Source organism: Chanos chanos, chromosome 3, assembly GCF_902362185.1.
Source record: "Chanos chanos chromosome 3, fChaCha1.1, whole genome shotgun sequence".
In the NCBI taxonomy this organism is placed as follows: domain Eukaryota; kingdom Metazoa; phylum Chordata; class Actinopteri; order Gonorynchiformes; family Chanidae; genus Chanos; species Chanos chanos.
The window spans coordinates 17,487,849-17,632,027 of record NC_044497.1 but is presented as its reverse complement, the minus strand read 5'-3'; the positions used below and the strand labels follow the sequence as shown (position 1 = coordinate 17,632,027).

Here is a 144,179-nt window from a genome sequence, read left to right as displayed (position 1 = left end):
TGGTGTGACATCTGTCCATTTCTAGTAAATTCTCAAAGTTAATGAAGGTCTTATTCATTGTAGCAATGAGCAACAGTAATGCATATAATACTATGGATACGCATTTTATTAAACACCAGTGTGAATGATGAGGTTTATGTTTGCACACTGCAAATTCTAATAAGTTGTTTTTACTTAGAAAAAGTCAGGAAACTGATTGCCTCAAAATCCCTAAGTAAAGTAACTGATTACTTTTAAGTGGATAAAGCTTGAAACTGTTACTACAGACTACTTGCATAATTCCAGTATTTTTTATTAACATTAACTCAAAATTTCAAATTGACTTAACTACTAAAATCAGTCCAAGTAACTAAAAGTTTTGACAACGACACTGATTGTCAATAAGATAGTGATGTATACTCCAAAAAATCTGTATTTCTTACAGCACTAAACCTTGACATTACTTTAAAAAATATCAGGAAACTGACTGCCTCAAAAATTTCAAGTAAGCTTAATTTAAGAGGACAAGTTCAGGGTAAACCCAAATAAGTTAGCAGAACTTAAAAAATAAATAAATAAATAAATAAAATTTAAAAAATTAGGAATTACCATAAAACTTTTTTTGTAAATTAACTCAAAAGTGAAAAGCTTTCACAGCTAGTTTTTTTTTTTTTTTAATTACTTGTACTATTTAACTAAAGTTAAATCAAATTACTATTTCAACTCATATTTTTGTAATTAAGTTACCAGAATGAAACCTTTCTGCTTGAAACAGTATGTATTTCATGTTTTTCTTACAAGACCCTGACCCAGAGCCAGGTCACTCTTGCGGGGAACGGGCAGTGTTTTTTTTTTGACCGCTCACTTTCCAGATATGGACCGCCCGCTGCACCGGCATCCTCGGAGAGCAAGTGGCATTAATTCAGTGTCAGGTTTTATATTGTGTAAGCGAGATTCTGACTTAGAGGCGTTAAGTCAGATGGTAGCTTTGCACCATTGGCTTGTTAGCCAAGCACTGCACCAAATGCAAAGTAGTTGTAATGATGACAGTAGTGACCATTCTGTTTTTTAAAAACTCTTTTCAATCGCTGTAGAAAGTTCGCTAGGTGAAATGTACGCAGAGACGCCCGATAATGCATCACGGTGCTAACGTTGAACGTTGGAACTTCAAAATTTTAAATTATATTGATTTAATAATCTGGAGTTTATATTACTTAATCCAAAAGTGATTTGAAATTAAACAGAAGTCTTTGGTTTACAGTACTCAAAATTGGATTACGTGTTATAACAACTCAAATTTTTTAAGTCAATAGAGTTTACAAGGACATTTTCAGTTTACATACCTAAACAGGATAAAGTTATTTGAATGTTCGGGTTTACAGTGCACAAATTGTTCACAAGAACAAGGGTCCATTGTGTATATTTACATAAATTAGAGAAAGGAATTAGTGCATTGATATATGGCTAATCCCAGAAGCACTGTTACAAACAAAACAAAGACATATTACAGGTCAGAAACACTGAACCAAAAACTTATCCTGTCTAAACAAAATTAGTCCAGAATACCATGAGGGTCTTTCAAACCTCCACTTCCTGTTCACTAATTTGTCCTAAACCACAGGGGCAGCCTGTAACGTGTACAGTCACAATAGACAATATGTCTTAATATGTCTTGGTTGAATAAAATCAACAGTAAAGTTGTCAACAGTATCAACACATGAAGCAGTATGGTGTTATTGAATTTCAGCGTACTTGTGTGATTTATATAATGAATTTTTGCTGTTATTGGTGACATGCCAAGGGAAACAGCTGGGACAAGTTCATGACAGACACAAAGCCAGGCCTTGAGTATTAATGATTAGTGGCAGAATCCCATCAATTCATTACTGATTATTGATCATCTGAGGAAAAATGGAATTTCAGAGAATATGCCCTCACAAAACTCATTAGCTAATTTTCCTTTTCTGTTTCAATTGTCTGGGAAAAGCACTTAGATTCAGACTGTTCCACAGTCTCTTACCCCAGTCTTCTCTGAGTCTGTAAGATGGATTGTTCAGTATTCACCCACTGGACCCAGAGACACCTGAGAGGCACCATTGGCCCAGCAAAGACACCCTCTGTCCATGGTTCACAGAGATGCGGAGATGAGGCAAAGAGGAAAGCAGTTTTGTGGTTTGTCAGTCTGCATGGCAGGTGCAAGAAATCTGTTTTCTTAATAAGAGAGAAATTCAAGTAGAGCAAATAAGCAAGACTCACAAAGTAGGTATGCGCTGATGTAGTGCTCATCGAAGCCTAAGAAATGACCTGTGAATACACAGGGAATCTTACAGGATTAGTGATCAAAACATTTGTCCACAAATGTGCACAACCATATAAGGAAATGCAAGAGTCATTTTCAACCAATAGGATGTAATGGAGTAATGCAAAAAAAAAAAAAAAACAACAAAAAAAACTTACTTTGACAATTAGCCTACGTGATAAAAATACGCTCTTTGTCTGTCTGTCTGTCTCTGTCTCTGTCTGTCTCCCTCTCTCTCTCTCTATGTCTTGTAGTTGCAGGTTTAAATTGACTGTTGGAAGTAAGTGTGTTGAAAATCACTAGATGTGTCAGGCAGCATTTAGGGAACGGATCTCCATACCACTCTTACCTGTCCCTTGTTCAGTCTCAAGCCCCGTGCCCTGGCATAATAATAACACATGCTAGTAAAGTCATGGGAAAAGCAGGTCCAGTTGTCATTGCTGAGTTTGAGTTTTACCATATATAGAGATTCATTCTTCCCATCTTTAAAACAAATGGCTTCATCACTTCATCAATGAGAAATGAACATTACCGCTTCACTATGTCAATACAACATTGGCCAGCTTTGCTTACAGTGCTACTTATTGAGAAAGAAAAATTCCCTTTGTTTCCCCCTAAACAAAGGCCACATCCAGTCAATATGAAGTGGACAACAGAAAAATCTTCTCTCAGTTGCAACATTTCTATTTTAGATATAGATTGTGTTTCTTTTCTTAATTGACTGAAGTTCTTCTGCAGGTTTGTTGCAGGAAAAATAAATGCTTCATACATCCTCATCAGTGAGTCTGATAATGATCTCCAAACATTTCAACCAGGTTAAATAAACACCCCCTTTATTAAAACGTTTGTAGCAGCAACATTTTTCATCATTACATCAAAATATACAATTTCCTTTATCCCACTCTTATCAAGGAGTATCAAAAAAGACATTTTGGGGGAAAAAAAGACTTTTTGGCACAAAGTTGGTGATTGTCACTGTCACTGATACATTTTAAAGTGCAAATGTCCACACAATAAGGATCATTTAACAGATGTACTGTTACAACTGACTAACAATATATAGCATATTTATGCACCTTTACTCCAAAATACATGATATTTACTTGATATTTTCTAAATGGAATTGGCCAAATCTCGGTGACATTGCTGTATGCTTTTTTAATCTATTTCTGTGAAACTGACAGTTTTGGGGGAAATTAGACCCAGTAACCACAGCTAGGATTTTGTGGTAGATGACTGCAGTTTGGATTACACTGACAACAAATGCATCCTTTGTGTAGGATAAATACTGCTAAATGGAAGGCATGGACTGCCTGACTGCTACAAAAGTATTGCACATAATTTCAATACACCCCAAACAGGCCCACCCTCCTCTAAATGCAATTGAATTAATGCAGGAAGTTTAAAAATAAAACATCCACTTGTCAGATGTCCATCCTCTGTCTGTGACTCCGTCCTTCACCCCGCCCCCTCCTCAGTAGAAGGCGGGGATCGTGTGCTCGATGATACAGCGCCTGCAGTGACGACGGACCGATCGCAGGGCCTCCGGCGGCACCTCGCACTCCTGTACGTTGAGCAGCTGCAGCTCACTGCAATATTGGGCCAGCGCTCGAAGCCCACGCCCCGTCACGCTCTCACACGCCCGCAGGCTAAGCCGCCGTAGTCCAACGCAGCTGCGCGCCAACATCTCCAGTCCTGCGTCTGACACCAGCGGGCACTTGCCAACGTCCAGCGAGCGCAGTTTGGGGCAGCTGCGCGCCAAGTGGCCCAGGCCGTGGTCCGTCAGTCCTTCGCAGCCGCGCGCGTTCAGGTAGCGCAGACGCGGGCAGTACCGTGCCACGTATCGTACACCGACGTCGGTAATGCGGACGCAGTGCGCCACGCTAAGGTAACGCAGCTGTCCCTCCAGACGTGCCACCTCACGCAAACCAAAGTCACCGATCAGACGGCAGTCGCTAAGACTTAGCTCTCGCACCGCTGGGCAGTGCAGCGCCAGCTGTCGCATGGCATCGTCAGTGAGGTAAGCGCAGCGTCGCAGGTAGAGGTGCGTGAGTCGCGGGCAGTGCGCCGCTATGGTACGCAAGCCCTCGTCCTCCAGGGAGAAGCAGTCTGTCATGTCCAGGTAACGGATAGAAATTTGCTGGCCGTGCAGAGGAGACAGCTGTAATGTGGCTTCCTGGGTCAGACTGATACAGGTCACTTTAGGACAGCCTGGAGCAGAAAAGGAGAGAGCGCAGAAGCACAGACAGAGACAGAGTTTGAAATACATTAGCATGAAGGTGTCATATTTATGAACAGCAATACCTGAACAAATATCATGACCAGAGGAAACTTAAATTCTGACAAACTACAGGTGTGCTTTTTGAGATATACGTGAATCAAAGTAGAAAGCAGCTCAAAGAATCTTGACATTGCAGAACTGCTTGTTATGAGATACTGAGTATTTGTGGCCGCAAAATTCAAACCACAACCAAAAATATTATGGATTAATTAGCGCTTAGCTTATTTGTTTTAAGAAGCATTGGAGCAAATTACTGCCAGCTTTAACCCAGAAATGATGAAAAAAATTCCCAATGACTTTGTACAATGCCTAACAGCCAACAAATTATTATTACCTTTCTGTAATTACTGGAGCTCCTGACTTTAAGAGGATAAATTAATAGAGTAATATGATATGTAAGATACCCCAGAGCATGAAACAAATTCTCATAAAATCCATCAAAACAGGTGTTCTGCATGATTGTGATATTACATGCTTAGAGAATTTAAATAGCGTAGGCATATTCCCATTATTCAAATATACCTCGGGAGAAGTGCTGTGTGAAATTTAAAGTGACTGTAGGTTTGGTAGTTCAGTGCCTTTTAAGTTTGAGCTCCGATGTACAGCTACAGAGACTTTTTTTTCCTTTTATCTATCTATTTATTTATTTATTTTATAGACTCTTGCCTGGGAATCACTGACTCTAGCATGGTGGAGGCATTCTGTGTGCTTCCTACTCCTGTTTTCCATCCAGAAACGCCAGAACAACGGCAGACTGCCAACAAAAAGCATGTCAAACAAAAAGATTCTGTATCCGCTCGGACTCAGAACCTCTCCTTAAACTCATATGTCTTTCCGCTGCCTCTGAACTTGAGGTGAACAGTTAATAAAAGCCAAAAGAAGTAAAAATGAAAAAAAAAAAAATAACGAGCTAAGAAAACAAGGAGGCTCGGTATTAACGGAAATGCGTAAGCGCACTTTTTTTTCCTTTTATTTGAAGTAATATGACTTCCTCTTTCTTCCTCTCTCAGCCTTTAAGTTTTGACCGCAAGAAATCGAGACTAGTTTTACAACAAAGGGCTTATTTCCTCCTCTCTTGTGAATGGCCACACATAAGCTTCCCCACCACAGTAGTTTCAATGATGAGGATTTGTGTGTGTGTGTGTGTGTGTGTGTGTGTATGTGTGTCACTCTCTTAATGAAAGCTGCAGACCACTTCTTACACTCTTCTTGAGGTTGGGAGTTTGGCTTTCAGAGCTTAAATGGGGCTCCCTTGGTCCAACAGGGACATCAGGAGTGCCAGTAATTCTTTGATTTTTTAATGCCTTTCCCAGCTTTCTGAGAAGAACAGAACTACAGTAAATTACTCCTCTAGCTAAAAATGCACACATGGACGTGGCAGTGTGATGTATGACAGCAGCTATTACTCTCCGAGAAATACAAATTACACTCTAGTGCAATCAAGGGATCATATGTTTTGTTTGTTGGCTCAGCCGCTTAGTGCGAACTAATGAAATGTGCTCATTCCTGCCCTCTTGTGGGTCAATGTGGTACACAATCCCATAGCAGCACAAGCAGTTTAAAGCACCTGTGTTTTCCTCATTTTCCTTTTCATGTTATATCAAAATATTTGTCATGATTTGTGACGATTTTTGAGTTTTGTTATGTGTTTATGGGTCTGACATATCATGTATTTCTCCTTTTATTTACATGTAGCTTTATTTATATATTTCACAATACCACAAAAACTAAAAATATTGACTAGAGAAACACATTTCATTTGTAAAAGTTACCTGAGACATCCAGATGTTCCAAGTTGGGGCAGCGGGACACCACTTCAAACACAGCCTCGTTGGACACATTGTAGCAACTGGCTACCTCCAGTCTCCGGAGCTCTGGGCAGGACTGGGCCACAGCGTGTAGCCCACGGTCGGTGAGTCTCCTGCAGCCACTGGCCACCACTGTCTCCAGGGTCAAGCACACGTTTGGTGTGTCCTGGCAAAGTCGATGGGTGAGCACCCTTAAGGCCCGGTCAGCGTGAAGCTGTTCTCCAGTCAGTCGGATGGATCTCCAAAGCCGAGGGTCCCATGCTAGGTTGTACCAACGTCGGCACACACGGGCACAACGACACAGCTGTGGCGTGGGGAGGTGGGCAAGGATCTGTAGGAGGACCTGGTCTGGCAGAAGGTCAATGAATGCAGGATGAGGGCACTTCGAGGGACGTGTGCCTGGAGGTGCGTGAACCTGCACCATGGTAACAGTTTCCCCAGGAACGCCGCAGCCGGAAGGGGAGGACTCCAAGCCATTGGTGACTGTTTGGGAGGACAGGGGCGGGGAGTTTGGATTCAAGATGAGGGCAGGACTGGGCGTGCTAAGAGTCCGCATGCTTAGGTCTGAGTCTGGAGAAAGAGAGAAAAGACAGAGAGGGAGAGGGGAGAAGCACATATCAGACTAAGAACTTTGTATTTGTCTTTCAGCTGAGTGAGAGTAAATCAGACCACTTATCTCCTCATCCCTGTCTGGTTCTCAGACAAACTGTGTTTGTGTAGTGTGTCAAAACGGGGGGAAAATGGTGTATTGATTTACCCTCTTCCCTGAGGGGAAACTGTTAGGTACAGGCGATAAAACATACTGCATGGGAATATGCCTATGCTAAAGAGGTACAATCTAACTTATTAACTTGAATGGTATGTGGCTTCTTTGCCATTGTTCAGCCATCACTACAAAAGGAAAATATGGAAGCTATCAACCACCCTTTGTAACGCCTTAAGCGCAGATGGTGCTGCTGCAATCTTGTTTCATCAAATGCTATTCCTTCACTCTCAAGAAAATGTTTCCCTATTCTTGGTTATCTGGTTATGAGAAATTTGTGTTGGTGAAGTGTCAAGTTTATCTTGAGTGCACTTGTGCGTTGGTTAACATACTTCCTCATCAGACGAATCCTGCCGCCTTCAAAGAGCGTGTTTGCACAGTGTGGTCGTTATGACTGACGCAACATGATTGGTCGGTTGTAAACAATGAAGCGATCTCCACAGATGTTCTCCAATTGCCGCGTCTACGCTGCGCAGAAGAAGTGGACAGGCGGGGTGTGAGAGAGTTCGCGGCTGGATCTCATCACCCCTATGGCGTGCGACGAGGATCCCCGCCCCACGGTCACCAGAGCGTTTTATCTGATTCTAAAGGGAGCCCTTGAACTGACCCTAAACCCAAAATGCTCTTCTCAGATGCTATCTGCTCCCATAAAAGCCCCGATCCATTTCCCCAGCCACAAAGCTCCACGCAGGGCAATTATAAACCGTCACAGCCGAAACCGAGCCAGTCACAAAGAAAATGGAATTAGGCGACTGATGTCACCCCTGGACTCTGAGACAGAGACAGTGACGTGAAGAAAGAGAACAGAGCCTGTCAGTAGGACTCCAGCTATTGTGCCAATTGTAGAGAGAGCTGAGAGATAAGAAGAAAATGGATGAGGAAAGTTATACATCCAGCTTTTTTCTTCTGTTTTCCTTTCCCTACACATCCATTCTCTCTCTCTCTCTCTCTCTGGACAAAGGCAAATATAAAAGGAAGACAGTCCTGAGAGAATCTCTCTCTCAGAGGCACGATCCTTTATTCCAAGAACTCCCGATTAAACAGTTCTAAGTGCCTGTTTCTGGAAGGCGCCCAACCTGGGGTAGTGAGGGATCATGGGTGATGGCTGTTTGTGTAAAGGAAAAGTCTTTAATGGAACACCTGGACTACTTTAGACCTACTGACTGAAGAAAAACATTATCTAATAAGATTAAAAAGAGAGCAAAAGAAAGTTGTTTTTTTTTTTTCTGGATGGGTTAACGAGTCTTTAAGTCAGTAAAAAAAAGTCAACAAAAATAAGTGAAGTTGGACACCTTGTTAAATTTAACAGCCACTGAGCCAAATTTACCAGATAGTTCACATGGTGCTTTGCAGGATTTAAATTTGTTTCACATCTATGCATTATGAATTTGATTCATATGTGAATCATAATTGTACAAGAAGAAAAATACTTAAGAGTTTTTCATTTTTTATGCTTGTTTGTGTGTGTGTGTGTGTGTGTGTGTGTGTGTACGTGTATGAAATTTGTATTCCCTCCATTGCTGTAAAAGTTTTGTCCATCTCTGCACCAGACAGATAGTAAGATGGTAAACATCTGAGTGTCTGTCCAGTAGATTTATGTCTTAGCTCAGTCAGGCAGACACACAGACACTTCCCTAATACTGCATGTCTGAAACTGTACACGACACACTAACACAAATCCCCCTGTCTCTGCCAGGTACATTTGTGTGTGTGTGTGTGTGTGTGAGTGTGTGTGTGTGGTGTGTGTGTGTGTGTGTGTGTGTTTGTATGTGTTTGAGAGAGAGAGAGGTTCTCTGTGTTTGTCACGTAGATTTGTATTCCAGACTTGACCTGAGATCAGCTTGACTCGTGGCCGGGTTGTGATGACATACACAGACCACAGTTCTCCAGGGAAAACATCTTTACCATACTGGCAGACAGCAGGGTCCTTGTATCAAGCTCTCTCAAACCCAGAAAAAACACACGATCAGTATCAGAGAACAGGTAGGGACAATTAAAAAGGCATTTCTGGTTCCTCTGATTTCTGAATTTCATGTTACACTGTATGGCAGGAGTGTATTAGATCAGAGAAAATGTTTTTCCACCACATCATCCACCAAATTGTTTTTATCAGTTGTAAACACGTGTAAGGTAGAGACACACAGCTCTCCGTCTCCCCCTGTAGAGCCATGGGTTACATAGCATTTTGCTCCATCTCTCATCCAGAACACTTAACTCTGTTATTCAAATACTGAGTAGGGAGATTACCTGTCTCTGGCAATTTGAATAACAAAGAAACACCAGAATTTAACTATCATAATGTAGATCAATATTTCATGATGAGCAATTCAAAATTTTCACATTTTTCATGTCTCACAGAGGTAAAATCAAGTTCTGATTGGAGAATACTAACAAAAATCACAGTAAAATCCAATGGGAATGTAAACTAAATAAATGAACTCTGAGAGAGCTTATATGATCCTCAACTCACCAGGCTGGGACCGTATAGACTCTCAGACTTGATTTAACTCTTTCTGAGTAAATTTGAAAACCGGTGAATTTACTGTGATTTACTCTGTAACACTAGGAGAAGCAAAAACAAAGAGATGATTTGGGCCACAGGCACCACTCTGCTGATGTTTTCATATTGTATATTCCAATATTATTCCATTACATACACCGACCACTGGTCTGGGACACTTCAGACGTATTATTGGTGGCTTTGTTCCCATTTCAGCTCAACAGATATATATATATATATATATATATATATATATATATATATATATATATACAGTAAGCGCCAAAATGTTTTAACAAGACCTAAATATTCATTACATTTATAAATTGGAAAAAAAAAATCACGTTTTGATTACAGAATTGCTCGCCTGGCATTTGGCACTACATGTTAGCTGTGTGGGGAAGTCAAACAGCCAAGGCAGAATCTATTCAACACAGAAGACTTTGGATTACCTCATTCAACACCGTAAGTGGTGTGCGTTTTAATGATCAAGCAAAATGAACTATATTAAAAAGAAAAGTCCCACCACACACTCAAACGTTTGTGCATATCCAATAACAGAGCAAGCCAATCAGAAATTAATTTGGTACGCACCAATTAAAGCTTCTGTTTTATGGTTATGACTGAGCTATGAGCTTCAATTTTTGCTACATAAACTTCAGCAAATATAAGATTTTTGTTCATCCAGATTTCAATCATGTGCAGACTCTGAGTTAGCTCCAGAACAGCCCCAGGTCTGAGAGGGGCTTTAGCGTGATCTCTGTTTTGCACTCCGGCCTCTTCTAGCATCTAGCATCTGTGTGCGGATTCAGGTCAAAGTCTGGCTCTATCAGTCCTGGGTGGTCTGTTCCCTCGGCTGATTCCCCAAGGATCTGCACCATGCAATGCATCTGACACCTCCCCTTTACGGTGTACACAGCTGGAACCTGTCCCTAAAGGAAGCCTCCATTTTACCATCACCAGGCACCAACATTTTTTAAAAAACAACTCTGTATGTATCACTGCCACCAACGGGACCTGAACCGAGCTCTGCTGTGTGTGTGTGTGTGTCTGTGTGTGTGTGGACAAACAACCGTATCTACTGCAGATTTCATACCTGACATTCCAGCGTAAAAGACTTCAAGATGGTTGCAGTTTCTCCCCCCGAAGTTAGTGTGTTTATTTTAGCACTTCATAAATAACAGAGCATACCTTGGCTAATGTCCAGTGTTTATGGATTTGTCCTGTGTTTAGGCAGTGCATTGACCCTAGCTTATTCTACTTGACTGGAGGCCGTCAATACTAAATAAATCACTCACACATCAGTGGAAGACAAGCTGTGTTACATTCCAGTAGATTTATAGACTGGAGGAGGACATTCAAAAACCTCACAGATCAGTAAAGTACACTGGGGTGGGGCGGTACTGGATGATGCATGCATTTCATATTGCTGTATGTTTTGAGCGTTCACATGAAAGGGTCCGTGATGCAGTGCAAGTCTTATCTGGAAAGCCTTCCAAGAGTGATCAACGATCAACACTCCTGGCAGAGGTTTTAACATTAGTTGGAGCCTTAATAATGGCCCAGCTCTAAGCCTTGATTTAATCTGCCAAAAAAAAAGCAAAATCTCCCTCCATGTTCCATGCTCCATGGAGTCTTTGAGTCCCTTGTACACGCATTACCCCCTAAAAGGTCACCTGTACCCTGGTTGAATTCAGCAGAGATAACTACTCAGTGTTTGTCCAATCTTCTTCAGTTCCTTATCAATATGGTATGGATTCTGGATCCCTTGTTGGTTGCCACTGGCCAAGAAGCAACTTCCAAAAGCATGACAACACATGTCACTGATCAGTAGAATGTTCCCTATTACAGGAAATCACACTGCAGCTAATTAGCTTCAATCCACACATAAACCCTCCTCACCCCAACACACAGCTGGAAAGAGCAAAAAATGGAGACAGGCATCTGGTTTTTTTTTTCTTTTCTTTCAATGCTATTTTTAGAAAGAAGGAGAGGGGGAGAGAGAGAGAGAGAGGGAGAGAGAGAGAGAGAGAGAGCAAGCAACAGGGCTTCTTTTGTGAACGATCATCAAGGGCAGTGCATGCCAAGGTTCTTTCAACAAACCCAGGCAAAAGAAAGTGAAGTAAAGTGCCATGTCTTCAAGCATGAATTGTGCAATTTTTCTGTAGACAAACATTAATACTTTAAGCTGGTAATCTACGACGACGAATAAATAAATCAAATCTAAACACAAGACCATGTTTAGTCTGTGGTCCAGGCTCACATAATTTTTGTGATATTTTTTCTTCTCAGCATGTCCCATTTAGTGGTGGACTGAAGCTGAGGAGGAAACTTGGGCATCAGATCAGGACAAAATTTATGCCAACTGAAATTCAAAGAGGACATTACAACCTCAGCACTTTTGCTCATTTCATACAGTTGATTAAAACCAGTGGTTTAAGTTCCAGCATCAAACAGGACATTGGGGCTAGAATATAACTTGTGTAATGTTGGTATAACTTTACCTTGTGGGTTTGTAGTCGACAGGTAATTGGACCTGGAATAAGAATCAATTACTGATAGACTGTGTAATTCCACCAGTGAGACAAATGCTAGACTAAACTGCTTATGCGGAAAAACGCACATTAGAAAGTCAAAACATCAAAGGCAAGCCAAAACAACTTGGATGAAACAGACTGTGAACTTGGAGAGGGCATGACAGACTACGTGGAATGGTTTAGGATGATGACAATAAGTCACTGTGAACCAGAAGAACCGGAAGGCTCTCAAAATAGGAGCCAGATTTACTAGGACCACATGCATATTCTAACAGTGTTTGCATATTCCTTATGGCATGACAAATGACTGATTATTTACAAATACCATGACCAGTCAAGAGCAATGTCACTGGTTTCTCACAATCTACAGATAGTCCACAGAGTGAAGTGTTCACTCATGCCAATCAGTGAACTCTCTCCCCTCCATACCCCTCTATACATCTGTCCATTTCTACTGCATGATTCTCTCTCTGTCTCGTCAGTTTCTTCAACTGGGGAACATATAATTAGTGTCATTTCTCCTCCAGCTGCATAACCTTGACACGAACCATCAGTGGCTACAGATGGAGAGAAGGAAGAATCCTTTGGTTTGAGATGTCAAGAAGAAACAGGTCAAACATCTGGTCTATAACTTGAACATAGCACAGCAAAGGAGGGAAAAATATATCTGGGAGAAAAAAAAAACACTTGTGTATTTCAACTGTGTAACCACAGCAAGGCAAGTTTTGGCTTCTACCACTTGTGAATGGACAAAACAGGAGTGTGCAAAAGCAGTTCTCTAGAGTAAAGTTGCCCTTGGGGATGTCATTAGCTAAGGGTAGCCATAGTTCAGTGACTTGAGATGGAACACAGCTAAATATTAAGGATTTTGTGATGGCAGAACCACTATGGATGGCACCAATGAGAAATATGAGAAATTACAGTTGAAACCTCTCAGCACTGTTAGGAATGTGGACCTGACACTTTAACTTTATGGCTTGTCTTTGATGTCTCATGACACTCACTCCCACCAGTATCCCTCCCCGTCTTCTCAACTCATTTTCATATTAAATAGATACTTTTGAAAAACCATTCTCCAAAAGTTCTGAAAAAGCTTTTTTTTTTGTCTCACTTTCTCAGTTTGAAAAAGACAGTTCACCGTTGTCACCCACCCAGTGTTTGATAACCCCATTGATTCAATGAGGATGAAAATTAGCATATAGCATTTGTGTGAAAGAAATTGGATTTCAAGTCATATATCATTGCCAAACAACATCATACATTTGGACAGAGGTGATAGCTAAATTTCCCTCAGAACTCTCTATAGATGACAGAGTGAGAACATGGCTATGACAAAGAAAGATTCCTACTGTTTGACCTATGAAGAAGGAATGCAACCTGGTGGTGGTCACAGACGCCTTGCCACTGATAGCCAAAATGACACAGCTGCAATCTGCACCTGTGAACTCCAGTTGCAGGATGCAGCATCGCTCTAAGGCAGAGTTTTATCAAGCTGTGTTGAGTTTTCAAAATTCCATAACGATAGATTTGAAATCAAATTTGTATGGAGACTTGGTGGTTGGATTTCAGGAAAATTTTGATTCAAGTTAAATTCCAGACATGAAAGGGTGCCTGGTTTACAGCATTGCTTCAAAATTCCTTTGGACTATTCAAATAGACAGCAGCATCTTTGAGGAATTACATCAGTCTACACCCTCAGAAAACATGCAGAGCACAAAATTAAAGACGCAGGGAATAAAATAATAGAGGGAAAGTGAAAATGAAACAAACGTCCTGTCTTATTACACAGATGAGGAAGATAGGAAGGGCAAGAAAAGCAAAGAGGATCATTTGGCCAAGAAATTCTCTCAGTGTAATCTCTGCCAGGTTCGTCTGGAGGGATTGGACAACTAGTGATGCACTAAATCCCCCTTCACAAGACCTTCCACTTCTGCTGAGGAGTGGGCATGGCTCCTAGCGTCAATAGTTTACTAATGTTGCAGTGCTTGGCTAGACAGTCAAAACCATTCGTTCTGCTCTAGGGCTCATGTGACGCATCCTATCCCAACAGGCTTTTTCACGTACGCCGTCCTGCCAAGCTCCGTCTGAGATCTGGAGGTGTGTGAGAAAGTTTCTGACACTCATTTCTAAGTCCTGACTGGCAAGAAAGAGAGAGAGAGAGAGGGAGAGAGAGAGGGGGGGGAGCACTTGATGTCAATTTTCCAAATCAAGCAAAGGATGTAAACCATCAGAGGGAAAAAAACAGGGCAAAACAGTCTCTACGGAGTAAGAGAACTGTAAAACCTGACAGTAATTATGAAGTGTTACAGCAGACATGTAAAATAAAACTCCTTGCACAACGTGAGCAGCAGAAACACAATATAGCAAGGGCTGTATGTAAGGGCAAAAAAGAAGCTCTTATGGACATACATGACTGCACAGTTTACAAAATCTCTTAATGAGTGTAACACAGTGAAAAGGGTGGATGGGGTCCCACCTTCAAAGCAACCACAAAGCAATTGCTCAAATAAGCTATGAGCTCTGAAAGCTACACTGTAGAGTCATCTGCAATTTGTGCAGGGAGTCCCCTTGTGAAATGAAGGCATGGTGAAGATCACTGCAGCACCGTGAAACAGACTGCTTGGCTAACCTCTTCTCCACCAGGGCAGGAGAATGTGAGGGAGCACCGAGCGCACACTGAGCATGTGCAGTGAGCATTTGTCTGCTGGCCCCCTTCCGGAAAGTTCAGCAAGAAAAACAAAAACAGCCTCGGGGCCTCCCCAGGGCCCTCATGTCTGCTGCAAGGACACACGATCCCTCCTCTTCTCCTCTCCGCACTTCGTAAATCTCACACCACTGCTGCAGAAGTTCAGATGTCTGACGACAAAACTTGACCATTAACCACTCATATTCGGAATGAGTTTGACTGTTGTATACATTTCTCAAAAAGAAGGGGCTCACTGGTCCAGATCATTCAGTGAAGCTAAACCAGCAAAATGTCTCTGCAGAAAAGCAAGAGACTTACCACTTGATATGTGGAAATTTGCCCTATGGGAGCTCAAGGAGTTTTGTAGAGCAGATTATTGAGCAGATCAAGTATTTCTGTAGAGTAAATATGAGTCATTGCTTTGGATATGGAATTATTCTTCACATATGAACTTCACGGCTGCTAAATCTAAGTCTCTTTTGCACATGTGTGGAGCAGACTCACATGCACACTCTCTCTCTTTCTCTCTCTCTCTCTCACTGTAGATTGAACTATGGTCCCTGGGGTCTCTCTGTACTTGGTTATGACGTGTGACATGCTGTGGTAAATGCTGTCATGTGGTCTCTGCCTCATAGACCCCCTTTCAAGAACCCAGGGTCGGGACGGCACACATGTTAAAACCCTTGTCTAAGATGGAAGAGGTGAAAAGACACAATTTGATGACATCCGGACGGATTTGGTTGCGTCAACCCCAGCTGTAACCAAAAAGTTGTGTTTTCAATGGACCATTGGCACAAAAGTAAGCTCTGTTGTTTAGAAGTCAAACCATTGGCAATTTCCCTAGACGGGCTCCATGTGAAGAATGCAGATGGAGCTAGCTCAGCGGGAAACAGTGGATCCCGGGGTGGCGCATCCAAAATTGATGAATTCCGGTTCAAATAGAAGTTCAATGAGAAAGTGAGATTTTAATGTGTGATGTGCCAGTTTTGGAATATCTGTCAACACTGACACTTTTGCACAAATGGTCAATACTAAGGGGGTGTCCACTCTCTAGCAGGCCCAAATGAAAAACCACAAAGCTTTGAAAGGAACCAGGCAGCTTTAAACAGACTTAAACCTTACTGATGTCATTAAAACTGAGAGAACCTAACTGATCCAGGTGTACGAGAGCCAAAACCTCACTAACTCTGCTGTTGCAATATTTTTCTCTTTCAAACGAAGCCTGTCCTGATCCCATTCCAGTAAGCGTCAGTTTATAATACTAAGATGCTAAATTGGATGGCTGAATTCCAAACCGTCTGGAACGAAGGACCTTTTTTTTCTTTTTGATGGGGGAAATAAGATGAGGTGTTACTTTTCTGAAATTATGGAGGTGTTTGAAAAGACACAGCGCCCAAATGAATCACACATCCCAACGTAGACCACATCGACTGTTCCGTTTCAAACTTACATGTGAGGAACATGTACGCCAACTGCTTACTAGGTGAATAACATTTACTCCAAAGTTTCTCCTTTAATTATTACTTGGGAAGCATTTATTTATCCATGGTACCTGACAGTGTATGATTTATTACATGGCATTACATTACACTGGGCTGAATCTGAATGCTTCAAGTACATGAAACATTAATTTGATGCGGGAATGACATCATCGTGTCCTTAGACTACATCAATGTGGTCATTCGATCACACTTGCATCAACATGTATATTATAAAGACAACCAGACAAGACCGTTTAAGCCACAACAGATGGTATTACATATTGCGGACACCCCTGTTCATGGCAAGCTTTCGAGAGTTGTCTTTGTGGTGGTTCTCTGAAGGAAGTGGTTCTTGTTTGTTTCCTTTCCCCCTCTTTTATCACTGCTGTTCTTTCATATGCCACAGCATTATAACTCCACAGAGCCAATGCTGAGAGGAAAGAAAGGGTAGTGATGGAGGGGGGGGGGGGGGGGTATTAGGATATGATCATAAAGCAGATGGTACGTTGTCATCAGTGGATAGTATTGACAACAATTCTTGTCATTTAAAGCAATGGTTCCCCATCCTGGATTCCTACAAGACAACAGTAGCCCAGTTCTATCACTCCGGAATCAGCTTCACTGCTGTTTGCTGAACCCTTGACTTCTTGAACTAGGCATAGCAGTGTAAAGCACTAACTCAAATGTGTTGTCAGCTTTGAGTGATGATGATTTGTAGGATTGTTCAATAGAATAACAGAGTACAGTTTTATGGTACACACAAAGCAATTTCTTTGTGATACTAAGTTTCTTAAATTAATTGCGTAATGAAAGCCTTAGAGGCTTGGACATTTTTGGTTCCACTGTTATAAAGCATTACTGAATATAAAATGGTGTCAAGATAGGTTAAAACAATGTTTCTTTTTTTTTCTTCTTCTTTTTTTTTTTTTTTTGCTGCCATTGTGTTTTTTATCTCAAGAAACAGCTCTGTCATTGGGGATTTGACGCATTCCACTGGCTGTGGTAAGCTGAGTTTCGATGTTAACGCTAGTACACTTGTAAATGGAAACAATGGGATTACATAAGACCGAGATTTGAACCAGACAAACCATGGCCGCATGTGTTGCCACTGTTTCCAGCTAAGGATGCCTTCTCCTGAACTAAATGAGTAATGTGCGTGCAGGCAATACACTGAGTTGAGAAACAGTACAATAAGGCCTGTTATCATATATTTATATTACCACACATTACAAAACGTAGTGCTATGCACAGGACCAAATGTAACATCACAGAGGATCCTTGACTTCCCAGCATGGTTCGCTTCAAAGTTCAAACAGTGGGTCAGTAGTTCTAATACAAGTACCTGTAAAACATTTCCTCACTATAACAGCAGGTTTTCCGTTTCTGCCAAGCATGGCACCTTAGCCTTCAAGCGCCTTTCAACGAAGCGCCTTTCAACGAACTGTCAATCAGTGGGACAAATGGCCGTTAGATTAGGTTCGCTGTCAACACTAGAGCTGTTCGCCAGCTCTCTGCTAACACTGCGCCGCCCATAGAAATGACAGGAAAAAGAGCTATTGTAGGTTCTCTATACCTCCATTTCACATCAATGTATTTGATTGAATGGGATTGTGTTATTGTTTGGTCTGGAAATGGTTCTTGTCATCACTGATGAATGATGCATTTTATATCGCTCTTGTAAGCAGTCTATCCTTCTGTGTTGAAACCAACTAAAATTTATTGATCATACACATACACGCACGCACACACGCACGCGCGCACACACACACAAACACACAAATGCACTGGCACACTTGCTAAAAGTAATAAAACCATAAGCTACTTGTGAATTATGATGTTTAAATTGGACAAAATCAATTACATTCCCTGTCCTGGTTTTACATAGTGATTACCAGTGCCGAAAGACCATGGCATGAGTCCTATAATCAAAATATTTTACATTATCTGAATAGCTTTGGCTTTGTGCTTCGTTATATGACTTTATTTTTCACTCACACATGTCATCTGTACAACCCATGGGCTTAAACATCCATAACTTTCAAAGGGAAATTCTTCAGCTCCCTTCCCTCCCCTGCTTTCATTTGCTGGCACTAAACAGATCAACAATGACACGCCGCACACTGTATATGTTTGTGTGAGGAAATAAATGGATGGAAATCGCAGATATGCGGCCTGTTTACAAACAGCAGCGAGTCATGGGATAACGTGTTGGAGACAGACAGAGTGCTCCACTGCACACTGTTTACACTCGCTAACCGAGTTCACCTTCGCTGACCTGAGAACTGAGGAGGGGAAAAGAGGAACAGGTTTTTCACATGTCGCTCAGTGGAGACATGCAGTCGCACAAAACTGAAGCCCTGAGTATTCTCCAGGCCTGTGCAGAAAGGTTCCTGTTTTATTAGATTGGATGTGAGTCTGAAGATTAATTTCTCTCCACGGGCAAATTGGGCATTTGAATGTCATGAGTCATGGATTTTGGGTTTTAAAAGGGGTAAACTGGCTTGACATTGCCACACAGATTCTCACTACATGACTTGAGATGACATTTTAGTTGAAACATCTGTCCATAGAGATTTTATATTGTAAAGGGATTCACAGCAATACAATAAAGCTGGACTCTTAAAATTAATTGCCACAGTACAAATTCTTAAAAGAACTTCTCAATCCCTTTAATGTTGGACAAAGTATCTACATTACAGCATACTCAGTTGAGGATTCACAAAGCTTGTGTAAATTAAATGACGCAAACATATACTTGAATAGCTAAACACTACTGAATATAAAAAACAGTAGCAGTGGTAGACAAGAGACAAATAATTGATCTGAGATCTTTATTTGCATATCATTTGGTTTTTAATGATATGGTGCATAAATAAAGATATTTCTCTATCACCCAAGTCATTATTATTATTTTTAACCAGACATCATTAGGCAGAGTACGTGGGGGTGTTATATGAATCAATGGGGGACAACTTTCTGGGAACCACAACTGTAATCTGGGTAGGGACAATCTGGTATTAAGCTCTCAGCTAGGATATTAAGTCTGATTTTCCCTTGTCTGGCTCTTCCTGAAGGTCTAAGAGGGGATATTTGCACATATTTGACGTAATGTTCTTAATCAATCTCAGTGCTCCATCTGACAGGTGCCAAGCACTGAGAAAGAGAGAGAGTGGGGGAGAGAGAGAGAGGGAGAGAGAAAGAGAAAGAGAGAGAGAGGGTCTAATGCAGCCAGGCCACAACCACAACCACAGCATAACTTCACTGATGCTCACTGGCCGCCATCTCTCTAAACCTGGTCGTGCTCCAGATCCATCATGGACCGTTTACTGAGACTGAAAAAATAAAAAATAAAATTTTTTATTGATGCCTCAAGGTCAGATGAAGACAGAATTTGGTGAAACAACAAGAAAAAACTCATTTTGTTGGCTGCTTCACCAGGGGTAATAGAGACTCCTTGACCATGAAGTTAAAAACCAACAAAAAAAAAACTGCACAACTTAATTATTTCCCCACTTACTCTTACACATGATCTTGGTGTGATGTATTGAAAGTACTGGCCTCGCTGCTAATCAAAGGGTCAAGGTTATGATGCCAGAAAGAAAAAGAACATTACTCTTTGGCAAGTGAACAATTTTGTAAAATATAGGAGCGATAACCTGTGCACATTGCACTTTAGGGGAAAGAGAAGTACAGGAAGACGTAAATATGTCATCTTAGTGTCATAAATATGCCACCCCGTCCGGACTATTCCCTCACGTTTCCTCTCTCTGTCAAAGCAGAGGCTTCGAGCATTCCTTCAGATTTCACAAAGACAGGAGATTATGTTGCAACAAACACAGATAATACAAGGACTTATGAGTCTAAAGCAGTGATCTCCTAATTAGAAGTTCCTCTCGTGGACACTCTCCGTGTACGGAAAACTCGAACCATGCCCCAGGACGACTGCCGTGCCAAAGAAAACCATCTAGAGACTGCTGTTCTAGGGCCAGGCTTGAACTTATATTGTGTATCTTGAACCACATCCCAAATGAGGAATGTGCAGCACAGAGATTCAGATCAGGTCAGCAGCTGAGGCAAAGCCCCTCCTGATATCACCTCCACCAATCAAAAACACAGCGTAGGGCCAAACTCTGTTACTCTTTTTTTTCCTTCTCCTGAATCCTGAAAATGGAGGTCTGGATCTAAATACAATATTTACAGGGAAAGGTAGAGATTAAATAGTGTTTCCTCGCACCTGCTTAATTATTTCCAAATGACTGTATTGTCAGACTGATCTCACTTGCAGAGAACACAAGTAATTTTTACTCTTTGATCACCTTTTGCATACTTTTAATGTCTGTTTAAGAGAGAATGAACCTGACACGTGCCTACTAATGTACGTCTTTGTTTGCAGTACACGACCATTCATGCCGCCCAAAGATGAATAGACCACCAAAGTTCCATTATATTCATTCTAGTCGACTTAAAAGTATTATCCAAAACACAATCAATTGCCCCAGGACTCCTTGCAGAGATCCACTTTTGGCCTTATAGAACACCTACAGAAACCATTTGGCACTATTACTCAATTTCATCTTCTCCCAATGAATTCATCAATGTCGTTTTGATCCAAAGGGGCCAGGAAACGTAACGGCTCATGAGTGAGGAATGGGGAGAGCTTCCAGTTCATGATGGTGTGCAGACAACATGCTGATTATTTCTGGAGGAAGGACGGTCAAATTGTAATTTTATTAATTGCAGACCATTGCCATGGTGTCTGAAAACCACAAACTGCAGGCTCTGGAATGTTGAAAAAGTAAATCAACAGTCAATTAACCTGGCTGACCTCAACTTGGACAGTACTGCACACACATAGGAGGTAAACATGTTTTTGACCAAAATTTAGATATAAGCCCCATAAATTCAATCTTAAATTGTCCTCAAATTAAGGGCCTGGTTTTATGTTTCTTTTACAATCCAATTACATGATGCTATTTCATTAGTTCAAGAGTTTAAAGAGTAAAATGATCAAGCAGTGATCTTTTGCTATTTATAGCCCACAGAAAAACAGCCCCTTTTCAAATTAAAGAAGAAATAACATTAGTAGACCTTGTGACTGCATTTTTGGTGAGATTTCCCAAAACAAAGTACCTGAACTTGTCATATTCACAGACAGATCCAGAGTGGTATGTGTATTCGTGACACAGAGATGAATAAGAGCCCAAACAAATTCTCCTGGTGATTATTACAAAATATACCACTGACTGACAGCAAAGACGCACTGCTGATGGGGCATGTGTTTGTTATTTTGTGGATTGCACAGTCTCAAACAAGGACATGTCATCCTTTTATTTAGAGACTCAAAAATAGAGAAAATCACAGTATCCCGGGGCATTGAATGCATGTTGTCTAAGAGGAAACACCCTGTGACCTTTGCCTGAAACAGGACTTGGAAAATTAAAGCTTGGTAAGACAAATTAGCCAGGCTAGTCATTGAGGATTCATGAGAAACACAACCAACTCTGGTACATAAAATTGAATCTCATGATGTCTATTATTTAGTAAGCTGTCTGAGAACAAACCATTTCTCACCTGACCTTTGGTGCGGTAAACAGGTGTTCAGGAGCAGAAGTAGGAATGGACTCTGCTCCTATAAGAAATTCGCCTTACGGCAAATTTGAACACGTCATTGGCTCTTTGCGGCATCGTGTGATCCTGATTTTTTTTTCATATTAAATATAGTGTGCTACACTTTCTTTGTTAGGAGATAGTGTAGTGTGTGTTGGTAAAACATCCACACCTAGAGCCTGAAACAGCGTTGTCAGCTCCTAGATAAAAAGAGAATTGTTTTTTAGAAAGGAGCATTGACGAGAGTTCAGATCTCTCTTTTTACATACCGTGCCTACTGAGCATTTAGTCATTAAAAAGATTGCGAAGAGGATACAGATCGCCAAACCAGTCATTCCAGCTGTCTCAGAGACTAATCCTAACTTTTTTATGCTAACGCTGGCAACACTATCAGGATCCCTCTGTTTCTCAAATACAGCTATAACCACAGAAGCAAAAGCAGTCAATTGCTTTTTAAGGCACAGACTGTCCTTATCCCCAAAACCTGCTGCATAAAAAAGATAGATACTCTCTTTTTCAACCTGTCTGGGCGAAGAACCAATGGTTCTTTGGTTCTACCAAAATCATTACACATTATACAGTGAAGAACAAAAGAATGGAGTGAGGTATGTTGAGCTTATGCAGAGCATTTTGCGCTCCCTTTCTCCCTCCTTCTCTCCCTCTCTCGCTCATATACACAAACACACACTGATACACATAATTCAAGAGGCAAAATGAGGGGTTGGATTCTTTCCTAGGCCAAGTGAGTGCCACAGCGTAATGAGAACAATGCCTTCCTGGAAGGTTGTTTTGAGAAACTCTGCCCAACCACACAATCTCCTTATAACCAAGCCATTACAGGCAGCTCAAAAACACATCTCCCAAAAAAATAAATAAATAAATAAATCCCACCACCAACGTGGCTTTGATAAAAGAACAGATAGTGGACAAGAGCAGCAGGTGAAAAAATAAGACTCCACGTGCTAAGGCTGTTTCTTCCATGCACAATGTCTAAGTCATACCAGGATGTGGTCCTTCTCTTTAAGAGTTATTGGAGTGGTTTGCCAGAGAGAGCAGCGGATGCAGACACCCAGGGGACTTCCACAGACAGACTAGACAAGGTGATGGTGTCTTTCTGGTCTTACTCTCCACACAAGCAGAGGACACGAAGGAATGCATAGCAACGCTTTACGGTTTGTTTTGGTGCTTCAAAGATTCCCTCTCTTCAAAACAAATTACAGAGCCTAACTATAGGGAATCTGCGCGAATTTTATGTTTTAGTGATTTTCAGCTCTTCTAACCACACACCCAGCCCCAAAAGGCTAAGATACTGAAAATTTTGAGCCAAATCTTAGGAATATTTTCAGTCCAATATAGCCTCACAGACTGGATTGTCCACTGACATTTTGAATTTTTTTAACTTAATTTCTTGAAGCAATCAGTTGCTTCAAAGGATTGGAGTTATTCTAACTTTTTGATTTTATGGCGCAATGACAGACTGAGGATTGGACAGATCAGTGTATGAATTATGTGTACTCCCCTCATCAGATAAATTGTACTCTATAATTCACCGATCAGTTTAAAACTTTATGACTGCTTAAAGGGAAAGATTTGTAAATGGCTTTAAATGTGGCAAAAATAACCAAAGAAGTAAAATGACCTAGCTTGTGCTCAAGTTCGTTCCTTCATTATTTAGGTAATTGCTGTAGTCTTTGATGGTGAATTTCCCTTGGAATTTGTTTTGGTTGTTTGTTTGTTTTTTTCCCTTTAAATGATAATGGTTACCACACTGAAAAAAAACCCCAAAAAAACATCTGAAGCAAAACCCAGGCTGTGCCCAGGCTGGTTCTCCAAATGGACTGAATTGATTTAAAGTGAATGAGGACAGTGCGTGATGAAGTGTTGTGACACCTTTGAAAGCATAGTTTTGGGACAATGACATTGAGGCCAAGCCTGAGTAGACTACACACCAGCTAGGTCAGAAGTTGGTGCTACTGTTTGGGAGTCAAAATATTCCTGGATCAAAACACTAAATGTCAGTGGTAACACAGACAGTCTTTAACGGTAAGATTTCTTTCGTGCTTGCCGTTTGTGAGCAACAACTGTGAGCGGTGCATGAGTTCCGGCTAATCAGCATGACAAATGCTAAAAATAAAAGACAAACTTTGCTCCCAGTTATGCTTGGCGTTTACCCAGATAATGCTTGTGTGGTCTAATGCCGTATGTGAGAGATTCAGCTTCAGATGAAACGCAAAAACATACTTCGAGCTAAAACAACATAGGCGGGATTTAAACGACTTTTTGCCTGTTCACAGACACACCACACAGACGCACACAAAGTGCGTGAGAGCAGCGTATGTATGCTTTATGTGAAAACAGTCTTAAGGTTTGTTCCCACTTTGAGCAAAAGTTTTCTACCACACACAACTTTAAGGAAGTCTCACAGACAACCTGGTATAGACTCACATACACAAAGCCACTGTCATTCCTGGTCACACACTATTTGATCTCTGATATTATGTCTCCCAGGGCAACACATTCTTTCAGTTCTAGGAGGCAAGATACTTAAATCCAGCACAAGATGAATGACCTGCAGGGTCTTAGTTTCGATGGGAACACCGAGTTGTTTTCAATATCACGTTATCCCAGAAACACACAAGGCTCCTCCAAAAATAGTCAACATTGCTTAAAAAAAGACTAAAAACGAGAGAAAAGCGGGAGGAAAGGGCAGTTTGGTTGATAATGAGGTCCAGATGCCTTACCTTCACTGGTAGCCACATTTTTTGGAGTTTTGGTTGGTGTGTGTTCTGTGCCTGAGCTCACGTCGGAGGAGATGCTGGAGCTTCCTTTACCTTGTGGACCAAAGAACAGAGGGCAGAGAGAGTTGGTCAGAGAACATTCTAGATTCTTTATACTGTGGCACCATATGAACATTATTATACTGCCCTTTAAGGTAACACTCCTCTCAGTTCAGATCCTGTGGTCCCAATGGCAAAGAACAAGGCAAATTCACCAATATTTAATTAACATTGAGATTATTCAATTAACAATGACTGCATATGTGGGTCCACATAGTCTAAACTCCCAATGTTAATTCAGCACAAGTGAATTTGCTAAGTATATTCATGCTCTACTACCTGATTCTAGACTTCAACGAATCATGAGTCTTGATTAGTTAGCCCCAAATCCCACTCAAACCATGTCTTCAAGTCTGATGTTGCGTAACACTGTTTTAGAGGGTTATGTCATTGTTCCATGGCATAAAATACACATAACACTTCACAACGACTGCATAAGCAGAGCAGTGAGAGCTCTGAGTTGCCTAGTACCAGAGTACAGAGAGAGAGTGAGAGGGTTTGGATACTGTAAGCCAATAGCATAACAGATGCGAAAGAAGTTCAGTCTGTCAACATGACTTTGTGAGTCTGTTACTCTGTGAGTAACAGTCAATAGTCAAGAGATATATGTCTGTGGGATTTTACACAATGATGAATTGAAGAAAACACAATATATATCACACATCAGAATGCAGTGAAACTGAACATTTTATTATTTTTTTTCCTGTCAATGGAAAAGTGAAAAGGGTAAGAAAGAGTTCATTATTTTTACTGTGTAGCATTTTAGATGATGAAAAAATACAGGTATACTGAAGGTTAATGTAGGTTAATTAATTCATTTTTACTTAATTTTTTAATACGCTCTACTCTTTTTTTTTTTCAGCTCATCTAACGTGATCCGCTAGCAGCAGGATTTTGTAGAGATGCTGCAAACCTTGTCTTCATTACTTCTTTTGGCAGAAGATTTTCACTCCTGGCTTCAACACAATGTTTATTCTTGCAATCAGTTTGTTATATTGCCCAAAAATTAGAATAGGCATCAATTCCCAGTTCTCCCCCTCTTGCTTAATGTGAAATGATGTTCCCAGGAAATACATAAAACCCTTGAAGGAGATGTATTTTTACAGTTAGACTAAGAAAAAAAAGAGGGAAACCCCTCCATTTCAACTATGAACTCTGAACTTCAGATTTTTTTTTTTTTCTGAGCCTCTGGCTTGAGTCACTGTATCCACTGGACAACAGATTACAAAAAAGGGTAACATTTGAATCTGTCTCTATGGAACTTAAACACTTCATTGGCAAATGGAGCTTTTTGCTCTGGCTGGTTCTTTCTCCTTAATGCAAGCTGTAAAACTAAGATGGAAATGTCTGAAAAAGCCCGAACTGCTGAAGAAAAGAGCGCTCTGTATGTGTGTGTGTATAAGAGAGCGGGAGAGGAAGGCAAGTTAGTTTATGGTACTTGATCCTCTGTCAGGCCATAAACCTAAACCACAAGTGGCTTAAGTTTGTGCCTTCGTCCCTCGTACGGCACACTGACTGTAAACAAGGCACTTTTCACACGCTCGTACTCCTACACACACTCACTCACATACACAAACACACGAAAAATACGCTCCAAAAACATATAGATTCATAGTAGAGTAGATAACAAGAGAGTGTCAAGATTCTAAAATGTTACAAACACCCCATGCCCCTTGACTACAACAGAATGAGGCATGGACCAATTTGCACTTCTTTCATAATGACAGTGCTAAAGCTCAAGATGACCAGACTAACCATTTTCATATTTTATTTTGACCTTCCTGAAACAATAGTCCATGAAACGATAGTGCTTTGAGAAGACAAGTGACAAGGGTTCATACAGGGAATGTCCACTTCATCATTACCATCCCGACGACAAGTTTTTGGTGACGTCACCAAACCAACACATCTGCTTTCGCTCCCACTCCCCTTCACAAGAAGTGAGTCACCAGTCAAGTGGACCCAAAGAGCTTTGTGTGCGATGAATTTAGGCTAAATGTGATTTTTGTTATTTTGTTGCTAAGCAAAGCTTGAAGTTCTGAGCATCATCATTTTGGATGTTGAAATAGTGTTACTTTTGTTGCTAAAGTACACACAAGAAGAGCACCAAATTAGATTCAAGAATGGAGCCCACAAATATCTGAAGACAGCTGTGGTGTCTTACTTCATGATAATGTCAGAGACTAGAGTTTTAGAAATAATCACTTACACACAACTTGGCCTATCATTTTCCTACATATTTTCCTCCAATCTGGTTGCTTGCCCTTGTAGCAGTCACCACAAAGCCTTGGATTTGAAAAGGAATCACCAAAGTGGCATTGGCACTGCCAAGCAACATGTTACCACTTATGAACTGTGACATTTGCCATCAGTGGAACAGCCAATCACAAGCTGGACTTTACTACAGCTCCTTCTCTACTACAGCCTCAAGTACCTCCTCAAGGTGCTTGACTGAACTGCTGGGATGGGGAAAGCAGTTTGAAAAACATCAGCTTCAGACCTGTGGAATTCATCTATACAAACTATTGACATGTTCTTTAATGGAAAATGCATCCATCCATTCCCTTCCATGTCCACCTCTCTTCTAGTTAGTGCACACCAATAGCAGTAGACCAGCCAACATCATTCCCAATCTTTCCCACGTCAATTCTCATAGAGTCCAATGTAGGCAGATCCCTCTTCAAATCTTCCTCATTAAAATAATTTTGCTTGGCTGATGGTGCATTGCATGCATTGTCATGCAAATCCTTTTTCCCATTACTCATTCAGAGGCTCAGCACAACTGACTGCTGTTTTCCACCGTGGAAACTTCAAACAGAGTGAGACCTTGTTCTCATTCATTCAGTTTTGTTGTTCATGTAATCTGTCACACTGGGCCAGGTCATGAACGTAACCATCATGATTTAGGCAAATAAAAAAAAACAAAACATGCTGGCTAATACCACTAGGCCCAACTGTTCATTTGGTTTATTCTCCTTTCTCCACTTTCTGGCGGAATTCAAGGGGAACTTTGCAGAACTAACTAATGAAAATCTATGATCACAGAAACATTATTCTTTTTCCTTTTAAGCATAACTGTTAACAAGATTTTCACTGGCTCCTCTCCTGTTCCTCTCATTTGACTAAGGCATAAACTTTGAATCTTCCAAGACCCTTTGGCAAATCTCAGTGATGTTTGTCCCACAACCCCACTGGTTGAGTAAAAATCACCACGTGCCACTGACGCTTGCAGTGGAAGTAAAGCCGTGAAAAAGAGCTTGGACTGTTAGGAGAGTTACTTGTTTACATTTCTGGAAAATGACTTGTCAGAACCTGGGCTAGTTTCCTGTCCTGTGCTTATGTAAGGTGTGAGGTGGAGTGGTCTGCCAGGTGCCGGGTCTTTAAGTGAAACTCAAGCTGAGGACAACCGCAAGCACAGATGTTTGAAGCATGAACCGGTGAAATGGCACGCATCCATGGATCGTCTAAATAAAGTGATGGCGAGGCAGCAGGTCTACCTGAGTGAACTTACAAACCTAAAATATGAGCAAGAGGTGTTTCTGGATGGGTGTCGGGTTGGCTAACATAGTCTAGCCTTCAGATAAGATGGTCTGAAGTTCACAAGGACATTTTTTTAGCTGTAAACTTGAGTTTCTATTTGTATGTTCCTCTCTTTTTTAAGCTACCTTTAGAAGCAAAGTCAAACCAGCAGGACGTCTGGTTAACAGACCAAATCAAATCAAAGTCAAGTGGCCCAAAGTCTGGTGGAATCATATATTCTAAGGCATTCATCTGAGAACTTCATACATGTAGTGACCTTTGTTCATGTGGTAAATGAGACATGAAGACTTGCCCTTTTACCTACCATGCAACTCCCTTCCCATGCTTACCAGACAACATTTTCATGCAAACACATCCACTTATGTTTTAAGTCCACACTTTTACAATGGTACTGTAATATAATGATGCATAAGAGATATATATTCTAACCCCCCATGCAACACAGCCTCTCTCACACACACATGTACACAAGCACACATGCACACACATTCCCAAGTGTTGGCTGTTTAAAGAAACCGATTTAAAAATCGTTTTATCATTTTAACACAGTTGTCATCTCAGCAGATGTAATAAAGCCATTGGTGTATCCAAGCAAAGCAGTCCTTTGAACTCTGATCGATCCTTAGTCAGCTACAGCTGACTTAAAAGGATATGAGTGAGTATCTATTTGAAAAGAGAACTATATGGATAAATAAACACAATGACTATTAACTAATTTATATGTGTACTGAACCACAAGTGCACCTATAAAAATGTTAATTGTACATTATAAATCGGCACAAGAGCAGTGGTTATTTTCGAACATGATGAAAAACATTAAAACTGGTGACTGGGGACTGGAGGTGTCCAGACTGAAGAGTGACATGCAAATCCGACGTTCAACTATGTACTTGTGGATGCTTACACTAGAACAAAAATCATATGCTGAACTCCAACGCGCGCATGTTTGTGTGAGCTAAATTGCTTAAATACATGTCTTTAATCTTCAGTGAAATATATACTCATAGGCAATATTAATTACGTCAGGTACACCCAGTGGATCGTGTCCAAGGATCTAAGCATAGCTGTTCTATAGTCATGCGACAGGTTCTAAGACGCTTCAGACTGTGCTGGTTTGGGAGTAGTTGTGGTATTCAGGACGTATACATACAATGGACAGAACAATAGCCCGAGAAGTTGATGTTGCTTACGGCTTCCAGTCAACTGTAAGGCGTTTTATCGACGTACGATGCTCTTGACTACATCAAAAAAAAAAAAAAAGTTAAGAAAAGAAGAAGAAGGAGAAGGAGAAGGAGAAGGAAAACAAAAACAAAAACAAAACAAAATAAACAAACAAAAAAAACCCCACAGAGCCTGCTTACATAAATAACGTAGGGGAAACCCAGAATGCAATACAAAAGCGAAGTGATACCATAAAAAATAAATTCACAAGTCATATTCAGCATCTTTAGAAGTGTGCTTACCTTCGCTTCCATACTGTTTCCCATTGTTCGCACCCATTCTGAAGAAGGCATAATCTATCCACAAAACTCTGGGATATCCATAATCTTGCTAAATCAGTACATTTGTACTAGTCAGAACATTGCACAGTAGGAATATTACCTCAATGGGAAAAAATTAATCTTTAGTTTGAGACTATTTCAGTGTTATAAAGAACGAGACAAAATGTGCGCAACATTGTGTCAAACTACTGTGACTACAGTCTACAACATGCAGAATAGCTGCAACTTTTAAAAGTTTTACATTGTCCAAGACTAGTAGCTAATCCAATCTGTATCGTATTTTGAGGACGACAGGGAAATATTCCAGAAATGTGAAGATGCGACCATCAAATAAACGTGCACACGAACTCTGTACTACAGCAGGGCAGAGCAAATTTCAACTCGTATATCACTCGAAGTTTAGTATGACTATCGCACAGAATCGAGCCAGGGGCTGGACCACATTTAAAGAGACCGCGAACTTCAACTTCTTTCACTCAGGACAACATCAAATTCATAGAAGTATGCAATAAAAAATCGTTTGACGCCCCCGAAAAACAAACAAACAAAAGCTGTCTAACTACAGTATGATATGGAATTGCGCTCTAAGGAACGTAGGATAATTCAATGCGCAATAACTACAGTAATAATAACAATTCAGCACTTTCAGTTGTTCTAAGTATTTAGGCTTTCCCCCCCAGCGCAATAATAAACAATTCTGTTCCAGTTGTTTCAGTGTCATTTAAGGGTCACTTTATCAATCTTCTATGAGCGCGTATATCATTAGGCTAACAGCACATAGCGCGTAACTGTATCGAACAATCAAGATCTCGGAATAATGAAAGAAAGAACAAGGGACGCATAATAGAATATAAACTGTCCATCTACCCTCAAAGGTAACATTCATATAACCTCAAGAATTGAAAATAACCACCTTCCCATCATAGATCCTAAATCACGTGCACTTCACTGTCTATCCTTGCTGACGGGCCATTGTTTGTCACAGGAGCTTCCTGTACTGGACAACGCGAGTGGCGACTGAATACTATTAACGGAAACAGCTCGCTGTGTCCTTCAGAACAACAGGAATTATAAACAAGCCTGGATATTTTAGTCCTTCGATTGCTTCCTTGAACTTCCCATGGGTCGTAGTATGTGGCCTTTGCCTTGCACTGACAATAAGACAAGTTACATTATTGTTGTTCTAAAATGCACCTACAAGGGCTGACACATCCAGTATTTGTGCTTTTGAGGGACAAACTGAATGGGTGTGGGGGATTCAGATTGTTTATGAGTAAATTAATCTTATCTAATATTTTAGCCTATTCATTTCAGGACAAAAGAAAAGCTGTTATCAAATATATCATGAGAACTTCGCTAAGGCACAGCACGACGTCTTCCAGCATATCACTGTCAAATCAATTGTGGTGGGAAATGAACTTCATGTATCTTGAATTTACATCTATTCATTGATCTGTGCTCAACGCAAAAGTCAACTGTTGTTGTGTATCCAAACCCACAAAATCTCTTTAACTCCTCATTATGTCTCTTATAACCCAGTCCATTCATTCACTGCAGGACTAAACCCTGACCACACATGTGTAATGTCAAAAAAGACATTTTCTTGGGAATGGAACTTTTGCAAAGATGCAGACCCTTCTTTTAAACTTGTTTGTTTGGCTCACATGGTACTAATTACTGGTCTCTTGGCTGTCTTGGTAGGGGTCAAATGCCAAGCCCCAAAAACCCCTTTACAGCCAAACGCTCTCTGCCTCAGTGGTATGCAGACCAAGAATGCAATGTACTTCCTGTTTTAAAGAGCACTTCTGACGCAGACATGCACGCATACACAAGAGTGAAATTAAGGAACACAAAAAGAACCTAAAACGAGATATGTTAAAAAAAAAACAAAAAAAACCCTCTATGCCAAACAGCTTCATTTGCTGGTGTGATTTACATTACTGTAGTGGTATGTCTTTGTGGAAGCAGGACTGGAAAAGCCAAAGATGTCAAGTGAGAAATGGGGTAATTATTATGATGAGATGTTGGGATACTCTAACAACAAACATATGTGAAGAACCAGCTGAGGCTTCTAATATGCAGCAGGTAACAATGTTCTTTTAGTACTGAAGAGGGACAGTCTGGGGGAAGATGGACTAACGAAAAACAATGAACAAAGAGACCCATTACTCAGATAATACATTTTCCTAAATATTCCAACAAGTTCTGATCAAACACATAGCTTTATTTAATATTTTAATGCATTTTACAGTTAAAGAATCGGTTCAGAATCAGAAAACAAAAACACATAGCAGCTACACACCTGACCAGACTGCTGCACTATACAGGCTCAGGTGAGAGGCCATTGACAGCCAAGTGTGAAAATACACCCACAGAGGGACAGGGAGAAGGCCTAGGAACAGCATCTGTATTGACATCCACAGCCTGGGCCGAAGCTACCGACATTACATAGTAGGTTTGAGGAGAAGGCAAATCCTTGGTAACCACCGCATTGTGCGAGAACGGGACACTGGAATTAGTATCTGGAATGCACACGGCATCAGACACTTTGGCATGTAGAGGATATGTGATGGGGTCACTTTCGATTTTGGCGACTGTGCTCTCTTTGGCTGGTCTTTCAGTAGCAATCATCTTACTGGATAGTCTCCTCCGTATGGCTCGCATAGTTATGGGTATGGACATACATCTGAAAAAAAAAAAAAAAAAAAAAGGAATTAACAGTCGAAAACACAATAACCCATTCTGGTTCTTATTCCAAAAACAGTGGTGTAAAACAGGTCTTAAATAAGAAACTCATTCTAAGACACAAAGTGCCTTAATAAAATAAACATTTGTCTTCAGAATAAAGAACGACTGTTATCTGCCAAAAATCATTACCTCAGAGTTGATCATGACACAGTGTACAGTCTACAGTACTTAACTTTTTGCAAAGGGAACGTTGTTAACAAGTTATAAAAAAAAAAATACAATACAATGAAAACCAACATATCATTTATTTATTTTTCCCACTTCACTGTTTAGCCTATATTGCAGCCCATAAAATGATAAATGATGGTTAATGAGGGCAAATTTGGTAAAAGTTTGAAAGTACCTTGTGAGAACTCGTGAAATGTACTCATCCAAGTCATGGTCCATAAACTGGGGCATGAGTAACCTGCAGATGACCTGACGACCATCCACAACAGTAACCAGCACTTCAGAAAAGCCAACGTGGAGAGAAGGAGTTAGGAGAGAGAGAGGAACTGGTGACTGATGCAAGATTTTGATCTTTGAAAATCTACGGTCGGCCTAAGTTTGGGGAAATTTTACGATTTTCAATTGGGCAAAAATAACACAGAGACACTCACAAACTGCCAATGAGTCACACTCTCGGATGTGGAAGGTTACAGAGAAGCTCGATTCAGACTCTGGGGCGACCTCACAGCTGAGGTCACACCGCGATTCTACAAAAGGTCAGATTAGTGTTATAAAGGAGGGAGCAAATCCAACAGTGACAGTCAAGCTTAGATTCGCTCTCGTCTCCTGAAACTGCACTGGATGCATATTTGCAATTTACAGGTGTCTGAGATGTAATCATGGAATAAAAAGTTTGTTTATTTGTTTCTTTGGATAACGGTTGGAAAGGTTACCCTCTCATTCACGCTTTAAAAAAAAAAAAAGAAAAGCATCGAAAGAGCAGTTTGTTAATACTGACAATGAAAACGACCCAAGGACTTTTCTACATGCTCTTATCCTAGAACCTTTAACTGCACAACACTAAGTTTCTTATTCTGTAGACTGATAGATAGCTGAAGAAACACTGTGTCATTACTGACCTGGGCGGGGCCTTTGGCTGGTGATGCAGCTAGCCAAGAGGACATTAATGGCGGATTGATGACGGAGAATCTCCAGTATGGCAGGAACATGAGCAGGATGAGAAAAACGGACTGTGTGAATAAACATTCCTCTCCAGAGATCATATCTCCACTCAGCTGCAGACAGCAAGTAACTGTGGACCTCAGAGTCGGGAAGAGACTATGGGTAGAGAACAGATAAAAAGACAGAGAGGAGGGAGCTAGAGAAAAGACTGCACAGACCAGATCTATGGTGAGCTTTACTGTGCAGCCTGACATGCCACAGTAGGCTCCAAGTGCATTTATGTATTTCTTGTTGTTATTTTTTTTTTTTTTTATTTATTTTTTATTTTTGTATTCAAGGCTTGTGCTGTTTATGAAGCTCTGCATCTTTTCAAGTACACATTTAAAAATCTCTCAATCCACTGTGAAAAACACTCCATGAAAATCTGCTGACCACAAGACATTGGGCATCTTCTTCCTCCGCCAAGTCCTTGCACACTCCCCCTTCCAAGATGGTGCTGGTGAGCAGATGGGGAAGGGGCACCCACTGCAGGTCAGCCTGGGGTATGACATCATCTACAGCACAACAGCTTTTTATTGGCATTTGACATCACAGGTTGGACAAGCAACATGTAAAATCCTGGAATGACTGCTATGCCAATTGTAAGAAATGGAATAGATGAAATGTGAAGAGATACTACTTCCAATAATCATTCATATTCAGGTTTTCAGTTGGTGTGAAATGAAGAGAGCAACATATAAAAAAAGGATTAACTGACCATAAAGAAGACCTTAAGACTGGCTAAGAATTTTAGTGGTATTAATGTTAAAAACCAATAGGAGAATAAAACACCCTGGTTAGTGAATTCCTCCAAGTACGGTTTGTGTTGGGGCATTAACCTATAACATGGCTTATCTTATTGATCAAGGAGCAGAGCATGGGCACAGGAGGTTGCAGTTTCAGCAGGAAGCAAGCAGGCAATGCCTCACATCCAGCCTCTGAGAGTGGTCTAAAAACAGGTAACCTCAACAGGTACAAAAATATGAGGTCCTTTTATTTCTACCCAGAGTAAAAAAAAGAAAATAAAACAATATCCAGAGTTTTTTTTGGATATCACTGTTACATGTAACTGGAACATTGACCCATGTCTACTGGAAAGGATCATATATGTAATTAAAAAAACAAACAAAAGCAAAGGAGTATGAAAGTTCATGAAATGCACAGAGAAGAAGCTGAAACCCACTCAGAACAAAATGTCCTGCTAATTACCCCCGAGAGTCCATCTGAGGAGGCGACGGGATCAGGGACTCCATCTGTAACACGTGCATGGCATCACTAGGACCCACAGTTACCAAGGCAACTAGGTCATGGTTGCTCAGACCTAAGGAAGCGCATTTACAAATGTAGATGAAAAAGATTAAGTTTCTCTGCAGTCCTAAAAAGTGGAAGGATTACGAATGGGTCATCTTCAAACCTGGATTTGACGTCTCTCTCAGAATATCAGAGGGACTGATATAGTACTGGATTTGCATTGGGTTTCCTGTAAGAAACAGATTTCCATTTTAACAAAGCCAGATTTATCAATATTTTTATAGTGGGCAAGACATTAATTGGAATATTGCAATTATGAGGGGGAGTCAGTGGTTGTGGTGATAATTGTGTTATTATTTTGGGATGTTCTAACTGTTCTAAATGAAATGCTAATGCATTGAGACCTCAACAGCATATCACAACCATTGGATAGCTAGTGGTTTAACAGTTTGCATACTCCTCCTTACCTTGTCTGCATGGTGTGACATTTCCAATTCTGCCATTAAGAATCACGTCAACACGGAGATCACTGTCCTTCAAAGACCTGAAGGTAAAAGGAGGACTAAAATGTTCTCATCTAAGAATGGACCAGTCCAGAACATCTGATAGAGCTAATGGTTGACATAAAGCTGAAAAAAAAAAAAAGATTTATTTTTCTGACCTCGGTAGATGAGACAACTTGAGCAGGTCTTTCTTTAGGAACTGAAAGGCAGTGTACACCTTCATCTTGGTATCACTACAGGAAAAGATGTGTCACTGATACCATATGCAAGATACATTTGGTGTGCAAAGATGCCTATGCTATAAACATACTTGTCTCCAGGTACACTGTAGAGGGATACCAGATCCTCCAGCTTGAGTGAGAAATCTTCAAATTTCTTCATTCTGCATGGTCATGAAAAAAATGTTTTAGTTCCAGAGTGATACTGTACATTGATTTTCTAACATAATGAACAAACAACCCCTACACTATGAAATATCGATTGACTGTATGTTTAAGCCAAATGCATTTATAGAACTGTCCATTATCAGGGCCTGTTCTTACCTTAGCAGCTGAATGAGAGATGCATTAGACTGAAAAAAGAACGAGTGTTGTCATTTTAAAAGTGATTTGTACCCAGATTCACCCTGCTCCAACACAGTTACATTTAGATTAAACCAGTACCAATACCATTAAACATTTAGATGAAATATCCCCTCTGCCTATCGTACCACTGGTGCTTCCCCATGTTGTGCCACCTTGACGTCATCCACTCTTCCATCAGACAGCAGCTGCACCTCCACATAGAAAAGATCTGTTGTCAGATAGCAAATGCTCTCCGTGGGACTCAGATGTGACCTCAGTCTGCACAAGTGAAAATATGGAGATTAGATGGCTGGTCATTCAATGAAATAAAAAAAAAAAAAAAACTCCAGCAAGGTGGTATAATTTTCAAAAGAACTTCTGCACCCCAGTATGACACTGTATCAGTGTTGCTAAGAAGCACAGGATGTGTTGTGGTAGTTACAATTTCTACACCACAATATAAGAAAACACAAGTATGGAGCATTAGGCTGTAGGTGCGTCCATAGGAAAAACTGTGCAACTTTATAGACAGGACTGAAAAACATCATTAGATGCAGTGTAGTTCCAACCCTCTGTGTTGGGCAATCATCTCCAGTCTGGATACCATGGCACTGAGCGAGGACACTGTATTTAAAATTTAGAAAAAAAATGCACTTAGTAATGTATATATACATAATGATATATGAGTTGTAGAACTGTTAAGAGCCTTTACGAATCTGAGATGATAAATTGCATAAAACCATTTAATTCTGCTGTGGGTTAAAGGCTCAAAGAAGGGTAAGTGATGCAAAAAGCATTGACGGCAATGATTAAAACTCACAAGAATTACTTATTCAACCTTAACCTCACCCTTCAGTGTTTCCTGGAGTTTTTGCAGACATCGAACGATTGGCTCGCAGGGTTTTGCATCTGTTCTTGTTTTCTCCTAAGAGAAAAGGAGCAAATAGTTTTATTAAATGAATGTTGTGACTCAGGACCTCCGGGGGTGCTGGGTAGTCCAAGTATTTTCATAGAGCTTAAGAAAAGCCATTCCAGACAAACTTGAGCCCTTCAAGACCCAATGTTCTTCAGTTTAAGCCCACCCAAAACATCCTTAATAAGACATATGTGCTAGCATTTGCCTCAGCTGCCTTACCTCCTACTTAGACACCAATATTCTCAACTGTTTCTTCTCAACTAATATTATCGTTTCATGATCCAGGCCAAATGAAATGGACAATGCCATACTAGATCTCCAGTGAGAAAACAGAGCTGAACATACAGTTCCAAAGATCTGTTGTAGCTATGGAAAACATGCACGCTCACTTGGTGTAGGAGCAAGTCCTAAAATATTAGGTGATGTAAGGCTGAATCTGCCAATTCCATCTAAATCCTGGTTCACATCTGGAGATTGGAAACTGTCATTAGTTCGTGCTCAGAAATATCAGTATTGGAATTAAATGAGGTTTAATGATATTAACCACAAACCCTAGAGAGCTTCTGCAAGTTTGACAGGGCATCAGAGTTTGGCAAGAGTCTTTTGGGCAAAACTGAAACAATGAGTATCTTCCATGGCTTCTGTTGCCCTTGGGAGCTATAAATGGGGTGTACCCGACCACACATCTCCTCCAGCATTCATAGTGTTTTGACCTCAGTGATCCTCTCAGATGTACATGAGTGGTTCTGAACGGACCACAAATACAACCAAAACCTCACTCATGACAGTAAAAGGCTTCTGTCTCACAAAAAAGTAGTATGCACTGAACAATCTGGACTAAGAGAAATATTTGCATGGAAATACAAAAGTGATCATCTTCCAGAGAGAGGCCAGTTGTTGGTGTATTATTTTGGCACAGAACTATTCCGGTCTCGCTTAAGCCCAACATCTGGAAGACATTTGGCACGGAGTCCATGCAACTGGTTCAGTCACGGCTATGGAAGACAGCTTGGAGCAATGCATGTGACATATGACACAGGGCAGCTTAGTGGCTGGATTGGCTGATGTTCAGTAATAGGGTAAAACCTCAACTAAATCACCTTCTACACCACGCTGCCTTTACCAGAATATTAATGTTTAATTTGAGAGGGGATTTATTTTACCATGCATCTGCGCACCAGTTGAAAAGTATCACTCCATGGTCTCGCTGCATATTTGGAATGGAGATCAAAGATGAAAGACTTTCTCCCTATGCCTGGTAAAAAAAAAAAAAAATACTAACTGTCATACACGAAAGATTCAAAACTGATTTAGTCAGCATTGTAATCCCGTTCTTCGAAGTGGCGAAAGAATTTGATTCAAATATATACTGAAGAGCAAACACACGATAATTTTCCAGCCACTGTGACACAATATTGCCCTAAAACATAAATAATTTTCGTTCATTTTCCACCCACTGTGACACAATATTTCCCTTAAACATAAATCACTTACCATTTTTTTCTATATCCATTTAGGTTATATAGCTGTATATACCTCAATCGGTTGTTAGTGCGACTCTCAAAAGCAGGCAAGACCCAAACTGTTTACGTTTACCTTTTAAGCAACCAATTAAGTAATTAAGGGATGGCATCGCATGGTGATATGAAAGCATTTTTTCTTCCTAAAAATATGCATTATGTACCTGCAATTACATTTATTTATTTTTTACTGCAGAGTATGCAGAAATAGTTTTAAAAACCTTCGAATAATCAGTGATCAACATGTAGTTAGTGGTGGTCCATTCCGCTTGCTAATTTCCAAGCACTTGTTAGTTATCGCGGTCTTGAACGTTCCATTATAATTTCGCGCAGGCGCACAACCCGCTGAAGCGTAGCTCTCAACCGTTAGCATCTGAGACCCACCTATCTCTTGGCAGTCTATTCTCCTTACATGCAAAACACAATCGCAGCGAAACAGAAACGTTTGTCGTAGTTTCTTACCGCTGAACAGAATATTTTAACGGGAGCATTCTGTATTGGGGATGCTGTAAAAGTGAATTAGAGCCCTGGGCACAAGAAAACCAGGGAGCAGAGTAATTCACTCAGCATTCCTCTGCCCAGGTCACATTTGCCGTTGTTAAACGGGAAGCCACTAAAGGTAAGCTGTTTTTTTAATTGTATGCATTAGAAATGTGGTCAAATTGTAAAGCAGAAAATCGGCATTGTCTTCAGTCACATCCGACGTGACACCGAAGCTTTGCATTTAGTTGGCAGTAAGCTTAAACATAGAGAGTGCCCCCCATAGCAAGCTGACTAAACTCTGCAATGGTATGGTAGGAAGCCAGTATGCACTGGTAGCTTTGTCGCTACGGTTATTTAGCGTTATTTCGGCTTTAAGTTGACCTGGCCAGCTGAACAAATACGTCGAGCTTGTTCAGAAATATTTGTATTCGCGCTGAACAGACTGTCGCTCGGCAATTTGACATCACTGTCAGCGATATGATATCTAGTTCAAATACTGTAAGGCTGCTAAACGGCACATCGGAAAAACCCAGCTCCGTAGTAAACCACTTGGTCACTTTGTTTAGGAATATCTCATTGCCAGCGCGTGAGGGACAGCTTGCTAATGAACTAGCGGTACGGGTGGTATTAGCAGATAGTGGTATGTTGTGTCTTCAAGAAAATGCAAGTCAGCCAGCCTCTGGGCTAGCTAACGGTCTAGTGCTCGGAATGAACGTAATTTTTAGAGCGTTGACAGGTTGCAGTCAGCAAATACCAGTCCACAGTACCAGTGTCCCAAGATGTATCCGATTAATGAGAAATGAAGTTGTTTGTATTGTGACTTGTCAGTGGGAAAACTTCATGTCTCTGATGGCTCCCCATGGGCAGGGCGGGGTGTTAAACTTGTTTGGATGCTCCCTATTACATAACGTGATAGTACGTTAGTATGACAGATCATATGGGTTGGTTACTGTTATTGTTAAAGTTACACCCACGTTCTCCTTGGAAGAACTGCATGAGTAATAAATGTTATTGCACACAAGACAGCACATGCAGAATGACCCGTTGACTACTGTATTTCTGAATTATGTTGACTAGAACATTTACACCAGCCTGCCTGATTTATTGGTTTCCCATTTCCATCCAACGGTTCATATATCAACGTTTCAACCTGACCTATCAAATCTAAGCATGCTTATGTTGCCCCTTTTCAGTCTATGCTGTAAATTATACGAATGTAATCGGTTTTGAACTTAATGTGAAAAGAGGGATGTCATGATTATTGCACCCTGCCAGCTGGAGACAACAGGGGTTATATATGGAAGTATGAAATAAATTATATACACCTCTGGCCTTTATTTTACACCTGCTTTGATCATATATCACTGAGTTAACATACTGATGCTGTGTTGGTAGCTTCAGTTGAACCTGAGCATTGGTTTTAAAAGACGTCTGATTTTTGAAACCCTTCTCCTCACAGGTACATTCCTGGTTGAGATACATGGTCCTTTCAAAAAAGAAAAAAAAAAGGCCACGTTTCAACCCTTCACACTACCAACAGTCCAGTCCTCCTTATTCCTCCTCACCTCCCAGGCCTAAACACCTCCCTTTCTCCACCTGCCCACAGTCTGCATATCTCTTCTAAACCAACCCCAGAGTGAGTATCGCCATGGCAACCGCCAAACCGAAGGGGCAGAACTCCTTGGCCCTTCACAAAGTGATCATGGTGGGCAGTGGAGGTGTTGGGAAGTCTGCCCTCACCCTGCAGTTCATGTATGATGAGGTAAGGACACCAGCTGGATTTCAATAATCCCTTTATATGAAACGCATACACATGATCTAACGCACTATGAGGAACTGATGTAAACTTCACTGTTTTGGGACCAAACAGACATAGAAGTGAGTCAGTTTTACATGGTTTGATTGAGCGACTCCAAACTTTTAGAACTGAATTAATGTACCATGACTGTCCTCTGAATGCTCATTGTTTGTGGTAAAATATAGGGTCAGTATTGTAGTCAGGGTTCACGGATTTTAAAGGCTTAGCTTGAGTCACATTTTAGGCAGACATCTGGTACATGTTTTGTGTAAATGCAGTGTATTTTCACAAGAACATCAGAAAACCCATCAAGGAAATGTCCCCTACATTTTTTATAGGCTACGTCAGCTCCAACTCCATTCTTTGTTCTTAATGATTATTGTTTCCCTTTGTCAAGGACTCTGCTGGGTCTTTCTTATTGTTTCTTTTTTTTAAATATTATTTAATCAATGCATTATGAGTAAACCTCTTTTATGTTACATCTGTCTGTCCCTTCCCTATCGCCCTTAGTTTGTTGAGGACTACGAACCCACAAAAGCTGACAGCTATAGGAAGAAGGTGGTTCTGGATGGAGAAGAAGTCCAAATAGACATCCTGGACACGGCAGGACAGGAGGACTACGCAGCCATCAGAGATAACTACTTTCGCAGCGGAGAGGGATTCCTGTGTGTTTTCTCCATCACAGAGCTGGAATCCTTTGCCGCGACGGCAGACTTTAGGTAGGACACGTGACTCATGCATTCACACGCCTGCCGCAAGGTGTGTTGGATTCCTTTGTGGTTACATGTTTGTTTTTGTTTTTAGAGGCACTTCACAGTTAAATTGATTGCTGGAACAATTTGTTTGGGTTGGGAGGAGCCCCAGGGGAGATTTGATCAATTTTCTCAATTGTGATCAGTTAAGGATATTCAGTGTTATTCCCTAGTCAGTCATGCATACCAGAAATACTCTTGTTGTGCTAATAAAATGATACAAGGATGTTTTGTAGAAGCCATTTTTATTTTCATAGAAAAAGGTATTTTTGTTGAAATCAGGTGTCTTGATTCATCTGGGAACTGAAAAGCAAAGCATCACATTTTATGCATTGCAGTGATGGATCTATTTAGAGGTGTCTTAAACCCTTAAAGAATAATGGTGCGTTCCATTTGCCTCGGAAGTTGGAACTCGGAGCTGGGAATGACGTCACACCCGAGTTGACTGCATTCCCAAACAACAAGTCGGAAAACCGTTTTAGCCCGGTTAGCAATACCAGTTGATAACAACACATCAAGCGGTATTTTGCGCATACAAACACCGTAGCAACATGTCCACGGTTGTACTTTGTGTACAACTGATTTAATGAGACACAACTAAGACAGAAGTGCCAGTAAACAGTACAACTACTACAGCTTTCACTACTTCAATACTGGGGGCAGCCATCTTGGATTTTGAAGTCGGGGTTGGTGAAGTTCCTCCGACTTTCCAAGTTAGAAATCCAACTTCAGGGGGCGTTCCCGTTGAAATTCGCGATTGGGAACTCGGAAATTCTGACTTCCGAGTTCAAATAGAATGCACCATAAAGCCTTAAAGACTCTGGAAGGAATACTATAATTGATGGTATATTGCCTGGCACAGAGAGCAGATCCTCCGTGTGAAAGAGGACGAGAACGTGCCCTTTCTTCTGGTAGGAAACAAATCAGACCTGGAGGACAGGCGACAGGTGAGCGCCGACGAGGCCAAGGCTCGGGCAGAGCAGTGGGGAGTTTGCTACGTGGAGACATCTGCCAAGACCCGCGCCAACGTGGACAAGGTCAGCATGGGGCCAGAGGAGTTCACGGTGGAACAGAGCAGCGTCTTATTCACTGTTCTAGAGTTTATACAAAGTGGCTGTGTTAGGGCCAAATCGCCCAGAATGAGTCAGCTGTGAGATGGCTTATAGGAGATGACCAGTGTGTGTTCAACACAAAGGTCTTTTAGACATACTGTCTTACTGCTCTTAGAGCTGAGGGTCAGGAGAGCTTTGGACAAGTGTTTCAGCGATGATTAGTGGCTCTAGATATCCATTCCTCATGTTCATGTTTTTAAACAGAATGACTAAGATTCAAAACTAGATTACATCATATCTGTCATTTATCCTGTTATGAGGCATGGGTAAGCATTGATTTTGAATGTAAATTTGCTATCTTAAAGGTAAGAAGAAGAAGTAAAAAAAAAAAACAGCTATGCCACTGTGTCTTTGCTTATAGGACGCTTGTGTTGCTACTGTTTCTACAGGTTTTCTTTGACCTCATGAGGGAAATCCGTGCTAGAAAGGTGGAGGACAGTAAGGAGAAGAACGGGAAGAAGAAAAGGAAAAGTTTGGCAAAGAGAATTCGAGAGAGATGCTGCATTTTATAGTCGATGTTCTATTAACAGTTTTATTATTCTCCTCCTTTATGTTTTACATATGTATCTAAATATTGTATATTCTTGGCCCAAAGCCACCATATCGTGGTCTGATGGGGTTGCGGCGTGTCCTGGTGTTTGTCTCTCAGATCTGAAGTTGTTGAATGCAATGAAGGGTTGGTGAAGGCAGAATTACTTTATTGGCATTCAGGCTGTCTTTTTTGGTAAGTTAATTAGACAATTTTAGACTTTCAAGGGCCATATAGCCTCTGAGAGTGATCTACAGTGATCTCCTTGAAAGTTAAAAAAAAACAGTTTGTAACCAATCAGATTTCATTTCCCATCCCTGTCAGACCAATACTATTGAGCAGTTGTGATTCCTGAGGCACAACACAGGCTAGATGAGCTGTTGCTTTTTGGGGACCAGGCTGTGTGGGTAGCATTGAGGGAGTTGTTGACTTCTCTTTAAAATGGCTCCTGTTGTGTGTCTCAGGTCTCATATGTCCTGCTGGATTACTGGTTTTCTTCTCACCACTAAAACAGCAACTCGTTTGGCCCCGATGAATCATTCAAGTGTCACTCTTTATTTTAAATTATATTAAGACAAATTGAGACAGTAATAATCTCGCCATCTTTGTATGGAACAACACTACCCATAATGAGTTGTTAAAATAAGCATCACCCTACAGAACCAGAGATCACAAATAAGGATGGGAGGGGGGCGGGCTTGTTGTTTTGTTTTAGGGCTATTGATAGGGCTATGGTTTTATTAATAGGATTCCAAACAATGTTATTGAAAAGGAGCTCTGGTTGAAATAGTGAAATTTTTTTTTGTTTTGTTTTTGTTTTTTTTTTCATCTCAAGGAGCTCTTGTTTTCATTCTATAATTATTGCCATTCTTACAGAAAAGCACAGTACCAAATACTAGATTATGTTTCCTATTGGTAAATCAGAACAGTGTAATCAGTGGTGTTGTATTTTTTTTTCTTTTTCTTTTTTTTTTCTGGTTTCTGACAATGCCCAAAACATTTCTCTCCTTTGCAATTTAATCTTCCGTGTCTCCACTCATGAGAGTGGATGAGAGGGAGGTTATTTTGGCAGGAACCGTTTAGTCCATCTGATTTCCTGATGCCTTGATGTCCATACTGAATGTGATTAACCTCACTCTCCCTCCTCCTGGCAACCCCTTTGTTTGTCTGATAATATTAAAATCAAGAGTGGCAGTTTGCAGGGTGGGAGGGAAGCACTTCCAGTGTAATGCCACACATTTGTAACAGCTTCTGTACAGTAGTTTTCTGGTCCAGAAACAAGAGATCCTGAGAAGAACTAGTTGTTCTCTGCCTTAACATTGGATTCACTAAGAAGCTGCTAAAGCTTAGACTGATCCAGCCCAGTCAAGCACTGCAGTTGTGTGCATTTTTTGTGTGTTGTGTGTGGAAATATCCAGAGGGGGTAATTGTGACCTCTTTTGGTGAACACATTAACACACCTGACTGTTTAGGACAAATTCCCATTCAAATTGACAGACTTGGAAAAACAAACATGTGAGGGGTTTTACGAGACATGGATGATTTGGTTGGTCATTTGTTCTTCTTCACAGCCCGATAAAAATGTTTTATTTTATTTTATTTAAAGCTATCTTAACCTCTGTAAGAGTGTTTTTTTTTAAACCAACTTTTAGGTAGCTTTTTAATTTGATGTTGAAGCTTGAACTGTAGTGTATCAGTAGTCAGTGTTTTGTTTATGTTATCCATACTTTGTGATATTTTTAGAAATGATAAAAAAAAAGTCATGACATGCCACAATTAGTTGTCTGGAGCCATATGAGCTGTACATAGTAGAAGTAGTTGCTGTTTTTCAAGTCACTGCTCACAGACAATGAAACACTCACAGATATATGCTGTGTTGGCATCAAGCAGTACAATGTCATGTTAAAACACTACCCGAGCTTCATGAGCTTTCTCATACATTTTATATTTAAAAGAAAACAATGCTGAGATATAATTCTGTTCGAATGAGAAACTAGGAAGAAGCTTCTAAAAAAGAAAAGAAAAAGAAAAAAACAAACATGTTTTGGCATGCGTCTTGTTTGTGTCAAACAAAGAGAATGAAGTAAATGTGACTGGTAAACAGTACAATGCAACTGATTACTTTTCCAAGCACTTTTTTTTTGTTGTTGTTGTTGTTGGAAGGCATTAGCCAGTAGTCTCTAGAGAGGTCAAACTGATGTTAAACTGACATACTGTATTCAGAATTGAAATGAAGTCAGCAGACTGATGGTGTCTTGGTATCAGGTAAAACGTGTGTTCTATGTGTCTCATTTGGCGTCTTCAGATAATAACAGCGCTGTCTGGTATTGTGTTGTGAACCCAGATATACCAAACCAAAGTGTCAGCTGGCTATCAATACAGTTTTAATCATAATCTGCAGCAGCCTGCTATGAAGGATAGGTTGTGACTGCCATGATGGACTTTTGTAGCAGAAGCATTAAGCTTTGTATTTGCCTGCTTAACTAACCATTACTGTTATGGTGCTACTCTCGCTAATTCACAATGGTTCAAACTGTGCTTAGTGTGTTTTTACATATGTGTGTGCACCAGAATGTGAGCTTGTGTGTCTTGAAGTAGGGAGTTCTAACCGAAATCATGGAGTCTCAGAGTGTGACATTTCAGAAAATGATCACAACTTTTTTTTTTTTTTTTCAGCGTTCTTCTACTTTGCTGAAGGATAAGTCATTTTAATTTAACCTGTTATTATACACAGTCACACACAGCTGACTGCCTCAACTTAGTAGGGCAAGGACTGACAGGACATTCACAGTACAAGTATTGCTATGGCAAGAGTGGAAAAACAAACAAAAAACAAAAACACTACTCTGCTCAGCATTTTGCTTTTAGCTCTATTCTTAATTTTAGCCATTATTACCCTAGCCTTCTTGCTCTGTTACGTCCCCTTCTCCAACAGTCCACAAAAAGATTTATATTGATTTAGTACTTTGACACTTTTTTCTTTAAACCACTCTTAATAAGGCCCATTTTGTTGTCCTGTGGATGTGCAGCGGGTTTTCAGTAAAATTACACATGACTCAAGAGTTTTAATGTTACAGTGACCTGTGCAGATCTTGTTCCCTCATCTGCTTAAAACTTCTAATCCCATGTACTGTGAACCGTTGGAAAGAAAAAAATAAAGTGAAGTCGATGGGTTCCATTTTATATGAAAACTGCCTCCACAACCTCCCCTTCTTTGTTTTATTACATAGCATCATCAGAACTACATGGTGCATGAAAAATAGATTAAAAGAATTTTTTTTTTTTTTTAAAAAAAAGGGTTTTTTTTGTTGTTTGATTTTGCTTTCATGTTGTTTTGTTTTTTTTTATCTCAAATATTACGACATTGCTTTTCAAAAATGTTCTCTCTTTTCAAGGCAAGGGCTGAATGTGCTGTAATTAATGGCATGTAAAAATTTTGGAAGATTTAAAAGTTTGTTGAAAGTAAGCCATGGCTGTGTAGTGGTTAGTTCTCAATTACATGGTGAGGAGGAATTTGACCTGAGGTTCAGAACTTCATGCTCATTTATTTTACAGCCAATAACGTGCATTCTGGAGGAGACGATGGCTTGTTTGCTGAGTTCATAACAAATGTTTAATCTCAAAGTGCTTGTAAGTTATAGATGGTATGTGGGAGAGAACTGTCAGCATGGGCCAGATATGGCTGAGAATCCAGCCACACTGTTCACCTTCTTAAAAAAAGAGACGATCAAAGTTCTCAGTGTAAGTTTATTGTAAGAGCTCAAAGAAGCATACAACAAACCGAGCCGGTCCCGGGGAGTGGCTGAAGCAACATTCACAAAGCACCAATCCTTACAGTAATTTCTTATCAATTTCAGACACTGAGTGAGCATTGTCTCACCTCTTTCGGGTTGGGGTGCACCTGCTGGTCACGCCTTGCAAATTCCCAGACAATTCTGTAATACACCAAGGTTTCCGTCCATATTTTTGATTAAGATAATGAGAATCTGTCACCAGTATTTACTGCCCTCTTCCTTACACAAAGAAGGCTCACACCATGCAATCTTGAATGTCTGACCATCTGCACTTACTGCACAAAGACGAATTCAAAGTACCTTTTCTATTCCTCCATTCACAGATAGCATTTTATAAAAGAAAACTTTACACATTTACTTTATTATAAATCATTATATGGTCATGAATTTTCAATACAAAATGATTATGTTGATTAACTCACTCAAAATGGCACCATAACTGTTACAATGTTTTCATAAAACAAAAAGAAACATTTTATTTCTCCAACAGGTACTGTTCACTTTTCTTTTTTAAAGAATCACTTTAGTGATGTTATCTAGACTGTTTTTGACAAGTTAGCAATTTCAGACTTGGTACATTGGTACATTCATTGGCTCCCAATTCATGCAAGGGCAGATTTTAAGGTCCTCTTATTAACCTATAAAATTTTACATGGGCTTGCGCCAGCCTACCTATCTAACTTAATTACACTCTATAACCCCCCTCGCACCCTGTGCTCTCAAAATTCTGGACTATTAGTCGTTCCAAGAGTTAAAAAGAAGTCTGCTGGCAACCGAGCCTTTTCCTACCGCTCTCCCTTTCTCTGGAATGGTTTACCTACAGAAATTAGGGAGGCAAACTAAAATCAGACTAAAGACTTATCTATTTTCTCTAACTTATGGATAATATCATTTTGATTTGACTTTGTTACAGGCATGTAAAGCCCTTTGAGACTATAAATAGTGATACTGGCCTCTAAATAAACTTTATTATTATTATTGTTATTATTATTATTATTACATGAAGGACCTGAAGATGTAAATATTTACTTAGGTTTAGTAAATAATATTTTGGAAAGAAAATACTTGGGTTAAACTGGTTTGTTGAAGGCTGAATAAATACCCTACAAAAATTCTACTTGATCTGGTTCTCAATTACATGTAAGTCTATAGCCCCTGATATCATCATTTATGCTGATTAAAATAATATGTTTGTTGGCCCACTAGGAGGGACAGCCAAATGATCTACATTCATTTACATGGCATTACTTGGAAGCCTCCAGTGTCAGTCTCCAGCCCTCTTTCAATTAGATATACCGATCCAAAATGATGTTGTAAAGCGCTGTTTCATCTCTGAGGTCTAAAAATAAACTACCTAAAGGGAAATTCAACATAAAACAACTTCAGCTTCACTGAATTAACCACGAGACACACACATTGTTTACACATACATCTTAAAATATGTTAAAACAGACCTGTTTAGCAGAACAGGATAGGTGGATATTCACCTACATATTGGAGGGGAATAAATATGAAAAGACCCAGTCTTTTGGGTCTTTTGTTGACTCTCAATCTGAAATACCAGTAATGTTTGTTTACAAAACTGCATCGGACTACTTGAAGTAGGTTCTGAACTGAGACAACAAACACTCTGGCTGTGTCAGGCCCTAGGTGAAATTCTGAGCAGGCCTTTTTAAAGGCCAAGCAAAATAACTTTTGAGTAAATCAATGCTTTCAGTTACGCGTTACTATGCAGAATTTAGACAGACTTCAGATTTGCCTGCCAGGAATTGGTTTTGACATCTCTGCTCCTGTATTAAACATTTATTTTTTCAAAAGGAGCAGCTGGGGCTGTGATGATAGACACCGTACTACAAAGAGGCAATAATAATAATTTTCATATTCATTGTCAGAGCCATAACAGTATTGCTATTGTCCAGGTGGTGCTGTGCATGTCATGATTATAACAAGCTTTGAAATCAGTGTTTGGAACTAAAATGCTAGCTAAAACAAGAACTGCAGAGATAACTTGTTTTTAATTTGGGGTTTGTGTATGGTGCTGTATCTTGCAACACCCCTCTAAATTTATAACAATCGTCAAGTAATAAACAAGCAATGACTAAAAAGCCATCACTTTAAATGAGCTAGTTTGGCTGCATACCCCCCAGAGTTTTTATAATGCTCCAATTTGAGGACTGTTATCTCTGGGAAAGAGACTTGTTAAACTAGAAGATTTGTGTGGCAGATTTCTGGACACAGAGCAAGCCAAGTTGTGGCTGTTTCTATGTGTTCTACACTGAACATCGTTTTTTAGACCCGGACTTGGCTTCATCTGTGTATGGAAAACTGGCCCCTAAACTTTCTCCCTGTGAGAGATGAGTACATACTGACTTTTCCTTTTCCCGTGAATATACGTTTATGTTTATATATACATGAGTAATAGTCCTCCCTATACTACACAGCTGCAGACACGAGGGACAAAATGAATAAGCTATATTTCCCATGGGCATGTAAGTTCTCATTAATACTTTAAAACGTTGATTTCATGCGTGCATGTATGTTTGCACAAATTACCCTCTCGTTGCTATTGTTAATCTTGGCTCAGTGACTCACTGGTAGACTTGTGCCATCATTAAGATTGGTGTTGTTATATATTATACAAAAAGGTATACTGGCAGTATGTGTCTTCATTGCAGTTTTCTCTAAGCTTACATAAAGTACAGCCCAGTGTCTTTCCACAGGGAGGCCCGTGATAGGCTATGTCAGGGGTTTCCTTGAGCAGTGACGTCAACACTGATCTGGATATTATACGTATTAATGGACGCGGTCAGAAGGAGGCCTTTAAGAGAAAAGGAGGCCTGTCTCTTTGCAAACCACGCGAGGTTCGCCACTTATTATTTTTTGTAAAATAATGATGACACATACCTCGTAGGACAAACATTTTCCTAACGGTTATGCTAATGTGTCAAAAGAGTACGACACGTTTATGTCCTAATACACGTGGAGTCTCAGCTGGATTTTTTAAAACAATTCTTTGTTTTGTTGAATCTGCCGAAGTTAAGTCAACACCGAGTGAAAGCCGAAGCTTAGCTTGCTTCGTACTTCCTTGTTAGTGAGAGCCAGTGTGAGGACAAGCGTCAAGAAGTTTGAGACCTCAAAGTATCAGGAATTTTCTTCGATTTCGCGCATGAGAGGATTTTTTCTTTCGACGTATGATACTTCAGCTCTTGGAAACAGCCAATCTTTGACCCACAAACCTCGAGCTTAACATAAATAGTATGGAAGGCGATTTCAAGTCTCTTCTGTTGGTCGCTTGCTAGCTGTGCTATCATACGACGGTGGCATAGCTATTGCTAGCTAGCAGTTAGCTGGCTGGCAAATCTTTTGAAATGCTTGGGGTTGGATTATAATGACTCTGTCTAACTTGTCACCCCTTTAGTGTATTTACAACACGTCAAGGAAGTTTTTCGACTGTGAATTGTTGGAAGACGTAATAAATATGGATTATATGTTTTAAGTAGTGCAACTCGTTGCTGGTGAGTTACTGAGCTATCTTAGCTAGCTTGCTAGCTAGCTAATATAGCTTACCAGCTAAAATTCGTTTTCAAATGTTTTGCTTTGTTTACCTGGGACGGAGCACCGAAGAAACCAGTAAATTCCGGGCTGAAATATCAAATCTGACAATTTTTTAAATGCCTAATTCGGAAATTGTTCGAGAGGGCCGGGGAAGGAGCCCCTTGACACAAAGAAATCCCAGACAAGAGAGGAGAAGTAAACCTGGGAGCGGTGCTAACGCTCTGCAGCGAGAGAAACACCGGGAGAAGAGCCGGTCATCGTCCTCCCGGCGGAAGAGACACAAACACACTAAGGAAAGACAGCCGTGTCACACACCAGAAGACCCGAGTAGCGAACGACGAAGTGTGTTTTGCGAAAAGGACGGAGACCTTCGTACTTTGGTGGAGTACGACGATGTCAGTTCTCAGTCAGAGGGTTTCTCGGGAAGCCCTTCACCTAAAGCGGATAGACTGTCTGTAGATCAACTGAGTGAAGTTGAGTTTCAAGATGATAACTTCAACCCTACATCACCAGAGAGAAGATCACGGAGGGATCACGATTTCTCGTACTCTAAGAGGGATGAACATGGCAGTAGCTCTAGTGAGAGGAGCAAACAAGAGAAGGAACTCAAAAGAAAAGACCGTCCGAGTCGTGAGAGGGAATCGTCCTCTAAATCTCGTGGTGGCACAAGCTCTAACAAAAACAACCGAGACGGACTGAGAAACAACGACAGCAATGGCAGAAAGACTTCCTCAGGCTTGTCTCAAGTGTCGGGCGACAAAAGGGAGTCTAAACGACATAAAAGTAGGACTAGGTCTGAAAAGGACCCCCCTTCTGCATATAGGGAAACACCACAAGCTTACAGAGATGACCGTGAAGATCTCAGGGCCTATAGAAGAAGTCCAGGCTTAAGTCCATATGGGACATCTTACTCTTATGGTTACCAGTCTCCTTCTTCTAATTACAGTCAGTTTATATCAAGGAGAAGTCCTAGTTACGGGAACAGGAGGCTTTCTCCGAATTCAACATACTACGGTCGAGATGCAGATTTATATGGTGCCTATAACATTTCCAAGTCGCCCAGCTACTCGAGTAACAAAAGAAAGAGGTCCCCGTCTAGCCCATACTGGCGCAGGTCTCCAAGCTATGGCCGCCACAGTCCTTACGACCAAGGGGAACTGGGTACCAGTCCCTACAGTAGTCGCAGGCGTTCAAGAAGTCCTTACCGAAAGTCACTGAGCCCCAGCCCGGACGTAAGGTAAGTGGCACCTCGCGGGTCATTCTCATTAAACGTCTTTTCTTTGCACCGAACAATTAAGCCTGAACTTTTGAATAAAGATATCGGAAACTGACGAGTAGATTATTAGGGCACCCAGTCTGGGTCTGATGTGTCCTGGAGAGCAAATGCATGTAGGGTTCTTGAATGTAACCCGTTTTTATCTATGAAAGAACAAAGCTCTGGCTGATTAGGAAGTTGCCCTTATTTTTGCAATGCAAACAGAATTTTTGTAATTACAACCAATTTGACAGATCATTTTTATGTGGATTGAGATGTAAGGTTTCAGTTTTAACTTTGATATCACACGGGTTACTCAACAGAACATTTTATTTGAAGAGTTCGGGAATAGGACAGCGTGTACTGACACGGGCGTAAGGGACTCGTTCAGCTAATGGCGCTCAACTGTTAAAAAGAGCAGTCTGATTTAATGAAGAGTTATAAGAAATATGTGAAATGTTTCTGTAATTAATTTTGCATGTAGTCGACTTTTTTATACAGTGCTGTTATACTGGAGTAATCCCGAAAAACTATGTCCTGATGGGTGCATTTGATCATGTATTGCCTGTCACGTTGCCCGACTTCACCGGTGGACTTGCGGGTAGCCAAGGCACAAATAGGCCTAGTAGTGGATTTGTTACTTTGCGTAAACCCAGGAAGTTACGTGGATTTCCTATTGTATGCATTTTACGTCCCGGATTGTAACATCATAGCACTTAACATCATAGCACTTATTTTTAGTCCTTATTTAATTCTGTTTAAGCATTTTCGTGCTCCTGCTACATCACTCGGTCTGTTCGTACTTTACAATTAGAATGACTTTAGTACTACACGTGGCGTCATTCGGCTAGTCTCATCTCCCCCCACGTGAATGTATAGTGTGCACGCAGAGAGTGAAGGCCAAGAGACTAGTCAAAAAGAGCTAGTACGACGCGTGTAACACACGATGGCCCTGAATTTAAATACCTCAGTCTTCAGCTCGAGGAGGACTTTTTTTTTTGGTAAAAAGCCCGGTAAAGTGGGTCGTCAAAACAGCACGAGATTTTGCTATTTTTATGGTCACTCTGAGCCTAATGTGTTTTAAACGTGAAATTTTTATTCAGACCTCAGTCAGATGTCCATTGTTCATAAACACTGGAAATGTGTAGCCGTTTAAGGGTAGCCTAACGGCTGAAATGCTTGCATAATATCTCTTGTCTGAAAAATAGCATTCCACCTTCCTATTGTAAGGCCTGAGACATTGACTCACTGCACTTATTATAACAATGGTCATAGATGGATCACATTCCTAATGTATCACTGTATTACTAATGTATTAATGTATGCTACTGTGTATTTATATACATCTCTCTCTCGCTGCCAGACGGTCAGGGAGGTCTCGAAGTCGCAGCCCATACTCAACCTCACGTCACTCCCGTTCCCGCAGTCGTCACCGTCACTCGCGTTCGCGCAGTCGCCCGTCCAGCCTCTCGCCCAGCACGCTGACCTTTAAGAGCAGTTTGGCTGCAGAGCTCAGCAAGCAAAAGCGGGCCAAGGCTGCTGAAGTGGCCCGCGTCAAGAACTCTAGCAATGCCTCTACCCCAACCAAGGGCTCGTCGTCTTCCTCCAGCGCCCCCCAGCCCAGCCCTGTCACCAACCACGCCGCCAAGAAGGCTCGGCCCCCCTCACCCCCGCCCATATCTGAGAAGGGCCCCAGGACTCCAGTGTCCAGTCAACCGCAGTCTCCCGTCGACAGACCCCCCAAGAAGGGCTCCGAAGCCCCTCAGACTGCCAGAAAGGAGGAGAAGAGGAAAAGCCAAGCGCCTCAGAGCAAGGAAAAAGAGAGAGGGGCAGCTCCAGCTGCATCTGCCATCTCTTCGCTGCCTTTACCACCAACACTCTTGGAGCACCTGGATGGGACAGACAAGTGAGTTTTCATTCATTTTCTATAGCAGCTTGTTTTGCGGGAATGATCTTGGTAAAACTGACGTAAACAAATGCTTAGTTTGCCATTTAGATATTCATTTAATGTTCAGTTGCAATTTGAATTGCAATGATTACCCTCAAGTGCAGTGATTCACATATTTCTTTGGTTGGGAGGACTGTTTGGTGTTCTCCATTCACCACATAACATTTTTCTTTGGAAAGCACTGTCTTTGGTGTTCTGTGACTAAACAACACTCTTCCTCAAATCTCTTTGCTCTTCCTTTGCAGTTTAAAGGACTGCTTACCTACGCTCTCAGGGAAGAAGAAACCAGAAAGGAAAGCACGGCACCTCCTCACAGATCTCCCTCTACCCCCGGAGCTGCCCGGAGGAACCCCAGGCTCCCCTCACACACCCCCTGAGGACAAAAAAGGCCAAACATTGCGCAAAAGGCCCAAGTATGTCCTCCATACCTCATTTCTTTGCAGATCTTGTGCATTTCTGTTAGATCAGATTTTTGCATTTTCCTGAACAGTGAAGTCAGAGCTGGTTATAAAATATCCAGTCTGTCTTTGAGTCCATGCTCAGACCCAAACACGTTTGACAGTGACATGGAGGATTAGACATTTTTATTTGTTCTCTGTTGCAGAATATGTGGCCCTCGTTTCGGAGAGATAAAGGAAACGGAGATCTATTGGGGCAGACGCTGTGTTGACAAATTTGAAATAATAGGGATCACTGGAGAGGGTACCTATGGACAGGTATACAAAGCCAAGGACAAAGACACAGGTATGAAATCGTTAAAGGATATGAAAGTAGCAGTGATTTTTTTTTAATTCCCTCTTTAAGTATGTACAGTGAAATACAAGTACTGATACTGACTGTTGCAATTTTTAATGCGAATGCTAGTATTTCTTACCTAGATCTCTCCTGTATTAACAATACTGAGATGTGGCTTTGCTGTTTCAGTCATTTTTAAAGTAGTCTGTACAACTGTCTTTATCCCTCTTTTTCTGCTCTGTGGTACAGCTGAAATGGTGGCCTTGAAGAAAGTCCGCCTGGACAATGAGAAAGAGGGCTTTCCCATCACGGCCATCAGGGAAATTAAGATTCTACGACAGCTCAATCATAAAAGCATCATCAACATGAAGGAAATAGTCACTGATAAAGAAGATGCCCTTGACTTCAAGAATGATAAAGGTACTCTATGGAAATAGCATCATTTGTCTTTCATGTTCTTTTTTGTTTGTTTGTGTTTTTTTTTTTCAACTTAATTTATTTATTTTCAAAAATGAAGATAAGAAAGGTGCAAAAAAAGGGGACCCAAAGTGTTTTGTCCTCCGCTGGGGCAATGGTCACCCTTAAGTACTTTTTTTTTTATCTGATGGTGAATATGGCCACTTCTTACCTCTCACAAACCCAAAGAGATTAAAATGGTTTAATGGCGGTTACTAATCAAGGGACCCTCTGCTTCAAGCAACTCTACACTCGCTGTCTTTACTTGTTCTGATGTTGTGTATGAATACTGAGACACTGGCTCTCTCATAGGCGCATTCTACCTGGTGTTTGAGTACATGGACCATGATCTGATGGGCCTCCTGGAATCTGGTTTGGTCCATTTCAACGAGAGCCACATAAAGTCCTTCATGCGGCAGCTGTTGGAAGGGCTGGACTACTGCCACAAGAAGAACTTCCTTCACAGGGACATTAAATGCTCCAACATCCTCCTGAATAACAAGTCAGTGCTCAAGTTCAAAACGCAATGAATGTCATCACACTATTACATGTTTAAAAAAACAACATGTTTTAGCACTGCCACCAAATATGATGACCTCAGTGAGTTAACTCAAGGGAGAAATCTTATTTTAAAAGATATTTTCAAACCCATTATGGTCAGATATCACAAAATAACCAGAGTGAGTGTGAGTAATACAGTTTGGTGGCATTTAAGTGATGGGTAGTTAGCTTTTGATTAATTTCGCCAATGTTTCTGGGTTGTGCTCTCCATCAGGGGTCAGATAAAGCTGGCAGATTTTGGCTTGGCACGGCTCTACAACTCTGAAGAAAGGTGAGTTGTTTGGATGCATACGCCTTTTAATACCAATACTGCTTCACAGTTCTGCAGGAGTCCTAGTATGTTTTGTTTTTACACCGTTATAGAGACTGAAAGGATGTGACACGTAACAAGTGTGTAGTTTCCTAATACCTTTAAGTAATTAACCCACTCATGCTGTTTGTTCTCTCAGTCGGCCCTACACCAATAAAGTCATCACTCTGTGGTATCGTCCTCCCGAACTACTTCTGGGAGAGGAGAGGTACACACCTGCCATTGATGTGTGGAGCTGCGGGTAAGACTTTTACAGACTTCTGTTGTTTGCTACCAGTCTAAAAGTGATTTCCCATCCATCCATGTGCTGAAGTGTGTACACTATGATGCTATGAAGTACTGATGATTCTTGATCTCTCTTGGATGTCTGAACAGATGCATTCTGGGAGAGTTGTTCACAAAGAAGCCCATTTTTCAGGCCAATCAGGAGCTGGCACAGTTGGAGCTCATTAGGTGAGTGAATGGCTTAAACCTGACTCAAGCCAACTCCTGTGGCATGGTTTGCTAGCCACAACAGTATAGTGTACAAACCACTGTTTGGTTTGATATTGTATTGACTATAAAGCTTGGCCCTGTCCAGTCAATTCAGAATCACCTTAATCTACATGAAAATGACATTGTTTTTGTTTAAGTATGTTTAAGTCAGAAACATGGACCCTTTCCTTTATCTTGCCTTCCCTCGTCCCTCTCTCTCTCTCAGCCGTATCTGTGGGAGCCCGTGTCCGGCTGTGTGGCCAGATGTGATCAAACTGCCGTACTTCAACACCATGAAGCCAAAGAAACAGTACAGGCGAAAGCTACGGGAAGAGTTTTCTTTGTGAGTACATCATGTATAAACCTTTGTGTACATTTTTTTTTGGACAGAAAAAAAAGAATGAGTGATGTCTCTCTCTACTTGTTAATCAGATTGAAATGCCAGTTTTCATGTGGCTAACACAGTCGTGTTTGTCTGGGCAGTATCCCACCTTCAGCCTTGGATCTGTTTGATCACATGTTGGCCCTGGACCCCAGCAAGCGCTGCACAGCAGAGCAGGCTCTCAACAGTGACTTCCTTAAAGACGTGGACCCAGCCAGGATGCCTCCACCTGAGTAATAACCTCGCAACACCCCTCTTTTTTTTTTTTTTCTTTTTAAATCAAAGATAATATTCTTTTACTGACATTTGTTCATTATCGTTTTGGTCCCTTCTCTTCTCTGTCCTGTGTATTTCTCCTATTTGTACTCTGTTCTCTCTCCTCCTGTGTATTCCTCTGTGTTTCTTTCACTGAGTGTTTGCATCATTTCTCCTTCTCTTTGCCTTCTCCACTGTATCTTCCTTTCTGTCTCCCACACATACTGTGACAATTATCTCACATTTTCTTACTTCTTTTGCCCCCCCTTCCCCCCACCCCTCCCCCCCTCTGTCTCTGTAGTCTGCCCCTGTGGCAGGACTGTCATGAGTTGTGGAGCAAGAAGAGGAGGAGGCAGAAGCAGATGCCAGAGGAGCTGTCTGCTCCCAAAGCTCCTCGTAAGGAGCTGGGCCTGGATGACAGCCGCAGTAACACGCCTCAGGGCTTCCCTGCTGCCGGAGGCCACAAGGGCACCAGTGCTGCCGCTGCTGCCCTGCTGGGTGAGAGCAAAAACAGCCCCAACCAGCCACCTATAGCCCCTACTCACCAGTCCTCATGTGTCCTCCGCACTGATATAGGACACCGTAGCCATGTTGTGTAGTTCTATCAGCTGCAGGAATATTTGAGGAATATCTCATTTGAATTGAGGCTGCTGGTGTATCGTTTACAGTGTAGTGTGGGAGTCCTCATTTGCATAGATATAAGGTCACAGAAGCCTGTTATTGTCAGTCCATAAATGTTTGTGTCACGTGTTAGCTGGATTTGAAAAAAACAGACTTTAGACGGAAACATTGTTCAACTGTCAACCCATAAATGGCCACACCCTAGCTCTCGCTATCTCCTATCTCTTGTTGACTGCCTTGTAGAGTTACACAGCAGTGAGTTAAAGGAGTAAGGGTTTCCAGTCTGTACATGTGGCGGGCTGCATATTGACTCTTGTATTGATTTGTTTACATGATGGATAATGACCTGGGGTGTTGTCTTACATGTACTGTGATTGGATGTGACAATCTTAACTCGTTAATTCTGCAGTCTGTTACTGGTACCGGGATTAGAAATCGGGAACACGAGAACTCTTTGCCCAGTTGCATTACATTGTCTCATTGAGCTGTATATGAACCACTTACAACACTCACTGTTAGATGACACACTTTTGACACTGTTTACCAGATAAGTAAACTGTGGATATTTATTTGATTTAATGTTTACAACAGTTGTTCCTTCTGTTTGTCTTCTCCTTAGACCCCAAAGCTCAAAACTCCCAGTTGACACAGGAACAGTTGGCTGTTTTGCTCAACCTGTTCCAGTCCAAGAGCGCCCCTGCCAGTTCTGCACAGTTCGCTCAGGCTGTGGGATCCAAAGTGAACCCAGAGACTGTGCAGCAGCTGACCAAGGCCCTCCCTCCCGGCCCTGCTGAACCTGACAGACCTCCAGAACCTCCCCTACCACCCCCTTCCCAAACTAAAGCAACTAAACCCCTGCCACCCCCTCCTGCTGGGGGTGGGCCTCCCCGTACCCCTCCAATGCCCAAACCTCCCTCACCACCAGCCCCACAGGTGCAAGGTAAGCCAGAGGGGGAGGCTGCAGCTGCGGCCACACAGACAGCTGTCACCATGCTTTTGGCTCAGCTACTGAAGGTCCAGCAAGCTCAGCAGGGTGCCGCAGATGGAGCTGGGATTGAAGCCGTGGAAAGTGCGCTCGCTCAACTGGTTGGGGGGGCCAGTGCACCGCCGCTGCCTAGTGATGTGAAAGAGCCTCCGGAGCCCAGCCCTGTAACGCCAGGTATTCCATACACCCTCAGCTCCTCGTGTTAAATCAGCATTAAGTCATGAAGTGATAGTGATATCGCTGGGACAAGAGATCTCTTATGGTTTTTGTAATAAATTGAGGGAAGATTTGTATATGTGGAGTTAAAGGTCCAATAGAAGAGTGCAAAGATTGTTTCTTGACGTTTGTTGGTTTGTCTTTCAGTGACAGAAGGAGGCGCCTCATCCTCCAGAGCTCCAGAACCATTACCCATTCTTCCACCGGACCAGAGACCCCCTGAACCTCCAGAACCGCCTCCCTGTGCCGACCTGGACTACCGGCAGGCCCCAGACGCCAAGCCAGGTCACCTTGTCTCCTCCAACACTGCAGTACCCGCAGAGCCCCCCCGACCTCCCGAGCCCGAGTATCCCCCGCCTCCGCTAGGCTCTGAGGGACCCGGCTACGGAGCGGACTACAGCAAGCCGCCCCCTCCACCCTTCCCGCCCACTGGCTACGGGGAGACGTACATGGGCCATATGATGGGTGGAGGAATACCCCCTCACGCCATGAGGGAAGCCTTCAGTGGCAATGCCCCTGCATCCGGCTCCTCTTCCTCCTCTGCCCTGGAGTCTTTCCCTCACGGAGGAGCGCCCGGCGGAGCTAGCACGGGAGCAGGAGCTGGAGGAGGTGGTGGGAGTATGGTTTTTAGTGGAGACAAGGACCACCGCTTTGAGTACAATCACAGCCCCCTTGGTGTGGAGGGTCCCACACACCCCAGCAGCATCCACCTGTACAACCACGGGATTGGCCGGAAGGAAGGCACCCCCGCTCCCCCTAATTTACCCCCGCCCCCTCCAGGTCAACCGTGGAGCTCCCCCTCCCAACCCGGAGCCCCGCCGCTTCCCCTCCCGTACGTCTCCCACGCGAACTCGGCGGCCCTTAGGGGCAGGGGTCTCCCTTTCTGATTGACCGCTCCCAACCTCCCCCCTCACTGAGGCAGGACGGCACAGTAGTGGACACACACTTCAAAAAAGGAAGACTGTAAAAGACAGGAGCAATTAGCCCTCTCTGTAGCCGACTCATGAGTGGTCTGAAAATGCACACTTGATTTGTAATAATTTGAATAATCTGTGCAAAAGGCACTTGGCAGAAGATGAAGCCTTGGGCTGCAGATGGAGGGTTTAGGTATGAGGGGAAACTTTCTTCTGCTCATACCATTTCGTATAGTTTCTCTTTTTTTTTTTTCTTCCCTTTTTTGATTTTGTAATCTATTTGACTGCTGTCTTTTAAATTAAATTTTACCTTTTTTGAGTGTGCATTTACCAGCCTGGGTAAGTGTTTTTATTATCTCTGATCCTTACCGTCTCCTTTAATTGCATAAGGACAGACTAGTATTACAAGGTTTTGCACTACTGAATAAAGTAGGTGGAAACAATTAAGGTATGACGTGAATGATGTGCTCTATCTGCACAAGTTGAACAATGACCAGTAATGTAGTTTTTGTTTGTTTGTTTGTTTTCCTGAAGACTCTATTTTAACATTCGGGGTAACAGTCACTAGGTTTTTCACTGGAGGGGGCTTTAAATAACGACTCCAGAGAGACTGGTGGCACTTAAGTGACTGACTGCCAGTGAACTGCTATCTACTGAACAAAAACTGAACGGAACAAAGCTGTGTCCTTTCAACAGTTACCCACCAGCCCTTGTCCATAGCCATTGTAAAATGAATAATAAAATAAAAAAAGAGACATTTACCCACGAGAAGGCAATGAGCTACCATGTTTTTTGTTTCTCTTTCTTTTTTTTTTTTTTTGTAAGATGTTTTTTCCCCTCTGGCAAATGTTTATTAAAGAAATGCCAACAATGACTCTGTTGCTAGGTTTCTTTGACTGAATTCAGTTGCAGTTTGGTTAAATACAAGGGAATTATCTTTTTTTTCCCCAAGTTCTTGCTGGTTTAGTGCAGATTTTCAAATCAAGGTATTTTTTTTTAGTCTTGGAGTGCTTCTATCTCCCCTTTGCATAGCACCATTCATCTTCAAGTAGTAATTTAGTATTAGCTCCTTTAGTTTAAGGCTCTGGTTATAACAGCAGAATGTATATTAATGCATCCCAAAAAAATCAGCATTGTCGAATGAAAGACTTCACTAAAAGCCTGTTCCTTATTTTATCTATTGCTTACATTTTCCCTTTGCTTAAATAACTAGTTGTCAAAACAAAAACCACAGAACAATCAACATTTCTTGTAGATTAACAACATATTTGTGTGCTGCTGTGTATTTTCATCAGCAGTTAAAAGGCCTGGCAATGGTCTGTTCTCAGCAGTACACAACAGGCATTAGTCCCTTTCTTAGGTTATCACGCTTTAGCCAGAGGGATGCAAAGAGACAAGGCTTAACTGTGGTGTTTTGTGGCTTGTTGTATGGTAATTTCTTTTCTTTTTTTTAATCTGGGGGATTTTAAGTGAAACAATTTAGAAAGGAAATTTAGAAAGTAAAATAAAGGTATCATAATCCATGCAGGTACTTTGGTTAGTAATTACAGGGTCCTACTGGCATAACACGAGATTTAGGGTCTTTAAAAAAAATTCAGCCCGTTTCACACAGGTGGTTCTTTAAAAAAAATGGAAAAGCTTGTTTGAATAAATTTGTTTTGCCCATCTTTCTCGGCAAAGGGCAGATGGGCATTCAAACAAAAACAAATAGAAGGGGGGTAAAAAAAAAAAAAGATCGAGATTACAGTTTGATGAAGGTTGCGCGATACTGACAAACGATAAAGGGATCCACTTTGTTCATTTTGTGTAATAAAGAGAGAACAAAAATATCCATGAACGAGGGGTGCAAAAAACAGGTCTTCATTCGTTAATGTTTCAGAATGTTTCGATGTTATGGTTCAATTGTATTATCAAACATAGGTAAAAGGCAAATACCATTAAAATTACAAGTTTGCACCGTAGGCCTAGTCTCAGCAATTTTGATAGTGAAAGTTGGGCCTGATTTGCTCAGGCTTTGGTGCGATCCAACTCCCGCCCATTCCCTTTACTTCAATCACGCGTGTTTATCGATCTCTTCCGGTCCACTCGTTTGGTTCCGCCTGCTTACGTACACCTCGAGTGACTACGGCGTCACGCTCATTCAGTCCAGTGTTTCAAACGTCTTAGGGCAAGATGTCGGGGGTGGTTAATTCCATCAAGTGTGTGACAACTCTTAACAGAGTACGACATTGTCTTCTTCAGTTAAAAACGAGCAGAGAGGTTTTCAAGAGGCTTCTTACTTCTAAAGAGCAAGGTATTTGTCACATGGAAATGTGCAAGAGGGTGGCAGTTGCTTCCATCATCAGAATGTGATAGTCCAAATAGATCAAGGCTAGCCACCTTAGTTTTCACTGAATAAACGGGAGTAAAAGCAGTATTTTTCTCGTCATATGACTGTAATAGATATGGACAGTAATAGAACTTTTAAAGTTACTAGACATGATATCCTTTGTTGTTTTTCCAACTCAGAATGCTTTTAACCCATGCACTGAGTTAGTGGATTAGTGAATTTTGACAGTTTCCTGCAACTTGCTGAAATTAACTCATGACATAGGTATCGTAAAACCATTAACGTTATTATGGAGCTTCCATATGGCCAAACATAATATAATCTTAAAATTACCTCTCCGTAGATCGGAATCAACAGGCTGTAATTGTGATTTATGCAATAATTTAGTTGTGACTTTTGTTGCTAGGCAATTACCAAACAATACACCACTATTAACATCTATCAGCATTAACATTTGCGTACTATTACTGTATTTCCTTATTGAATGCCGTTCCACCATCTGTTCAATTAAACATGAACACTTGAGCGAAATTCAGTAATGAACCACCAGGGTTTTGCTGACTGAAGACATCACAGTTGTCTTGATGGTTAATGTAAAGATAATGAGTAAACTGTCAGAATGTTAACAAATCATCCATTAACTGATATTTCAAACATTTAATTTTCCCGTCATATGTAAACACAGGCAAGGAGCAAATTAAACCGCTAGATGGCGTCAAAGTATTGGACCTAACGAGGTAAGACTTCTCCAACTCTGAAAGAATGAAGGTCTTGCACTGAAACATTTTACTTGTGCAGTGAAATAAACTACATTAAAAAAACGCATCACACAAAGAATGGAGAAATAAATGTACATGTAACTCTGACGTTGTTCTCCAGAGTATTGGCGGGTCCTTTTGCCACAATGATATTGGGGGACTTGGGAGCTGAGGTGATTAAAGTTGAGAGACCAGGTAAGCAGACATTAAACCAGCATGGTTACCTGAATGTTAGCCAATTCAGAGATACAATATATAGATACATACATGTATGATAAAGTTTTCGAAGCATTAAAGTTTTGTGTTGAGGTTTGGACAGGGATTGTTGTATTAAACTCCCTTAGAACTCTTAGACTAAGCATCTAATTTGGTTCAAAGTGCTGCCAAGAGAACTTTACCATAGCAACAATTCAGTTACAATACCACATTTTCCGTGTACCCATTTAAGATTAACATGAACAACATGAACAGTGAGCACATTGCCTGAGTTTGAGCATGTCTCTTGTTGCTCTATAATACATTATAAGGACAGTTTTGTTCAGTTTTTTAGTTGTGGTTGAAAGGTAAACTATGAGTGCTGCAAAGCCTCTGGCTCTCACTTCCGCCCTCTGCTGGTTGTCTAGTGTTCTGTGTTCATCGTGTAGTCACTGCCTCATTTTCTTTGATTGAATTAGTTAATCATCTAATGATCTGGTACACCTGTATTTGTCAGTCCACTCTGGTGTTCTGTTTGTATAAATGAAGGTAGTTTTGCTTAGTTTTCTTTGTGAAGACTTATGCTGTGTCTGAAATCACTCACCACTTACTATGTAGTGCACTATATTGTGAGTTCGCCATTCTGTAGTGCTGTCTGAATGTGTAGTGATAATTGTTATACCCTATATAGTGCACTCAAAGTATCCCACAATACATTGTGAAAAGTAGTGTACAACCGATGTACCCCTCATTGAGTGTCTTAGACCATCATGCATTGCAGCCTGACTCATGAAAGCAGGCACATCTTTACAGACCAATCAGAATCAGGTGTTCTGGCATTTGTTTATGCGATAGAGATAATAAGTACAAATATCTGGCGCATGATTATGTAGCAGCTTAACATCCAAATAGTGTCCGAAATGTGTCAACAGTTGTCTGCCCTTATCCTCTAGTGAGTGTTCTATGTACCGAACGCTATATATTGAGTAGGGAGCAGCGAATGAGTGAATGATTTCGGACGCAGCATTAGTCTGGTGTAACTTTGTCTCGCGTTGTCTTGTCTGATATGATTTTACCTGTGTTTATGCCCAATAAGTCTGAGAATTATTTTGGAATTCTGCATTTATCCTGCTTTGTTCCTGATTTATGCTCCTTTGCCTCTTTACCCTTGCCTGCCCTGTGCTCAATAAATGTAGGTTGCCTTCACATACATCCAGTCTCTTAATCAATTTGTGACATATGCAAAGTGCAAGTGTAGAAGTAGTTTTTGCCAAATGGTATGCTCACAAGAACTGAATTGCAAAAGGTGTTATGAGGAAGATAAACTTAACCAAGATTTGAACTGATACATGGAAGTTACTTGTTTGAACCAAGACTCACCTCTTTAGATTACAGGTGCCCCTCCAGCTTTCTTAGCAAGACTATTGTGATATTTTTCACAATCTGTTAATACTTTACTGTGTCTGATCTGCTCTGATCAGTTAAATAGTGACGTGCATGTGCACCCGAAGTGTGTCATCACTTGCTTGCTTTGTTTTTCGAAAGGACTGGGTGATGACACACGGGCCTGGGGACCTCCTTTTGTGGGTGAAGAGAGTGCCTATTTTCTCAGTGTCAACAGGAACAAAAAGGTAGTCATTTCAATGGGTCTCAATGCCAGTTAGAATATTTCAGGTAAGACACCAAATGTGTTCTCACCTGTGACTAATGTTTTCATATCCCTCACATTTAAAATGTCATAGGTCTTGGACATGTACTTCTTTCTCAGTGTGTTTTTGTATTTCTTGTAGAGCATTGCTGTAAATCTTAAAGATCCTAGAGGGACCAAGATTATACGAGAGGTGAGACATGATCATTTAGCCTGTAATGCAAATGTGATAATACTAATCACATTACTATAATACTATAATACGAATCATTATACTTAATGCAGTGTCCCCTACTGTCCAATCACTTTGTGTATGAACCCATGGACATAAAAGCTCCCATCACTGACTGTGTGTTTCTCAGTTGGCCAGAGTGTGTGATGTCCTGGTTGAGAACTACCTGCCAGGCAAGTTGGATGAGATGGGACTGGGTTACAGAGATATCTGTGAAGTTGCTCCTCAGCTGGTCTACTGCTCCATCTCAGGTATGCTTCTCTGACCTCATTTGGGGAAAACCCAGTGAGGTCTGAGGTTTTATAGCTCCAAATCAATGTGTTCGCCACAGACAGAATGTTATTTTTAGGCTAACACATTGAACTGGATCTTTATATATGAAAGTGGACACAGAAAAAATCTTCTGCTGGTCGGAGATTGGAAACCATATGATACTGTGGAAGGTGGTCCACTGCTCAAAAAAAAGACTAGTCTTGGTTTCAGTCCTACAGCTGTTTTTAGGCAATGAGTTTGAAACATTGCTGGATGTTTGGCACTGTGTTCAGAGGCACTGTATATGGGAGAAGTATCTGTTTGATAAGAAACAGAATATGAAAGGACTGTGTGTCTGAGAGGGGGGGGGGGGGGGAGAGAGAGAGTGAGGAAAAGATGAAGAGAGCATTTGTAAATTGATAGTGCTGTTGTTAATTACAAGCAAGTCTTTAATTGTAGCCAGTAAATGACTGGGGTGAAGATTTCTTTCATTTTTTTTTGTGGACGTTGCCTTGCAAGTCCTAATTTGGGCTTTGCATGTTTTAAACCATCTCCACTGATGCTTTAAATATACCCTGGCCTTGTGGAAATGGCTAATTTCACTTAACTGTCCTCATTTTTTTAGCCCTTTTGGAACACAGAAAATTGCTCCATTGCCACACTAATGTTGAACGGATGGAGAGTGTCACCATGCTGGCTGCTTGAGCTATTGGTTTTGTGTGCCTCACTCCCATAAATCCTCTGTTTCGTCAGGCCAGATAAGAAAGTGGAGGTCTTGATTACTGTCCATGATCATGTGCTGCTCATTTCCCAAGACAAATATAAGCAAGGGACCGCCTTTGATTTAAAATTTTTTCCCCATGTTTCAGTTTGGGGTTGTAGAACTGTAACATTCACTACTGAGGTCAAGACACAACTGTGGCGACATTGCTCATGTGTATTTTTAGAATAAAGCAATATTTTTAAAGCTAGCCAAAACGGTGCCTCCATAGACCAGTGTAATTATTAATTTGTACATTAGCCAGGACTGTTTTCACTTTTCATTGGCTCAGATTCAAACTTAACGCCACGATGCTTTTTGTTTAACCTCGAACCCGTGCCTAGGCACAGATGACTGACTAACTAAGTGTGACAGAAAGGGAAATTGCTATTAGTCAGGTTTTAAACACATGGAGCTTATTGTCTGCTGTTGTTTTGAGCCAAGCTATTGTGCTATGGTCCATTGGTCATCTCGTTCTAATGGCAAATTGGTCCCTGATTTTATGCCAAGTAGCCATGAGAGGGTGCTCAAGATCTGTTTATGATCATACTGGACTGTTCTCATTATTATAGAGTATAGGGGTCTGGTCTGTTCACTGTGTTTTTTCCCCCCAATTTCAGCAAATTCAGTAATGTGGTCAGTGACTAGTAATGGTTTTTGTAATATGTACAAGTCACGTCTGTGTGATCCTTGTCTGCCTCACTAACCAAGCATGTCCCCATGTCCAGTTGAAATACTACTCATCATCATATTCATCAGCACATCCTTGCTCAACAGGTTTAATTCATACCTTATGTAATCTCAGCAGCAGTGATTCATATCTAATATACACTCAACAAATGTCGTTTGTATCTGATATATACTCACCAGGAATGGTTTGTTTCTGGAGAATAACAATGTCAGTGAAGTTGGGGAAAATGCCCTAAACTGACTCAAGGATGCTTGAGAAGAAATCATATGTAAAGTGTTTTATTGTGTCTACATTTTTCACGTTGTGACAGTTTTATAATCATATCTACTGTGGTAAGCAATGAAATGCAAGCAAATACTTGAATTGTTTTCCCTCAGCTCTCTCTGTAACGATCGTTATGGTAGCCAAATTCCCAAGTCCCGTTCTTCTTGTAAAAATTCAAATGCATCACTTACCAAACCTCATTAAAATTGTGCAGGGTGAATAGTTAAATGGAAATGATTCATCATGCGTATCCAGCATTGTTTAATTTCTTCCTGTTTTAAGGTATGTTTTTCCTGCTGTGTATGAGAATCTAAAATGTGAGATGATATGATGAAATGAGAAACTTGTGCCTTGTTGAGCATCGCAAACCTTTTGACTCAATTCTGCATGTTTTCCAGTAGAGGCCTCACAAACACACCTTGTTAACTACCAAATATCAGCCATTCACCAATGTCGCTGTTGTAATCAGTGAGCTGAATAAGAGAACAATTGACAGAGTGGAGACAGTGACTTTTTCAACTGATATTTGAGGTGCCTTTGGCCACATTTCCCATGTGGAAAATTACACCTCCTTGGTCATGATTTGGGATTTGGGCAATTATTTGTAGGCCATGTGACAAAAAAAAAAATCTGTTTCCAAGAACAATCAAATTGGAAATGTGCAACAGGTCGGTGAGAATAATGGCCCATGGGTTATCTTTTTTTTTTCTTTTCTTTTCTTTTTTTTTTTTTATGGGGTCACTTTCCATGCGACAAGTTAATCTCATCAGTGCTCTGCATTTGTTTGACTGTGAAAAATGTGAGGATTAGTAGTGATGGCACACAAGGTCATCAATTTCATCTTTCTCATCCATCAATCGCTCTGCACACAGCCAAGCCAGTGAGAGCTGCTCAAAATCCTGAGGCTTTTACCCGTTTTTACCCCCACCCACCCATCATAAACTGATGCATTTGCTGCAAAACTCTGCTTCAAGTTGTCTTATAGAACCACCATGACATTCACACTAAAATCAGATCTGGCTCACTTTCAGAAATGAATATGAACCAGACCAGGCAAATAAAATGGATTTTAAAAACAGTTCAGAATTGCTTTCCTCTGACCAAAGCCTTTGTGTCTCTTCACTGCCACCTGAACAAGTGGATAATGAGGCTTAAATGGAGCCCTAAGAGATAAGAATGAAACAGACCATGCCTCGGTCTGTGGAAAAGACATTGGTTAGCTTTTACAGCAGCACTCTTAAGAAAACAATCATTCCCAGTCTCTTGCTACCCTCAAGTCCCCACTGGACTCATAATTAGTCTGATACAGCAATCAAGTGAAAAGCGAGGCATTTATATAGGGTCAGCCTACATGGTTGTTGGTATGGCAGTCTTAAAAAGGTTGTTGGTTCACCGTATGGCCTTGTTTGATTTAGCTGAAGTTGACCCTGCGCTGTCACGTTGTCAGATGATTTATTCCTGCTCATTGGTTGATTGCTTCGGCCTTGAGGGCACCACAATCGTGATCCGCTGGCGATTTTGGAGTGACCCATTTTTTATTTTGGCCCAATTTTGTCAACACACTGATCCTGTGCAATCTATGGAGAGTAATTGCTTATGTAACTGCCCATGTCCCGATAGGGGCTCAGACCCGTGACTTGGCATGCAACATGCGGAAATGTCTCGGATATGAGACATAATTCACTTGGTGTTTTGAAGACCTGGATGTCTACACATGGGGAATTAATCAGACGTTGACATCGCAGGTTTTCAGAGAATACTAGAACTGTACACACACAGTGAGTTCTGCAACAGTTAGTGGAATGCTGGGTCCACTGGGGGCAGTTTAATTTGGAAGTCTATTTTTCTTTCTATGAAAACCTGTTCAAGGCTAGCTTATTGCTGTAGTCCTGGAGGTCAAAAGATCAAATCAGTCTGTTACTTACTTAATGTGCTCTCCCCTGTAACCCGAGACCATTAATGAACTGCTATTTTGATTTGTCAGATTCGAGAAATCTAGTTCTTTGACTCTCTTTTTACAAAAGGACATAGTGAGTCTTACTGAGTACCTGAGTTTTTACTTGTTCCACGAGTAAAATGTGTTTGATTAATGTGGGAAATACACTATGCTATTTTTACATTTACATTACATTTACATAGTCATTTGGCAGACCCTTTTGTCTAAAGCAGCTTACAAATGACCATAGTAAACAGGCTTAAATCAACTCATGTCAGTGTACAAAAACTACTGCTGTGTATGGTTGTACTGATTTATTGAGCCATTTTTTAAAAACATACTTCTTGTTCCTAAAATACCGACAAGTACAGTGAAGTTAGTGGTTAAGAGGTCAAAGATTTGAAAGAGATGAGTTTTGAGGTATGTTATGAATGTGTCCAGTGTGTCTGATCATTTGATTCAGAGAGGCAACTTGTTCCACCATTCAGGAACGTGAAAAGGACACACCAAGATTTCCGTAGTCACGGGATCTTACAAGAACAAATCTTCTAGAAAAAAAAAAAGTAAGGAATCACTGTTTTGTAGTTCTCACACATTGACAGAATCAGTGATGTTCATTGTTATGTCTGTGATCACTATGCAGTCATTGGATAGATTAATGACTGCTCTGGTTATACACTTATGAAGTTTGAAGACTGCTGTTGCACCATGTGTCCACCTTTAAACCAATCACATTCTTTGATTTTAGGGAGAAAAGTCAGTGTGTAACAGATCCTCTACATTACAGAATTGTGCGATACATCCACAGCATTGTCCTTACCATTTGTGTGCAAGTTTACTGTGTGTATACACACACACACACATACGCACGCACACATATATATATATGTATGTGTGTGTGTGTGTGTGTATATATATATATATATATATATATATATATATATATATACACGAGGTGTGACTCGTATAATGAGACTAATCCTGTAATTCAATTGTAATGATTGTTTAATGACTGTTTAATAACAGTCTGTCAATGGAGACCATTTCTGCAATCGTTCTGGTGCTGAGTCGTTGATCATTTCGAACAATTTGTTAATTTCAAACGTCGGTTCTTGATGTGCATGGGCGTCTGCAATGTTCATCATCTTTGACATCCTCTCGTCCTTCACAAAATCTCTTGTGCCACTCGAACACACGTGCATGAGACATGCATTCTTCCCCATAAACTTCACTTAGCGTATGAGAAGATTTGGTAGCTGTTTCGTTCAGTTTCACCAAAAGTTTCAAATTGATCCGTTGCTTGATATTTGAACTGACCAATTTTACATGTCAGAAAAAACAAGTCTACTTGAACCGATGCATAACAGCGAACTGAAGACGTGAGCGGATTGAAACTTTCAGGGGTTGTTTATGTTTATTCAGGGGTCAATGTACACCACGTGGTTCACACATACACGCTGTGGTTCATCTTACATAAGCCCAGTCTCATTATTTAATAGTCACACTTTATGTATGTGTGTGCATGTACATATACATGCATCATGATTTAAATAATTCTATCTACTTGTCAGCTTCCGATATGCACCAGAATAGGGAATCCTTGTTCTCATTTTTTTTCCTTATCTCTTAGCTGTTTAAACGGAATAACGTTTAGCACTGTTTGAAAAAGGAAAAGATGGTTTGGATTTTACACTGTTTTTTATCACAAAAAAGAGCCCATCTGTTTTGGCCTGTGTGGATTCAGAAGGAAAGAAGGAAACTGTTTTAGGGAAAGGCACGCACACACACCACAAAGTCTAACACAGCAACTCGAGTGGAACAACCAGACCCTCCTTAACACGTCAAGTAAAACATTGTGAGATTCTCAGAAATTTCTATGCCGTTGTTTCTTTTTTTTTTTCTCTGGATTTCACAGAGTGTAGTGATGAGACTTGGTTAAGGATGGTAGGCAGATGCTTTGGGGCCATTTTTTTCCTTCTCTCCGCATGTTTGAGGTCTGTTGGACTTCTTGACGACCAAGGGCCCCCTTCCACAGAAGCGACAAAGTCCCTTTTCTCATTTTACTATTGAGACTTAATTTCTTTACAGCAAATTAAAGAAGATTAAGTGGCGTCTGAGAACGCAAATTATGGTCGACATGTGTGCTTCGTTAGCTGGGCCCCCACACTCAAACGCTCTGAGGTTTTCAATCGGATTCCTTTTGTGTTTTGTCAAAGCTGGCAGAACAGAGCCTGGACTCTGTCTGATGAGCAAAACAAGGAACAGTAACGGTTGCTGGTTTTGTGACTTCAAAGCTTGCGATAACAGCGATTCTCCTGTTATCGGTATGATTTCAATTAGCCATTATTATCAGATCCTGAAACTGTTCCACAGCATCAGTATGGTCTGCTCTACTCTCGGTTACAATGTCCACACTTTTTGACGGCCACGTTTGTTTTGTTTTCATTTATTTATTTGTTTAGTGTGATTAAGGTATGTGTCAGCTTGAAGTAATTTTAGACAAGTGAATTAAAAGTTCAGCAGTAGCTGGAAAAGAACAGTATTAATAGGAGTTGTGATGTTCTTTTTGCTGTTCAGTAAACAGTAATAGTAGTAAACTTAATGGGTGGAATGATAGCAAATTTAATGGTTGTGGCAGTGTAGCTGTTGTACCCTGGATTTTTTCAGGGTTTTTTTTGTTCTGCTGCAAATATACAAAGGCAGTAATTGCTGTCAGTGTTCCAGTGTGAATGTGAACAGTCTTGTCCTTTTATTATGAGGACTCTTCTAACATTTTGGTTAAAAGGAAACTCATATAAACATTGATTTATTTTTTCTATGTATGTGTTAAAAGCTTAGATTGACACTTTACAAATCAGCCTTAGTCATCATGACTAACTCGGAGTTGTCTTCATCTGCCAAAAACAGGCTTAGTATGTATCTGTAGATCCTTTCCCAGTTTATTTTCAAGAATCATGTTCACAGAAGGTGTGTCATGCTTTGCTTGTGTTTCTTCAAAACGTATTGTTGCTGAGGCAGCATTGGCTTTAGCTTAACACAGCTAAACACCCTTTTTCAACCTCATCACATTTCTCTTTCCTGGCATAAGAGCACAGGACCCACTTCATTTCTTCTTGTTTCATTTAGCTTAACTGTAAATCTTTTTGAGACAGTTTCCAATTTTTCAGCAAAAAATACACTTATCTGCTTCTGAAGAGATGGGACTCCCTGGAAATCTACCTCATTTTTGGATGTCAGATACTGAATTTAATTGGTCTGAGTTAATGTTGTTCAGGGGTTAGTCGTTTTTCTGTTGATTTTGACGCAAGAGGTTAAGTGTCTTTTGTTGATGTTTCAGAAGGATTTTAATCGTGTTTGTTTTAAGAGAGGGAGCCAACAGTACTGGGCAGCTGAATTCTGATACTGAAGTGTGAAACAAACCCAAATGATATGATCGAAAATTCTTTCATGAAAATTTCATCAAAAATGTTAAATCCGAAACACTTTTTTTGTACTAGGACAACAGTACGTAATTGAATATCCAGAGAAGAAAATACAGTTTGAAACTTGATAGAAATATGGGGGGAAACAGACAAAATTAAACATGTCTTTTGTTTCACAGGAAATTACCACCCCATATCTCTGGCAATTTCTCAAGGTATTCTTTTGCCTAGGTACCTCATTTTCTGTTAAATTCACCTTAAATTTCTGCCAGGACAATAATCAAAAATGATGAATGTTACCTCTGAAGTGGGGGAATGATTCTGGGAACCTCAGACAACTTTGCAGAAGTGGATGGGTCTTTGGGTTTGTCAAGTTAATGAGAGAAGTGAATGGGTCTTTGGGTTTGTCAAGTTAATGAGAGAGCAGCTGAACCAGGATGGCTTGTGTTCCCTTTTTTGGAGCAGACATGTCTTAAAACAAAATTGGTGTACTTTTTGAAAACTGCATAATCCCAAATATACACACAGCTTGAAAAGTTTGGTTTGAATTTGCGCAGACCTCCTAGGTCAGCTGGGGGTTTTGTTCTTGGCCTATAACGTTGCTAGCATGGGTGATGATGGAAAATGAATGTTTCCCTGAAAATGCTTTATAGTTCTATGAACCTTTTTGAGGACTTAACTCTCTTTCTCTGCCCCCTCTCTCTCTATTAGGATATGGACAGACAGGACCTCAGTCACATAAGCCTGGATATGACTCCATTGCATCTGCAGTTTCTGGGATGATGCACATCACTGGCCCTGAGGTAAGGGAAAAAAGCTGTATGTGTTTGTTTAGGCCTGAGTAAGTGTTGTGGGTTTAGTCATCATCCAACATCCAACAATGTAGCTGTTTCTCAGGAAGGAGATCCAGTCAGGCCCGGGGTTGCCATGACCGACTTGGCCACTGGGTTGTACGCCCATGGGGCCATACTGGCTGCTTTGCTGCAGAGACAGAAGACAGGAAAAGGTCTTCACGTTGACTGTAACCTTTTGTCTTCTCAGGTAATACAAATCTGACACACTTCCTCCTTTTTTATGATGTCAACCTTTAAAATCACCATCAGTAATGTCTAGTCTGTGGAGGGAAAAAAGCAAAAAAAACCAAAACAAAACAAAACTGAAGGCGCCCTGGAATTAATTTAACTTTCAGCTGTTTGTCCTGGAACCATAAAGCAGGTTTGACAAGTGATGAAATGAAGCCCAAATGAAATTTCAAGGTCTGCCTTTTGGCGAGTCTTTTGTTTGTCACATATCACTCAGCAAAAAAGATTATGACGTATGGTTACACCCTCTTCATGCTAGATGAAGTTACGTAAGCATGAAGTCAACACTTGTTACATATTCCCAAAGATCATGCTATGCACTGACTTGTGGATCGTGTACTTTGGTTGTAATGAGTCTTCATCACACTTTAGAACTGTGAAAATGGAGTTGCGTCATCTTCCCTTTATGCTTGACATTTTGGCAACACAGACATGAGGTAGTTGACTTTCAGCATTCATTTATAATTCCTCTCAAAATAGTATTTAACAACAACCATGACTCACGACAACCTTGTAAAATAATGCTAGGTCCTTTATAGTTCATGTGTACACAATATAGTGTATTCTGACTACAGCCTAGAAAGGAAGTGCTTGTAAGAGTTAAAAAAAAAAATAATTCAAATAATGTTCAAATAATTCTTAATTTTCTCCAAAATTGAGTTTGAATTGCCCAAAGTATTTGGTCCCCCACAATTCTTAGTTTCACTGTTAATATTGCAAAACCTTTTAGAACGTACTATATCCGTAAGGTACCCATAAAGTAAAAAGCAGTGGCATTGAAAGATTATTGACATCTCTTCTCATTCTCCCAGATTTGCAAAAAAGCTGAATAACTTACTAAGTCTTATTCCACAGGAAATCCTAAAATGGCCCAAATAAAATTATTGGCATTTTTCTACAAGTCATCAGAAATAATTAGGTTTCAAGAAAGTGAGCTGCTTGAGCCACTTGTCCCATCTTCTGTTTTCAGTTGTCTCGAGAGGTTTTTAGTAGGATTTAGATCTGGACACATTGCTGGCCACTTCAGAGTGGATGGTGCAAGTTGAAACTGTCATACCTTGTGTCTGAAGGTTAGCTTGAATTTAAGTGGCAGTTCACAGAGCTGCTGTCCTTACCATTCAATCTTTAGCTGTAATCTTAAATCAAGATGTCTCTTGCAGCTATATCCAGGGAGGTTAACTTAAATGTTTTGGTAGCATTACATCCGGTAGAAAAAAGAACACCAAGATCTCTGGAAATGAACATGTAGCCTTGATGTTTCCCAAGCTTAACTACAATCTTGTGCTGGACCTCCTCAATTCTTTTATTTTCTTTCTTTTCTCTGTGCTCATTTTGGTACACAGAGTGACACAAACCAGGAGTCATTTTCTCTATTCAAACTAGTTGAATTACTGATTTTATACTGCAGGGAACCTGCAGCTCACCACAGGTAAGTTTAATTTCAAACTAAAGGAGAATCACTTGCTTGGAATGTAATTATTTCTAACTACTCTTAGAAGATACCAATATCTGTGCTATTTTAGTACTTCCGGTGGAATAGGTGAAAATTACTATTTTTTCTTCTGTTCCACTGAAAATCATAGATATACGCGTATGGATGTTGCATAATTAAAGATTATTTCATTTTAAACAGGTTTCTGGAAGAAATGTTGCATTATTTAAAAAATGTGCATTGATGGAAATATTTTTGGCCACAACTCTATTTATTAGGTGGGTGGCAGGTATAAAGTTGGTATTTGATGTTTTAGGAAGTTATCTGAAAAAGAACATGGTGTCCTGTACCCAAATATATGAGCTTTCACGGTTCTCCTGGTTCCGTGTCTGTGATACTAAGTTGACGTTTTTGATCGTAAATGTTTTGGTGAGTTCTTTACCTTTGAAGCTTTGGAGAGTACAGACTGCATAATTTAGCTGATGCACTGCTTTAAGATAAAATACGAATGATTCTAGAGAATTTTTAAAATAAACCATCTGTGCTTTTTCATGCCTCAGGCGTAGGTCTGACATTTCTGCTTTCCATTTGCCACACTTTGATTGCTTATCTTTGAAATGCTTCTTTTAGTGTAATGTTAGATTTACTGCTGAATGTTTTGAGAATGTCACTGTCAATAGAGAATATTATTCAGTTGAAGACTTCATTTAGCACTCACTTTGAAACTTCATTCATGAGTTCCAGAAAGGGACTCTCCTGTATTTCAGAGTGCATTTCCTTGGATTCACTGTGAGACATACTCTCATCATAGCTTGGATAAAAGGATTAATTAGATGTAAAGACCAAGTCCAGGATCTTAAAACTTGGGAAGAGAACATGTAGCAGTAGGATAAATAGAGGCCCACATCATCAAGCAACTTTGCATTAAACTTTTTTGCTTTTGTATAAGGTCTAATTGGCTGCTCACTTTCTGGTTGAGATACTGTATATGGACTTTTGAGATTTCAATATTGTTCTTAATTAAACAAGAAGGCAGATATAACACTATGTTGTAAGCAGGTTTCCAAAACTAGAATGGAAAGAGGACCTGGGCTACATCGCATTTCATATGCAGTGGGATACTTCTACCCTGTGTTTTCATTTTATTGACTGAGAGCGTAAATTGCAGTACCTTCCCGTGTATGTCCATCTTAAATTCGCTGTACGTTTGTAGGTAAGGTTTGAACTTCTGTTCCCAGCGCAGTTCCTAAGAATGGATACATGTCTGAAGGACACCTCCATAGCTTCCATTCATCTCCATCAGCAATGTAACGCCACAGAAATCTGTGGAGTGCAAGACACTGTGAAGTTTACACATTCAGGAGTTTGTTGCGTGCATTTCCTGATACCGTGCGGTTGTGATCTGAGAGAAAGTTAGCGGAAAGCGGGGCTTTTTGGTCAAGAGCTTTGGAAACAAGCTAATGAGAGGGATGACGTTGCTGTTTTTTTGGAAGTCGCTTTATATTCCGCTAATCTCTTACATGTTGTAAACATAGTGTGTGAGTTACACTTGAGGTTGACATGTTTGGGGATCTGTAACAAGTGAAGATTTAGAATTTTTTTCCTTTTTTTTTAAGCAAAAAAGTTCTAAGGAATTGGGATCTTACATTGGCCTAAGGTTTACTCTGGTACATTACTCTACATTTACTCTAGGCTACATTTGGGCCATGATCTTACAGCTGCTTTTTTTGTTGTCTTGCCATTTGTAGCATATTGAACCGTTTCTTAAATTATTTGTTTTAAGTGAGATAGTGAGTACATTTTAAGTGCCTGTGAAGGGAAGACATATTTCTTTTGCGGGAGAACAGCTATGATGTGTGCAACTCATCTGTGACCTCTTGACCTCACTTTTCAATCCCCTGACTGGCCCCATGTGATGTTGTCATTATTCTGGAGTTTGGTACACAGCACACCACTTCACATAAAATATTTCCCGAACTAAAGAAAGCCAAAAAAAATTCTTAACATTTTAAAGCTCAAACTGTCAGATCTCTATGAAGCAACAAGGAAAACACTTCATCTTATTGATGTGTCCTCAAATAACTCTCATACTGTTTCTAGTGCTGTATATGATGTAAACTGAAGGAGCCTCTGTGAACATACAAGTCTGTTCACCTCACCTTTATTCACCTCTTTTTAAAAGCCTGTGGTGGAAAGTCAAGATTTATCAAACATTGACAAATAAATATCCATGTACATTGAAGAAGTACACTGTCATCTATAGCAAGAAAAGAAATCTTTTTCCTTGAACTAATTCATGAAAGAATGTTGTTGTGTTTTGACTTGACCAATGAGATGGAGTGAAAAGCTCAAAATAATAATTGCAAATTTTTTTTCTTTCGGCAGAAATGTGGTAACCATGTCCAAAACTCACAAAGCTTTACCTTTCATTTCTCTCCCCTCCCCATGCACAAGTTTTTCTTTTCTTTTTTCCCCAATTCTCTTATTACGATAGTGTTTGTGCTTCTTTAGAAATATGATGAATGTGAGTGATTCATTTACCAAAGCTTTAGCATGTATGAAACAAACAGATAAAATTTTAATTTGGATTTTGCACAGTTCAGTCCTCAGTTACCCTCACCTCATGCCCAAAAATGTTAGTCAAAATGAAGTTTGTATACACAGTACCTACAACAGTTCCTACAACAGTATGTTAATTTCAGTCACAGGGTTAACATACATATTTGTAATGTACAATTTTTTTTCTTAATCTTCAAAAACATAATTTTTCATTTTATCATCTGATCATTCCTCAGGTGTCGTGGAACATACCCAGTTAACATATATTTATGGAATCTGAAAAACAAACACAACTCATAGGTTCTTCTGAAAAGACCGTAAGATTATGGTACCACTGCTGAGTCAAAATGAAGTTATATGGATCATTTCAGGAAGTTTCAGATGTTGGCTGTCCTCACTACATGTCCTGTTCTTGTCTCTGACATTCTCCCACCGATCTTTCCTCCAGAACTAACCACTCGGAGACCTCAACCCTTGGATGATACCAGTTCAAATGAAGGATGTGGTTTCAGGAAATGGTCCCAATAATGCAATTGTTTGTGGCCCTCTGTTGTGGTTAGCTGAATTCTTTATCTCTCTCTCTCTCTTTTTCTTTTTTTAGGGGGCTTGATATCCTCATGCGTTTTTAATTGTCCTTAAAAAAAAGTGTTGCTTTGTCTCAGCTGTCTCAACTGTCTGATCTGATTGTGTTTAACTCTTAACTGTAAATGTGGTATTTTTGTGGACAATGTCTGAGGTGTTTTTTGTTTTGTTTTGTTTTATTCTCAACACAGTTTATTTTATTTTATTTTAAAAAGTTACATGTTTTATGCTGGCCCCTTGTATGCATTCAGTCGGGTTTCTCATTTGCCCAGTGGAATGTATCGGATGCATGTGTTTCATATGTGGGCTGAAAGGATGCTGAGTCGTGGCTGTTGCGGTAGACCCCTAAGCTGGCAGAGATAAGTGTGTTCTCCCAGAAACCCTTCTCTCCCCTCTCACATTCCTCACTGATCCTCTGGTGACCACAGTAATCCAACCCTACTCCAACTCATGGTGGCTTGACACCAGCAGCGGCTTAAAGGCATAGGATGGCCGTTCAGCAGTGGGTTTCTTTTTTTCTCCTTTTGTCAGATGCAAAATTGGGAATATGGTCAATCAATGTCCTCCAGACAAAATATTTACCCTCTGTTAGTCATTTGCAATCACTGTTTTCCACATGCAGATCTGGTTTATCAGGCAGCTGAAAGTCCTAAAAATCAGTTTTATTTGTCTGCATTCAAACTGGACGGGAATATTTTGGCTTTAGAAACAGTTTTTTGGCTTTTAGGGTCGGATATTTTTCAGGAATTTTTCATAAACTAAATTAGCTGCTACTGATATAAATGGGGGAAATACATTTCTCATCCTTCACGGTTGGAGTCAATAAAAGTGAATCAAAATCAATAAATAACTTTGCAGGAAAAAAAAGTTTTCTTCAGAGACATATTAATTTCGCACAGTGTTGGTTTCAAGGTTCTGGTTCCTGTTTCTGGATTCTAACCTCCACGTGTACAACATATGTAGATCTGGCGAAGACAACCAATGTGAGAGAGATCAGTCAAGACTTATGTACGATCTTAGTTACTGAGTGTAACGCGAAGTAGTCCAAGAACGTGCACATATACAATTCTGTCACATTGGTTTTATGTTTTGCTGGTTTGAGTAGTTTCACATATTGAGCTGGTCCGCCAAGAACAAACACAGAGCTGCAAGAAATTGACTAAGATGCACTACTCTATTTGGCTCTAATTCATTCTATTGTGTTTTAATTGGACTTAATCTGGTTTGAAAAACATGTGCTTAACAGATTCGTCAAAGAGCTGAGTCAAATGAGTATCCCTTATTTCAGATGGCTGCCTGATTAAATTTACTTCAGTGCTGAAACAAAGACACAGGCTTGTTACTACACACTTGGATCTTTGAGTATAACGAGACTGGATGGACTCTTAGCTTTTTGAGAGTCCCTTTGAGAGCTCCATGTCCAATAATAAGTGGATCTCAGAAACTCAATCATCCTGGGAATAGGTTTCGTCGGAGTGTGGAGAGTGTGAACTCTTTGTGACTACACAATGGAAAGGACAATCTAAATTCACCCAAACCACAAAAGCCTTCTTGTAGGGAACAGAGCTGGATCTAATTGGAAGTGGTTTAAGGACCAAAGGTTAAACAATTTAGAATGACCAAATGTCTTATTTCATGTTTAGTCAAAATAGACAGGTTATCCACAGGTGACTGGAACTGCTGTCAAGAAATGGATGTGGAGTGATGGCTTTAGTCTCACACCTTCAAATATGATCACATTTCAGATGAAAAGTGTTTCTTCTTCTTACTGGGTTTCTATTTAGATTACTGTAAATTGTACTTTTGCAAAAGAACCAGGCCAACCCCAACCTCTGTGGCTGTTGAGCTGTAGTGAGTTTAAATGATAAACCTTTGTAAAGTCATCAAAGCATTTGCAAGCATGGAAGTGCCCTCGTATCTTATTTTTTTTAATTTTGAGTTTCTCAACTGACAACTCATTTTTAAGTGTCTTTGGAAATTAACAGGCCATGAATAATGAACTAACAATGAATACACTTTGAAGAATGTACCACAAACATGAGGAAGTGACCAGCACTCTTTAAACATCGAGATGGACTGTATGGTCAACAAAAGGCCCTGATGTTAGACATTCTTGGGAATAGAAGAGCTGTGAAGTGAAGAAAAGGCTCAACAGGAGGCAGCGTGCCAGACAGGAGGTCCAGCCTGGCTTTAAAAGAACAACTCACATGCAGTATGGAGACTCTTCCACTCCTCTCGCTGCATTAAATCAGTGACGGGCGCTTTGATCTCCGCAAGTTTTCCATCTACTCTTTTTAAAGTTTGTGTCAGCGTCTTTTAAGAGCATCGGTGTACGTCGCAAAATATTGTTTCAGCTGGGCTAGCTCTCTCATGCTCTCTCATCTGGGCATCATAAAAAAGTCACCCAAAGAAGATGCACTTTTTTGTCAACCAAAGCATATATTTTATGCAAGTTGTTTAGGCAAACCGGTAATTTAGTTTGCGGTTTTTGTACATACATTGTAAAAACAAGAACCTGTTTGTTAGTTGTTGACAGCAAGCACCACCTTTAGTTAGTAGAGGACCAAAGGGATAAGCGTTCTGCAGGCATCTGTATAGAGAGAGGATTTCAACTAACGTCTCTTAAAACTGCTCTGTCAGCCATGTGAGACTTGACCAAACTCACAAAACAGCAGGGTGTAACGAGCTTGCTGACAGACCCAGAGATTTAAACCTTTCTCTCTCTGTCCCCCCCACCTTTCTTTCTGTCCCATAGGTGGCTTGTCTGACCCATATTGCTGCAAACTACCTTAATTCTGGCAAGGAGGCAAAGCGATGGGGAACTGCTCATGAGAGTATAGTTCCATATCAGGTAAAAACACATCACCAGATTTTTACCCAGAAAAGCCCATGTGTGTAAAATGTATCCCTGTTAATTTTTTATTTCTGCCCACATAAATGTGCTGAAACACAAAGTTTAGACAGTTTAGACTTAAGTGATGATCCACTGAATGTATCAGTAACACGTCACAGACGTGGTGGGTTCCATAAATCATATTTTGTGGTCCATCTACTGAATATGAAAGACAAAATCAACAGTGATGATAGAGGCTAATGGGATTCCTAAAATTTTAGTTGCCTTTTGTATATTTGACTTACCAAATATTGATATTCGCTTTGGTTAGCTGGCAGTTTTGTGGGCTGCAGTACCTGAATGTGGCATGGCTCGTGCATAACTTTGTACTTGAGTTTAAAGAAAATGTCTTCAGAACAAGGTTGTTCTCCTACAAACAGGTATACTTTCACGGAAGCATTCGGATTTTATAAACATTGTAACAGGAACTTGGGTGGGCTGATCTGCATTGAATTCATTCTTATCTCTAGTCTCAGTAGTGTTGAAACACAAATCTGGAATTACATGATTTAAGCTAATGCTTAGTTTCATGACGCGGTGAACTGCTGTCCTGAGGTGTGTGTTTTTCATTACAATAAATTAGACAGCCAACAGATGCTCTGTGAAAATCACTCTTACTTTAGCCTTAAGTCTTCTTCTACATCTTCTTGGCTTCAAGCATAAAAAGGAAAAAACTACGAGCTAGTCATAACAAGTCACATTTGAACTTTTTAGCTGAGACAAAACATGGTCCTCACATGGCAGATTTTAAAACGTGCACCTTTTCGTCCACAGCATTTCTGTCTAGTGAATCACTCTAACAGTTTGTTAGCCGCAAGCACACAGTGGACAAAGTTTATGTGTCGCTCTACACCAAGCAAACAATTTTACGACTTGAAATTTCACACAAGGAATGGTAGACAGACTGGGGACAAGCTCTCGTCTTGGTGAATGGTTCTGCTGAACAGATGTGCATAATATAACACTCTGAATGTGTGGTTTAATTCTTCCCCTGTTTTTATTGACCAATGGGGTTAAGGGGAGACCAGTGGTAAGAAGCATCATGAAGAACAAGGGTGTCGTTTTGGGCACAGTGGGATGCTGAGAACAGGACTTCTCCCACATCTTTCAGGATCTGTCGGCTGTTGGTTTAGAACAGCGAAGGAGGGCTTCATCTCAAAAGTCTTGTTCCGTGGGTCAGTGGTCGGACTCTAGTGTTGGCAGGCGAACAGCTTCTCAACAGCATCTTGGGCTGCTGTTGAGAGTTGCTCCCAACACCGGCCAAAACGGGAAACCTGAGATGGCGGTTCCACTCCGATGCGCTCTTCCATCTGTCTTTAGTGCTGTTCCCACAGGGAAGGGGAGCGTGGAGGGGCTGTGTAGAAGGTGGCGGTGGAAGACATGCAGTGACATGCAAGATTTACAGTGAACCAGGGTCTGACTTGTTTTAATTACCTCCTCGGTTTTGAGGGAACTCAAAAGATGGGTCCCAATAGCTCCCATATTTGTGTGAAGTGCTGAATGTTTGTTCTGCTGACTTTTTCTCCAGCAGCTTGACAGCTATAAAGCGCTTAACTGAGGGCCCTGGAAATTAACCCTTTATGCTCAGCGATACAGATGCTATAGAGTGTAATAATCAGACTAACAATAAGACTTATGTCTGTGGAATTTGGAAAGTTGAATATGTGCTGGCAACCGAGACAGTCATTCTTTCAGAGCTGAGCAGAAATCACTATATATGAAATTCTCAAATGTGAACCTCCACATAGCTGAGATAGCAAGTTTGAATTCCAGTGGTACCATGACAGGGTCAGGTGTTGCTAAGAGTACAGTTAGCCATTGTCTGAGAGGATCAGTCAGACAGGGTATGCTCTCAGTCATTGCACTTTGTTGCCTCCTAGTGTCATTGGAGCGCCTGTGTGGTTGCGGGCGAATTCAGTGAAACGGTGTGGGCGTCCAGACATGCTATACCTAATGCACAGACATTTACTCGCTCATCTAAGACCATCTGTTTAAAACATCATTTGGACGCTGCTTGTTATGTTGTGTGTTTAAATCACTAATTAAGCCATGAGTGCTTTTGGATCTCCTCCCCTGGAAGACTGATTACTGTTATCCTTTAACTATACCTGAGATCGGAATGACAAAGAAAAATGACCACTGATATCCTCACAACCCCCTGAGGCATTAATATTAGTTCAATATGAAGCATAGACATGTTGCTTTCCAAGACAAACAGTGCAAACTATACATCGGTCTGCTGACCTAACTTAGCCTATTGCCTCTTAATGAGGTTAAACAAAAGCTGTTGTTGAGTTCAGTCAAGGTAGCCTCCTGCTATATTGTCCTGCTCATCGACAGGGAGCATGGAACAGAGATTAGCTCTATATATCTGTATTTGCTGCAGAGTGCAATTCTCTCTTAAGCAGATTTTGCCTTAGCGTTGTCTGGAGGGCCTCAGTTCTGTTTATTACAAATGATCATTATTTAAATCACACACATATAGCTTGAACTGAATATAAACATCATTATACAGACCAAACATCTCTGTATATGTTAGCCATGTTTCATCTTCTTAAGCAATGCTAAATTGCCATAACACCAATGTAAATCCAATGTAATCAAATGTGCTGGGATGCTCTGCTGCATGATTTATTTGTTGTATTTCTGTAATGGTCCTCACCAGTTGTAATAAAACAACCACAACCACGATGAGCGTAAGCCGAGAATTTAGGTGGCTCTTTTGATTTTAGTCGTTCGATATCATAACTGCTCCTGGAACCAAAGAGGACATTGAAAATATATATTGCTACATATATACTGTGCTTGCAACTGCAGTCATGAATTTGATTAACTTAACTCAAGTGACCGTTAATTTGATGAATGAGTCCATCATTTTACTCTCCAGTACACTCTGTTTGTGTATCTGCCCGTCTGTCGGCTCCCTGATGGTTGCCTTGGCCGTTGTGCTTCACCTAGTCCATTTCCAAAGAATAACAAGAGCTCTAAAGCCCAAGTGTCTTGACAGAAATACAGTAGAGGGACTTTGTAATTCTGTCTGCATGAGCCGTGCGAGTTGGAGAATGCTGAGGGCGAGTAGTAATGCAGGGAATGTACAAGAGTAAAGCATAGACTTTGTCCCTGTATTTTTTGGAAGTTAGACAGAATGAGAACATGTGTCTTAAGAGCTGAGTGATTTTCTTTGTAAATGGACAAGTAAACTGCATTTACCAACACCATTTTTGTTATGTTCCCCATAATGTTGAAATCATCAGCTGCAGTGTTATTTTGATGTCTTCCATTTGTTTCCTGGTTCTGCAGTAGTTTCAGTCTCTGACTGACAGGAGTGAAAATCAAGCAAAAATGTGTTTTGTTTTGTTTTTTTCTCTCAGTTCGAGTTTTTTTTTTTTAAAGCTATACCCTAAGTATCATATTTTTAAGAGTAACTATTAAAATGCTCATTGCAGTTTATCTTTACTTTTACAGTATTACCAAAATGATTTTTACGATGTAATGGAGATTGTCAGAACCTGTTTAAATTTATGCGATGACACGATGATATGCCAATGAACACACAATAAAACATACTGACAGTATTTGACTTGAGGGGTTCGTGTTTGGTATTGTGAGGACACCTTTAAGGGTTAAATCTCTGGGCTTCTGTTCCTAGCAGGTGCAAGATGTATTTACAACATTATTGGATCTCTCTCGTGTCTGCAGATTTTAAGAGGAAACAAGTTGACAGGAAAGATAAATAATCTTGCCTCTATTTGTAAGACTAGATGTTATTATTGTTCCCAAACGTGCCCTGTACAGCTACATTACATAAAATATCAAACTTTACTGTCATGCATCTAGTATATTATTTGGACAATAAAATCAGGTCAGGCTTAAATGTCTCATGATCGTGACCTTATGGCCGATATTTAGATATTTTTGTGACATATTGGCAGGTTTCAGAGTTTGAGAGAGGAAAACACTTACGACCTCATCCGGTGTCTTTTTCAGGAAAGACCTGGGTGCATCCGTAATCATTAATCAAATGCCTTGTCTGTTTGTGCTGTAAAGAGACTCGGTAGGTAAGGTTTTGGGATTTGCATGACAGGAACAAAGATATGCTCAAATGTACATAGTGAACTTTCATATTGCTAAAGTTTAGAACCGTATGACTTGTATGAACAAATTAACCTTAACGGAAGGTCATTTTCAGCCGTGACCAGGGGGCCACAGATCTGACTTAGCATATAAATCGTATGCATATAGCTTGAGCAGCTCATAAAGATCAATAATAATTATAATGCATGTCACAGCATTGGTCTGTTTGACATTCACCTGTAATCGGTGAAAACAACAAGTCTGTAAATATGGGTTTTGTCTTTTAGGTCGTATTGGATTAGGCTAAAAGGACCTGGGTTCCAGATATTGTTTCCTGATTTGTTAGATTTAAGCACACATTGAATCACATGGCCTGTGTCATCAAGCAATGCAGAGTCTTTATATGAGACCAACACTCACTTATGTTTTTCTATGTCTACATTAGGCCCTGAATGTTCCCATTGTTGAGATAGAGGGTTAGAAGGATGCTATAAAGGGAAGCACAGCCTTGTGTTTACTGTGGCCTCCTTTCCACAGTCAGCCAATGTTAATTCAGACCCTGAATCTCAGCACCTCTGTGTTATTAGAGCACTGCCATATTTGGAGTCCTTGAATTTGTTGACACATAGTGTTTAATGTTATGTATTCTTAGACTGTTATATGTAGTTCATATAATGTGAATGCCCAGTAATACACTCACTCCAAAGAGGACTAAGTACCTATGGATCTACAATCACTAGAGATCAGTTTTAGCATACATGCTCTAAAGGTGCGTTGTATTCTCTGCAATCTATTTGTGGTCCATTTTTTTTTCCCCCATGCAAAAGGGCAAAAGGGTGTAGTAGACTGGCCACAGAACATAGGTTGGTATAAAATGTTCACTGATTGGATTGTTGAGGTTCTTCTGTTTAGCAAAGAGTTCTCCCATCAGAAATGTGTTAAATACCACTCAACAGTTTTGAGGTTTTGATGCTGCAGAATGTTTAGTATCGTAAAATTCTTTGCCTTTAGCTGTTCGCTCTACAACAATGATCATTTCAATGGGAAAGACAGTTCAAACTGACCCTTTTGGTTGTCTTTTTAGTGAGAAATTGTCATGATGACAGCTTTTCCTTGTACTCGTCCATTGTAACATCTCTCCATCCTTTCATGAAGGGGGGGTAGAAAAACAGTGGCGGTTTTGTTAGTTTCTTTTGTGTAGTACAAAATGACCTCGGTCCACTGTTCAAAGGTAAATCATGTCGGTTAACCCGTACTACGGATTTAAGTGTCCTGTCTCAGACACTATGACTGTGCATTTTTGGAATAGTTGATTTTAGACAGACTTACGGGGACCACTTACCCAAGTTTGTGCTGTCCGCCTCGGAGAGAGTTCATTCAATGCTCAGAACTTTTAATGACTCTCACAGAGGGGCCTTGTCGTTTATCTCTCCAGTTTAGGACTGTCTTTCGCCGCAATGTAAAGCACATGGACAGACAAAGGTTCCATCTGTGTGATAACAATCAGCTTTCACAATGTATAAAATGCTCATTTTTTTGTCTGAAAAGTGTCAGTTTTTCCAGATGGACACTCATTGTGTTTTGTTTAGCCTGATGCAGTGATGTCCCCCAGTGGATTTGAAAACTCAGAAATCAGTGCTTTGTTTTTACTCCTCAAGCCCGTGACCTCGGCTCGACTTGGCCAATGAGAAATGCCCCTCTTTGAATCTCTTCAGTGCCATATGAGTTGTAGCTTTAGGCTTTTCCCTACCCTGGCCACAGTGTTGCTCTGTGGTATTGCTACAGTGGTGGGACGGGGCCCGGAAAAAATTTTACTGTTCATTTGTCAAAGAGCTTGCTCCAGTGGTTTTCATTCAGAATTCTCCAAGCTGTTTCAATAAAAACAATGCAAACCAAAAACAGGATCCTTATGTATTCACACGCCATGCACAGCCATCTCTCCACTGTCAGTTCCATTTCAAACTGCAAAGCTCTGCACTCCAGATACTATTTCCCCAACTGCGAGTCCAGCGAAACAAGGTCTCACCATGTTTCTCAGAGTGCCACGAAGCAGGGACAGAATGACTTATGAAGCTTAAAACTACCAGCAGAACTAGCATGCTTTGCATTATAAGGACTGCTTTTAGGATCATTTCTGTTCTTGGAAGGGATTACAGTGAAGGATAAATTTTCTGTCAGAAAAAAGAAAAACAAATTGTGTGAAAAGCTTTATGTTGTCACCAGTGAGTGATAAGAAGAAAAAAGAAAAGAGAACCATCTAACAACAGTTTCATTATTTTTGTCACAAGACTTTTTATGTATAAATCAAAAAAGACTCCCTTTGTGTCTAAGGAATGCTGCCTGTTAGCTTTTAAAGGCAGTTTTTCCTCTCGCATGAGAGGAGGGAAAAATTGTGGGATTATTCTTATTACTATACATATTTGGTCATATTTTCGTGAGGAAGCAAGGCGGATCTATTTGTGTAGCACATTCCATACACGCAGGCAATATAAAGTGTTTTACACAAGGCATTAGTAGGTGTTAAATGGAAATATAGAAATTAAAAAAGGAAGAGCCAGAAATTTGACAAATGAACTAATTTAAATACTAAATGCAGTCTACCATTGTTGAAATATTGTGGAAAGTATGTATTGATGTAGTTTAGCTCAAGGGAGAAGCAGTTTACAACAAATTCAGCCTTTACAACAAATTCAGATCGGTGACAGTTTAACATTGTAATGAGAAAAAAGCATTAACCGTAGAAAGGCATTCCTCAGAGAAGGAATGTCCTCCAAAGATCTTAGCAGAAGGTCTTTCAAAATTAACCTTTATTTGCTGATAAAAACAGAGTACTACTGCTGAAGTGTTTTAGGTCTTGAAATGTGTTGTTCTAATCTATGTATAGCCATTTTTTTGTTGAATTAATTGTTTTTTCTTTTGTCCTTGTGTTGCATTCACATTCCAGTTTCATAAATGCTTTAAAGCTACTCGAGATAAAAAATTTTAGTACTTGCTTTTAGTACTTTTTAGTACTTAATTACTGGTGCATATTAATTGAACTGTCATAATTACATGCAGAAGCCATAATTTGAATATGATTGCCTGTAACATAAGCTGTCTTACAGGATCATACGTAAACAGTAATTAGACTTTACACTAAATATTTTCTCCTTTATATTTAAAATGCAATTCTTTTTTGGTCCTCTTTTTAAGTCAGACCCACTGTGGACTTAAATTTCTTTTCTTTTCTATTCTTTCTTTTTTTGGTTGATTATACAAAGCGATCATATAGTTCCAGATCTTGAAAATTACCAGATCATCAAAGTTCCATTATGGAACACCAAAGCAGAAAAAAACGTAATATTTTTGAGAAGGAGATGGAATCAAGATGTCACCTTGACAGTCACATTACATTTAAAGTGTGTTATGTGTGAAATAGCTTGACATATTGCACTGCACTAGACTTCACACCAAGTGACCGCAGATTGATGTATTGCTATTTGTGTGATCCAAAAACCAGACAATTCACAGCACACTGTTGCTGAAAAAAGCCCACTTTAATAAAAATAGAATCTTTGTCATAAATGTCACAAGGAAAATACCCAGAAACCTTCATTTAGTCTTAATTTAACTTTAACTACAATTTTGAGAGTGTATTGTCCTAATTCCTTCATTCCTTCATTTTTATTTAATATCATTAATCAGCTCACTTTGGAGCAGCATTGACTGATATACTATTGTTTCTATACAGCAATTCAGAGTATAACTTTTCCTGAAACAAATTTCTCTCCTGGCTCTAGTTGTGCTTTGGTTCTCTGACAAATGAATGTGTTTCTGGATACTTTTGGTGAATGTTACATATAATTTACAGTGTATTATCGAAGAAGCACAATGCATGTCTTCTAATGCAAGCCATATCCCAGGCATAAACAGTGGGTTTACATTATTCTCCCTCACACATCAGTAAATTATGAATAATGATCCTAATGGAATCGTGCATTGTGACAGCACTAGTCGGCTATGCATTAACCCAGGCCAGCTGAGTGGACTTAATCATTATATGATTAAAAATCACAAATGCACTTGGATTCAAAGGCATTCAGATTAGTGGTCAATTAGAGTGTGCTAATTGTCTCTCTGTCAGACATACTCTTTGGCAAACTCTAAGCAGAGATGAACAAAAGAGTAGGGAAACAAGAGGCCATTGGTGGGCAATCAGAGCATTAAAAAAAGAGCCATTAGCATTTTGAACAGACATTTACCGCTGTTGACTCTCTTTGTGAGGATATTGTGGAGAGTGTATTTGTTACAATTAAATGCCACAATAAGCTATTTTTTGTGTTGATGAAGTTTGTGTCTTTTGTCCACTTTAGTTCAAGGGCATCTCTGATCCTAATCACCCGCTGGCATAATTTACCTCAGTTATTCTCTTCACCTTCTGTATATTATGTGATTTTTTTTGGCTTGGAGAATGTAACGGGAGTTATCAACAAAAATGTTTCTATTTCCAAACGTATTCCAGTATTCAGTAATAAGGAGTCAATCCACATGAAGTAATAAAACCTTGAGTATTTTTCCTTCGCTGTAATGCACCTGATTCAGAATTAAAATGCATTTAATATATACAATATCAACATATTACATAATATTAACATATAACATATTACAATTAAAGTGTATTTTAAAATAGTATTTCCTTTCATAACCAGTGGACTTCCTAATGGACCATGTATATAGTTTATCAACTAACTTTCATTTAGCCTTGCTGTCTTTATCTGTTATCTTAGAGGAACTGCAAAACCTTACTATTTCTCAAGGAGTTGTAGGTTTATTACAGATGCAACAGAATGGCCAATGCAACATTTTTATTTTGATCCTGTAAACTTGACATCTAAACTGGTATACTTCAAGGCACAAATCTTGGGCTAAGTTTTTTTCTTATGAGCTGAGCAGTATCCTGAGCAGACAATTCTGGTGCCCTCTTGCTTCACAGGTCAAATTGAACCCAGAGTGCCCCATGGCTGAAGTGTGTTTTGTGATTCGTAGAGGTGATTATGCTGCAGAGTGCAAGGACATTCACCCCTCTGCCGGCTGCTCCCTGGCCTTAATCCACTGGGCATGCTTCCTCATGCCCTCCTCTTGACTCCTTCATTCGAAATCATTTAATCTGATGGGCTACATTTTTGTCAAAACACTGTCTCATTAACTCTGGTTTATGCACTTTGTTCCTTGTTCAACCTTTTTTTCTCTACCGCTGATGGTAGCACCAGCGTAAACACTCACACATACACACACATACACACAGTGAAAGAGAGAAAACTGATGGTAAGTGAGGATAGCTCTATGAATACTTGCTTTGTTTTAAGGTGTCCCCCCAGGGCCAAAAGATTAGCAATGTCTTGATTTACCCATGCATATAGAAGAATGAAAACCAATGGACCATCACCACCAAAGGTCACATTGGGTGATCTTTTGCTCTCTGTGCCGCATTCCAAAAATGGACAATCAAGGAGAGAAATGGTCAATAGATATATGACAAGAGGAGTCATTTTTTTTAAACAAATCTCAGCAAGAGGTCTTTTCATTCCCATTGAATTTGGCTTCATTAGTGCAAATGTTTTCCAGCTAGCTACTGTTTGGCTGTGGTTTGTCACCATTTCCACACATTTGGAGTCCTGTTGAATCTGGCCAGGTACAGAGCACTACTCCGAGTGTGTGCCCTGAGAAAATCCAAACAGTGCTGTCCCTCCCTGCCGGATGCTGGCTCTGTCACTTTGGCTCTGATGATCAAGTCTCTTTTGGGAGATTATTGAAGCTGAAGTGGGGTCCTGGTGCAGCTGATCCATAGACATGCCAATCCGAACAGCTTGACCTCCTGTGCTTGTTAATAGAGAGATTAGAAGTGACCTTTCCTTGGACGAGGGAGCCGTGTCACTCCATTGTTGTCACGTTTCCTTACAGAGTTTGTCAAACATTTAGCAGCAAGTTGGATGAGAGGTTACTGACTCTAATCCAGCAAGTCATTTGGAGGTGCGAAAAAGGGGATGGTCACAAGTGAAATCTATTTAAAAATTTTGTATTATTCTTTGGCTGATGGCCACAGGAAGTGTTGAGGAAGCTTGCTTTGTACCATTTGTGGGCATTGTTGGAGGGCAATAAACAAGTCGTTTAACTGCAAGAGTTTGTCCCCTTATTGTCACTAGGTGGCAGTCGTCGTTGATGAGGTGCCTGTGTAATTACTTTCGACGTAAAAGCATTAGTAGTTGCTCATTTGGTAAGTCATTATGTCACTGAAATATTTAAGCTTCACGAAAACCACACTAATAATACATTATAAACTAGCCAGATAGGATGTTGTTATACTAAAATTACTTCATATCAAAGTAAAATATAATAATAATAACCCCATAGTTACATACTATATGGATTAGTTCATTTTAATGAATGGTGGTAGCTTGATATGTGACCCCGAGTCACTCCAATCAGGAGTTACACACAGCAGCGATCCTGCACATAATGTGCGTTGCTTATCACAGTATTTTTACGTTTGCGACACTATCACTCTGTAGATCCTCAAGCACTCCATGAGAACAATAAAGTATAGGTTAAGTTTAAATGTGTAAGCACACCCATTGTCTTGTAATTAAACAGCTGTCATGATATTGTACTGTTGTGAAAAGTCAGCCCATTTTAGAAGCAACTGGAGAGTGGAAGCTGATGCTTTCCACATACCGCAGTAAGTTAGGATGGAATTGGTTACGACTGGAATAGAACTAAAGAGAGACATACAAATTGAGCGAGTTTTGAAATACTTTAAGTTGCCGTAATATGAGTGTCACTTTAGAGATGTTTAAAAGCATTGCTAGTGGCCTTGGTTGGCAGTTTAATTGGCAGTTGGCAGTTTATAACTAGTTGCTTATTAACTAGTTTTAAAGACTATTTGACTATTTGTCAGGGTTGCTCAAGGAAATTATTTGATCTTTTTTTTTTTTTCATATGGGTATCTGAATGATGTAATATCGTCAGTGGGTAGCACAAATAAAACATTAACCATCTCAAACATAATAAAAAAAAATTATAACATGAAAAAAGATTGATGATGTGTTTTTTTTTTCATCACACATCAAAATCTTTTTGTATTTGCCTTGCATGACTCTCTTAAAATTTGCCTCGTCTTGTTTGCAGGGCTTCAAGACACAAGATGGACACCTTGTTGTTGCTGCTGGTAACAACCGACAGTTTGTCAAAGTGTGCAAAGTAAGCACCAGCTTTACATCATGATATGTGTCAAACCAGTTGATTGATTTGCACAGACAATCCTAAACTCTGTCATGAGTGTTTGACTGGTGCATTGTTCACGAGTAAATCTTATGAGTCGTATGGTTACAGCTGTTTGAACTGTTAAATTTGGTCCCTAGGATACATAGAATCTTACACCCTATGCACTTTATCTCACAGGTTCTCAACCTGAACCACTTGGCGGACAATCCCAAATACAAGACCAACAAGTTAAGAGTCCAGCATCGAAAGGAACTGCTTCAGATTCTGTCAGAAAGGTGATGGTCTCCTTTTGCATTGAACCCGATGTTTTGAGATTTGCAAAAGAAAAAAAAAAGTTTGAAATGCATAGAAAATGAGGTTCCCTCATGGATGCTGCTGCCATGCAGGGTGGTTTCTCTGCTATTTGGGTTTGCCAAGAACGCTGTGTAACCATCGGAAACGGTGAGCACAGATGTTCTTTCTCCACCCTGTCCAATCACGTTGCTCATTAGCCCATCTCGGGAGTTTCCTGTCAGTGGTCAAGTGTCAGAGATTAGGGAGTGTTCTAATGTTATAAACAAAGGCTTCTCAGTGCTAATGCCGTTCACACCATATTCTGTTTATTTGTGTGTGTGTGTGTGTGTGTGTGTGTCTGTGTGTAACGTGTGTGTGAGAGAGGCTGTTATTTAAAATATGAAAATAAGATTAGCTTAGAAGAAGATCCAACTGTAAATAGTTTAAATGAACTAAATCCTACTGGTTTCAGGTACTTGCAACCCAGGGAATTATTTTCTTATTTTCCTTTTTTTTTTGAGACCATGCGTGGTCCAATTTGTTCTATGCTTCCCCGTAACAGTAAAGCAGTGTTTGTTTTATGAAACACTGCAATCTAATGTCGCAAGTGGACTTCTAAGGAAGGCAGACTGTTAACCAGAAGGCTAGAGCTTTACATTTATAAACCAGAATCCTGTGTTTGTGTTTTTGAGCTACAAACTTCAAAACTACTTCAGAGGTCTTTGAACATCACATGACAGTCCACACAGCTCTCCAGGGGTCACGACGTAGAACAATTCTTAAGATTTTCTAACTGCATTAATATTGTGTAAAAATGTTTTATTTTGTGGAACATCAACTAAGGTAAATTATGACCAGAAGATAATTATTTGCTTAGTGAACTCAGGAACACAAAAAAATCAATTCAGGAATTGAGTAGACTGAAACTGTATGAGGTTTAGTTACACTCATACTGTACATGTACTTGTAACCTTGTAACTCAAGGAATTACCCCCCCCTCTTTTTTTTTTGCGTTTTTTTTTTGTGTGTTTTTTGCTGAGATCATGTATGGTCCACCTTTTTCTGTGCTTCCTCTAACAGTAAAGCAGTGTTTGTTTTATGAAGTGCTGTAATCTAATGTCGCAAGTGGACTTCTAAGGAAGGCAGACTGGTAACCAGAAGGCTAGAGCTTTACATATATAAACCAGAATCCTGTGTTTGTGTTTTTGAGCTACAAACTTCAAAACTACTTCAGAGGTCTTTCAAAGTCCACACAGCTCTCCAGGGGTCACGATATGTAGAACAATTTTTAACATTTTCTAACTGCATTAATATTGTGTAAAATGTTTTATTTTGTGCAACTTCAGCTAAGGTAAATTATGACAAGAAGATTATTTGTTATTATTTGTAATTATTTGTTTAGTGAACTCAGGAACAAAAAAATCCATTCAGGAATTGAGTGTGTTGAAAAACTGTATGAGGTTTAGTTACACTCATACATAACTATTAATGTGTTTGTATACAGAAACGTGAGAATGTTGTGTATGTGAGTACAGTAGGATTAGCTGATATGCAAAATGGTATTGTCAGAGCTGTGTAAATATCCACAATGTTATTATTTGGGCAGGAGTAGGGGCAGGAACTGGGAAATGTAATGTTAAGGTGTAATATGTAATACATTACTACTTAATACAGCACTACTTATGCCTGCCTATGTTACAGTGAAATGAAAAAGTTCTCCTATCGTCAGTAATCATCAGTGACATTCATCCATCATTAATGTCACTCATCGATGATATCTAGTCTAATCTTTTGGCAGCACAAACCTAGCGTTCAAATGCCTGTGTGTGTGTGTGTGAGTGTGCGTGTGTGTGGGTGTGTGTGTTTGTGCGCCTGTGTGTGTGTGTGTGCGCGTGTGTGTGTGCGTGCGTGTTTGTGTGCACGCAGCTGAATAGCTGAATAAAAGTTTACAGAACCCACAGTGCTGCAGGGCAGGCCTTGGCATGGTCACAGTGATACGCTGGGCCACATATGCCTTGCATTTCTGGGCATGTTTTTATGCCTGTCGCCCCTCCCCCCCTTTTAAGTGTTGACCCTCCTCCCCTGCTGTCCTTTTGAAAACCTCTGCACTGACTGCAGCCTGTCGTCCCCTCAGGTTCTCCATGGAGCCGACCGGAGAGTGGCTGAGGAGGTTTGAGGGGACTGGCGTTCCCTGTGGCCCTATCAACAGCATTCAGCAGGTGTTCTCCGACCCACAGGTCAGCCTTGTACATACACCCTCTGTCTCAGCCCCCTCCCCACCCCCCAAACAAGTGTCAGTGTCAGTTGGGGGTTGGGGACACACCCACATACACACATATACATGCTTGAGTGTTCATAGATGCTGAAGAACATACTCCATTTGGTTTTAATCTAGAGATTCACATTCTGAGCTCTGCAAGACTGAGGTTTCTCCACCATCTTAATTCTCCCACAATTCCTTGATGAGCAACTTGCCGATTGGCTCAAATGGGGAATCAAATTGCTTTCACCAATGGGCGTCATTGGTGGATAGAGTTGACGACGATGCGCTATCAGACACTCTGTCCCTTGAAGGGATGGGATTGTGTTCCAATGGAATTTGAACCCATTTATGTTCACCAAAGATGCCGAAAGTTCCCCACACGCATCCCCTCTTTTAATACCAAACACATGTGGCCACGGAAAGTGAAATGCATTGCCTCCCAATATGGAGATGGTCTCTGTGATGTCCCCATTCACATGCCGGAGTTCTCTCGCTAGCACGGAAGATGTTAAAAAAATGAGGAAAGATGAACAAAAACAAGGTATTATTTTTGTCTTTCTGTCTGTTGCTGTTGATTAGAAACACTCCTCCTTTCCAGTGGGACTATCAGTGTAGCGTTTTTCCCATTGTGGTTTCATTCATTTAGTGTGACACTACCTCTCTTAGTCACGAAGAATGTACAAACACATTAGTCAGCCCATAATTGCATAAGCAAAAACCGTTCTTAACGTTGGGCAGGGTCTTCCAGAGGAGCATTGCCAATTACAAGTCTTTGAGAACAAAGGGAGGCACGTACACCATATGTCAGAGACGAGAAACAAACAACATTAAAGGACGCAAAAACGTACTCCGAAGCATTCTAGCACGTTCTATGTTGTTCATCTTCATTTGTAAACAAACCAAACGAGCACAACTTGGCAGGGTTACAAGCTACACCTCCAAGGATGGTCTCTCAACTCAGCATCCAATCAGCTTGTAGGATTATTTTTTACAGACTGCTTCCCCTGGAAAATGTGCTTATTTCTTTTTATATCAATGCTGTCCCACAAACATCATACTATGAGACTGCCTCATGAAGAAAAAATGGCCAAATGGCATGTCAGTCATTCCTTGAAGGCACCACCCTCAGCTACACCAACAGATAAATTATGCCCCTTTTTTTCTGTTTGTGGCTAAAATGCAGTTTTATCTAAGTAGGCTGACATCACTCTTTTATGACAGTGTCTTGGGTTTGAGTTGACCATCAGGGCAAACTCTGGCTCAGCAGTTGGGATAAAACAACACGTTTTCTGTCGTATCCGTCACTTTAAGCAAAGCCTACATAAGAACTCAATATATTTTCTTTTCCAAATGAGCTTACTCAGAAGAAGAAGACCATATTTACGTTTGTGCAATGATGTCAAGATAATGATGTGAACTTTAGAGTAAAACAGACGCCATGCACTCATCATTCACGGTTGGCAGCGATGCTTCCAGTGGCATTCATTAAAAGCTAGGTTGTCAATCTTTGGTTATGACAGCGTAAAGAAGGCAGGAGTAGTAGATGTGGGGCCAAGGAGGATATTAGCCGACAGTTGTGACGAACAAGTGGAGAGGATGATTAAGAGGGAACAAAACCAGGAGGCAAAGACAGAAAACCAGATGGAGGGAAAAGAGATGGAATAGAAAGGGAGGAGAGGAGGATGAGAGGAAGAGAGAGTGGGTGAGTGGGAAAGTCAGTGGATGATGAGAGGAGGAGAGGTTCGCATAGATGAGGAAAGCAGATGAAGAAGAGTAGGAGAATCACCAGAGTCCAGACCGTGTCTCCTGTTTAGGCCTCCTACACACTCCTATTCTAAACTCTTTGATTGTACCGTTGAGTGACTCGCTGACCACTTCTTGACCTGATTATGTTGCATTTTTTAATGATAAAAATAGACGTACGGGCAATATGGAAGTAACAGCCTCTTTAGATCAGGACAACAGACCCCGCCACGTAACCCTACTAACCTCCAAAGCACATTCATATAAAACTTTGCCTTTTGTGTGGACCATCTGCACAAAACAACTCTGCACTCATCAGACCTGAAAAATACCTGATATCAGGAGTGATTGTGCACCTCATAAGCTTCTAGAAGTGATTGTAAAAAACATGCAATAATAACACATGGGAAAGAAAAGATGGAAAGCCTTAATTGAAACATGGAGAAGGTCAGAAACTTATATAGTCTCTCATACGAAGTTGCATTATAATAATTATAATGCATTTTTTGCCATCAACTACAATATTTTTCTCCACTTGCATGTTTAAAAATGTTTGCTTGCCTTAGCAGAATAACTTTTAGTATTCCCACAAGCCCTATGAGATCTGTCTAGACACTTTTCAGAAAGAAGCTGTCAAGGTTATTTCAATGCATCAAATTGATAACAACTCTGAACTGTAACACACTGTTCTCACGCATCTTCAGATGAGTTTGCTTCAGTTTGAGAAGTCTTTTGGAGTCCTCTTTCTTAAACAGCATTACTCAGAATTTCTGTTTGTACTGCTGGATGTTTTTATCTTTCATTGCCTTGAAGCATGTTTGGATCCTGCCCGATAACTTCAGTTTTGATTTGCAGCCCAGTTTGTTGCACCGAGAAGTAAGTGGGAAAGAGAGTGTGTGTCGTCAGCTGTTCCACACTTTGTTTATGGCAGTCTTGCACTTTGCCTTTCTTTTTTCTTTTTTCCTTTTATTTTTTTGAGGACCTTTCATCCTCAAAATCACTCCTGAAATGAGTATCACATTATCAAAATATCAAATCATTCTAGAACCCCCTGGCGTTTCATGATAGCCTCATCTCTTTAACAGTAACAGAACATTTCTGACAGGTTCTGACGGACTCACTCTTACTTCCCAACTCCTCCTTATGCAGTATGCACGCCGTATCACATTGCTCATGCTCCCATCCCCATAAATCACTGTGGAGACAGCTGGGTTATGTTTTGGGTTCAGAGCTACGGCAGACGGCTGTATGCTCTTTGAAATGCTGGGCCAACCGGACGGCAGCTCTCTCTCTCTGTCCCACACAGACAATGGCTTTTTGAGAAAAAAGAAAAAGTAAAAAAAAAAAAAAAAAGCGAGCAGGTTATTTAGCATCCCACAGTTGAGCCACGCACCTGGATCCGGTCGCCTGGAATATTAATATTAATATTAGATATTTCCAACATGCAGGGCCCATCGGATCAGGTGCCAGCCGCAGATGTTGGACTTAGACAAAATGGCTACCAGATGCGGAGATGGATAAATGTGGGGTATTCTCACGGACAAGGGGAAAAAAGCCCATAGTTGGAAAAGAAAGAGATTCATCTCTTTTATTGAGCTTCCAGCACTGAATAACAGGATGGCTGTCGTCAGCTTGTGTGTGTATGTATGTGCATGTGTGTGTGTGTGTGTGTTTGTGTGTGTGTGTGTGTCTGTGAAGTGCAAACCCTGAATTATTATTTAGATCCATCCTCATTTTTCTTCTTACCAAGCACCTTTATCTTATGGTATACCCATTCTTGTTCTAAGCACTGTGTATAACACACATCTTTCTTAAAGTTATTACTTTTAGCTCTCCAGGTGCTGGAGGACTCGTATTGAAATTCCATAATAATTTTCAATTATTTTCGAACCTTGTAAATCTAGCCTCATGTGACTCGGCCTGACTTTTGTTGGCTTCCCTTTTTTTGAGTCTCAATGAAGAGCCAGGTGACCCTTGTAAGACTGAATGAATGTCCTCGTTTTGGCTCACTCTTTGCTTTGTGACCTGCAACGTGCCTAAGTACAGCACACGGTATGTCATTATCTGGGAAAAGACAATGTTTGGACAAATCCACTATGTCTGCAATCTACAATATATACATTTAAAAAAACATGCACACAACACACACACACGCACACACACACACACACACACACACATAAGCCAACATATATGATCTCAACATTTTGAGTGGTGGCCAAAGGGCTTGATCCCAGAAGGGCTGTCTCCCTTACCTTCATCTTTCCCGAGCAAACGCTGAGCCTTTGGACCTGGCCAGCTGTATACGATAACAGATAATTACCGACCTTGGTGTTGTCTCACAGCAGACTTTTCCACCAACCGTTTACAAGCGCAGGGAAAGTTTCCGGGCCTCGGGGACCTCCAAATGCACCGAAATGAGCAGCTGGGCCAGGCAGCTTGAGTTTAAACAGATGCTGCAGGCAGCGTCGACTTCTGCCGGCCCGCGGTAGTCTGAATCTCCCTGGTCCTTCTGTTTCGATACAGAACTAATGATGACCTGCCCTCTTGATGTATCCTTGTCAGATCAATAAATTGAACACTGCTTGCTTACCGTAATAAAAGTACTAATAATAAAAAAAAAACCACTGACTGTTTGCCAACTGCAAAGCCAGAAGTTTCATTTGATATCCATGTTTAAAGTTGAAGTTCATTCTATTTGGCGTATGGGTTCTTTTATAAATTTTCGAGGTGCTTTTCAGTACCTCAAACAGCTTTTCGATCACACACTTGGATTTTTAGGGGTTTTTTTTGTTTGGTTTTTTTTTCTTTTCTGTGTTTTTGTGTAACAGCTGAAAACTGCATGGACTTAGTCTTCCATTAGCGGTGTTCCCTATGTTAACAGTGAATTTACAAATAAACATAAAAAAAAAAGATCTACTTACCAGCACAGGGATTTCCATGTGGTGTATAATCTTCTTGATGCTGTTCTCATTTATTCTCACAAGAACTGGGATGAAGCTTTGTGTTTTCTTTTTATTGGGCTTTAAGACAAGAAAAATTGCTTTGAAACTTCAATTACAAGGAGGCATTTTTAAGAATGAGATTGCTTAGTCAATGAGGTTGGACTTCCTGTCGGTTTTCATTACTTCACACATACTTACAAAGGCATTTATAAACAATATCAAATCATATAAACTGTTCTGACAGATGAAGAAGGTGTGTTGCATGGATATTTGCTTATAATAAACTGGTAGTAAATGGGCAAAATACATTTAAAATGATGTGTGTTCTGTTCTTTAGGGAATCCACAACAACAATATAAATTTCATTGACTCAAATGTGTGGTTTTAGAGTGAGAGACAAACATCAACAACATAAGATAATGTTGGTTATGTCAAATCCAAATTCATGAGACTCTTCTGGCGGTTCAAATGGTGATGTGTACACTTAGTTGTAATGTGCAAGGTCCCAGACTGCCCTCTTAGCTTTTAAACCCTCGGGTTGGAGTGATGCAGACCTGTTTGCCACGACAGTTGTTCTCTGGCTCCAGACAGGAGGCTTTGTGCCATTGTTATGGCCTTGTTTTCCAGTGAGAGCAAACAACTCGTGTTCTGTAACTAGAGAGGTTACACTCCCACACACAGGCTGTTTAGATCCGGGAGCCCAAGATTTGGTCCCCCTCAATTTGCTCTCCCTCTCTCTTTCTCTTTCTTTCGCTCTCTCTTTCTCTCTCTCTCTCTCTTGCTCTCGCTCTCTCTCTCTCTGTCTCTCTCTCTCAAACCTGTTTCCACAGAGAGACAGGTGAAAGAAAGTTCAGAAGTTCAGTTCAAGTTTCAAAAAAAAAAAAAAAAAAAAAAAGGGAAAAACAGTGGAAGAAACAGCTGGGAACCCTGAGTGACCTCAGTGGGCTGTTGGACCTTGAGAATTTGGTTGACGGTATTAAATTATGTGTGGAATGAAATTTTGGAGTGAGATAAAAGAGATCAGAACTGATAGTTCTGACACTTAGCCATGGGCAGCGTTCTATATGAACACTGTATATCATAATCATTAGCATCTACAGACTTTCTAATCGTGAGTACAAGAGCTCAATGCATGTTTTCTCTGTGGAGATATTTTAAGAATTTGTGCCAGCAAGAGAGCCCTGGGTTGTCTCAAGTTATTTTTTTCTGTGGCACATGCTCTTGGTGCACACTGGTTGATTCTCCGTGGTGGTTGTTTACTGCGGCTGACTGCATTGCATCCATTCGTCCTGTATGGTGTCACTTAAGCCATTTGTAAATATTTATTGGTTGCTGAGTCATTCTTTCATTTTTCTGTCTACTGAGATGGAGGAGGGGCGGCACAGTGGCGCAGTGGGTAGCGCTGTCGCCTCACAGCAAGAAGGTCCCGGGTGGCCGGGGTCCTTTCTGTGAGGAGTTTGCATGTTCTCCCTGTGTCTGTGTGGGTTTCCTCCCACAAAGACATGCAGGTTAGGCAAATTGGAGACACTAAATTGCCCCTAGGTATAAATAGGTATGAATGTGTGTGTGAGTGTGTTTGTCTGGGTGTCTGCCCTGCGATGGACTGGTGACCTGTCCAGGGTGTTTCCCCGCCGCTGGGATAGGCTCCAATTAGGCTGGGCGACCCTAATTAGGATGAATGGCTTTGAAAATGAGTGAGTGAGTGAGATGGACTATGAGCATTTAGCTCTTAGTGCCTCAGAGTACTAGTACCAGTACTGGTAATCGTACTGGTGGTGGTCAAATCACTTTTACCAACAACCTGTAATTCTGGCCTCATAGTTCTCACCAGACCACACATACAAAATTAGACGTCAATTCCTCCTAAATTCTTGAAAGCTTTTCCCCTTCAGCAGATCAGTTTGGTCAATATCCAATGCATACCCTTCTTTTAACTCAGCTTCCAACTGCAAACGATTTTCTTGTTGCAACTGGAATTGGGTTTCAGGCAAATTTACATTGAGTGAATTCTGTTCTTCTCAAAATAGCTTTTCAGTAATCATCACATCTAAGAGTCCTAAAACAGCAAATTACTACAAAAATTCTCATTAGTCTTTTGATTATATAATGCATTGGAATTGAAAATAAATGACTCACTTAAAAAAAAATTGTGGAGTTTCTATTTTGTAATATTTCAAGATTTTTAGGTCTCTGCAGGTCACAGTGGGTGTTGGTTTTCTATGTGTGAAAACCTGAGGGAGTGTGGTCCCAACATAGGGCAATGAAATTTTCTAGAATTTGCAAGAGTGTCTGGCAGATATTACTGTGTGAATAAACCTAGAAACCGATTTTCTCAAGGATCCAAAATCCACCTGATGCTGCATTTTGGTATACTGAGTCACGATATCTGGGCGTAGGAGTTGATGATATTCCTGACCAGAATATGAGCCCGACAAGGACGTGGGACTCTGCTGAGGTCATTTAAGTATGATATTACTTGTTAATATATTTTCTCTAAAAATATTTGATGGAACTGCTTATTAGCTTGTCTCAGACACTGCTATTTTCTTTTCAGTCTTGGCAGTCAAGTACGGATACATAAGCATTTTTTGTGGTATTATGTTAATTTTTTTTTTTTCCATGAAAAAGCATGGAGCACAATATTTGCATCATGTCTATTGAGTTTCATTGTGGCTGGCTGGAATTTTAAATTCATTTGATTAGACCACAGGGATCTATCAGTGACTTTCATTGTGTTTCTCTATTTCCTCACTCCATTGTGTTTTCTTTTTCCCTCTCCCTCTTTCTCTGTCCACGCCTCTATTATCTCCTCTGACTCACTGCATTGTTAGTACCCAAGATGACCTAAGAGAGTTATATGCCTAATGTCTCTGGGAAACAAAGATTCTCAAAATTTCCAAGTTAGAGAGAGTAGATAGGCAAAAATGTTTCTCATGAATACGGCGCGTTGACCCACCCACCAATGGCAAATTGATAATCTGAGAAGCTGTTATAACACACTGTGCTTAGATGTGGAATGCCCGACACAACACACGCCTTGCAGCGTCTCAATTCCATGGGTGATCTATAATTCAGTCTGGATGCGTAAATGGCGTGATGTGTCCAACAAACTTTTTCTAATGCCAAATAATGCTTAGTGATTGTCAAAGCATTCAGTGCTCGGCATATTTTTAAGCATGATTAGAAAAAGAAGTTTTTGTTGTTGTTGTTGTTCTTTGCTTGTTTTTTGACTTACAAGTCCAAGTACCATTAAGCTTCTTTTCAGAGGTCTTTTGATCTCTCACATTCCATATGCAGAATCAAACATCACCCAATCACATCTCTGAAGCTATTCAGAAAATTCCCCATAAACCTGAAAGCTGTCCGCCACATTCCATTCAATAAGAAGAGCCAAAAGAGCAGAAATAAGGTTTGGGGGGGATTGGGGGTGGGCCTAATTCACCAGACATCTGAATATATCATGATGTCTCATCATAAGCCTTAAACACAGACTGCTATCGCGGACGTCAGCGGTAGTAAAACATGGTTCATCAAAGGTCTCCCCATTTCGGCACAACGTTGGCTCAGGGAGACTCTTTTCTGTTGGCCCCTGTGTGTTATTTCCCCTCCTCCGAAGTAAACAGTTGAGTCTGAGAGATGAGTTGAAAGCAACCCCTGATATATAGTGATGGCTCAATGATACACAGTAATTTATACCCTCACTCTTGTGGGAGGACATTTATATGTCCAAGTGGCCCCCAAACATCCCAACATCCCGGGTAGAGGAAATGGTGAAACCGTGCTCTGGAAGTAGACTTTGTTTGTCTTTGTGGTGCTGTAAATGTCAGTGCGTGGCCAGCACATGCAAAGCTGTGATCACATACAGTTCTGATCTGTAGGACAGATTTTTTTTTTTCATTTAATGATTTTTGGGACTCTATTATGTGTCCTCAAACCTTTCAGTTGCTCTCGGTCCAGGATGGAGGAAGGCCGTGTGTAATGATGCCGGCTGCTTGGCACTGACTGCTGCAGCTGTGCTTGACTGCATCATGAAGAGCCACAGGTGTCTGCCCATCCACACACCCCCCCCCCTCTCTTTCCCACTTTCTCTATCTATCTGTCTCTCACTCTATCTCCTCTGTCAACTTCTCTCTTTTTTTTGTCTCTCTCATTCTCTCTCTCTCTCATTCACTCACTTTATCCCATCTGTCAACTTTTTTTCTGTCTCTCTCACTCACTGTCTCTCTCTCTCTCTCTCTCTCTCTCTCTCTCTCTCTCTCTCTCTCTCATTCTTTCTCTCTTTCATTCTCTCTCTGCGTCTCTTTAAGTCACTCCAGGCAGCTGCTTATTGTGGAAGTCCTCCCAGATTATCCTCTTCCGCTTTCAAGTTCTTTCATAATTTACCAGAGCTGTTTTGGTTTTTTTTTGCTGTTTTAGTGAAGCTCGGAGAGAGAGAGAGGGACAGAGTTTGGACTGAAAGAAAGAGAGAGAGAGAGAGAGAGAGAGAGGTTTTTCCTATCCTTGTGAAAACAAGAGGGAAGCACATGATTTATGGAGTGGTCTTCTTCTTCTTTGCCCCCCCTCCTTTGATCAACAGAGCATGTGAAGGAGGTGACCAGAGGAGAGAGCAGGTTGGAGAGAGCACGTACCTCTCCCTCAGGGTATTGGAGGTGAGATAACCAGGACAGAATGGCAGCCCCACCCTCCCCGTTATAGGAGCTTAATGAGGCCCCATGCAAAATGGACCGGTCACTTGGCAGACCCCTTGTTGGCACTGTGGCCAGCCACTCTCTACCGTCCCAGGCCTATCAGAGTGTCTCTATTTGTCTGCCTGGATAAATGTGGGATGCAGAGGCATCTCAAAAATGCATTGAGGCCTTTGTTAATTTGTTGTTGATACCACTGGAGTCAGCTTGATTTATGGAGGTGAATGAGTGTGTGTGTGTGTGTGTGTCTGTGTGTATTTTTTTTTCTAGCTAGCAAAGAGAAGGTCTCATCAGATCATATAAACAAATCATGCCCTAGCCAAAAGGGTTTTGATGATTCATGTTGACAAATTTGCAAAAGGTTTTGCTTGCCCTGGAAAAAAAGCGTGACCAAACATTCTGACACGTTCATCCGTTCTAGGGAATCTGCATTTCATGAGTTTGGTGATAGTCTGAGTAGAATCAGCATCTGCTTCCTCACATGTTTTTTTTTGTGTTTGTGTGTGTGTGATTCTCTCACCTCTGTGAAGTCTGCAGTTCATTTTGACATAGAGCTAGAATTGGCATTTGAAGAATACAAATGCATAATCTTTTGTTGAAGGGCCAGTGGATTCTGCGGTAGTTTGATGGTGTGCTGCAGCTTGCACAGATAAAATGAAATACATAACAGACCTACCGTTTAACACTTTGGCTTCTTTTCAGAGATAAGATATGATACTGAAATATTTACTTGACCAGCAAGTTTGAGGATAAAAAACACATTATCTTTTGGAGGGAACAGTGAAAAATAGTGCAGCAATTTAGATACTCTTGTATATTTTAAATCTAAAGCTGAACTGCTATCTCTGTGTTCACCGAATAGTCAGAATGATTTGATGCACTGGTTATGTTTGAGAAGAAAAATTTTTAAGAGGAAAGCCATTCATACTTCATTCTTCTATTTTTTTGTATGGATTTAAGTGCTCATTATTTTGGAGCATTTTTGTCTACAGAGGAGGCTCTTTGGCTGGCTGTTCATGAGAGCTGTCCTTGAATGACCTTCGGCCGCTGTTGCCCCGCCATCATTTGTTATTTCTCATGACTCTCAGGGCACCTGGGAGACATTTGCATCCTAAGACAAACATCTGTTGAATTTTTTTTTCTTTTCTTTTTGTCCTCGTAGTTTCTCATTCTCTGCTGAAATACTCTATTTTGGACATCAAAACAGCAATAGACTCTACTGGGAATTTTTTATATTTTTTATTTAATTTACTGCAAATGCCATTTATAGCCTCTGTAGTCCACTTACATTAAAGATAGCCTATTCAAAGTCTGAATTTCTATGCCTTTTTGTTTGGTTGCCATGGATATGGATAACAACAAGGCGGGGCAGACATGTACCGTGAAATCAGTCAGGCTGAATGACAGGTTTTCAGAGTTTGAGAGGAAATGTTTATGTCTGTTTGTTGCGAATCTTTTGAGACTATTGAGTGGACTGAACTTTATACGGACATATCACCAATGAGTTACGGTGTCTCTCGGTGGTCTGTCCTGTGCATGCCTTGTAGACTTGTCAGTTCTCCGAACTGTTTCCTATTCTAAGACCAAATTTGAATCGTTTCCTTCATAGCCTGAGAACAATGTCTTCATATCACTGGAAAAAAAGCAAAAATATTGAATCACTGTTTTGTTTTTTTTTTACATTACATTTTATTTTTACATCCTGTACTTGACTAAGCTTCATTCATCTAGCCCTAACTTTATGTAGACATATAACGGATGTAATCTGTCGTTCTGTCCGTAGAGGTCCTCTTTGCACTTGAATCTAGCTGCGTCAGGTAGTGATGCGAGTGTGTGAAGCCTCAGGGTACACTCAGTCTTCCTTTTTCTTAGTAGAATTTTTTGTTACCCAAACCAAAGCTGACTTTCCACAGTGAGCTTTTTGCCTGTTCCCCATTGGAGCAAATTTGCCAGTGATATAATGACAAAAGTGATTATATTGGTTTGATAAAGATTTTTATGGGTGTTTCTTTTCTTTTTTCTTTTTTCGCCCAGTCTTCAGCAAACTTTCTCAGAGCCGAGTTTTGGCGTCAGTGGGAAAGAGAGGAATGCTGAACCCAATTACGGCTGACACTATGGTGCTGTGGTGCCAGGCCTAGCCAAAGCTGCCAGCAAAGCCTTGGATACTGCTTTGGCTCTTTTCAAAGGATGAGCACAGTTTCAGCACACTTTGATCCCTCCTCCTTTCACAATGACAGATGACTGTGTCAGTGGCCAGTCAAGTTCCGCCAGTGTCAAAATCATACCAGAAGGGGTCTTGCTCCCCTTGGTTTTGGGTGACTCATTATGTTTGAGTAGCTTTTGTTAAAAAGCAGATGAAGAGCAATCAGGAAGAGGGTGCTTAAAATGGTTATTTGGTCAGTCTTTGGCAAAATTGTGGAGCATTGCTCTCTGAGAGAGGCCATTGTTCGCTGGTTATACTCAGTGTAACTCGGTGAGCTTGCACTGATGGATTTTGACCCACAGAAGAGTTTTGATGTGAGTTTGAGATTCCAAACCCATGAGTTCAATGCTTCGTAGTGGTGATGAACAATTTTAAACCAATCTGAACATTTTGTCGGTTGCCACCCTCTTTTTGTGGGCAATACACACTTACAAGATCCAACTGAAATGCAGATTAAGTGACAAGCTGTTCCAGTTTTATTATGGAAGCACAAATACTCATCAGGCCAAAACAAAGAAACAAAAAAAATATATGATGCTAATCAAGCAAAAGCAGTTGAAAGACACATTACGGTATTTCCATTTTGAGTCAGGAAAGCAACATTTTTCATTTTGAGCTTGTTTCTGAACACTGACCAACTACCACAAAAGTATACCTCAGTTTACATTGCCTGGTTGTTGAGGTACCAAACATCTGATTGGTTGGCTGATTTTATTGGTTTGTTGGGAAGTAGAGACTTTTGAGGCATTGCTCTTGAGCAAAATTCTATTTCAGAATCCCCCTCATCAAATGGTTCTTGATCGCCTCTGCCTCAACTCAGATCTCAGCAACACTAGTCTCAGATGTACCCTCTGGTGCTCACATCTCCTGCATAACTTTTAATTTAATACCTGAGTTCATGACGGCAACCTGGCAAAATACCTGCAAAATTCATCCAGCTCAGTTTAATATAAACATTTTTTTTCTGGTGAATGACTGTAGAAAAGAAGGTGAAGAGATGTGACTGAAAGAAGTGTACTTTAGTTAGTCTGTCCAGAACAGTCATGCTCTGGCAGCTGGCGAGTTAAATGTTGTTTGTTGTGCACTATATGAACTTAAAACTTTTTTAGTCATTAACTTTATCAAGATACCATGACCATATTTCATGTTTTACATGTTTTGTCTCCGCAGGGAGTCTAGTTTTTCAAAATAAGGAGCAGACTACTTAGTGTTCGTGAACTACAAGAGAGAAGACAGAAGACTTTAGCTAGTTAATAAAAGGTCTGAATTTGCTGGTATAGATGGGTATATACATCATAGATATAGCTATGTAAATTGTCAGTGATCTATATTGATTGAAAAATGTTAAAATATATTTACAAAAAATAGACTCAGAGGGAAAAAGCAGATTTTTGAAAATAGTTTACTCATTTTGAGTATCAGTGAATGCACTTCCACGTTTCCCCACAGTTTTCCAATATTGTTCAAAGTGCTTTGACACGAGGTGTTACACAAATTTGACTGAAGTGGACAAAGATTTGCATTCATGTCATACCACCACTGTTATGAAGAGCTGATGTGCTTATAACATAAGAGAAACATTAATAGTGACAACGCTACTCTGTAACATTGTTAGGAATATGAATATGAATACAAATACGAAATACTTCATTTATCCTGAGGGAAATTCGAGTGCCACAACAGCACCGTCAAGCACAAATCAAACACGACAATGGAATATAATAATAGAATACAATATAGTAAAATAAAATACAATAAAATAGGTTGCATCTGTCTTAAATAAAATAAAAGGGTTGCATCTGTCAACTCTACATTGTGTAGTGATGATATAAGTAGCATATAGTAGGATGAGAATAGTGAGGTAGACAGAAGAAGTTATTGTCCATTGTGCAATGATTATTAAATATAAATAGCTTAAGTTACATGAAAAATTGAAAAGTCGCAGATGCAGAACTAAGTTGCAACACAAGAAAGAAAAACAAAGCTTGGCATTCCAGTGTCCTCTCGATCTATGCATGTCTGTCTTCGCGTTTCATCCATATCCTCATCTCCAGGCTGCGCCACATTTCCTCTGTCCCAAATGTTTGTGGTCTGAGGGATGAATCTTACACGAGCTCCCTAGCACTTAAAAGCTTGTCACGTGTTCTCACAGCCTCCCAAGAGATCACTACAGAGTCTGCTATGTGAGACTCGGCCCAATTCCCTTCTCACAGATCCTTTCAATGTCAATACCCCTTCATTCAGCAGAACATCCGAGATGACATTCAGTGACCAGACAACTCTGGACCTCTGCTCTCGCCCCTGTGAGCTAAAGTAGTGTTTTTGAAACTCTAGAATGTTGACTAAGAAAACTCTCCTTTTCTGTTATGGATCAAAAGGCACACTTTACACTGTTGAAGCCCCCATTTAAGACTCATCTTTTGTGGAAGCGCAGATAACTAATGTAAAAATGGACTGCTCGCGTGTGATTAATTGATTCAAGCCATACATAAGATTTGTATGGACACATTAATTGAATACACGGACATTAGAGCCACCAGCAATAATCTGGTTGCGGCTCCTTTTACTGAAAGAGTGTTTTTGGGGGCTCTGACGGGAATGCCAGTTGGTCATGAAAGAGCACGGTGGTGCAGGCACTGAGGCGGACACCTATTGAACGGGGAACAATTGGTGACCTCTGAAATGACGAGACGGGACAAGGCAAGAAGAGAGGAGTCTATTTTCAGAGAGGGAACAGAAGCCTCCCTGTTTGCTCCAGTCGGCAATTTCGCCAGTATGTGCTGAACGAATGGTGTCGGAGTGGAATCCCTTGTCCAGTGTTGAGGGCCTTGCTCATACACTTTGTAGAGGAATGAAATAGACATAGTAGGGGCTTTGGAGTCCAGTCCATATCAGTGTGGAAGGGAGCTGTTTACTTAAAATGAAGCACTCATGCTCTAATTATCAAATTGAGTTATCTAGCTTCCTGCTTTGCTGGCCACACACTCTTTGCAGGCTGAATCTTGTGGCTCCATCAATTGGAACTCCATCTGTTTTGATAGGAACTAGCTTTTCTACCCCCCCCCCCCCCCCCTTCAGTTTACTTTAAGGTTCGTGCATACCATGCCATCAACTGGGCATCATACCCCAAGTTTCAGCATGGTGTTCAGTAATTTGAGTGACAAGAATGTGTTCGACAGCTGGCTCAAAAAATGTTTCAAATTCAGAATTCTCAACTTTTGTTTCAATGGGTCTGTGTGTCAGTTGATCTTAAGATAAGGTAATTTATTTCCATTTTATCAGCAGAAAACATCCTTGAACATCATAACGTGGAACTTCAACGTCTCAGTACTTTTCCAGAAGCATGTTTGTTCATTTTTATTGGTTTAAATTCATTGTGTTAATTGGAGTTGTTTTGTCAGTCATTGTGCATGCATTGATTCATTCAGCCTCTACATGCATAGAGCTTTATATATACCGTGTGTTGTAATGTAGTTATGGTCTTTGAAATCAAATGAATGTTTACCTTTGAAACTATGTACAATGATGCATTATCATGGTTATGAGAATATTCTTTCCCTGATTCAGTTGTGGTACATGATATATGATTGTCTTCTAACACAATAGCCTTCATCTTAAATATTCTAAACTGCTCCTTGGCTGCTTTTCTTGTGCTGAACCTGGATGTTTATGTATAAACGAACCTTGACACATAGCAAGTGTGGAATATCCGCAAGGAAGATGAAGATGCACTTTTTCCTTCAAGTCTAAAAACGTTTAATAATTTGTTAAGTATAGTTTTGACATCCATGCTTTTTATTAGACAAATCACCAGGACCACAAGAGCTTGTTTGGAAGGTTTTCTCAGTGGAGAGGCACTTAAAAGATCACACGTACATTGACTAATTTTTCACTTGGCACATTTTCAGTGCAGACATTTGGTTCCTTAAACATTTCCAAATTTAGTAGTGGTAGTCATAGTGTCTGTTACTGTTACTGTTAATGTGTTAATGCTAACACACTCATTAGAATCATAAGTCCAATACGTACAAATGAGCCAATCTTGATCATTTCTTTGCAGAACAAACCTGCTAGCAAAGCAACTGCTAACTAAAATGGTTGTTTCCAAATAATTGTGTTAGGACTGATCCTCATCATCTGTAATATGGATCATGCCCTGCTCATTCATAGCTGCTGTTATTGCAAAGGAGTCTTTTCAAAAGCGTATTATATCCAGAGATCCCACTGTATTAAACGAGCTGAAGAATGATGAGAGTCTGTTATATTTATCATGATTAACACATTGTTGAGTCTCTGTGGAACTGAAGCGTGGTCTGGGACCATTAAAATAAATCTCAGTGTCTGTCATTGAGCGTGGTGATAAAAGGCTGGCCCAGTAAACAGAATTACATCAGCAAAAGTTTTGAAACTTTCTTTCAAAGTCTTATTCATTTTGGTTTGATTTTATTTCAGATCTTATTTTAAATTTCAACCATGTAATCAGTGACTGTGGGAAACTCTGTGTGTGTGTGTGTGTGTGTGTGTGTGTGTGTGTGTGTGTGCACGGTTGCGGTTAGTCTAATATGAAGTTAAAGCACAAGGTTTACAGTTTGGAAATTCTGTGGCAAAGGTTGGCCCCCTGCCAAACCCTTACCGGATCTTGATATATAATTCTTGTTAGCAGCAGTTGAATCATTTTAAAAGAATCAGAAGAGTGTTGTTTACAGTTCATTCTCAGTGCAATATCTTTAACCATAGCCATTGTGCTAATGTTCTGCGCAACAGATGTGAGTCACAGTCGCCAGATCCTGATCTCACATAACTGTCCTCAGTGCCTCATGGGGTTAGTCTCTGACTGATCTCTGAGATTGCTATAGCCTCAGTAGTTATCCAATCATCATCAGTTGTACATAAGGATATAAACCAAGCCTATCTCCAGAAGGTCTCACTTACGGCTGTGCTCAGGCGCATGTAATTAGTCACTTCCTATCCAGGGAGTTTTCAAATGTCGGACCCACCCATCCAATCAACAGTCAGAAAATATGGAGTCTGAGAAATGAGCATGATGGGAATGAACAGTGTCACTTTGGTCTTTGGAATGCTGTGAGAAAAGGAGTGTCAGTTTCCTGCAGAAATGACCATTGTTGAATTCTAAGGCTGGGCTTGTGAAGGTGATGGCCAGGGTCAGTAGACAAACTGTTAAAGGTTAGAGAGGAGGTGGCTGTTGTGTCCGGTTTGGCAAATCCACATTGAGTCACCAACCACCATGTAAACATGCAGTGCCGCATTTATACACACACGCACACAAACTCACACACATAAACATTTCTATGCCTTTTCACTTATTTAAATGATATTGGTTAGAAACATCAATTGATGACATTGACTAAATATTTTTTTTCTTATTGATGTATACTTAAGTCTTCATTCCTATGATAATTTTGTAATCTAAAAATGACATTTTGTCACCACTTGAGTCCGGCCTCCTTCTCCTGCTGAACATTTACTTTTCAGTTTCACTATTACACCTTCAAAAATATTTCATGTAGCATAACACAACAAGACCGGTGATCCAGGTTTAAAATATTATGTGTTTTATGGACACTATTATGCTGCCTCTCTGAGCACTGCAAGTGTCCATAAACATTACATGAAGTGTAGTGATCTCCAACGGAAATTTTACTTCTGTGCCCGAATGAAGGTCACCACATCATGCTACACAGGTTCTCCCTGTGGTACGAAAGGTCAGACTGGACGTGTTTGAGTCCCGTCACCTATTCTTCACTGGGTTGCGTGTCTCCATTGAGACATGGCCGGTGTTGATAAAGTTCCAGGAGTGTCTTGCAGTGAGTTGCATCCTCAAAGAAAGCATTAAGCTCTATCTGGGTCAGACTGCTGTCCTTAACTCACCTCTTCACAATCCACAGCACGTTCACATTCCAATCTCTCCAGCAGGCTTCCCACGTAAGCCAGGACTCAGTGGAGATTGTATTGTGTGTGCATGTGTGTGAATTACTTGATAAATCAATTGTGTTGATGTCCTCATTTGCTTCTTGAACTGCTAACAACAGACGCTATGGTGAAAAAAAAGATCTAGCTATACCGTACTCTAGAAATAAACTGCGCACTGAATGGCTCGTAAAGTATGCATAAGTCAATCATAAAACCTATGTAAGAGACAATGCAGTCATATTTGGACATGATTCAAACTGTCATCAGAAAGAAACCAGGGAAACTTTATCTGACATCAAAGTCAAAATATCATACATAAGCCATTATGTGTACACTGCTGTCTTGAGTTTCATGCATATCAGTGTCACTGAAGGCCTGAGGTGTTTCCTGTAGAAGAGAATAAAGTTCAAAATGGGCTCTTGTGCAGGCTGCTGTAGCTGTCAATACACTGTATGCCTAAGGTGAGTATAAAGGAGAATTGAAGTGGTTTGATCTATATTGTATCTTCAATTGGCTCAGGCACTTTTTCCTTTGTTTGAGGTTACACAAGGTGGGCTTTTTGAATCCAGAAACCGTATGTAGAAACTTTAGTTCCTCCATTTGCAGTTTGAACATGTTCAAAGGACATCCATCAAACTGCCATGTTATAAGGGGCCTAACTACATTAGGAGAGGAAAAAAACAGCTCTCACCTTAAATGTTTTTCTTCATCTAGGGGCTTATGGCAAATGTTGTCTTCTCATCTTCCACAAATGCATCACAGAGGAGTATTTTGATTCGTGTAAATGATCGCGTATACCATTAGATATCTTTTGCGTGCTTAATACTAAGGATGTAATGATATATCTCATTTAATGATATCGCGATGAAAAAAAGTCTCAATAATGTCGTGGGACTGTGACGAAATCTAGTATATCTGTGTTCTGCTATCTCTTCTTGTCGAAAATTATGGCATACTAATTAAAACACTTAAGCAAAACAAGACAATTTAAAAAAAAAAGTGACAAAGCATAAAGGTAGCGTGCGTGTCATATCTAGGCTGGCCAATTAAAGAGACTCTGGCCAATTAAAGAGACTCTGACAGATCAGAGTTTGCTTGGAAAGGAAGTTCTATAGCAAGTTAGCTAGGTAGCTCACCAAGATAGCCAGATTTGTACATTCATTTGTGTGGAAAGGGATATTCTTTTTTGTGTTTTTGCTATTAAGTGGTATGGAATTGCTGTCATTTGTAAACACTCTGTTGCTAACAGATTTACCAGGTGTTACGTTCACCTAAGCCAAATCACTGTCTGAATTAGCTAACCATCAGAATGCATAGTGGATCACTGTAGCCTCGATTTGCTAACTGGACATCACAGGCTATCATTTGCAATTATCAAGTTTACATTAAAAAAAAAAAAAATGCGTGCGCACAATATCTGTAGATGAAAGTTGCTAAAGCAGAAGCACTTTAAGTTAGGGGAAAAACAAATTTCATATAAATAAAAAATGATATTTAATAAAGGACACTTTTTCAAGTCATAATTTTTTCTTCATTTTTTAATATTCTTATTCTGTTCTGTTCCATTCCCTGCCATTTCTTTCCATGTCATACCATACCACTTTTTGATTGAGTCTTTTATGTGCACTGAATCACTTGTCCAAAACATTTGTTCCTCCCACTTTGCAAACATGCACACTGATTGGCTGCTCACTTTTCCTCCATTTTTTAGGACTTTTAGAACACCATTGCACACCACTCCATACCATACCTCTCCATACCATACCACACCTCACCGCTCAGTATCATTCTAATCTGTTCCATTCGCATTTCATTTCAACCCCCTACCATACCACACGATACCACTCAATACCATTCCTTTCCAGACTACATCATGCCATTCCTTTCTTTATCACATCTCTCCATTCCATACCATACCATTGTTTTCCATACTACATCACTCGATTCCATGCCTTTCCTCTCCATACCACATTAGTCCATTCCATACCATATCACTTCATACCATATACGTTAGCATACAATACCATACCATTTAATACTAGACGATGGCACACCTTTGATATGTTACTGAACAATACCATACTGTACTATAGCATGCCATCCACTAGTTTTCTCCAGAGCTGGTCTAATGGGAAGTGAGTGGAGACTTCATCTGTAATTGGCTAAGTGAACGGAACGTTCTCTCTGGAAATTACAGACCACAATGCCAGGCAGCCAGCTGATGAGGAGGAGAATTTTTGCTCCTGTAGTCTCATACACACACACACACACACACAAACTCCAGAAGCCAGCAATGAGTGGAGTACATTGACGTTGGGGGACTGTGGTTGAAGAACAAGTCATTCTCTTTTCTAAATGTTATATAAAAATTCTTATCCTGTCAGAACCAAGTTTCCAGGATTAAAATTCATATGTTTAAAGAACAGAGAAGAGACACTTTGTTCAGGCAGTGGCCTCTGTACAGCTGTTTTGAGACCATTTTTAATTGTGAAAAAAAACATTATACCAATAACTTGAGCTTGAACAACTGAGGGGAAAAAAGCATCAGAAATGTTTTCTGGTTGTGTTACCGCATTTTGTGGTTTTGTTACCATATTACCACACCAGTGCTTGGTTACATTGGCCTTAAAGAACATAAGGAATCTCAATAAATCAGCAAATACCCACCGTCAACACACTCATTAACATTCACATTGGGCTCCCCCCTATGATTCTTGCTCTTTCTCTCTCCATCACACTCTCACTTTCAATCTTTCTCACTTCTCTGTCCCAGACTATGCATTGCTTGGCCAACCATATGGCTATTCAATAGAGACCCACCTGTGTAAACACTAGGTAGATCCTGTCTGTGCTATGGCTTCTTGGACACATTTGTCCATTTTTTTCACTTGGGTCTGCTTGCTTTAGGAAGTTCAGCCTGACAGAGGGCTTTCCCTCCCTTTCCCTAGAGCAACATTTATTCTATTCGTCTTCTTCTCTTAAAGTTCACTTGCTGCAGCATTGTTACCCTCATTGCCTCAACAATTCCAACAGTCTAACATCTCCAAACATGCTTCAAGGGAGTTTGGAAAGAGTTAAGTTGGTTGACGCCTTCAGCCAGGGATAATCGAGTGCGATTTTCATTCTGCGAGCCCAAAGAAATCCATTTTATCCTGCTTACAGAGTAGCTTGACTTGAAATGATTTCACTCTTGATATGCACATAAGCGTGGCCTTTCATCATGAATAGCATCAATAAATTATGTCCTCTAACTTGTATCTATAGGGCGTTTGCTCTAGCTAGTGATCGCCAGATGATGGCAGACTTTGAGTAGTTCGAATTCCTGCGTTACATGTGATGAATTCAAAGGAGATTTGTTGAGCCACACAGATGAAAGTTCACGCATCCTTGAATACATTGTCGAACTGTCAGCTTGAAGTTAAATTGTGCTGATCCATCTTGCCAAATGTCGCATGAACTAGATGAACGATTTTATGAACTTGCCTTGTATCACCTCCAACCAAAGGGCGTACTTTTTTTGTCAGATATAAAAGATTAAGTTCAGCAAGCTCCCCAAGTGCTGACTCATTTTTAACATTTATCACTCAGGGACAAAATTGGTAACAATATCAGATGACTTTTTGACAAGCATTATTCATCGGTTAGCTTCCGCGTGGCCCTCACAGCAGTTCGCTTTTCTTACCACGGTCCTGTGCTGTAGTTTATACATTTAGCGGTGCTCCATTCATCCATATGGTGTGAGCAGCGGTCCAAAACACACATCCAGTAGCCAGCTCCAATGGAGGGTGTCCAAGACTCAGCCAGACTGTTCTGTCTTTGACCTCACTCCCGGGGCCTCAGATGAGCGGAGCTGCGAGGCACTCGATCCATGTCCCTTATGATCGGGCCCGGTGTTTCAAGATACCTCACACCCAAATGAGGTCACTCCAGGAGTCCCCGAGCAGTTAGCACCGTTTCTGTATTTGGGAAATGGGAAGCCCCAGGAATGCATCCAGTGAATGGAGTGCCTAAACCGCAAGGCCAAAGCTCAACCACAGCAGCTCTGGGGAGATCTATTCAAACCTGAGCTACACACGATACCTACTGACCATCCCAGACCCTGTGGGATGTATCATTCACTTCTCGAGTGCACTAAAGAAACCGGATACAACGAGTTGCCACTGCAATTGAAGTTACTACAGCCAAAGCTTTATGAGGTGGTTCTAATACAAGAAATCTGCACACAGTAAGTAAGTAAGAAATGTGTTTTTTTCATTCTTGAAAACTCGAACCCATTTACATTCTGATATAAAGCAACGTAGACATGCTGTTGAAAAGTGGAGCCAAGAATCCTACATGTTGCACGATACTTAAAATTTATCGGCTAATCTAAAAATGCACATCAAAGTCTTGCCAATTTGAACCCTCCTCATGAAATGCGGGTTTTTTGGGATGAGTGGCATGTTTGAAACCCTTTATTTCAACATGTCTAGTCTTTGCATTGTTTACATGAGTGATGGCACCTCTCTAAGGGCATGATTAAACTTCTACCTCAGAAACCTTTAACTCATAATTCATATCTATGTCTAAATGTTCACCCCCCCTCCCCTTTTTTGGTTCAACAAGGCTAATGTCTGATGTGAAGTCTTTTAGCTTTCAGCAGCTTCTGTTAAATGATTGAAACAGACCATTTTGGTTTGTTTGCTGATTGGGATTTAGCCACTATTTACATTTTTGTGGCAAACCTGACCTTTGGATTTATTGCTTTTTGAATATATTCATTATTAACTTAAGATGTGTGTGTGCCCACAGTGCACACACAGATTGCGGGATGATGTTCTCGTATTACATGTCTCAACTGAACTTTGAATTAGATCCAACATGAAATACACTCCCAGTTAATTCTTCCTCCTTCCTCAAGTTGGAGGACATCTCAGTGTTCCTCTACGTGAGCCTTTGATGCACTGCACAGCAGTGTTATGCAATAGCCTGGTAGTGTTTAGGCCTGTTTCCTCAACCTCTCCACCATATACTTACACACACACACACACGCACACACACACACCATAAACTCCTTCATAAGGCTAATATCAAGCCAACACAATGTCAAAACTAGAGAAGGGAACGTAGAATCAAAGCCAAGCTTGCAGGAGCTTTAAAATGCTCATCTCCCATTCACTTTCATCTACACTAGTGCATAGAGGATGACTCCATGACCTCTGCATGGCAGCGGATGCCAGCAGCTCACCTCAGAGGAGGTTCGAGTAGTCCATCAAAGCCACACAGCTCAACCTTAAAGCCAAGCTTTACCATGCAGCTGGATGGGTAAACCGCAAGGCAAATGGTTCAGATTTAACCTTTATCAGATCGAAGCGATAAGATGTAGAAGTAAAATAAGACAAGCTTGTTTAGTGCTTTTCTTTCACTATTTATTTAAATTGAATCCAAATGTGTGAGCCCTTCCAGGCTGCGTGCCCTCCCCAGTTTGTTGAGGTGACAGCAGCCGAGACCAGCATTTGATGTCCCTCCGCTTCTACTCAGAATCCCGACTTAATTTGAACATATAAGAACCACGACACTCTCTACCTTTATGTATTTTTTATCAGATTCATCTTTAATGCGGTCAGGCCAGCACAAATTAATCATTTTCCGTGAGCGGACTCTATATCAAAAGAAAGGGAAAACCATTTTTGGGGGGCTTGTGTGGGTAAGAGAAATGAAAGGGGAAAGAGAAGAAGGGGTTGAGATTGGAAAGACAGAACCAAAATAGAAAGTGAGGTGGGAGAGTTGAGACGTATGGCTCATGGCAGGCAAAGCCACAGGGAACACCATGTTCTCATCACCGCATTATCTTTTGATCAGGGCTCCTGTCAAAGGAAACAGCGAGGTGGCTTATGCAGCATCAGACGCTTAAAGTCCACGTGATCCTGGCTCTGGACTGCCCACACTCAAACTCTCTCCGGAACATCAAGAAACTCTGGTTTCACTCAGTACCGAGTGTCTCTGTTACCTGTGCATGACCCCTCTTCTTCTACAGCCCTGTGAAGCCTTTGTATACTGATTAGTCAAAGGATAGACTGGGGTCCTGAGTTTGCTTGTGCTCAATACCTTGGACAGGCTGTTGGCTGTGGTGGCATGGGTGTAAAAGGTTAATCTGGCTGTCTCCATAAATCTGAGAAAACAGGGGGTCTTCCAAATTTTAAGAAGTACTAATTATTGAATTGGAGTTCAAAGAGAAATAAGAAAAAAGGAATGAAAATAATAAGTAAAGAAATCTAGCCATGTCTGCAAATTGAAGTTACTTACAGACATGTAAGTAACTTAAATTAATCTACAAAGCTTCAAATTAAGTTAATCCACAAATTCAATTTATCTGTGATAACACCTGTTTGCCTCGGTAGACCATGTAAAAGGTCCATTTCTGATCACAGCAAACTCTTAAACTCTATGAAATAAGAGTCTCCCCTTTTAAACTGTATTAATAATGATGAACGCCCCAGATCTGCCTTCTATATTACTCTCTATAATTGATGTTTGCAAGAGCGAGGGAGAGAAAAAAAAACACTCCCTGCACCCCATTAACTGTTAATGAGGTCATTACAGTGTCCCCATTGGCTCTCACACTGTCCATCCACTCCATCATGATATGGCTATAGTATTTGGGGTAAGCAAAAAAGAATAATCCCTGTAACAGAGGGGAACTTGTCAAAAACACTTATAAAAGAGAAAGAAGTATCAGACAGTTAAATAAGAGCAACTCTCAAAAAAGTAGGAGGGGTTGCATGTGTAATTTGCATTATATTGTTACTCCCAGTAAAAGAAACTAATGAAAACTTTTATAAATGCTCAACTTTTAGTCTCAGTTTGCGATGGTTACAATGTAATAGTGTAATAAAACTAATTATTTTGTAACTGGATACAGATTATAAATTTGTAATATGGTAAAATTGGATTAAAGCTCCCGAGTCCAATGAAACTTCCAAGAAAAATACTTGGCAAACTAAGATTTAGGAAACCTTTGAACTTTTACACTCATAACACATTGTAATCATAAGGTTGCAATTAAGTACAACAGGAGCCCTATGAGGGCCCTCTGTAAGAAATATAATGAACCTGGTTAAGGAGAAGCATTTGGTTCGAATTCAGAGCGGCATAACTGCGCAATCACAGTTGTAAACTACTGCAAATGTGACTCATTGTATTCATTAGACTGACGTGCATACAAAGAAGAAGAAATAAATAAAATAACAAGGTTGGAGCAGTGAGAGTGGAGGTGGTGACATCAAGTGAGATAGTATGTCAACACTGCTTTGAAGTTGTGAGGCATAATTACCTGTTACCTCCACTGCTCCTCAAGGTTTTATTTCAGATTCACCCTTTTGTCTGGACAAATAACTAACGTATGCACGATAACTATTTGTAAGTCTGAGCACTTTTTTCCCCCTCTCTACCACTGCAAAGAGTGTAAGTGGTAAAGTTCCAGAGCCACGTGTTGTCCATATGATTACAAGGTCTTTGGTGTGTTTGATCACCTTTGAAGAATTTTTTCAAGCCTCCATCTTCATGTTTCGTACTGAACTTTCTGACCATCTGTGCATTTATGTGATAAGTACCTGTTATATATGAATACCTAGCCATGTAGAGCTTATGAGTATGCAGTCTGTGTAATTAAACATGATAGATGTGGTAGGCACTTGCTATAGGTGAGTCTACCAGTTCAAATGAACACTACGTAGTTGCCCAAATGTTGAACTATTCTTGCCTTTGTAGTTATCTTGTAAATAACACAGTGGCACGGGCACCGTGTGCCTCAGGAATGTTTTCTGTTTATCTCTGCACTGAGCTACAAATATTTATAAATATTTAAAACTATAAATTACTTTAAGAATTTAGGTTGTCCTTTGTTGTCTCCTGAGCTTGCCACAGTGATCTCACAGATCTGAAAATTAGAACTGGAAAATGTCTACTTTGAGTAGTCTTGAATTAAAAAAAAAAAAAAGTAAAAATTTATGTCCGTCTGTGAAGCAGGCTCTTCTGAGCTACCATACGGTTCCCTATCATTGTTACTTGTGGTCTGGGCACTAGCCCTGCTTCATATTGTGTTGGAATTTTGCATGGCACTGTAGTTTGTGTATGAGCAGTAATATTTTCCTTTGTGAAGCTGTTATCGTTTTATGAGTGATTAGTTTAAGACTTGATGAAAACTGAGGGAGAGAGACCAAAGAGTTTTTTTTCCCTTTTTTTTTTTTTTTCCCCCTTTTTTTTTAAGAGCACCACTCACTGTTGCGTTGAGTTGTGCCAACTCGTGCACTGCACTCCATCACTTTTTATTTAGTCTTTTAAATCCTGTGCCAGTTTTCAGTTAACTGACATTTGGATCTTCTCTCCCTCTTCTCATCTCCTTGTCTAACTTTGATTCACCCTCCTCTTACTCTCAGATAAAGCAGTGGACACCTCTCCTTAAACTTGGCTCTGAAGCTCCTGGATAAAAGAAGCAAGCCATGCTAAGTTCATAAATTTTGTTCGGCTATTGTGATGCAAATAGAGCAGACACGCACTTCCATGGAGACATGTCCAGTTATGTTGCAGGAATGCTTTCTGGTGGCATGGTTGCAAAGCCAAATGTATTCTTTGCCTTTTAGCTTTAGTGAATTGTGTTTGCTTAGCCAGGGAATCTGAATCATTGTTGCCCAAGAACTTTGCTTGGTCCAAAGCTCAGAGTGCAATAATCGGCACATCTGCAAGAGGGACAGAAATGTAGAACTTTTTTTTCTTTTCTTTGTTTCTCTTTTTTTTCAATCACTTGTTTACTTACTTTAGAAAAGAGAACTCCATTCCACCCTCCACCTGCCCCTTGGCAGCCTCATACTCCATCCATTAATCTTTAATCCAATTGTTAACTTTTGGAGAGACAAGATGAATAATACAAATTAATAATGATAGTGCAGCATAAGCTCATTTAGGGATCGGTTGTATAATTATTATTATTATTATTATTATTATTATTATTATTATTATTGCTATAGCATCTCTTTGATGGTGGAAGTGGCAGAAAACCAGCTGTCAGTCATTTTGTGACTTGCACCACAGATCTTTGCTGTAGATTGTTCCAACTAAATAATGTTGAGAGAAATGCAGATCCAACAGGGTATAGCCAAATTATAATGTGGTTGCCAACCTAATGACAGACCTTTCTTGGCTTCTCTCAGCTCAGTCAACAAAACGTGTCTTTGTGGTAGCTTTAGGGCCAGCTATGACTCATTATTGAGAATTGAAACAGGAGTAGTAGAAGTTATTGGAATATCACTCTATATGACTATGGGACAGTGCCAGTACATAAGCCTGAACAAATCACAGATCAGGTTTTCTGATTATGTAGGTTACACTGTTGAGCAGGCTGTGATTTTCATTGAGTAACACCTTCATTCACTGTTTATACTTTTACAATGTGTCACTCAATGGTCTTGGTTCCATGACTTCTTTATATATGTGTATGAATTTCTGTAATAGAGGATTCTAGAGTTCATTGTTCTAAAATTCAGGTTGTGTTCTGTTTGTCCTGGTTCAGTGTGTGGCACTTACACAGTACTTTTATCAGCCATGCTCTCATTACCATCATGTCACTCATCCAGGATTACTCATTTTTCAGTCGAGATACAGGATATCAAAACACTCAACTCCCCATGTCAGTTTAGCTGCACAAGAAGGTGCCTCTAAAATAATGTCTTTTGAAACAACAGGAAGACCTTAATGTTTATCAGAAAGGTCACTTGACTAGTCAACAAGTCAGTGGTTTACCCTGCACTGTAATCCACAAGATTTAGACATAGCACTAATCTCAAGAGACACTGCTGGCTGTCTTAATCTGGCGCTTGATCAAACTAATAACAATAGCTTCTCTGTAAAAGTTTCCTAAGTGGAACTGGTTCAAAATTATGAAGGCGACCATTTGAGCAAAACACTATGTAAAACACTATGTCAGATGCTAACTCCCGCACATCAAAGGGTTTTCTGATAACTTCTTGCTGAGGAAGTTCCTGTTTTACCAGGAAATGACCATCAGTGTCAAAGGCCATAGTTTGTGTCAGACAGCTATTTTCATTTATGAACTAAGTGAGAAATTAATGAGTTTTGTGTTGGGTTTTTTTCACTTCATCTGATTCGTTGATTAAGCTGTTTAAAAGAACAGTGTGTGCTGCTCGCACAGTCACAGTTTCATGGATATAGACAAGTTTGGTACTTTATAGCTAACTGGTATTTCACATGTCAGCATGCATAACAGACTATAAGGAAATGAAAACTTCCTTTTTCATTCTATTGACAGGTTATAGCAGGAACACTCTGGACCTTATGGTGTGAAAGAGGTGTGAGGTATGGTCAGTCGAGTTAGAGTGCTCTGAACATTACTTGTGAGTAATGTGTGGATGGAAATTCACACATTTCAAAAGTTCAAAAATTGTTTTCGATTCCTCCCGTCGTCAGGGTGGTCAAAACAGGCCACTGGTCCAAAACAGGCCACAAGCTCATGCTGATTTCTTTTGATTTCTCTTTCAGAGAGGTTTTTCTCCCCCCCAAACACGCATGTTTTTCTAATAAAAGTGATGCTTACAATGTAAGTTTATCTTTAACTCTGTAATATGTGAGTCATTGGTCATCTGTATTACATTATACTGTCACACATACTGGATTTTCTGACTTTAATCCATATGTGTACTTTGGTGAATGACACTTCAGTTGAGCTTAGTCGAGTTTTCCATTGCATGCAATGTTTGCATTGAAGAAAAGAGCTTTATAGTAATCCATTCATCCATCCATCCATCCATCCACCTGTCTGTCTGTCCCTCCGTCCTTATGTCCGTTGTTCCCTCTGTCAGTCTGTCCATTTAGTTGTCTGCCCATTCATTCATTTATTCGCATGTAGCTGATGAGACAGAAGCAGTGTAGACTATATACAGAGACCCATGTAGAACAAATGTACTGAGAGGTAATATTAATGTCTACTGCATAGTATGTTTCTAAACATCCATCCTTGCTACAGGAAACTACTGATGAATCGTGTGTGTGTGTGTGTGTGTGTGTGTGTACCTGAATCTGTGCCAGTCTGTTGATAGCTTGGATGTTAATGACTCTTTCTAATAGCCCCAGCTCCTGCACTACATGTGAATGCTCTAATGGCTTCAACTTTCATGTCCTGCCACGTACATATTGAACTGGCTGTCAAGGGAGAAAAAAGAAAGAAAAAAGAAATTGAAGAAAGGAAGAAGGAGTTGAAGAAATTTGCAGTGGACCAAATGTAGCACGCTTATGATTTTTAAATTAAAGCCATCAGTCAATGCAGGGACCTTATTAATTTTTTCCCATGATCCCTCCCATGCCACCACAGACTTTGCAAACCAGCAGGAGGGGACCGACATGGGGTTACGGACATCGTAGAATTAAAGAGAGTCTGTGAAACAGCTATGAAGAAATAAGAGAAACATAAATAAACAGACCATTTTACAGCATGCTTACAATTTATGCAGTCAAGTATAATTAATTTTTTTCTCTTTGTTTTTCTTTTTTGTTTATTGTTTGATTGTATGCTTTCTTGAAGGCATTTGTAGTGAGGGCAACAGGACACACATATGTCATTTCAATACCGGTCATTCTCTGGCCCATGTGCCTTTTACTGCCGCCTGAAACAAGAGGTTAAAGCCCAGCCAGACACCCAGATTTTTAAAATGGTTTTGCAAATGTGTCGGCAAAAAAAAAAAAAGACTTCACCAACTTAAAAGATTAAACCAACTTGGCAGCCTTTACGTTTTTTGATTGGCTTAATGCCATCTCCTTGAAGGATAGAAGCCACTTTGAGTGTCACATTCAGTAATGAATGGGCTCTAAATTGTGGAAGCTTTTCCAGTCTTTCATACATGATCTTGCTTACAAAGACTTCTAAACTTGAGGTTATTGCCACTAGCTTGTTTTAGAAGACTCTTCTCCACTTTACTTTCCTAATATCCTCCTTTTCTGCTTTCCTCAAGCTTATCCAGCAGTCTTTGCCAGAACTTGCTGGGGCTGCAGATGATCGTCATGTCTTCAGCTGTTTCAGACTTCACTTCATCACTCTCTACCAACACCAAGAAGACTTTTACAGCGTGTCGGTGAAAACACACAGGAGTTATGAACGAAACTTAAGAAGAGATGTTGCTCTGGAAAAAAAATAGATAATTCTCTTATGGGGTGCTTGGCTAGAGTCGAAGACTTTTGGCAAAAGTCTTGTTAAGGTTTTGTTCAATGTTTCTTTTTTTTATGTGTGTGTACGTGTGTGTGTGTGTGTGTGTGTGTGTGTGTGTGTGTGTGTGTGTGTACATATTAGGCCTGGTTTCTCACTGTGCTCAAATCTTACTCTCTACCAGTCATTTTTCAGTCATTTGTCTTAGGAGACAAAAGGTTTTTCTCAAACACAGTGGGATTCCGTTACTTTACTGTTGCTCTCTGGAGTTGTTAAAAACTCGCCAGGATTTTGAGAAAGGGTCGGCTGAGGTCCACCAGTTTTTTTTTTCTTCTCTTTCCTTCTTTCTTTTTTTCCTTTACTGAGCGAAATGAGGTCCCACAAGATGTCTCCGTCCCCTTCTGTGCTGTAGACGCGCACACCTGAACAGAAGACCGAGCCTCCGACCTCGTTTGGGTCAGCACACTCTAATCTAAGGTCAGAATGGCCAAATAATTTATAAAGACGGAGCTGCTTTTTCAATCTTGCCTGGTTTTAACGGACTCCACAGGGATAGAGGAGGATGAAGCAAGTGTCACATCTCTCTCTCTCTCTCTCTCGCTCTCTCTTTCTCTCAGTCTGTCCTATCTCACTCCCTCTCTCTCTCTATCTCTCTCATAGTCAGGAGCTTGCGTATTGCTGGCTGTGTCTGCGCTGTGTTGGCGTGCAAACAGGAGCATTTTCCATCATTCATCTTTATCTAGGGAATGGATCTTCATCTGCTGCGTGAATAATCTCAGTCTTTAATCAATGTCCAGGATTTAATTCCTCACCAGAGCTTTGGGATCTTTTACATTGAAATCAGCAGGATGCTTTATGGCAAAACATAAATGCTATATATAATGCCTCTGTTCCTTCAGTCAGTCATACCCTCTGTAACATTTCACTGTAAAGGTGTTCTATCTGTGCTCCAACTGCTACATGTATTGTAAAAGCAATCGTAGTGAGCCGCACACATTGGCCCTTTGGAAAGCATTGTCATGGAAACGTTTTTGAATGAATATTATTAATCTCGTGCACACATGCACATAGAGACAAAACACACAAACACATATACAAACACACACACTTCTGGAACTCAGATGACCCAGCACAACTTGAGGAATATCATCTCAGAATTGGGGGGGGGTGGGTGTCTCTCTCTCTTTCCCTCTGTCTCTCTCTCTCTCCCTCTCTCACAGACACACAATATCATATCGCCCAGAGCCATGGCTGATTAATCCCTGTAGAGAGACTCTGTGGTTTGGTTTGTTATTTACAGGGCAGTAAGGTCAGAAGGTCAGTGTGAGGCTCTGTCCCTTGTCAGCATCAGCAGGAGGGCGTCTGGGGAGAGCTCTCTGTTTTCCTTTCTTGAAAGGCTCATAGCGCCAGTCATATCCATCACTACAGCCTCCTCTTGTTGAGGAAAACACATCATCATTAACTTTCTCTCACCGTCTCTCTCTATCTCACTACCCTTTCGCCCTGTGTCCTTTCCATTATCCTCATCCTCTCACACGTTTATTCGTTTGCAGGCTCAGTCCATCATCTCTTTGCCTTTGTTATTCCAGCCGTGGTGGTACTGAAAGGTTGTCGGTTCGAGCCCCAGAACCGGCAGGAAAATGCGTGCGGGCAGACGGGCATGCAGGCGGGGGCAGGTGAACAAACAGCACTTTCCCCTTCAGCAATATGCACGGCTGAGGTGCCCCTGAGCTCCTCAGGCGCTGCACTGCAGCTAAACCACTGCTCCGGGTGTGTGTGTGTGTGTGTGTGTGTGTGTGTGTGTGTGTGTGCTTGCATGTTCATCATCACTACCTTGGATGGGTCAAATGAATAGGTCAAATTTCCCCACTGTGTGGACAATAAAGTAAAAACTTAAACTCAGTCCCTGTTCTTGTTTACCGTGTCATACTCACGCTCTCTGACTTTCTCATTCATGCTTTTTTTTTTCTTTTATTGTACATTCCTTCCCTCCAACACATTGACATTTGTCGACCATCTAGCCCCATCTTTCTGTATTGGCTATTTCCTGGACTCTTGTTCTTTGTTAAAATCTCTCACTGTCCTGCCAATCTGCGTTTCAAGAGCAAACACAGCAGGTGTGCGGAACATGCAAGTCAGTGTTGACTCAAAGCATAATCAAACTACCTGGCCAAGAATCCCAGTAAACCCATCTGGTTTCCCTTTTGCTTTCAGTCCAACAGTTGATGTGGCTTACTGGTAAACGTGCTGGATAGGCCACAGCCTTTTTTTTCCACCATAGTGGAAACTTTGCTGTGCCATGCTTGACTTTTCTGACTTTGAAGTTGCAGAACTAAATCCAAGTATGAGAAATGTGGAGGGCAGGATCGAAAAGAAAGTGAGAGAGAGAAAGAGAAAGTGGGAGTGAGAGTATGGATACAACAGCAACCCTGTTCTTGCTCCAGTCCAATTTCACATCTCTCTCTCATCACCCATGAGTGCACCAGTACATGTCTTGCTGTCCCGTGGAGAGTTGTCCCAGTCTAGACACTGCCACACGCGGCATATGCCACACATCCATACCGCCTCTAAATATAACATGACCATGAAGAAAGCGCCTTCGTTATGCTTCGTGGAAACAGCCATTCATAAAGGGTGAGTGGGTACATGGAGAAATCAGAAAGAGAGAGAGAGAGAGAGAGAGAGAGAGAAGTTGTCTGGTCGTGGGGGATGTCTTCTTACGTAACCGTCTGGATTCAGCTCACTGAGATGCTAGGCCTATAGTGGTAATTTATTCTGACAGATCAGATAGAGTGGTCTGGAATCCGATGGAAGCATGAAGAATCTTTGAAGGACAGTTTGGAAAAGTGTACAGTCTCTATTTTCCAATGAGATTATTTCAGTCTTAATTAGTTTCATTTGAGCCTGTTTTCTTTCTCCATCCTGCTTTTATTGCTTTGCCTTTCTAATCATGAAAATCTAATCACAGACATCTCTTTCAAGAAAACTAATGGAAAGGTGCTAGAGAAAAACCATGCTACCTGCAACATCTGAATGGAATGACATTTACAGTTGATTACAGTTGATTTTCCTACACAGCATAGAATGAATTGAACCTGTAAAGAAATTATGGTTTTATTCATAAATACACATTTCCTAAGAACTAAAGTCTTGGTAACATTTCATATTACAAGGTCAGTGTGACACGAACAGTCGAGGATTTGTGAAGGACCTATGATAGATGTCCTGTAAGTGTCATTTTGACCTTGTTTTTTTTTTTTTTCATTTTAATTCTCAAGTGTAATCAAAGCTCTTATAATAAGTCAAAAAAACAACAACAACAAAAAAAACGGTTTGCACAGTTGTTTGTGCAATTCTGTCCTTTTGTTCCAGGGGTGAGCTACTGTTAATGACTCTGCATGCACCATTTTAACATTTTCCATGTGAAGACTGGAAGAAACATGAGAATGAGTCGTTGTTTCACTTTTATTTTTTATTTTTTTCTAATTCACAGGTTGCACACAATGGATTGATTCTGGAGATCGACCACCCAACATCAGGAAGTATTGCGGTGCCTGGTCAGTAATGAATGTATCATTGTTAAAGTATTAAAGAATCCTTGACTTCATTATAGGATTGTTGTAGAACTGGATTTTTTTATTTCTCTCTGACTGTGCCATAACTGACGTGCTTTGTACTTAATTCAGCATTTAGCAGTCAACTTTCCTCCGGCACTCTGTTGCTGTTCATGCAGCTTATCATCTGTCTCCCTTGAGTTTTTAGATCACCTCCTTCTGTGACTGTCTTGTTCTGAACAATAGAAGACTTTTTTTTTTTTCATTTCGTTCTTTTGCAAAGGAGCAAATCATTCTTGCATTTAACATAAAAGTGGACCCCCAAGCTCCCCTGTGTGATGGTCCCATTGCTTCAGCTGTGTGAAGCAGTGCTTTCATTCAGATCATTCACATATGCACGAGCAATTTAGGACCGATCTTTAAGGAGATCAGTCTGGTGGTTTTCCTGGCATTTCATGTCTTTGTGAGACAGTTAGCCGATTGGGCAATATTTACCCTGAGTTACACTCATGAAGTGGCTGTTATCATGGAGAAGATCTATGTGTTCGCTCAACATTTTGGTTTTCATTCATTCTCGTTTGGTTCTCTGGGTACAGAAAATTTGTTTTTTTCTGAGGTGGAACCTTTACTGACTCCATCCGCAGACAGGTGGTTTCCTTTACCAGAGCCTGCTTAAATGGACAACATGAACCAGTTCATTCCATCATCCTGTACTTTGTGCACTTCATTGGTCAAAGAACAGATGCTAGTGAGAAAGCAACCGCAATGATTTCGCCACGTCTAATTCAATAATCTCTCAGGCTCAGTAATCTCCTTTTTCACTAGATGCACTTGTAATATCATAATTTTGGAACAATTCTGTGTGCCTCCTCTTGAATCTTGAGGATGTTTTTCCTCCCCTTTTTTTACCCCCTCAAAAATGGTAAGACTACCTCACCCCTTTACCCTGTCCTTGTGTTTTTTAAGCCTGGTACCCAGAATAGAATCCATCTGGTTAATGAAGAGTGGTTTTAATGAATTCCGAATGCCTCCACAACCACAGGACAAATGCATCCTGCGTCAACAAGTCCCCTGAGTGATATCGAGAATAATCAGACGGAACCTTTGATGGCAGTGAGATGGTGTTTATGCTTGTGTTAGTTTGCACATTGCTGTTAGCCTCTGAGGCGAAGCACGGATGATTGTAAGGAATGACCGGAAAAGCAGGGAGAAGAAGAAAACCACAACAAACACCTTTTCCCATTCCATGCTCTCTGACCCATCAACTCTCCAATGTATACATTACATTGCTCAGAATACCCGTTCTCTCTAATCTTCTCAAACCATTTGCATAAGACCAAACAGTCTGTTAGACTCCGGTTCTTCTTTTTTTTATGCGTGTTTTTCGTGTCTGCGCTGGTGCATTTCAAGTTCAGGACTGTTTCACATGTGGACAACTTCCTTTTCTGTCGAGGGCATGGTTGTTTATCAAACATATGAGAGAAAGGACAAAAACATGTCTATCGCCATTTTGTCCCTGTCCACAGTGATTGAATAGACACTGTCTTGCGCCCTATTCTTGCTCAGTGAAAACGTGCAGCGGCAAAGAACACTTCCATTGTCGTTTTAGTTCTCGCCAAAGAAGCGCATTATGGAAATTCCGATGCACAAAAGCGCAAAATTGGCCATTAGCCGCAGCGGAGAATAGATTTGTAAACATTATGTAATGAATGTCAGAAGGGGGCTGGAACTGAAGTTTTAATAACACCAAAAATGGCCATGTGGGACCATTTGACAACAGTGAAGGCTATCAAATTACATAACCTCTTGGACCGTTCTTCCCTACCCCCCCCCCCTCCTTTTTTTTTAGTTTCCAAAAAGGAAAATTGCTAATTGCATCTGAACAGACATATTTCTGAAAAGAGAGCAACAAGGAGGGAGGGTTGGAGGATCCCATTCATATATATATATATATATATATTTTTTTTTTTTTTTTTTTTTTTTTTGGGCTTATTTGCTTAGTTTAATGTCACAGTGACTCTGATAGACTTTTTTCACGTGGGTCAGAGAAGACCAAAAGAAAGAAAAAAAGAAAGAAAGAAAGGGACTGCCTCTGAAGATGTTTTTGTGCCGCTGATGGCGAGAAGCCGCCTCATTAGCGAGTGTGCAAAACAGTTTATTGTGAGGCATTTCCCAAAATAAACCCCTTTATTTAAACTGACAGGCTTTGGCAAAACCTCCTTGTTAGCTGGTGTTGCTGAACTCTGTGAAGCACATTGTAAATGTGACCATTTATCTCAAATGTGCCACGACTCCTAGAAGGTGGCCTAACTTTTTTTTAATATGTTACAAAGTATTTAAATGTTTTTTTTGTTTTTGTTTACGAAAAAAAAACCTAAAGGTCGTCAACAGCAGCAGTTCAGTATCTTCATTATTTGTGTTATTGGACCAAATCTTTTAAGAGAGACACCGTGTTCTGCGTGTACACAAAACATTATGCAAAACGGTCTATGGCTTTGCGCTGTTCATTGCAGAGGGTTAGCAGGTAGAGAGCACTGACAGACAGAGAAAACTGAGCAGATTTGTACTGCAGCCGTAGAGGATCTCACTTTATCCAATCATTTATCACAGTGACTGAATGACTGTCCTCAACACCTGTAGGTCTGAAGACTTCATTCACACACACAGTGTTCTCCATTGGCTCATTACCTGGTCTCACAGGTACAGGAGGCAGTTGGGTACCATTATGTATGGTCATTATGAATAATCCCATGCCTCCAACAGCTGTTTGGTTTTGTTTTTGGGGTTTTTTTTGCTAGCTCTGTATGTTAAGCCAGCAGGCACACAAAGTGACGTGACAGTGCACTCATGTGCATGTCACATCACTGACAGTATCACAAGCTAACAAGAGAGTACAATAAGGCAGAGTATACTTACTTAATTGTGTGTGTGTGTGTGTGTGTGTGTACTTGTTTTTGTTAACTTAGGAGGACATTTCACAGAGAGCACACTATTCTACTGGGGGTGCTTTGTCCAACTGGGTAAAAAATCATAGTCCCCACTAGTAAAAAAATTCATCAGTGTCAATTTTTTTTTTTAAATAAAAGATAATGTTGTTACTGGTAAAATTAAAAGTTTTTTGGTTAGTTTATGGTTAGAGTTAGGTTACTCTTTACTTTTGTTATAATGGAATTCAATGCACGTCCCCCAGAATCTAGCATACAATCTGTGTGTGTGTGTGACTGTGTCTGTGTCTGTGTCTGTGTTTGTGTTTGTGTGTGTCTGTGTTCGTGTGTGTGTGTGTGTGTGTGTGTGTGTGTGTGTGTATATTTTGACGAAGACTCTACTATACCCTGTAAGTAACCATCATAGGCTTGTCCTGGCTCATTCGGCTTTGACCATATTTTGCTGGTACAACTGTGAGTTTCCATATAATTAAAAGTACATGGCTGCCGACACTGAGCATCTGTAGGGAAAAAAAATACTTCCACAAAAACCTTAAAAACCCTAGAGTGATTTAGTTTTACACTAACGCCTCAGAAGGCTAAAGGCAATTAGTAGTGATTCATTTTCACTCTTACCTGTGATCTTTTACCTTAATGAAGCATTACTGCAAAAATCTGTAGTCCCTCAGAGGGAGTTAACGTCTTGTATGGCGTAATTAAAAACAGATACAATCTCAAGATGTGAATAGTATCTCAGGAAGTGATTTTCCACAATGACCTCCCAGGCATTTATTCAGATAATTCTTTTCAAATTAGGTTATTAAGAAAGAAGAATATTTAAAGCTCTATTAGAACATGACTGCGCTGACCACAAAATTAGACTCTCTTCTTTTTTTTCTTTTGTTTCTAAGCAGGATTCATCTATAAAAGCTTCCTCACATTCTTTGTGAGTGAGTCTTTTGAAGAATTAAGAAAGGTTTAATGCGTCCATTACCAAGAACATTTTTTTTTCCCACTGAATGATTTCCCTAGAGTTCTTTGTAATGACCTTAAATTTCCCATGAACACATAAAAGCTTATGGTCTGTGTGTGCTCATCACCTGTCAAACGCACTGCTGAAAACACATGACAGCTGCAATAGTGTGAAGCTATTAATCAGTCCAGTAAAACAACTGAGGCTATTCTGTGCTGAACCATCATTGTAAGCAGAGGATTACAAATTGAGGGGACAGTTTCGGGAATATTGTGAAGGCCAAAGTAAAGGCTAACTTTCATGTGTGCAAGCTTAAGTAAATGAGTGTGTTGAGATGTAAACTGTTCACATGTATAACTTTGAGTTAAAGTTCTGAGTCTAGAAACTGTTTGTGTAGCTAATGCTGAGCACAGTCACTGGAATGCATTTGTGTTGCTTGTATGTCTTGCATTAACACTGAACAACTATCTGTATCATGGCTTTAATCAGGAATAACACTAGCTTACCGTTCAGTGACAGGAATAAAAAACAATGTACAATTTAGCCAAAACTGAATTAAAAAAAACAACAGCAAAAACAACAACAACAAAAACAGAGACAGCAAGTGCAGTTGCCTGAAAGTCACGTCAGAGTACTGTGAATCAAAGCCAGACAGCTTCCATCCACCTTTCTTTGTAGGGTCCTGTCTTTTGGGAGATTTTACGAATGAAAAAAGGATGGATGATGTGGTGGGAAATGCCGTGGGTGGAGGCTGGCTCGTCCTACGTCAGATCCCCGTTGCCCCTGGCTGTTTCCCGTGGTTGAGAGCGAGATGTCATAGGAATTGACAGGCAAACCTTTTGATTCTAAATTGCCCAAAAAAGGAGCAGTTCTTGTCAGTGTGATTCATAATCTCATCAGCCATTCACCATCAAAGCCATGTTACCGACGCTCTTTAGGCCACTGCTTCTCTCTGACCTGGAAATCAGACTGGTTGTGATAGATTAAGTCACTAGCTGAGAATGAACTGAACAGGGAGAACAACGGTACATTTGCACCTCTGTTTTTTTTTTTTTTTTTTTTTTCTTTTTTAAATGTAAGCTTCCTAACATAATATTTTAACATAAACGTGTTCACTGTTTGCCTATTTTAAGTGGGAGTAACTGAAATGCACGATGTGCTAAAGAATAACCAGGAACCAAAAAAAAGTTGTAAGAGGCCATTAAATATGTGGACTAAGCAACTGCTGTGGTCATTGTCCATTGTGTAGCCATTGGTAATTATATTGTAATTACTCATAGCATGAACTGACGTCTCTTTGAAGTGCAGCTTCAGCTGCAGTTAAAGAAAGATTGATTCTGATCAGAGCTTGAGTGTATGATCATTTCAAAATCCACAGGATTATAAGGGTGATTTTAAAACCCACAAAATAACTCTTAAGTTAATTATTAACCCTTTACAATAGTGGTTTCATCACTCATCAGTTGAAGAATTATTCCAGTTTGAAGCCGAGCGTGGTCTGTAACGTATAGTCTTTATCAGGCAAACGCATGGATTCTGCACGTGACTCTGGACCGCTCTCACTGAAGCACTATTACTCGTAGACCCCTGGGTAGGAAGCCCCTCCAATGAGACGACCAGAAGCGTCGATATGGCGGAGAACTCCGGAAGGCTTGAGAATTTTCTATCAAAAAGAGATGTTGTGGATTAGAAACGTGCTTGAGGTGCTCTGCACCCGATCCTTATTATCTACAAACGACCTGTCAGCCCTGTCTGCCGTCACCGCCGCTGACAGCCGTGACGTCACTCTGAGGTGCCTAGCGTGGGACATCCATCTCGAAACCGTGCATGTGCACCCCAACAGGCCTAGTGTAGTGTGCACTACAAAGACTTTCTCTTATGCCACAGGGACTACAGGCCTCAGATCAGAAGTCTATGGGTTTTTCCCCCTCTGGCTGTTATCCTTCAAAGCGCATTTAGGACACCTCAATTCCACCTCCCACAGGAAGTATGTTAGTCATGATACAAAGCCTCAGTTATTCAATGATACAGTGTGTTGTCTGGGTTTTTTTCTTTATTTCATTCATTTCATTTTTGTTCTCAGGGTGCTTTTGTTTTTTTCACCCGCGTCTGTGTTGGCCTAAAAGACTGAGGGACTTACCATGGTGCAGTGCTGTAATTCAAGCACTGATGCAATGTTTGGTCCTCATGCTTAGAAGTAGATGATACAGGATATTACACTTTCTTGAAATAAGCCAGTTTAACTCTGAAAAGAGTTAAACAACCAGTTATCACACCGTTTGCCAGAAAAGACATTTGGTTTGCGATTTTCTGATGAGGACTGGGACATGGAAAGAAGTTTTAGTATTATACGGTACTTTTTTCCTTTGGAAATGTCACATTTCCTTCATTGCTCATTTACTGCACGCTGTAGTATTCATTATAGGCTGAGAATGAGCATAAACGTGAATGAATGGTGTTCTGTTTTCAGCCTAGATGAGCATCAAATGTGAGTCAACATTTCCAAGGATCATGAATTTGTTCATGTAATTCTTAAACAAAACAACCTCTACTCACCATAACCTTCTCTCTCTCTCTCTCTTTCTCTCTCTCTCTCTCTCTCTCTCCCCCCTTTTGTCTCTCTCTCTCACTCACTCTCTTTCTGTCTGTCCCTCCTCCCTCTCTTTGTCTCTCTCACTCGCTCACTCACTCCCTCCGTCTCTCTCTGAATCTCTTGCGTGCCTATTAAACATGCAGTGAACAGTTGCAGAGATCCTGGGAGACTGATTAGTGGGACAGAGTGGGTTGACTTGTTGCGTGGGCTCAAAGTGTCTGTGATGAAGATGTTCGTCTTGGCCTGACAGCCCTGTCGTGGCGCACGGGTTGAGGTGGGGTTTCTTCCCCATTTCCTCCCTCCCTCTCTCTTTCAGACCTCTCTTGGTGCAGCACTGTTGTCTATCTATCTATCTATCTGTTTGTTTTTCTGTCTGTCCATCTATCTATCTATCTATCTATCTATCTATCTATCTATCTATCTATCTATCTATCTATCTATCTATCTATCTGTCTGTCTGTCTGTCTATCTTTCTTTCTGTCTATCTTTCTTTCTGTCTGTCTATCTTTCTGTCTGTCTGTCCATTTGTCTGTCTGTCTGTCTATCTGGATCCATCTGACTTTGCCTCCTGTGCTTCACAAGCACACACACACACACACATGCGTGAATGCGGTGAGCTTAACCCTGTCTTTGGGGACACAGGGAGCTCGTGAGTTCATACAAACTCAGATGCCCGCTTTCTCGCTGCCCTTGAGCTACCGTCCATGAAATGAAATATTTCCCTCTCAGCCTATGGGGAATGATGGGAAGTTGTCTCTTTTTCTCCTTCCTATTTCTCTGTATTTTGTTATCGCTGATGCATAGCCTCATGAATAGCTGTATGACAGCATGCCCATTCCAGACAAACAAACAGTATAATGGAAATTTGTTTTCATGGTTTCCTAGAAATCTCTTTATGTCCCTGTGAGTTCTATAGGCTCAGTCCGTTCTGTCCGTTTCTGTGATGGTTCACTGAACCACTAAACCCAGAGACCTGGTTTGTGAGATGCAATTCTGTTCTCTCTGTGTCTGTCTCTCTCTCTCTCTCTCTCTCTCTCTCAAACATGCACAAGAGCAGGGTTAATGTTTTGGACAGTGTGTCCCAGCCAAAGCTCCTGTATGCTTGTCTATGCTGCTTTGGAGTCTGGCCACCAGCCCCCTTGAACAAACTTAAGCATAGGAGTGGATGTTAATTTATATGATCTTAAAGGGAATCTCTACTGTCCAAGACTTTGCAGGGAAGGGCAATCAAACAACAGCAGACATTGACAAATAAGTCTAATCGCTGTTTATATACACCTGACACTGTTGGAGTCCTGTTTGGTTTTCTGTAACAAATGGTTTTCCCTAATGGACATCCTCACTGTAGAGCCAGAAACTATACACGGGCGTTTCCATGCAGGAAGAAGGGGGAATGTTCTTCATGGTTGAATGGCAATATTTACATGCAATCAGAAGCACAAAAGGTAGTTTTCTCTTCACATCACTTGGAAAATGCAGGGGAGATTTATCTTGACAAAATGAATTTGTAACTGTCATGGCAAACATGCTTTAGCGGAGTCTCAATGCTGTCTTGAAAAAAAGGAGGTGCTACTAAAGTGTCAGAGCCAGTGGTTTGAGTCAACCGTGTACAGTTTCTACTCAAATCCATTGTTTACCCACACTTTAAAATGAAAAGATAATAATCTCTAAATTTTAATAGGTTTCAGAGGATTACTCTAATTTTTTGTTGTTGTTGTTGTTGTTATGAGTATTGGCATGGCATGAAATCAGAGTGTTAAAATGGTGACAAGTGATTAAAACAGCTTGCTGGAGAGAGAGGTAAAGGGCCTGAGAGGAAGGGAGATGGAGAGGGAGCAAAGGCAGATGATGGGTAGAGTAAGAACAGGACTAAAGAACAGAAAGAGCTTTGTTGGGACCCAACCAGAGGAAACCCTCACATCATGCCCGCGGAAGAGAAGAGTGTCTCTCTCACTCGTTCGCCACGGTAAAGACTGAAGAGAAGCAGATGTGGACGCGGGAGACAATTAAGAGCCAGCGACCGACCGATCAGAAGCATGAGATGAGAAGAAGGAGAATGAGGGAAAGAGGGAGGGGGGAGACAGAGGATGTGGTTGAGGAATTGCTCCTAACTGCTGAGCCTGCGAAACCGCACACACGCACACAATCATGTTCGAGTTCTGTTGTTCCCTCCCTTTCTTATTTTTTTCTTTTCCTGGACTTTTCTTTTTCACGGTTGTCTCACTCTCATTTCTGTCACTTGGTTCTGTCTGTCTCTATTCAAATACCTCCTCACCACACGACTTCATACGTTGCATGTTTTACATTGTCCTCTAGAGGACCTCTTTCTTACTCAGTCAGAAGTCTTTATCATCAGAAAACAAAGCCTTATCAGTGTTCATTAATGTAACTTTCTCCTACATACAGTTACCATGAATTCACAATATCATAAATCTTCGGTCCTGATTAAGGAACATAAGTTTGATGTATGGCATCCCAACAAAAACAATTGCAGTATCAAAAAGGAACGCATATGGTGGAACCACAGTTTCTCTCTGCTCCAGAACTCTTGACTGACTGGCATTGATCCATAGATAGTCTTTGGTCTGGCAGAGCTGGATCGGATTTATAGAACTCAGCGTGTCATCGCTCTAGCAGAATAAACCCTTGTTAAATAAACCAACCGCTTGCCACTATGAGCCAAAGCCAAGTGGGATCTGTGCTACCAGTAATGTCATCCTTCCCTGGCAAGCCTATTAATTTGAGTATCACAAATAGACTTATCTCAAGCTAGGCCAAAACCTTCTTGATCAAATCAACAGCGTGGAGAACACAGGGAGATGGTTATAAATAGCAGGGCCAACCTCGGATTCCTCCGAAACAAGAAGGAGTGATGTGGCCCCCTCTCCTCAAATGGCTTCATTTACCCAAGTTCCCCTGCACTTTCTGCCAGTTTCACTTCATCCCACTTGAAATTAGAGTCAGTCCAATGTGCCATTAATAACAAAACGGCAGGCTTCTCCTTCCCTCCAGTGAACGCGCTTCCTTTATGATTTTATACTGTTTGTCCTTTTGTCAACGAACCTCAAACATGATGAAAAGCAATAAGTGTAGGAGGTGAAGCGGTTGACGCATGATTTTTGGAATGTCAGTTTTGGAGCTGAAGCACCCCTGAGATTTTTTAACCTACAGGTGCACTTGGAAAGACAAATGGGGAAGATAAACCCCTGAACACCAAAGCTACGTATCAAACCAGGATGCATGCAAGGGCCGTCATTGCAAGGAGATGAATCTCATTCTTCTCTGAAGTGAACTGTTTATATTTTCCCCACTCTTTCCACTCACTGTCTTCATACGTCATCTTCCTACTAGGAAAGTGAATTCACTTTTATTTTGATGGGGGCTGTGATGGAAACGGGAGTTTGGGTGGCCAAACTCCCATTTCCATTAAAATGGTAATATTTGAAACTCTTAAATTGCTATCGGAAAAACAAAATGTCAAGCATAATTTATACACATTATCAGACATAGATAAAATGCATCTTTAAGTGCTTCAGATTTCCAAGTATGATAAGCATATGATGAGCATTGTCAAATGCACGGCATTCATCTTTTCATTTATTTCTTTCTTACTTTTTCTGTAACAGGTCCAGCTGTCCGTTTTAGCAGTTTTGAGTTCGACAGACCGCACCCGCCCCCCGTGATTGGTCAGCACACAGTGGAGGTTCTCAGAAACACTCTTGGATACAGTGACGATGCAATCAGCGACCTGCTTGCCTCCCAGACTGTTACTCAGAACAAGGTCCAGTGATGTCTGGATGGAGCCAGGGTGTGATTTGACACACCAAAAAAAAAACAAAAAAAAAACCATAACAACTGTGTGACTAGGGAGGGACCATAAAAACCACACAAACTTTCCTAGAACACCTCATATGTCATTGAGCTGTGGACATACTGCTCAGCCTCCCGACTTCATGGTTGTGTTTTTGTAATTAATCCACAGAGTATCCATCAGAGAGCAAACCACAAATGCAACAATAACGACATAATGACGCATATGGGTCAGATGAAAAGACCTTCTTTTGCCAGTTGGCACGTTCGTCTGAGTGCCATCTGGATTTTGGTCCTTTAGTGATGTCACAGCGTCCAGTCCTCCCACCTTGATTGATCAATGATGGGTATGGGGCTCACAGAGGAATTAGATTTCACATCAGACTTTTGTGTCAAATGCAATGGGAGTAAGGGAAATCCATTTAAAACTGTCCGTTTAACTGCGTTCTTCCGTTTCAATCATGGCTTTGGCCAAACTGACATTTGTTTTATTGAATACAGAAACTAAAAGGGAAAAACCTATTTGTAACAGGACAGAATACCAGTTGTAGGAACGTGTGTGTTGTTTTTGATGTTTTTTTTTAATTTGTCATTAGCTCAAATGCTTATGTATAATCTTACTGATTGTGTGTATGCATTGTGTCATGAAACATACTGCATAATCACATAACCCTGGAATAGATCCCTTTAACTCCAAATATGGTATCATGGAAACAGATGAAGATACCGGCACTTAAAGCATCTTCTGTTATTTGGTTAATAACCCACAGTGCACATGAGGTGAAATGATGTCTGCTGTCTTCACCTGTTTTCGTTTCAGAATGATCCTCTGGAACTTCAAAGTACTGAATTGTAATGTTTGAAATTTTGGTTTGTGACTGAAGAGTTAAAAAAAACATTGGATGCAAGATCTGTAATCTGATGTTTATCAGATGTTGTTTGTGTTTTTTACTCCTCATTCCTCTGTAATCTGCCTCTGAATCTGGCATATGACTGACTGACTTAACTGATGTAAAATCGAACTATGCTTAATTTCACATTGACAAACGCAACATGTCATGCTTAAATTAAACATTTCCCCCATAAATTGCCAAACTATGCTGATGTGAGGTGTGATTCGATATGTCATGTCACTCACAATTTTATCATAGATTTTGTTTTAGATCAACAGTAGCCCTGGCCTGTCTGGCCTGTATTGCAGTCAGCATTGTTTGGGATGTTGACAATTGCCAGGTTTTTCTTGTGTGATTTCCTCCCATCTGGTTCAAGCAAGCAAGCGATTTGATGTCAAACACAGACTGAGTCATGGCAGGCCAGTGTAATGAGTGTGACCACAATAGGACACACAACTGCTTTCTATTGCCTGGAACCCCTTCCTCATCCTAAGAATAAGTTTTCATTCATTTTTTTTCTTTTCTCTTTTTTTTTTTCTTTTTTGGCTGGCATCCGTCATGTGACTTAACCTCTTCAACGTGTTCGATGAAAGAGGGCTGCTTTTTACCGAAAAAGTCTTGCTCGGGCCTTCCTTAACGAAGATTTGAGGTTCTAAGGCTTCCGAGACAGCAGTCCAACTCAATTCCATGTTAAAGGGAGTTTTCCTGGATGACTCATCTGTTTATGCATTTCCAGTTCATTTCACAAGAGACATTTTAAATAAGTCCCATGGTTGAAATAAGACTTGTATCATAATCTGTGGAAGGTCATTTTGTTCTCAGCCTTGCAGTCAGTCCTTCACCATAGTCAGGATGGACAGTTACAGCTTAGAGCTCTCAGTCTTGTAACCCGGCGATGTCGGAATTACCTCATGTGCGTTGCTGTATTTTTATTATTGTACTGAAGGGGAAGTTCAGACTCAAGGCCTTCGGTCAAAATGATCGACACCCAGACATTTGGCACTGACAGCGTCTCTGCACCCTGGGTTAAGGTTCACCAAGCACAGTTTTTCTTTATTACAGCTTGTGTTGTGGATGCAGCAGACTGTAGCAAGAGCTTGCTTTAGCCTTCTACAGCTGTCCTTAGGGATTACTTCGCAAAATGCTATAGAGACTGAACATTGTTAATGTGTCTGCTTATGTTATGTTTAGGATTTTTTTGTTTGTTTGTTTGTTTGTTTGTGTGGTTGGGTGTTTAACGGAGATAAAGGTATGGATGCCCGGATGTGATGTCTGCGGAGAGCACTGGGAAGTGCTTTCCTGTTTTCAGTTGGCGTTCTGCTGACACATTCAGTAGAAGGAAACGGGTTATCCAGCTTGACCAGCTGCTCATGAAATTAGCTCCCTCCTCATGTCCCACGCTGCACCTCTTTAGCCCTAGCCAATACGATGTGACCCATGCCGCCGTCACTTCCAGTTGTGCATGTGTACACCGTTTCTATGCCGACGGCCGATTTCCGGAGCAACTGGCACAGGATGAAATGAAATTAGCAGATCCAGGGTGAACCTGCGGTTTTTGGACAGAATGAGGGGTGGAAGAGAAGAAGGAAACAGAAGGTAGAATGGGAAACCCATCTGTGTGTGGCTGCTGCAGGGACCCGTGCCGATCTTCTGGGTTTCCTTCCTATGCTCTGCTCTGGAGTACATAGGTGAGGTGAGAGATCTCTTATTAACATACTGTCGTAGGAACCAGCACCATGTTGACTGGGCGTTTGTCCATTCTTTCCAAACCCTGGAAACTTCCATCTGCGTGAGTCAAGGCGTATTATACAACTCAAAGCCGTGGGAATAGCAATTTACTGGGAGAGCTTGTTTCAAAACTGAAGGTAACCACAGCTGACACCTGTGATTTGTGGTCATTTGTACACTTGTTCTTACGTAGGACAGAAAGTTCCTGAAGCCCTCCCCACACTGTGGTTCAGACACCATGTCGAAAATTCAGGCATCCCCACACCCCCCACCCCAATACTTTGCCCCACTATGTACTTTCCACAGCTAATTGAATTCTGCTCTGAAAAAATTCTAGACCGAACCTTGTCACACAAGTGTTGCTTTTGTACATAGTGTACATTTTCCTCCCTGATTCAAAAATCTCTGAAAACCTTAGCAAAATGTATGCTCATGAGTCGTGATAAGACCAGGGAGGGACCTGTCAGAGTTTACCAGAGAAATCAGCCTCACATTATGGTGTGTGGCCAAAAACACCAAGACCCTTGTCCTCAAGGACCAGACTAACCGTTAAGGGCTGTCATTTCAAGCTCTTCAACTTGTCCTGTGATGTCTGCAGTCTTGTAAGCATCTCTTACAAGAAATTGTTTTTAATTTTAGAAGTAAGAAGAGTATCCTCAAAGTCCTCAAAATCAGATGAGCACACAACATCAACTTATTACAAGAATATGAAGATGCTGCATAATATAGCTTACAGTCAGAAACACCTGTCTAGAAATTCTTTAGGTTTGTTTAAATTTTTGTGAATACCTACCAAGGAGTCTTCAGCAGAAAGTCGGACTAAGACTGTAAGTTTTTCCTTACACTTGTTTTGGGTCCTTTAGTTTTTCCAGGCTCGCAAACACTGTCTGCCTACAGGCTTTCGCCAAGAGCAATGATGTAAGAGCTCTTTGGCCAAAGTGTCAGACCTCCGACTCGTGTGTGTGTGTGTGTGTGTGTGTGTGTGTGTGTAAATTTCAGCAGGAGTGTGTGGGAGTGCTGAGAGGAAATGAACATGGCCCTGTCTGCACCCAAGGCTCGATGACAATCACACACATACACACACACACACACACACACACACACACACACACGCTGAAGACTTCCAGAAACTTCTATGTGGGGTGTGTGTGGAAGAAATATTTTGGATGACATTAAATGCATGTTTTTACTTGGTCTCTTCTCTCTGCTTGATGGCCATAGCAATTTGTGTCAAGTGTTTGGTTTAAAGAATTGACATAAGTTAGTTTTTTGTGTATTTTGGGTAGAGGTGTTAGTATCCTCTTTCCTAACAGCCAAAATGTTTCTTTAAATGGTGTCCAAATTGTACAGCCAGACCTTCATTTGTATCTGGAATTTAGATTGTGTGTGTGCGTGTGTGTTTGTGTCTTAACAGATGGAAGGAACTCCCCATTGTATCTTTAATATTTGCCTAGGTTGAGATGTAATACTTTGGAGGTCCCTAGTCCTTATGACTGCTGAAAGCCATTTTCACATCTCATTGAGAGGTTCTGACTTGACAATTGTGAGCCAAGCTGTGGGAATTAACTATGAAATATGAAGATGTCAGTGCTGATGATCTTTCCACTTGAGTGAGTCTGGATGCTGCCAGCAACGGGCTGTGAAGACAAAGCTTATGACAAGTTGAAGTGCAATTGTGTCTACTCTGTTCCCTCTACTCACCAAAGTGCTTTCAGCTGTGGTGAAAATGGTCAAACAGATTCTTTAGCTCATTTCCTTCCTTGCATGGCGAAAACCTGACCTTTTTACTACATCCGAAAGTCTAATATCTTCTCTAGATTCTAAAAACACAAGTTTGTGAGACTGTGAAACTCGATGTGCGTTGCTAGTGATCTTTATGATGGTTGGCATGACCAGGAATGCCTTCCTTTGTTATGTATGTGAAGCTTATTTGTCCATTTATAGTCATCGTTTTACTTTGTCATTCTTCCACATGTCTACAGCAGTAAAGGAATTTTAGATGCTTTTCTAGGTCGTTCATACTTGCCCCAATTCAGTCACGTATTTTTCATTTTCTGGAAAATGCTATTTGCTTTTGCTGTGGTTTCATCCTTCAGTTGCATAATGAAAGGAGTATGTTGTTTTCTGTTTGTGTCCCCAAAGCTCCTTCTATTCTTCCTCTTTTGCACTGGTCACTCAAACCTCAAAGTACAACCACAACTTCCCCTCCAATAAAAGAGGTCCTCCTTTTCCTAGAGTCCCTGTGGTGTATTCAACCCCCCCTCTTTTTTTTTTTTGTCTGACGAGAGGTCATCATTTGGTGATGCTGGAGAACTTGAACTTTGACCTTCCAGAGCCCCTGAGGGACTGATATGTCTGGTCATCGCGTCCCTGACTCATGTGTGAGAGAAAATAAGACAACTGGGAGGTATGGTAAAATAAAGCTCGACTCAAAGGATTTTTGGATAAATCAATGTTGGGCTCAGCTTTTATTATTTTGTTGTGTCACTTTTCTCTATTGTTTGGGCTTAGACAATGAATACTCTCATTCAAACTGATTTACAAGCCCCTCAGACAGTGTGTTCATGTGTTTTATATGCATGTTTTACAGCAAATCACTTGACTGTATTCTTGTGGAATGTGGTTGGACCAATTCATCCCAGACTTGAAGTATCTCATGATGTGCTTTTGAACCTAAAATGAAAAAAAAAATTGCTGAAGGTAACATTGTCACATGTAAAGTTCAAATCTGTGTGTTTTTAACCCTTATGCATGTATTTTTGAGCATTTTTGTGCCACCCTGACAAAGCATCACCATTCATTTGATTGCCTCAGCCCTGTTTGTCCCACACTGCCCATTTGTCATAAGCCCCTGTGTGCTGGATCATGGTGCATAGGTAAGCAGTCCAACCTTACGCAAATTGAAAAAAAAAAAAATAAACAAACTACCAGTGTCCAGTGGAGGCGATGAGGTATCACTAACAGCATACATTTTGGCTTCACCCTCTGTATAGTAGGATTTTTGCTTTTCCTTTTTCCTCTGTGCTTTTCAGATTAGTTTCCTTATATTGAAAGGAACAGTTATCATTACATAGTGGTACTGATATTAGACACTCTTAAATAAGAGAATTTGTCAACTGTCACAAATGCAAAATAACTACAGGAATTTTAACTACTTCTTTAACTACTTTTCTGGCTAATCACCTTGAGTCGACTATTTATAGATTACTTTGAACTACTGCACTACGCTATTGCCTTTAAACTATTACCTTTCAATAAATATGTAATGAGTTGGCACTGATTAATCCAGAGTTACAGTAGTGATGGAGAATCTGTTAAACATTCTTTCTTAGAAATTCTTATTATGTTCCAGAAATGAGAGATATGTGTGCAACGACTGCTGTATGCTATTTAAAACATCTAACAAGACACAAAACAGTCCCGCTTTGGCTGCTATGTACAGAAACCCATTATAGTTGTTATCCATAAGGTTTCAGTGTAAGGCATAATTTAGTTTC

General features: G+C 40.5%; 5 protein-coding genes across 6 annotated transcripts; 3 read left to right on the top strand and 2 right to left on the bottom strand.

The window, feature by feature from the left end:
- Nucleotides 1-3,597: 3,597 nt before the first annotated feature.
- On the bottom strand, nucleotides 3,598-29,818 carry LOC115808580 (F-box/LRR-repeat protein 7). Its single transcript, XM_030770000.1, has 4 exons — nucleotides 29,782-29,818; nucleotides 24,683-24,772; nucleotides 6,332-6,937; nucleotides 3,598-4,489 (listed from the first exon to the last, which is right to left on the bottom strand). The coding sequence occupies exons 1-4, from the start codon at nucleotides 29,816-29,818 to the stop codon at nucleotides 3,753-3,755; spliced, it is 1,470 nt and encodes a 489-aa protein (XP_030625860.1). The 3' UTR covers nucleotides 3,598-3,752.
- Nucleotides 29,819-32,139: 2,321 nt separating this feature from the next.
- Nucleotides 32,140-38,463, bottom strand: med1l (mediator complex subunit 1-like). The gene is made up of 17 exons (XM_030767622.1): nucleotides 38,445-38,463; nucleotides 38,114-38,205; nucleotides 36,884-36,959; nucleotides 36,604-36,658; nucleotides 36,181-36,313; nucleotides 36,014-36,042; nucleotides 35,782-35,853; nucleotides 35,630-35,704; nucleotides 35,436-35,512; nucleotides 35,132-35,197; nucleotides 34,927-35,038; nucleotides 34,557-34,681; nucleotides 34,111-34,232; nucleotides 33,636-33,834; nucleotides 33,168-33,263; nucleotides 32,912-33,014; nucleotides 32,140-32,506 (listed from the first exon to the last, which is right to left on the bottom strand). The coding sequence occupies exons 1-17, from the start codon at nucleotides 38,461-38,463 to the stop codon at nucleotides 32,140-32,142; spliced, it is 1,818 nt and encodes a 605-aa protein (XP_030623482.1).
- A 2,069-nt stretch (nucleotides 38,464-40,532) lies between these two features.
- Nucleotides 40,533-43,127, top strand: ralaa (v-ral simian leukemia viral oncogene homolog Aa (ras related)). The gene is made up of 4 exons (XM_030767216.1): nucleotides 40,533-40,715; nucleotides 41,262-41,470; nucleotides 42,366-42,540; nucleotides 43,005-43,127. The coding sequence occupies exons 1-4, from the start codon at nucleotides 40,602-40,604 to the stop codon at nucleotides 43,125-43,127; spliced, it is 621 nt and encodes a 206-aa protein (XP_030623076.1). The 5' UTR covers nucleotides 40,533-40,601.
- A 7,006-nt stretch (nucleotides 43,128-50,133) lies between these two features.
- cdk13 (cyclin dependent kinase 13) lies at nucleotides 50,134-60,411 on the top strand. Of its 2 annotated transcripts, XM_030768639.1 has the most exons (16): nucleotides 50,134-51,153; nucleotides 51,184-51,730; nucleotides 53,112-53,654; nucleotides 53,942-54,109; nucleotides 54,301-54,440; nucleotides 54,681-54,851; nucleotides 55,200-55,389; nucleotides 55,663-55,719; nucleotides 55,898-55,999; nucleotides 56,134-56,211; nucleotides 56,459-56,575; nucleotides 56,716-56,847; nucleotides 57,171-57,367; nucleotides 58,110-58,649; nucleotides 58,839-59,198; nucleotides 59,298-60,411. In XM_030768639.1, the coding sequence occupies exons 1-16, from the start codon at nucleotides 50,610-50,612 to the stop codon at nucleotides 59,576-59,578; spliced, it is 4,167 nt and encodes a 1,388-aa protein (XP_030624499.1). In that variant the 5' UTR covers nucleotides 50,134-50,609; the 3' UTR covers nucleotides 59,579-60,411. The 2 variants fall into 2 exon arrangements, with proteins under 2 accessions (XP_030624499.1, XP_030624498.1); XM_030768638.1 differs by having other exon boundaries at nucleotides 50,134-51,730; nucleotides 58,839-60,411.
- Nucleotides 60,412-62,823: 2,412 nt separating this feature from the next.
- Nucleotides 62,824-138,041, top strand: sugct (succinyl-CoA:glutarate-CoA transferase). Its single transcript, XM_030767621.1, has 12 exons — nucleotides 62,824-62,887; nucleotides 64,433-64,518; nucleotides 64,678-64,728; nucleotides 64,898-65,018; nucleotides 72,804-72,895; nucleotides 72,990-73,133; nucleotides 80,503-80,598; nucleotides 91,879-91,950; nucleotides 92,152-92,249; nucleotides 94,382-94,484; nucleotides 127,701-127,764; nucleotides 137,878-138,041. The coding sequence occupies exons 1-12, from the start codon at nucleotides 62,839-62,841 to the stop codon at nucleotides 138,039-138,041; spliced, it is 1,140 nt and encodes a 379-aa protein (XP_030623481.1). The 5' UTR covers nucleotides 62,824-62,838.
- The last annotated feature ends 6,138 nt before the right edge of the window (nucleotides 138,042-144,179 follow it).

Bases quoted from the DNA above. Each gene is read 5' to 3' on its own strand.
- LOC115808580 (XM_030770000.1), bottom strand. From the start codon at position 29,818: ATGGGTGCGAACAATGGGAAACAGTATGGAAGCGAAG. The intron at 24,773-29,781 runs GTAAGCACACTT...TTGGTCCACAAG, and splicing joins GAAACAGTATGGAAGCGAAG to GTAAAGGAAGCTCCAGCATC. The intron at 6,938-24,682 runs GTAAGGCATCTG...CTCTTTCTCCAG, and splicing joins AAATGTGGCTACCAGTGAAG to ACTCAGACCTAAGCATGCGG.
- med1l (XM_030767622.1), bottom strand. The intron at 36,314-36,603 runs GTTGGAACTACA...TCACTTGTGCAG, and splicing joins ATGATTGCCCAACACAGAGG to ACTGAGGTCACATCTGAGTC. The intron at 33,835-34,110 runs GTCAGCAGATTT...CTCTACCCATAG, and splicing joins AAGATGCCCAATGTCTTGTG to TCTCTTCCCGACTCTGAGGT.
- ralaa (XM_030767216.1), top strand. From the start codon at position 40,602: ATGGCAACCGCCAAACCGAAGGGGCAGAACTCCTTGGCCCTTCACAAA. The intron at 40,716-41,261 runs GTAAGGACACCA...TATCGCCCTTAG, and splicing joins TGCAGTTCATGTATGATGAG to TTTGTTGAGGACTACGAACC. The intron at 42,541-43,004 runs GTCAGCATGGGG...CTGTTTCTACAG, and splicing joins CCCGCGCCAACGTGGACAAG to GTTTTCTTTGACCTCATGAG.
- cdk13 (XM_030768638.1), top strand. From the start codon at position 50,610: ATGCCTAATTCGGAAATTGTTCGAGAGGGCCGGGGAAGGAGCCCCTTG. The intron at 53,655-53,941 runs GTGAGTTTTCAT...CTTCCTTTGCAG, and splicing joins CACCTGGATGGGACAGACAA to TTTAAAGGACTGCTTACCTA. The intron at 57,368-58,109 runs GTGAGAGCAAAA...TCTTCTCCTTAG, and splicing joins TGCCGCTGCTGCCCTGCTGG to ACCCCAAAGCTCAAAACTCC.
- sugct (XM_030767621.1), top strand. From the start codon at position 62,839: ATGATATTGGGGGACTTGGGAGCTGAGGTGATTAAAGTTGAGAGACCA. The intron at 73,134-80,502 runs GTAATACAAATC...TCTGTCCCATAG, and splicing joins GTAACCTTTTGTCTTCTCAG to GTGGCTTGTCTGACCCATAT. The intron at 92,250-94,381 runs GTGATGGTCTCC...TCGTCCCCTCAG, and splicing joins CTTCAGATTCTGTCAGAAAG to GTTCTCCATGGAGCCGACCG.